Source organism: Callorhinus ursinus, unplaced genomic scaffold, assembly GCF_003265705.2.
Source record: "Callorhinus ursinus isolate GAN/ISIS: 27379988/994484 unplaced genomic scaffold, GSC_fseal_2.0 scaffold25, whole genome shotgun sequence".
NCBI classification, from domain to species: Eukaryota; Metazoa; Chordata; class Mammalia; order Carnivora; family Otariidae; genus Callorhinus; species Callorhinus ursinus.
The window spans coordinates 16,562,258-16,706,436 of record NW_027397087.1 but is presented as its reverse complement, the minus strand read 5'-3'; the positions used below and the strand labels follow the sequence as shown (position 1 = coordinate 16,706,436).

The following is a 144,179-nucleotide window of genomic DNA, read 5'->3' as shown; positions in this document are numbered from 1 at the left end:
TTATTTATTTGACAGAGAGAGACACAGCGAGAGAGGGAACACAAGCAGGGAGAGTAGGAGAGGGAGAAGCAGGCTTCCCGCAGAGCAGGGAGCCTGATGCGGGACTCTATCCCAGGACTCTGGGATCATGACCTGAGCCGACTGAGCCACCCAGGCACCCCTACTGTTTATTTTTTAAATTGCTGTATGGTAATATTTAATTTTTTTAAAGATTTATTTATTATTCTAGAGCAGGGGAGGGGCAGAGGGAGAGGGAGAGAGAGACTCTCAAGCAGAGTCCCCTGATGAGCATGAGGCCCGATGTAGAGCTTTATCTCATGACCCTGAGATCATGACCTAAGCCAAAATCAAGAGTCAGATGCTCAACTGACTCAACTGACTGGGCCACCTAGGCCCTGTTGTACAGTAATATTTTAAATAGAGAATTTATCTTAGTGTTACATACATTTAAGTTGAACCTTTTCCTGAGAGAGGAAAACTTATGCAACTGAGTTTTGCTGTTTAGGTCACATATTTGTGACTGGAGTATTAATACCACCTATGGATAACATCCAAATTACTGGTTTAGATTTTTTTGAGGGAAATGGGGAAGACTTAAATAATTAGGTCTACAAACTAGAGTCATAAGTCATAACAGCTAATACACATATCCTTTTATAAAGTTCACTTATATAAAGTCACTAAGAGTTTCACATATATTAACTTATTCAATCTTTACAATAAGTTTATAAAATAGGTATTACTATTAGCCTCACTTTGCAGATGGGGGTTAAGGTAGAGAGGTTAAATAACATGCTCAAGATCACATGGAAATCCAAAGGAGGAGACAGTATTCAAAATCCAGGCAGTCTGACTTTGGGGAGTCCATGCTCTTAACCATTATGCTAAACGACAGCTTGAAAAAAAAAACCACTGAAAAGTACAAACTGCGGCTTTGATGTTTTTAATTACATATTACCATAAATATTCCCCATGATATATGCAGATTATAAACATGTTCTTGATATAATTGTACAGACTAAGAAAAATGATAAAGCTTACATACAAAATGTATGCAAACACTGTTTGCTTACATACAAAGACAATGTAAAATCTGAAGCTTATTCAGATTAAAAGAAGATCTCAATAATAACCTGCAAGGACTCCCTATTTCTGTACACACTTACCTTTCTCTGTGGTCTCATTTTTTTCACTCTTTTCACCATTTATCTGTTTCATAGAAAAAAAAGTTTCAACTTTATAATAGAAGTAAAAATTTTCATAGAAGCAGAAAGTTCAACTCTATTACTTCACTGAAACTGAAAGCCTAGAAAATGAAGTGTGCAGAGTACTGGCATTTTATTAAAATACAGATGAAGAGTCATGGCTTCATCAGGTTATCTGGCAGCAGAAAACAGCTAAAATAACTAGCAGCACATCAGAATCATGCAACACTTCCTTGAAATTTCCTTCAGTTAAAAGCTAAATATAATATAAAAGCACAGACTGTTACAGAAATTTAATATTTAATTTAATGACAATATTTCTTACAATGAAATAAAAATTCCGGCTATTCCTTTCAGAGTTCAGTAAAAATACAAATTTGTATTTTCTAACCAAGACAACACGGGATATTTCTGTAAGGTATTAACTCATTTTATAGATGAAAAACCAATTACCCACTTGACCTAGTGATCAATTTTAGCTTCACTAAAATTAAAAAAGAAGTGTATATAATGTGCCTCCTAATACGATACAGTATGAAGTGCACAGGATCCCCTATGAAGCATTTGTGCCAAAAGCAAAAACTGAACCTGAATCCTATTAAGCTTCTAGGTTGAACTTCCAGCCTACAGGAAATATAGAAGATAGAATTATAGATTAAATGATACAAGGAGGAAACAATCAGATAAAGACAGAATGTGGTTGGTTCATTTCACAGACCTGATCCGTATTAAAAAGTCAAATGCATGAAATAAAAAAAAAATGAAAGGGGGGACTCAAGCAGAGAGCTACAGAGACTCAACTTAAGAGACAAATGATCAGAAGACTACGAGTGGACTTTGTCTGAATCCTAACTCAAACAAATCAACTGTAAAATATCATTATGAGACAGTGGGTAAATGTAAATATAGATTGGGTATTAGATTATATCAGGGAATTATTGTTAATTTTGTGAGGTGAAAAAATAACATTGTCATTATAAAGAGTATGTCCCTTTCTTTGAGATGCACACTGAAATATTTAGGAGTAAAATGATATGCCCTCTGGAACTTGCTTTGAAATAATCTAGCAAAAGGGGGGAGGTGTAGATACAAAATGTAACAAATGTTAGTTGGTTACTGACACCGGTAAGAGTGTCTACACTTTTTTTCAGTATAAACAGGCTAAACAAAAGTAAAAGTAATAAAAAGTAGTTGGCTCTCCTGCTGGAAAGGCAACAAATTGAAGAGATTTTAAAGTCCCTTTCATATAGTTCTTTGAAGTCTTGTCATTTACCTGTATCAGCCATTTGACCTACAAAAGAACATCCCCCTAAGGCAGTGTTATTTATCTTACATTATGAGTTCCTAAAATCAACAAACCATATTTCTTCACTTCTTTTTACATAGTGCCTAGTATGTCACAAGTAATTCAACAACTATTTCTTAATGAAACCGATGATGACTCACATACAAATGATAGCTGAAAGCTACAAAATCCTTAAGAAAAAGTAAAGCAGAAATCTTTCCATGAATTTTGACAGTGCATGAGAAATTATATTTTAGGAAACACACACACAAAAGAAAAGAAAGGAATTATATTTTAGGAAGAGTAGTTTCTCAGGAGGTGAAAGGAATGAGAGACAGCGGTAGCTGGCAGGTACAGAATGAGTCACAGATTTGGCAAACAAATGATGTGGCTAGATTACAAGCAGTCATTGAATAAAATGGAACAAAAGAGGAAGAGGAAAGGGAAATGGTCAGAAAGGATGAAAAAGTGAAGGAGAGAGTATGAGACCCTAGAAACAGATAAGGTTGGGCATCAAATAAGTAGTATACCAAATCTTTTTCAATGTAAATTACATTTATTAGAAAGAAGAGACCTTAAGATCATCTATTTCAAGATCTTCATTTGGCAATGAGGAAATGAAGTCCTAGAAGGGTGAAGCAAGACTTGACATGGGACCGGAACTCAGCTCAAATGCTCTTTCTACTGCTCTACTCTAATCAAGTTGACAGTAACCGCAAAAAACTAATTAATGCACAGAACAGAGTTCTGTAAAGCTCCAAAAGAAACCTGGAATCAAATGAAGCTAGAATATTTAATTCAATTTCTAATAAAAACACATTAAATTTTACCCTTGTTGCCTAAAAGTACATTGTAGTGGTAATCTCAACTTGCCTTAAGCAAATCATCTGAAAAAAGAACCAGTCTTTTTACTTCACGGGTATGTTTGAAATACCTTTTGGGTTTTATCTCTGGAATCCATTACATTTTCCAAGGAACTTTTAGGTGATGTGCCACCATCCTCTCTTCCTGCTTCCTGCCTTTTCTGTTTCTGCAGCTGCTCTTCCTGTCTGTCCTTTTCTTCAAGTTTTTTCCGAACTTCGGCTTCTTCGTATCTAGGTAAGAAGTCAAGATGTCTTTCATTGGCATGATCATGAAAAATAAAGAGTTCCAGTTCCATAAAATTAGTACCCTACTGTGGGGTATTTTATGGCAGTATACTTTCTCCCTCCAACTGAAATTTGATTCTGCCAGTGTTCTGTTACAAACCACAACTCGTAAATTTGCCCTCTGTAGATTTATTTCAAATTGCCCAAAAATCTTGAAAGAAACACTATGCTCTCAAGTTAAAGTTGTTTAATGCTCTTTTTGTTCTTTCCCTCCCATTAATTTCAACCTTTAAAAATTCCAAATCTCCTGCAATTTCTTTTTCAAAGGACTTACACTTTTAAAATGAACTCTAAAGACTCATTCACTTATAAAATAGTTCAAAATATAAAAAAGTAAAGACAACAAATAAGTGAGAAAATGGCCTTAATGACAAAAAGATAAAGGAGTATCTTTGGTAAGTACAAGTAGGGAAAAACTTCTCTTTCCAAAAGAAACATCAATAAAGGGTAATCCAAAGATTAGGAGAAATTCTGTTCTACTCAGTTGATTAACTGGTGAAAGGAGGAAGAGAATGGTGATTCTAAATTGTACCAACCACCCTAACATATCCCAGCCCCCAAATTAGTAATTTCTGAAAAGAATAGAGGGAATATATTAATTCAAAAAGATAATTTCTAAGTAAACTATGATGTATATAACTAGGAACAGTTCATTGATCCAACCGTGAAAAATCATTTAGAAAAATAGTTCCCTTTTTATTTTCGTTAAAGAATGACTAATAACTAAAAATTGAAACATACTGTTTTTAACGTCTAATTACTTTATTACTTTATAAGCCTGGTAAGCCAGTCATGGTAAATACTAGAATTAGATCTGTTCTTAAACATTCATAGCTACTGCAAACTAGGCAGTTCAAAACTAATAGTAAATAATTCATTCCCATAAGACCAGTGTCCAGTAGCACACTACAACCTGGGGCATATGAGGAATTACATTTTTCTGAAGAATCCTGTCAGAGAATTAGAAAAAAATTGAACCTGAGCTCTGATGTACTACATCAATGCTTACCTTAAAAATCTATCATTCTAAACATTTTTAGATTTTTAGTAAAAAATATGAATGGTAACACATGAACACAATAAAGGTAATATGGCAAAAGATTCTAATTTTTGTGCTCCAGTTAACGTAAGATTTATTTCTAAGAATTGGGATTCACAGGCATGGTCAGATATAAATGAACAAGTTCTAAATATTATTTTTATCTTCTAAATTTATGTTCTTTTAAAGATTTTATAATAATATCTGTACCTGAGTTTAAGGCTTTCAGAGAGTCTTTCAGCTTCTTCAATAGCTTTTTTGATGTTTGCAAGTCCAAGTATTGAATGAAAGTAGTCCTAAAATTATAAGAAAACCATCCCATACTTTTAGTACTGGCCATTGTACACAGCACTAATGCTAAAAACGTTAAAATCACGGTGCTATGTAAAGCAAAGATTGGATGAAAACATTATGATGGTTGAATAAAGTATTTTTTTAAAACTTTTAACCTACATCAACACACAACTTGTCCTCCAAATGTTTCAAAAACATCTCTTCATACCATTAGTTTGCAAAAAAAAAAAAAAACACAAAAACCCTCAAAGGTAATAATTTTATTTATTTGGAAGATGCCTTTAAGAAGTATAAATACTGGGGCGCCTCGGTGTCTCAGATGGTTAAGCGTCTGCCTCTGGCTCAGGTCATGATCTCAGGGTCCTGGGATCAAGCCCTGCATTGAGCTTCCTGCTCAGCGGAGAGTCTGCTTCTCCCTCTGCCTCTCCTCTGCTTGTGCGCGCTCTCTCTCTCAAATGAATTAAAAAAAAAAAAAAGAATAAATACTATTCCTATTATTTATGAATAAGTTCCAAAAAGCAAAGCTTTCAGGAGCAAAATATATTTTCCTATTGTAAATACGTTACTTAGGGTTTTTTTTCTCAAGAATCAGAAGCAGTCAAGCAAATTGTATACTTACCTACAGCACAGTATTTATTTTGTTTTCCTTGTTTTAAACTAAGATGTTTTTGCCTCCACCTTTATTTTATAATAGCAACCCACCTCTCAACTGGAGTCAAAACACTTTTGACATAAACCAAGTTTCACAGTTGAGGAAACCTTGAGTAAAAATCAAATGGTAGAAATAAATCATTAATAATATAATCCTTACAAAAAAAAACCACAAAAGATTTGGCACATAACTTACTAACAAGCATAATAAAGTTGAGAAAAATAACTTCTCTAAGAGGTCATTCATTAGATCCTGCAATCAGAGATATTTTCAAATCAAGGTTGGTTGGACATGACAGTAGCACAGTGAGACTCAGCTAACTGATTTTTGGATTTAATTATCTAATTGGCCACAACCTGTCAGTGTGCCTCTGAAACAGCGTAGTAGCACAGTTCATCACAAATGATATAGTAATAAAAAATTTATAAAAAGACCAAGAGGCTAGATATCCATCGTTGGCTCTTTGAGAAGCAGTCACTAAGAGCTGGCGGAGTAAACCTATTGATAACAGCTATCATATGCCTATCTAGCTGAAAAGAAGATCATGTTTTGGGGTTCGTGGCTGGCTCAATAGGTAGAACATGCAACTCTTGATCTAAGGGTCGGAGTTGTGAGTTCAAGCCCCAAGCTGGGTGTAGAGAATACTTAAAGTACATAAATAAAAGTACATCATGTTTTGGTAAGGCTTATTCTTCTAAATAAAGACTAAATAAATTAAAAGGCCCTTCACTATGTAATTTCAATAAAAATACATCGTTTTTTCAATATTGTATCAACTGAAAATTTCAGTTGCCACAATGTCCAGACTTTTGATGCAATATGTTTCTTTTTTTAAGATTGTATGTATTTATTTGTCAGAGAGAGAGAAAGTGAGCACTAGGAGGAGCGGCAGGCAGAGGGAGAAGCAGGCTCCCCGCTGAGCAGGGAGTCCAATGAGGGGCTCGATCCCAGCACCCCAGTTTCATGACCTGAGCCAAAGGAGACGCTTAACTGACTGCGCCACCCAGGCATCCTGATGCAATATGTTTTTAATAGAAAACAAAATTTAATCATTATGGTAAGATTTCTCTCATAAAAATAAAACACAAAAACAAAATTACCGTGACTTGTTTTATTAATTTTTTGACACGAACTCATTAAAAAGTCAGCCTGTAAGCCCAGCTTAACCCTGTTTAAATCCTGAAAAAATTGTTTGTGTTTGGGCATGCCTGTTACAAACTTCCACAAGACACTCCCCTAATATTAGTGAGGTTTTTTATATCAATAATTCTCTCTCTCTGTGCTCTTAAAGGAGCACAATTAATATTTTCAAGTTTACAACAGTATTGACAATTGGCAGAATAGAAAAATAACATGCAATTCTTACACAACTAAAAATGTTTCTCAGGTTGACCCAAGTAGAACTTTCTTATTCCTGAACATAAAAATTCAAACAAGTCTCATGATTTCCCAAATAAAAAGGCTTACCAATATTTAGGATTAATATTTATTAATATTAATATTATTATACCATGTATACCATGGAGATTTGAAAATATAATTCTATCTAGACTTTGCTACACTAATATTTTCAGTATTTTCTCCCTTTCCAGATAACCCTGAAAATAATTGTTCATAAACAGATTTTTTTCAATGAGTAAGAAATATGTGTCCTTTACTAGTGACCTTGCTAAATTAATGTTTTATCTAAAACTTAAACATTCCCTCATGTAAAACAAGAGTGAAAGATACAAGTTTCTGAAGAAGACTAGTGACATTATATTCTTTTTTTTTTTTTTAAAGATTTTATTTATTCATCTGAGAGAGAGAATGAGAGATAGAGAGCACGAGAGGGAAGAGGGTCAGAGAGAGAAGCCGACTCCCTGCTGAGCAGGGAGCCCGATGTGGGACTCAATCCCGGGACTCCAGGATCATGACCTGAGCCGAAGGCAGTCGCTTAACCAACTGAGCCACCCAGGCGCCTCGTGACATTATATTCTGCCCCTACCCGATTTAAAGTGTAAAACCTAGAAAATGCCTAGTTAGTAAATTTAACACTTCACATACTTAAAGTGCACTGGAGATGTTGGGCTAAATAAAATAAAACAAAAAACAGTTCTTTTCTTTTTTTAAAGATTTTATTTATTTAACAGAGAGAGACACAGCGAGAAAGGGAACACAAGCTGGGGGAGTGAGAGACGGAGAAGCAGGCTTCCCGTGGAGCAGAGAGCCCAATGTGGGGCTAGATCCCAGGATCCTGGGATCATGACCTGAGCTGAAGGCAGATACTTAACGACTGAGTCACCCAGGCACCCCAACAAAAAAACAGTTCTAAGGCAGAAGCAGAAATGTATCCTGGACAGAGCAAAGAACAACTACAGTGTATGAAGTAACAGCCTGAGTTACCTCAGCCCTTGCAGAGAGCGTCCTATGCTGAACAACTCCTGCAACTTTCAACTACTCCCTTTGGAAATATAATAGATACTCCGAGGAAATGGAAAAAAATTCTTATCGATTAAACTTCACTCCTAATCTTCTCAAATTAAAAAAAGTAGCTGTAGGGTATCTGGGTGGCTCAGATGGTTAGGCGTCTGCCTTCGGCTCAGGCCATGATCCCAGGGTCCTGGGATCGAGTCCCGCATTGGGCTCCCTGCTCCTTGGGAGCCTGCTTCTCACTCTGCCTCTCTCTCTCTCTCTCTCTGGCTCTCATGAATAAATAAATAAAATCTTTAAAAAAAAAAAAAGTAGCTGTAGGGCATCTGGGTGGCTCAGTTGGTTAAGCGACTGCCTTTGGCTCAGGTCATGATCCCGGAGTCCTAGGATCGAGTCCCACATCAGGCTCCCAGCTCAGTGGGGAGCCTGCTTCTCCCTCTGACCCTCTCCCCTCTCATGCTGTTTCTCTCTCTCTCAAATAAATAAAAAAATAAAATCTTTAAAAAAAATAAAAGCTATAAAAACACTCCCAATCTTCTCAAAGAAAAAAAAGTAACCACTAACTTAGAAAACAACAGCAAAAAGTCGGGGTGCCTGGGTGGTTCAGTCAGTTAAGCATCTGCCTTTGGCTCAAGTCATGATCCCAGGTCCTGGGATCAAGTCCCGCATCCGGCTCCCTGCTCAGCAGGGATTCTGCTTCTCCCTCTGCCTCTGCCTGTACCCCGTCCTGCCCCCACCGTCAAATAAATAAAATCTTAAGAAAAAAAAAAAACTACAGCAAAAAGTAAATACATAAAAAATTGGCCCTACCACAATAGACAAAACAGCAGACACCAAAACTACCAAGTTATCCAAAGTTGCAAATCTTTCAAAAATATTTACTTTATTAAACACCTTTACACTTCTTTTAAAAGCAATTCCGCTTTGGGATGCCTGGGTGGCTCAGTCAGTTAAGCGTCTCCCTTTGGCTCAGGTCATGATCAAGTGACCATGATCAAGTCCGGCATCAGGCTCTCTGCTCAGCGGAGGAGCCTGCTTCTCCCTCTGCCTGCCACCGCCCCTGCTTGTGCTCTCTCACTCTCTCTCTCTGACAAATAAATAAAATCTTAAAAAAAAAAAAAAAGCAATTCCACTTCAACAGACACTATAAAAACCATCAAAGAGCATGCAGAAACTTGTTTGAATCTGGGCAGACCTCTGTATCTGCAGATAGGTATGCCCAAGAATGTTCTAAGGATAAGACCAATCTAGCCATCTGTGGATAGAAGGATGAACCTCCAAATGTAAGGGGTCACCTTTCCAAAGCTAGATCTAAAGCCCTGTAACTATTATTAACATAACTTTGCTGGTGAAAAGAAATACCAGCAATGATTTATCACTATTAAATAAAACACTAAAGTCATCCCTTAACCAACAACCAAAAGAAATTATATTGGTCACACTACTCTGAAAAAAAAAAGTTATTTCAAAGAATAAGAGAACATTTTTCCCTTCTGTAAGTCAATTTCAATAAGGCAAGCCAATTCAGTGAACAACAACAACAACAACAACATTAATTCAAGAATGGTTTCTCAACCAGTTAAGAAACCTATAAGCAGTATAGGTTGCTGCTATTGTCTGGAAGCAAGACTGCTGGTGGAACCACCAACACAATATTCCTCCAATTTCTTTAACCTATTTGCTATGTTCTTCTTTTGCCCATTTCTGGTGCAGCTGATATGCAACCATTTTCTCTAGCAAGACTTACTCTAGTCATTAGTTCTCTTTATCCATTTACACCTCTCCCAACTTCCCTCCCCGCCCCATGGCTTCAGCAAAGTGGAAGAAAGGAACTTGCTCAAAGGATTAAAAGGAAAAGTAATAATAATAAATAAAAATGGAAGCAATCAATATTAACTGATTCTTTAATATGGCTACAATATCACTCAAATATAAAAAGCTGTCACATAAAAACAAGTGACTGACTAGCCAGAGACTGACAAATGAAATAGGAAGATGTGGTGTACACACACACACACACACACACAAAGGAGCATGACACAGCCATAAAAAGGATGAGACTGTGTAATTTGTGATAACATGGATGGACCTAGAGGGTATTACGCTAAATGAAACAAGTCAGAGAGAGAAATACAAATACTATATGATTTCACTCACATGTGGAATCAAAAAAAACCTAAACAAATAAACAAACGAACAAAAAATAGAATCATACCTGTAAATTCAGAGAACAAACTGATGGTTGCCAGAGGGGAGGGGGTAGGGGATGGGGGAAATGAGTGAAGGAAAGTGGGAGATAGCCTTCCAGTTATGAAATGGATAAGTTACAAGGATAAAAGGCACAACATAGGGAATGTAGTCAATGATATTATAATAGTGTTGTAAGGTGACCGATGGTAGCTACACTTGTGGTGAGCATAACATAATATATAAATTTGTCCAATCCCTATGCTGTATACTTGAAACTAATGTACATTGTATGTCAACTACACTCAAATAAAAAAGTTAATAAAAACAACGAAACACACACACACACAAAATAAGTGACTAAATCTTGAATCCTGAGAAAGTATGATTGCAGTCACATTTTTCTTATTTAATGCATGAGTAAACTGAATCCTTCCACTTGACCTGGTGATCATTTATTTTAGCAGAAAACTTATACATCTGTACATTGCTATACACTTGTACTAATCCAAGGCAAATTAGGTATGTGTATATAGTGTGATTACATCCACATATATACATTTACAAATAAAGAAACTAAACATTTAGTTTGCTTTTTCTATCTGCATAAGAGTTTGAACTTGATGCTGCATAATGTGATCTAAATTTCAGTATCAGTTAAACCTTTCAGAGGAAATCAATAGCTCTACTGTGCAAAAATAAATTAGAAAATAAAAATGCAGAAATAAAAGGTACCTGCTGTTGCTTGAAATCAGGCCTTTTTTTGATAAGATTATAAACGGTCACATATTTCATATATAGTACATAGGCCTTTTCCTCATCACGATCTAATCTGCATTCTTCTGCTGTCTTGAAGATCTTGAGGGCACTCTGTACATAACTTCAATCAGAGAAAAAAATAATTAAAACACTTGACATAAAGGTGGGGGGAAATCATGTTTAAGGTCTACAAAGAATCTTGATAACATGAATTTCATAATTTATTTTTATTTATTTATTTTTTAAAGATTTTATTTATTTATTTGACAGAGAGAGACACAGCGAGAGAGGGAACACAAGCAGGGGGAGTGGGAGAAGGAGAAGCAGGCTTCCCGTGGAGCAGGGAGCCCGACATGGGGCTTGATCCCAGGACCCCGGGACCACGACCCGAGCTGAAGGCAGACACTCAATGACTGAGCCACCCAGGCACCCCTGAATTTCATAATTTAGACTGTACAACTTTGTAACTAACATAAAGCTACATATACAATTGGATGCAACCTGAAAATTCCCTTATCCTACATATATACTTCTGCTTCCTAATAGTTGTTTATGTACCATCAAACTGTTCAAAATGCATTGAACCCAGTTTTAAAAGATTTGCTATGATAGATAATACCGAGACAAGTGGTCCTTGGGCAGCCATATAACAGTCATACTCTACAATTAAAGAACATGACTCCATACCATTTGTACTGAAGTAAGGGGAGCTAAAATCCTTAATGTTTAATGTTAAGATACTTTTCAGTTCTCTTCACCCCTTTCTAACTATGTTGTAAAAATCTCCCCACCTTGGTATATATACACAATGGAATATTATGCAGCCATCAAAAGGAATGAGATCTTGCCATTTGCAACGACGTGGATGGAACTGGAGGGTGTTATGCTGACTGAAATAAGTCAATCAGAGAAAGACATGTATCATATGACCTCACTGATATGAGGAATTCTTAGTCTCACGAAACAAACTGAGGGTTGCTGGAGTGGGGGTGGGGTGGGAGGGATGGGGTGGCTGGATGATAGACATTGGGGAAGGTATGTGCTATGGTGAGTGCTGTGAATTGTGCAAGACTGTTGAATCACAGATCTGTACCTCTGAAACAAATAATGCAATATAGGTTAAGAAAAAAAAAAAGAAGAGGAAGATAGCAGGACGGGAAGAATGAAGGGGGGGAAATCGGAGGGGGAGACGAACCATGAGAGACGATGGACTCTGAGAAACAAACTGAAGGTTCTAGAGGGGAGGACGGTGGGGGGATGGGTTAGCCTGGTGATGGGTATTAAAGAGGGCACGTTCTGCGTGGAGCACTGGGTGTTATGCACAAACAATGAATCATGGAACACTACATCAAAAACTAATGATGTGATGTATGGTGATTAACATAACAATAAAAAATTTAAAAAAATGAAAAAATAAAAATGAAAAAAAAAATCTCCCCACCTAAAAATCCAAGAAACTAGCGACAGGGAAAGAGATATGAGTTAAATCTTTTTACTTGGTTAAAGTTTTCTACAAAATGACCAAATTGCACCCTGGTGCTGGACTTAAAAGAGATTTAAAGTCTAAAACAAGTCTAAAAACAAGTCATCTTAAAATTCCACTTTAGTAAAATATTTGAGGATTCTGTGGCATTCATTCTAAGGTCATGTACCTGGTTAACAAACTTTAGAAAGCAAATTAATAAAATAGGCATTTCTGCAAGAGGAATTCAATCACTGAAGACTAAAGTTTTGGCAACCCGGTTATAGTACTAATGCTTATATATAATGTGCTTTATCAATAACTTATATATACAGAGCAGTGTTGTTTTCTATAATTTTCAATCTGCTCCATAACTAAAACATGGATTGATGATGAAGTTGGCTATGCCAAGAACACCACATAAAGGAACAGGGCCAAAGTAACATTTAGGACCAAAGATACACCCTGCCTAGCATATGTACACCCTGCCTAGCATGGCATCATGGTCCTAGGATAGAGATAAATCAAACCAAAGCTAGTAAGAAGATTCTCTAGAAGAGTTTAGGAGTAGGAACAAGTTTTATCTAAACTTCTTTCTAAACTTTTATCTAAACTTCTTTCACTCTGATGCATGTGTATCTCATGAGCTTATATGTAGCAGATCAGGTTGAGATGGCCACAGTGCCACTGTGAGTGTAGTGAAACAGCTAAAAATCCTAAAAGGATTCTATCATTCTTTAGAATAGTGCTATGCCATAGCAAGAACGTGAGTTTGTGGTATATTTAGGGAGTCCTGCTGACATAACACTTCCTATGGGATCAGGGTGGTCCCAGAGCTAAACCAGACATTGCTAGAATGAATTGATTTGTCTCAGGATTAGATGAAGATCTCAGAAAGCTTCAAGAGGCTTTATCTTTCCCATTGTTTTCTATCTGAAAGTCATTCAGCAGTTTTTTATTTATTTTTAAATTTTTATTTATTTATTTTACAGAGTGTGCGCACTCAAGAACAGGGGAGGGGGGAATCTTAAGCAGGCTCCACGGTGGGGGGGCCAACACGGGGCTCAACCTCACGACCCAGAGATCATGACCCTGAGCCAAAATTAAGAGTCGGACACTTAACGGACTGAGCCACCCAAGCGCCCCATCAAGAGAAGTTAAACAGAACTGTTTTCTCCGTTATCCCATCAATATTACCAACTTGGCTCAAGAAGGAGGCCAATCCCTCTCTTATTCTTCCTGTCCCTGAAAAGATCTGTTTTTTATTTTTTTAAAGATTTTATTTATTTATTTGAGAGAGAATGAGATAGAGAGAGCATGAGAGGGGGTAGGGTCAGAGGGAGAAGCAGACTCCCTGCTCAGCAGGGAGCCCGATGAGGGACTCAATCCCAGGAGCCTGGGATCATGACCTGAGCTGAAGGCAGTCGCTTAACCAACTGAGTCACCCAGGCGCCCAAGATCTGTTTTTTAAAAGCCCATTTTGTCCACTGTAATGGAAGTGTCAGTTCATTTTGGGATTTTCTTTTCTGACTTTCTTTAAAGTTGCTACCATTCTCTCCTCTTCATCCCTGATATTTTGTTTTCTTTCCACCTTCTATTTCCTTTAGAAAATGACTCATAAAGATGTCCCTGTGCATTCATAGGTCTCTTCCCATTCCTCTTCATAGGTTCATTTGGGATCATATATATCATTTTTTTAGAGCCTCCCATTTATGGAGGAGCCATGGAACACCTCTTTTCTCTCTGATTTCTAAAATCTGTTTGCCCCAAGTCTGGGATATATAGCTGGCTAAATCTACCTTTTTTTCTGAAACTTTTATTTCCAACTCTATTAATAATATAGTTACTTATTTATCTCCAAATCTTCTCCTTTGTCAAACAAAATTAATTCAGAGGAAAAGTTCCGCTATTGCTTTTTTGTCCCTTAACAGAGATAAAACTATCAACAAGTTAACAATTTTACTGATACCCCATTTTTAGCAATATTACTTTCAGTAAATACCAAAATTCCTCCCTCACTATTATATTTTATCTCAGATTTTGTAATCATTATCAGTGAAGTATCATCTCTAGCCTCTGCCTCAGCAGGTAGATAGACTATGTCTTCAAAAATAAAAACACATAAAACAAATCATTAGACTGAAAGTTCATGTCAAATTGGCACAAATTCTTTGCTAAATATTAGACAAAAAAATACATGTTTCTCCTCTTTTAATCAAAGAAAGACTATGCTAGGGTAATATCTTATATGTGAAATATACAAGGATAAAAATGATCTTTAATTAAGAAGTGTATCTATACTGTTTTATGAAAAGACATTAATTGTGGCTGAATGAGTTTTGTAGAAACCTTGTAGTCTTTACCTCTTAAACTTATAATCTGATACACTGTCCAGAGAACAGAAAATATGCATTTTAGCAGAATATATATGCTAAGATAAAGTTAAGAACTTCTCTAAGGAGGTCTTCATGTGATGATGCCATTTTTCAAATAAACTTCAAACTGACTACTTACTAACCCACTTAATATGGAAATGAACTAAAAATTAATATATGATTCAGTGAAACTAGCAAAGGATACATACTTCCTTGTGCTTATTTTCTCTGGTTTAATTTCTGTCTTCTTATTGAGGTCTTTTAGTGAAGAACTGAGGTAGAGTTCTTTAGGAACTGAAGCCACAGCAGGCATGATGAATAATCTTTACTTTTCCACTTTCACAATGGATGGTGTACTTCATTAAAAGCAGTTCTTTTCTGAAACAAAACGAACACAAATAATTCCTTGACAACAAAACAAGTAAACAGTGAAAAAGCATGAAAGTCCTTAACTAAGGAGGGCACGTGTTGTAATGAGCATTGGGTGTTATACGCAAATAATGAATCATGGAACACTACATCAAAAACTAATGACTTACTGTATGGTGACTAACATAATACAAAAATAAAATACAATCTGAAAAAAGAGAGTGAATTTTAAATTATCTTGAGTACCCATTTTGGGAATTCAAGATATTCAAGGTATCAATAAATTAATTTTTTCAAATATTCATTAACTAAATGAATTATTGTATCACTTTGCCTTAAGTATTAAGAATTTTCCTGTCAAAGGAATTAACAGAATAAGAGCTTTCATATTTTTCTACCGCTAAATCTGCACTAATGTATAGATCACAAATAGAAGTTTCATTGAGAAATATTTCCCTTTCTCATTGATAATACCAGTTAATAAAAAGAAGGGGAGGTGAGGGGGAGGCAGAGGGAGAAGGAGAGAGAAAATCTTAAACAGGCACCATGCTCAGATTGGAGCCCGATGCAGAGCTCAATCTCATGACCCTGAGATGATGACTTGAGGCGGTATCAAGAGTCAGATGCTTAACCAACTGAGCCACCCAGGCATCCCAAGATTTCATTTTTTTTATATGGTTGAATAATACTCCATTATATATATATACACACACATATACCACCACCTTCTTTATCCATTCACCTATCAATGGACACCTGGGTTGATTCCATAATTTGGCTATTGTAAATAATGCTGCAATAAACAAAGAGGTGCATGTATCCCTTTCAATTATTGTTTTTGTATTTTGGGGGTAAATACCTAGTCGTGCAATTGCTGGATCACAGGGTAGTTCTATTTTTAACTTTTTGAGGAACCTCCAAACTGTTCTCCAGAGTAGCTGTACCAGTTTGCATTCCCACCAACAGTGCATGAGGGTTCCTTTTTCTTCACATCCTTGCCAACACTTGTTTCTTGTGTTTTTGATTTTAGCCATTCTGACAGGTGTGAGGTGATATCTCATTGTAGTTTTGATTTGCATTTCCCTGATAAGTGATACTGAGCATCTTTACATGTGTCTGTTGGCCATCTATGTCTTTGAAGAAAAGTCTGCTCATGTGTTCTACCCATTTTTTAATTGGATTAGTTTTTTGGGTGTGGGGTTGTAGGAGTTCTTTATATATTTTGGATACTAACCCTTTATTGGATATGTCATTTGCAAATATCTTCTGCCATTCAGTAGGGTGCCTTTGTTTCCTTCTTTACTTTGCAGCTTTTTACTTTGATGTAGTTTCAACAGTTTATTTTTGCTTTTTTCTCTCTTGCCTCACGAGACATAGAAAAATGTTGCTATGGCCAATATCAGAGAAATGCCTGTGATCTCTTCTAGGATTTTTATGGTTTCGGGTCTCACATTTAGATCTTTAATCCATTTTGAGTTTATTTTTGTGTATGGTTAGAGAAAGTGGCCCAGTTTCATTCTTTTGCATTTTGCTGTCCAGATAGTCCAAAACTATTTGTTGAAGAGATGGTCTTTTCCCCACTGTATATTCTTGCCTCCTTTGTCAAAGATCGACCATGCAATTGTGGGTTGATTTCTGGGTTTTCTATTCTGGTCCACTGATCTACTGTCTGGTCCACTGATCTACTGTCAAAACAGTATCACACTGTTTTGATTACTACAGCTTTGTAATATAACTTGAAGCCTGGAATTGTTATGTCCAGGTTTATTTTTTCTTTTTCAAGATTTCCTTGGTTATGTGGGGTCCTTTGTGTTACTATACAAATTTTAGGATTGTTTGCTGTAGTTCAATGGAAAATGTTGTTGGTATTTTGATAGAGATTGCATATAAATCTGTAAATTGCCTTGGGTAGTATAGATATTTTAACAGTATTTGTTCTTCTAACCTATGTGCATGGAATGTCTTTCCATTTCTTTTTGTCATCCTGAATTTTTTTCATCAATGTTTAATAGTTTTCAGGGTACAGGTCTTTTACCTCCTTGGTTAAACTTATTCTTAGATATTTCATTGGTTTTGGTGCAAATGTAAACATAATTCTTTTCTTAATTTTCTGCTGCCTCATTATTAGCATATAGGAATGCCAACAGATTTCTGTACACTGATTTTGTAACCTGTCACTTTACCGACTTATCAGTTCTAGTTCTTTTTTGGTGAAGTCTTTGGGGTATTCTATATATAGTATCATGTCATCTACAAATAGTGAAAGTTTTACTTCTTCCTTATCAATTTGGGTGCCTTTCTTTTTGTTGTCTAATTTCTGTGGCTAGGACTTCCCCTACTATGTTGAATAAAAGTGGTGAGAGTGGACATTCTTCTCTCGTTCTTGACCTTAGAGGAAAGTTCTGTTTTTGCCCACTAAGGATGGATATTAGCTATATTTTTCATAGATGGCCTTTATTATGTTGAGGTATGTTTCCTCTAAACCTACTTTGTTGAGGGTTTTTATTATGAATGGATGTTGTACTTTGTCAAATGCTTTTGCCGCATTTATTGGAATGACCATATGGTTTCCATTCTTCTCTTACTGATGTGATGCATCATGTTGATTTGTTAATATTGAACCACCCTTGCATCCTGGGAATAAATCCACTGGATTGTGATGTATGATTTTTTTAATGTATTCTTGGATTCAGTTTGCTAATATTTTGTTGAGGATTTCTGCATCTATGTTCATTGGATATATTGCCTGTAGTGCTTTTTTTTTGTGGTGTCTTTATCTGGTTTTGGTATCAGGGTGGTACTGGCTTCACAGAATAAATTTTGAAGTTTTTCTCTCTCTCTTCTATTTTTTTGGAATAGTCTTGAGAATGGTATTAACGTTTCTTTAAATGTTTGGTAGAGGGGCACCTGGGTGGCTCAGTTGTTAAGCGTCTGCCTTCGGCTCAGGTCATGATCCCACAGTCCTGGGATCGAGCCCCGCATTGGGCTCCCTGCTTGGTGGGAAGTCTGCTTCTCCCTCTCCCACTCCCCCTGCTTGTGTTCCCTCTCTTGCTGTGTCCCTATCAAATGTTTGGTAAAATTCTGTGAAGTCGTCTGGTCCTGGACTTTTGTTGGGAGTTTTTCATTACTGACTCAATTTCCTTACTGGTAACTGGTCTGTTCAAATTTTCTATCTCTTCCTGCTTTAATTTTGGTAGGCTATGTGCTTCTAGGAATTTATCCATCTCTTCTAGGTTGTCCAATTTGTTGGCATATAATTTTTCATAATGTTCTCTACAACTGTTTGTATTTCTGTGGTGGTGTTATTTCTCCTCTTTCATTTGTACTTTTATTTGGGTTCACTCTCTCCTTTTTTATTTTTTTTAGTCTGACCAGAAGTTTACCAATTTTGTTATTTTTTCAAAGAACCAGCTCCTAGTTTCATTGATCTGTTATTGCTTTTTCTGCTCTAATCTTTGTTATTTCCTTCCTTCTACTGGTTTTGGGTATGTTTGTTCTTCTTTCTCTAGCTCCTCCTTTCTCTAGCTTCTCTAAGGTTAGGTTGTTTGAGATCATTTCTGCTTCTTGAGGTAGCCCTGTATTGGCTACAAACTCCCCCCTTTGAACTGCTTTTGCTGCATCCCGAAGATTTTGGATCATTGTGTTTTCATTTTAATTTGTCTCCATGTAATTTTTTATTTCTTCTTTGATTTTTTTGGATGACCCACTCATTACTTAATAGCATGTTATTTCACCTCCATATACTTGTGGTCTTTGCAGATTTTTTCTTGTGGTTGATTTCTAGTTTCACAGTGTTGTGGTCAGAAAAGATGCATAGTATGACTCTAATCTTCCTGAATTTGTTGAGGCTTGTTTTGTGGATTTATATATGATCTATTGTGGAGAACGTGTATTCTAATGTTTTAGGATGGAATGTTCTGAATATATCTGGTAAATCCATCTGGTCCAGTGGTCATTTAAAGCTACTGTTTCCAGGGTGCCTGGTGGGCTCAGTTGGAAGAGCAGGTGACTCTTGATCTCGGGGTCATGAGTTTGAGCCTCACGTTGGGTATAGAGATTAAATAGCTAAAAAAAAAAATAGTAATAATAACAAAACTACTATTTTTCTGCTGATTTTGTTTGGATGATCTGTCCACTGATGCAAATGGGGTGTTAAAGTCCCCTACTGTCATGATCCCAGGGTCCTGGGATCGAGTCCCACATTGGGCTCCTTGCTGAACAAGGAGCCTGCTTCTCCTTCTGCCTGCCTCTGTCTCTCTGATAAATAAAATAAAGTCCCCTATTGTTCCTGTATTACTACTGATTATTTCCTACAGTTTTATGCATTTGGAAGCTCCCACGTTGGGTGCATAAGTATTCATAATTGTTATATCTTGTTGGATTGTCCCCTTTGTGATTATTTAATGTCTCTGTCTCTGTTACAGTCTTGTCTTAAAGTCTATTTTGTCCAACATAAAGTATTGCTGCCCTAGCTTTCTTTTGGCATCCATCTGCACAGTAAATGTTTCTCCATCTCCTCACTTTAAATCTGCAAGTGTCTTCTGGTCTGAAATGAGTCTCTTGCAGAAAGCATCTAGATAGGCCTTGTTTTATTAACCACTCTGCTATATATGTCTTTTGTTTGGAGTGTTTAGCCCATTTACATTCACAGTAAGTATTGATAGATATGTAATTACTGACATTTTGTTACTTGTCTTGTGGTTGTTTTTATAGATTTTCTCTTCTTCTTTCTTCTCTTGCTCTCTTTCATAGTTTGTTGGCTTTCCCTAGTGATATACTTGGATTCCTTTTCCTTTGTTCTTTGCATATCTATTACTGGTTTGTTTGTTTGTTTTTAAGATTTTATTTATTTATTTGACAAAGAGAGACACAGCGAGAAAGGGAACACAAGCAGGGGGAGTGGGAGAGGGAGAAGTAGGCTTCCCATGGAGCAGGGAGCCCAATGTGGGCCTTGATCCTAGGACTCTGGGATCATGACCTGAGCCGAAGGCAGACGCTTAACCGACTGAGCCACCCAGGCACCCTATTACTGGTTTTTTATTTGTGGTTACCATTAGGTTTGTATATAACATCTGCATAGCAGTTCATATTAAGTTGATGACTGCTTAAGTTTGAACCTATCTATTCTGTACTCCTCTCCCACCCCAAGTTTTAGGTATATGGTGTCACAATTTACATCCATTTATTTTATGAATCCCTATAACTGATTTTTTAAAGAAATACTTATTTTTACTGCTTTTTTACTTTTCATACTCTCATGGTCTTTCCTTTCCACTCAGTGAGTTCCCTTTAATATTTCTTGTTGAGCTGGTTTAGTGCTCATGAACTCCTTCAGTTTTGTCTGAGAAACTCTATCTCTCCTTCTCTTCTGAACGATAGTCTTGATGGATAGAGTACTGTTGGCTGCAGATTTTTTCCTTTTGGCACTTTGAATATATCATGCCACTCTCTTCTGGCCTGAAAAGTTTCTGCTGTAAAATATGCTGATAGCCTTATGGGGTTTCCCTTTTTTCCCCTTTTCTCTGCAGCTTTAAAATTTTTTATTACTAGTTTTTGTTTTTTTTTTTAAGGAAATTTACTTATTTATTTGACAGAGACACAGCAAGAGAGGGTACACAAGCAGGGGGAGTGGGAGAGGGAGAAGCAGGCTTCCCACAGAGCAGGGAGGCCAATGTGGGGCTCGATCCCATGACCCTGGGATCATGACCTCAGCCGAAGGCAGGCGCTTAACAACTGAGCCATCCAGGCACCCCTGCTTTTTGCTTTTTTAATTACCATGTGTCTTGGGGTGGACCTCCTTGCATTGAATTTTTTGGGACAATCTCTGTGTCTCCTAGATCTGGATATATTTCCTTCCCCAGATTAGGGAAGTTTTCAGCTACTATTTCTTCAAATAAATTTTCTGCCCCCTTATCTCTTCTTCTTCTGGGATCCCTACAATGTGAATGTTATTACACTTTGATGGAGTCACCAAGTTCTTAAGACTCTTCTCAATTTACAAAATTTTCTTTCCTCTACTTTGCTCAGCTTGATTACTTTCCATTATTCTGTTTTCCAGGTCATTAATTCATTTCTCTGCTTCATCTATCCTACTACTTATTCCATCAAGTGTATTTTTAATTTCATTTATTATGTTCTTGATATCTGATTCTTTTTTCTCTCTTTGTTAAGGGTCTCACTGATGTCCTCCACTCTTTTCTCAAGTCCAGTGAGTATCTCTGTGAAAATTACTTTAAATTTTCTTTTTCCTTTTTTTAAAGATTTTATTATTTATTTGATGGAGAGAGCAAGAGAGCACAAGCAGGGGAACAGTAGAGGGAGAGGGAGAGGCAGGCTCCCTGCCAAGCAGGGAGCCCAATGCAGGGCTCGATCCCAGGACCCTGGGATCATGACTTGAGCTGAAGGCAAATGCTTAACCATCTGAGCCACCCAGGCGCCCCTACTTTAAATTTTCTATCAGGCATATTACCACACTCTTGGTGTGGTTTGGTCTTGTTCTTTCATTTGGGACATTTCTATATCTCCTCATTTTGTTTAACTCTGTGTGTTTCTGTGTTTTTGAAAAGTCAGCTACATCTCTTGCTCTTCACAGTCTTCTTCATAAGTCATAACAGCCTTATGAAGAAGAGGTCCTGTAGTGCCCTGTGTGCGATGGCTCCTGTTCCCCAGGGACTGGTGCTTCAGGAAGTGTCTCCTATGTGTGTTATATGTGCTCTATTGTTGAGAACTAGCCTCTTTTTCCTTCAGTCCAGTTGTCAGCAGAGGCTCTCTTTGCCTGTTGTAGGCAGGGCTTGGTCCCAGGCTGGGTGGGGTGCGTTTTAACAAGGTGTGTGGTGGTCTGCTTGCAAAATGAGATGTACCACTACTGCTGGCAGAACTGAGGTTCCACAAAATGCAAGGGTCAAGAGACAAAAGTGTTGGTGGGGTTTGCACCAGTATTCTAGGGCAGGGGGACTGCAGTGCCCAGACTGAGCCAAGTATGACTGGGAAGGGCAGATCTGCTGAAGCGTGGGGCTGGGGCTTGGTGTATGCAAGTTAAGTAGTGAATGTTGGTGCTGTGCTGGTTCCTGCAGCTGGCAGTGTGTTTATACTGGGGGGTAGGGGAAGGAAATGGCATGTACCAGCTCCTTTGCTCCTGATGTGGTCTCCCCGTGATCCCCTGCCTCTCCAGGCCACACTCTGAGATGAGTAAATTACTCTCCCTCCTGTTTGCCCCCAATATTTTTCACTACTGCTTCCAGTCTGTATCTCCGCAGGCTGTTTGTTGTGCTGTCTCTTCAAGGTTGGGGACTTAACTTCCTAATGCCCTCCTGGCTCTTCCAGAACCAAGCCTGCTGATTTTTAAAATTCCAGGCTGAGGGGGCACCTGGGGGGCTCAGTCAGTTAAGCGTCTGCCTTCGGCTCAGGTCATGATCCCAGGGTCCTGGGATCAAGCCCCACGTAGGGCTCCCTGGTCTGTGGGAAGCCTGCTTCTCCCTCTCCCACTCTCCCTGCTTGTGTTCCCTCTCTTGCTGTGTCTCTGTCAAATAAATAAATAAAATCTTTAAAAAATAAAAAATAAATAAAATAAAATTCCAAACTGGTAAGTCCCACTGGTTGTAGGAACTCCAAAAATGCAGGTCCTCTCACTTTCAAAGCAAATGGTTATGGGGAATCATCTTCCCTGTGGGCTCCCTGGTGTGAAAGTCTGTTTTTCACCCTTCTCACCACCAGTTCCCTCCCCACCACAGACAGCTGCAGGCCATTTTGCTCTCAAACTGTGTCTTTGCCCTTCCTACCATCTTTGATGTGGCCTCTTCTCTATCTTTAGTTGTGGAGTTTGTTCTGCCAGTCTTCAAATTGTTTTCTGCATTATTTATGCTGATGTGAGCATTATCTAGTAGTACCCCTGGGAAAAGGTGTGCTTAGGGTCCTCATACTCCACCATCTTTCCAGGCAGCAACAAAGTATTTTTTTAATTAAGGACTGTACATTTTTTTAGACATAATGCTATCACACACTAACTAGACTACAATACAGTGTTAACATAACTTTTATATGCACTGCAGAACAAAAAAAATCATTTGATTCTTTTTATTTCGATATTTCTTCTATTGCAGTGGTCTGGAACCGAACTCATAATGCCTCCAAGGTATGCCTGTAGTTACATAAATGCATTTAAGAGATAACTTTTTTTCCCTATCACTTCATTAACTTAATGCTCTTTATTTTACCAATTCCCTTTTATTAGATGAATGGTCATCCATAAATATCTAATCCTGAAAAGCTCAGTAAGGTACAACTTGGCGGGGAGGGAGGCATTTGTTCACTTATGTGAAACTCCAAAGGTGCCCTGATTTGCTTTGATTTGAGTCATGTTTTACACTAATACTTTGTGATGTGAAACTCATCCCTTCTAACCCTGTGAAATTAACCCACTGTCTTAGTCACCAAACCTAGCTATTTTTCTCTATATGTTACATTTTTACAATGTTCATTTTTTTCCATCTATACTTGCTCTATGTGTCTACAAACATGATTAGTCAAACACTTTATTTAGTAGTTTCAGATCTATGTATTTAGAGACAGTGATTTCATACATAAGTACTTTCTACTTTTCACTCCCAGCTGTGTTCTGTGTCTAAAGCTATAGTGATAGGAGAGGAAAAAAACTTCTGGACCACACCATTACACCCCCAATGGATCAACAAACATTAAATATGTCCTTCTAGTTAGATATCTAATTCATTAACAATTCATCACCAAACCAGCTGAGAGCACCCATTAAGTAAAGAGTATAAGTACCGCGCGCTAACCGATTGCGCCACTGGAGCTCCTTTTAAGTAAAGAGTATGATAGGGATCCCTTGGATTTCCTCACAATTACAGAGACAACAGCATCATCTGAGTATCTTAATTTGCAAAAAACACTAAGCTATGTGTTAAAGATACAACAAGTATGTAAGACATGGTCCTTGACGTCACAGGATAAACAGTTTGACCAGAGAACACCCTCTCCTCCCCACACCCACCATATTCTCACCTCCTGCTTATCCCCTCAACTCTGAGTGAAAAAGCAGGAATACATATGGCGTGTAGGGCATGTACACCATTTGTATAAAGTTTAAAAACAAACTAAATTGAACAGTGTATTGCCTAAGGATTCAAATAAGGTAAACCTATAAAGGCAGATAGGAAATGATAAACAGAAAATTCTATTTCTGGAGAGGCAGAGGATGTAATCAGGAGGCACATACAAGGAGCTTTAGGGATACCAGTAAGGTTTTATTCCTCAAGTTGGGTGGCACATTCAAAGGTGATCACAGGGTAATCATTTTACTATAATGCTTTATAACATATAAAAGAATATAAGTAACATAACATATATTTCATAAAAATTTTTAAAGAAAACTCTTAACTATATTGTATAACAATGCAAATATGAATAAAAATGTGCAATTGTTTATAAACATGAAAATACCAGACACATGTGAAAGTTAGGAAGCATGGGTAAAACAAGCAAACACAAAATATGTTTTTAAATATTGATTTAAAAAATATATTTGGGGGACACCTGGGTGGCTCAGTGGTTAAGCAACTGCCTTTGGCTCAGGTCTTGATCCCAGGGTCCTGGGATCGAGTCCCGCACTGGGCTCCCTGCTCAGCAGTGAGTCTGTTTCTCTCTCTTCCTCTGACTTTCTGCCCACTTGTGCTCACACTCTCTCTCAAATAAAGAAATAAAATAAAAAAATATATATATATTTGGAATATTGGAAGAGCCTGATACATAAAACTTTTGGAGTACAGACAGCTTCCATACAGTGGTGTGAATGGAAGCAAGAACATGAGGATTAAGGAATAAAGAAATGGAAGCAGGCTGTAGATAACTTAACAACAACAACAAACTGGCAATAAAAAAGAGAATGCTGGGATAGAGTGGGATGGTTCTCCAGGAACATGATTTCTACTGAAATAATAAGAAGCAACAGTTGAGGAGAAATACATTTGACTAAGGGAAAGCAATGTAAGGTCAAGAAACTAACTCTTTGGGAAGGTGTTTAAGGAAACCTGTGGTAGAGGCAGGGGACATTGGAGTTGGGACTATTAATGAGGGCCAGAAGACAGTAAGGTAACAGTAACAAGAACTACTCTTGACTTTTCTGCTCTCAACTAGTTCAGCTAAGATCTGAAGCTTACTTAACCAACAGAAAGCCAACATTTGCTCCCCTGATACAGGCTACCTCTTGAAAGGTAATTCCCCAAAAGCCCAATCACTTTTTGTTGGTGATACTACTAAGTGTACTAAGACAGGGACTGAAGCCAGAATTAGGCAGATTAGCCAGGTACCAGTCTGAAAGTATCTGTTTTTCCAATTCTATCCTCTATCTGGGTCACAAGTGCTAGTGGTCTAACCACAGAATGTATGTTCAAAAAGTCAGAGTCTATTTTGTAGATTCATGACAATTAGGTTTCTTGGCTGGGGAAAGAAAGCTATTGATTTGAACCTTCTAAAATAAAGGTCTAGAATATATTCTCAGGTGAATCTGTTTCTCATGTTTACCTTTAAAGCTTGGCTCCTTGAAAAACTAATATAAAAACTACATGTGCTACCTAGGTAACTTAAAATTGTAAACCATTACCTACCTCAAGGTTAAATTAAATTCAAACATTCACAGATATCCTGCTGTATAGAAGACATTGTGCTTCCAGGAACTCAAAGATTAGATATGATATCTTTCCCCAAAAAGTTTAAAAAAAACTAATGTGAGGGCGCCTGGGTGGCTCAGTTGGTTAAGCGACTGCCTTCGGCTCAGGTCATGATCCTGGAGTCCCGGGATCGAGTCCCACATCGGGCTCCTTGCTCAGCAGGGAGTCTGCTTCTCCCTCTGACCCTCTTCCCTCTCATGCTCTCTATCTCTCATTCTCTCTCTCTCAAATAAATAAAATCTTTAAAAAAAATAAAAAAACTAATGTGAAAGAAAAAGTTGTAAGCAGTGGTAATACAACACAGTAAGATATCTAACTCTAAAGAGTTATAAATAACGTACAATAAGACAAATTAAGAAGAAAGATTAAGTATGACTAGAGGGATCTTGGAAAAGACAACATTTATGTGAATCTTGGTAGGAGAAGGTTTTTGATAGAGAAGAGGTACTGTATGAGGGAAAAAAACCAAGAGAGTAAAGAACATCTTGAGGAACTAGCCAATACAGAGAATGAGCAAAGATCTACTAGATAGGAAAGCCTGAAAAAATAGTCTGGGAACAGAAAATACAAGACCTTAAATGTCACAATAAAGCATTTACTTTGTTTTCTAAACGTAACAGAAAACCATAAGATTCTGAAGAAGAGTTATGTGATCCAAACTGAAATGCTAGAGTTAGGCTTTAAAAGACAAGACAAGAAAGACACTAGTAATCTATGATAATGATCCTAAGGAGAGATGATGAAGGTCAGAACTAGGGCAGGAGAGATGGAATGAAGGAGGCAGATACATGAGACACTGCAAAGATAGAGGACTTGGCTAATGATTAGACACATGGAGGGAAGGTATAAGATTATAGTGACAAACTTTTTACTGACAGTTTAAAGTTAACTTTTGTATCCTTAGTTGATTTTTTTTAAAGATTTTTATTTATTTATATTAGAGAGAGAGAGAGGGAGAGAGGAAGCACGAGCAGGGGGGAAGGAGCAGAGAGAGGGACAAACAGACTCCATGCTGAGTGCAGAGCCCGATACAGGGCTTGATCTCAAAACCGTGAAATCATGACCTGAGCTGAAATCAAGAGTCAGAAGCTCAACTGACTGAGCCACCCAGGTGCCCCTCAGTAATCTCTACATCCAATGTGAAGCTCAAACTTACAATGCCAAGATCAAGAGCAGCACGCTCTACTGACCTGAACCAGCCAGACTCTCCTGTCCTTATATGATTTTTGAGAACAGCTGAAATAAGTAACAATTTTCTCTGATATTGTTATCAAAGGACCACAGTTGTTTTCATTTTCATTTACAAAATTATATAAGTTTCACTGTCGAATAAGATGCCTGGTGTTAAAAATACTTACAGCATTGCCTTAATTGCTGTTTCAGCCTCTACAATCACAGATTTCTACAGAAGTCAAAGTACAGTGTAAAGGGTATTTTCCCTAATCAAATGAGAAAGCAAAGAAGGATACACATGCAACTTAAATCTATGTGAAATTTAATGTGTTAAATTCTTGATCAGTCATTCTGCTGCACTTTGCCTTTAAAGATTTCAAAATAGGTTGACATAAAATATATGACTGAATGAATTCACAATTTATTTTGGCTGCAACAGTAAAAACAAGGAAAAGAGCAGCAGCAGTTTTTTGTTGTTGTAACAATCCTACTGATACTTATAAAAGAATGTTCAATAGAACCTACTTGCTTATATCTAGAACTGAATATAACATACAACCTATTAAAACTGTTATGCTTCAAAAAGGATTGTGTGTTAAAAAATAAAAAAGTATATGTGAGAAAAATTAAAGTTCTTCTAAAAAAAATAATTTTCTTAAGATGTGTAAATCTTAAATACTTCAGCTTTAGTCACACAGCAATGCTCCAAAAGTGAAATCCAGACAGTGCTGAAAATTAGTTAACAAAATGGGGGGGGGAAGGAAGGCGTATGTATCCCCCTGTTTATGACAGCCTTCTGATTCTTCCCAAGAGAAAGAGTAAAGATAGATGACTTGAACCAGAGTGAAGACTAAAAAGTAAAAAGGTGAAGACTGAGGTTTGTGGTCAAACTGGTCCTGATATCTTAACTAGGGCTTCACACCAGCCACTGCCTAGGTCCTTGGCAATGCTGAAAGTAGAACAAAGTTTGTCTCCATTGGGCATCCATCATCTCAGTCCCTCTCTCCCCTTAAACAGCAACAGCACTCATTATATCTTCTGATTGCCTTAAATTTCACATAATCCAATCTATACTCATTTTAGTTTTTTTTTAAGATTTTATTTATTTATTTATTTATTTGAGAGAGAGAGAGAAATAGCATGAGAGGGGAGAGGGTCAGAGGGAGAAGTAGACTTCCCGCCAAGCTGGAAGCCCGATGTGGGACTCGATCCCAGGACTCCAGGATCATGACCTGAGCCGAAGGCAGTCGCTTTGGTCACCCAGGCACCCTATACTCATTCTAGTTTAAATGCCACAGACAAGTAAGTAATCGTGAAATATTTTAAAGTAATCCTAAAGTATTAAGAAGGCTCAACCCTTTTAAGAATTAGTCATTGCTAAAACTTCTGGTATTTTTTGAATATCTACTATATGTCTAGCACTGAGCTAATAATTGTGTGAGAGCAGTGTTTTTTTGTTTTTTAAGATTTATTTATTTATTTGAGAGGAGAGGGAGGCAGAGAAAAAGAGAGGGAGGGAGGGGGAGAAGGAACAGATGGAGAGAGAGGGAGAGAATCCCAAGCAGAATCCCCACTGAGCACAGAGCTCCACATGGAGGCTGGATCCCACCACCCTGAGGTCATGACCTGAGTTGAAACCAAGAGTCTGATGCTTAACCGAGTGAGCCACCCAGGTGCCCCAAGGGCAGTGTTTCCAAATCCATAAGGTCATAATCAGCATTTAAAAAAATAAAATTGAAGAGAAAATATCAGAGCATGTCACATATAGTAAGGTTAAGTACTGTTTCATGAAACTTCAGTTTGGGTTGTGTATGTGTATGCATATAACACTGGATTGAAATGTAAAATGTTATTTCTTACTACAGGTTACAACTGAAAAAGTGTAAAAGTTCTGCAGAGCAATGCTACTTCAAGTGTGGCCCACAGACCAGAGACAGCTGGGGAACTGTTACCAGTCTGTGATAAAATAAGAAATTTATGACAGATGTAAATCCATTAAGCACACTAGTAGCAAGACCTTCTCTGTGAAGAAAGCAGTCCACTAATTTATACTGTGGTACAAGCTTCAAGCCTATAACACAGATTGGCTACTTTGAGTGACATTGTTCTAGGGGATAAAGAGAGTACCATAGGGCTTCTGATCCAAATGTCTTAGTTTAGTTACCAAAACCAAACTAATACCTATTAATAATACGCCAACAATTAATTGCTACACTGTATATTAGTATGTGACTCCAGTCACTGGGAAGTCAAAAAAAGGAGAACATTTTTTTTAAAAGATTTTATTTATTTATTTGACAGAGAGAGACACTGCAAGAGAGGGAACACAAGCAGGGGGAGTCGGGAGAGGGAGAAGCAGGCTTCCCGTTGAGCAGGGAGCCCGATGCGGGGCTCGAACCCAGGACCCTGGGATCACGACCTGAGGCGAAGGCAGATGCTTAACAACTGAGGCACCCAGGCACCCCGAGAACATTTTTTTTAAGATTTTTATTTATTGGGGCGCCTGGGTGCCTCAGTCGTTAAGCGTCTGCCTTCGCCTCAGGTCGTGATCCCAGGGTCCTGGGATCGAGCCCCGCATCGGGCTCCCTGCTCGGCGGGAGGCCTTCTTCTCCCTCCCACTCCCCCTGCTTGTGTTCCCTCTCTTGCTGTCTCCCTCTGTCAAATAAATAAATTTAAGAAAAAAGATTTTTATTTATTCAGGGATGCCTGGGTGGCTCAGTCGGTTAAGCGTCTGCCTTTGGTTCAGGTTATGATCCCAGGGCCCTGGGATTGAGTTCCGCATCGGGCTCCTTGCTCAGCAGGGAGCCTGCTTCTCCCTCAGCTGCTCTTCCTGCTTGTGCTCTATGTCAAATAAATAAAATCTTTAAAAAAAAGATTTTTATTTATTCATTTGACAGAAGAAGACAGCGAGAGAGGGAACACAAGCAGGGGGAGAGTGGGAGAGGGAGAAGTAGGCTTCCCGCAGAGCAGGCAGCCTGATGCGGGGCTCGATCTCAGGACCCTGGGATCATGATCTGAGCCGAAGGCAGACGCTTAACCAACTGAGCCACCCAGGTGCCCCAAAAGAAGGAGAAAATTTGGTGTAGCTTCATCCAGCCTAGAGTGCACTCTCTTTGGTGCTGGTCCCTCTTCCTTCAAGGACCAACTTAAGTTCCACTTCTTTCATCCTTGATGGTCCCAGCTATGGGGAGTTCATTTCTTGGTCTAAATTCTATAGTATGTACAATCTGTGTCATTGCCTTAGTATAGTATTTCAACCAAATGACAATTATGACTAGGTTTTAAGACCCTCATAAGTATGAAGTGCTCATGATGATGTGATGAGGCAGAGACAAAAACTAGCCCTAAGGATAAGATTTAGTTATGAATTGAGTGAGAAAGGAGGGTATTCCAGAAAAGGAAGCCAACATGAACAAAGACACAAAATGAGGAATTAAGTACCAGAAGGCAATGAGAAAAATAAGGACTACTATAGGGATTACAGATCCTTCTCAATTCATGAAGGGGTTATGTCCCAATAAATCCATAAGAAGTTGAAAATACCATTAAGTCAAAAATACATTAATATACCTAATCCAACAAACATCACAGCTTAGCCTAGCCTACCTTAAACATGCTCAGGACACTTCCTTAGCCAATAGTTGGGCAAAACCATCTATCACAAAGCCTATTTTATTATAAAGTGTTAATATCTCATGTAATTTATTGAATACTATACTGAAAGTGAAAAACAGAATAGCTGGAAGTCTATCAGTTGCTCACCCCCGCCATCACATGGCTGACTGGGCACTGTGGCTCACTGTCACTGCCCAGTACCACATACTGCTGCCTGAGAAAAGATCAAAATTCAAAATCTGAAGTACAGTTTCTACTGAGCGTGTATCACTTTTACACAATCATAAAGTTGAAAAATCCTAGGTCAAACCATATTAAGTTGGGGACCATCAGTACAGGGAAATAATCAATTTGATCAAGGGACTCCGAGTACATATCTTCCTTACATGTCACTACTCTGACATGCTAGATCCCTAGCACTGACCTCAGTCCTTATTGTCAACACTTAATAACTGTTGGCTAACAATAAATTATATTAGGTAAGGAGATTGAGTCATATTATGGAGGGCTTCTGAAGCCATCAAGAATTGTTTATAATTTATTCAACAGGCAACAAGCCAGTTCTCAAAGGGGAAAATGATACCTCAGGTCGGGTCAAAGTGGGGATATGCAAGACGGATTTGAAGGAAATAGGAACAAGGAATAATACTTTGGATAAGAATAACCAGCAGGCCACTGAAAAAGAGAACACAAAAAGGCAGAAATATGCTTGTGTAACAGAACAGACTGAGACAGAAAATCTTCTCTGGTGTGTACACACACATAGAACGGTAGTGCTGTTTAACAACAACAACAACAAACCAACACTAGTTTAAAAAACTGATCAGTGTACAAGCAGCATCTCTCAACCTGGCACTATTCTTATTTTGAACCAGATAAAACTTTGTTATAGGAGGCTGCCCCGTGCATTGCAGGATATTTAGCAGCACCCCTGGCCTCTACCCACTAGATGCCGGTAGTAATTCATCCCCCTCCAGCTGTGACAACCAAAAATGTCTCCAGACATTGCTGAATGTCCCCTGGTGGGCAAATTACTACCAAATAAGAATCATTGATTCACAGGAAATTTTAAACATGTATGCAAAAGTAACATCTAAAGATGTCTTGATAGAGATGTAAATATGTAAGTAGAGATTAGGTCCACAGAGAGACCAGATAAATATTAAACCAACTATTAAGGCATTAACATAACTTGCTTTTGAAACTCAAACTCATGCTACGAAAGTCCAAGCCCCATGAAGAGGTCATGCATAGGTGCTCCAGATGACATCCCTAGCTGAACTACCAGCCAACATCAACTGCCATTCATGCAAATGAGCCATCTTGGATGTCCAACTCAGTTAAGCTTTCAGATGACTTCAACCCTGGCTGCCTATCTGACCACAAATGCATGAAACTCTAAGTGAGAACCAACCAGCTGACTCCAGTTAGCCCACAGAAATATAACAGATAAAACATAACAGTTTGAAGCTACTTTGTTTGGAGTGATTTGTTATGTATCAATAGGTAATTGGGACAATAACGACGATTAAAAAAAAAAGTTTCCTTAAGTATACCCAATAAGATTAGCAACTCATATTTGATGGGCACATTTTTCCTCTAATCTCTACAAAAATAACTGCATCTTCATGTAGAAAAATTCATAATGAAAATATAATGCCAGACATTTTATGGAAAAAAATTTGATGTGCTGGATTTATTTTCCAACTGTCTTACTTTACAAAAACCATTTTGGATCTTTCCTGATATGTTCATATTAATAAACAAATAGTTATAATGATTATTAAAGGTCAAGTAATATATAAAGTTAAATACTAAAAAGACACCTTTAAAATGTTTTTTGTTAGTTTTTCTCATGCATTGTTTTCTCAAAGAATACGATACATACCTACACACTTATGTGCAATTAATGCATATTTATGTCATTAATAACAAACTGTTGTTTTACTATAAGGTTCCTACTATCTAATTTTAAAGATGTACCCAATGTGTCACAAGAAAAAGAATACACATTTCAAGGCAGCCACTGCAATAGGATAAAGGCATAGCACAACCTACATCACCTTTCAGATAAAATGGCCCAGTACTGTGGAGTCATGACAAACTATCTAAATCCATCAGGAAAGACATTCAACAATGAACGTTAAGCAGAATGTTGAGATGCAAAATCTGCTTACATAGCAAAGCCACAGAGCAGGCCTAGAACAGGTACAGTTCCTTAACAAATACCACTTGACATTTTTAATGGCTTCAGCAAAAGATATACAAAACTAACACTGCTGGCAGATTCAGAAACAGTAACATCCCTTTCATCTGAAACCCTCAGGGTGCTTAAGAAATATTAAATTCCTTCAGGTAAATATTTTGTTAGTGATTAAGTGACTTGCTTCAAGGTCACAGAATAAACTGGAGAAAAGAATTAAATCCAAAGTGTAATCTGCAGCTTTATGTATAAATGAACATCACTGCGATTCAGGGTTCTGTGGAGGTGAAATTTACTTGTCCCACAACTCTAGGAGAGGCCACATTTTAGCAAAGAAAAGCTTTTATTTAGGGAAGTCATAGTTTTAACTGAGCTTATAGGTTCTTTAAACTCATACTTGGACTTCACTAAAACTAAGTTTGACTGAGACAGAGAAGGTACTGGGAAACACTGTAAGGGGCTGTATTAAAGGCCTGGGACTGTAGCTCGATAGCAGAAAATCAGAAAACGGAGGCCAGAGGAAGGAGGTCAAAGTCGGGTCTAAGTGTTGAAGAAGAACGAGGGATCGTCAAGGCCACCTTCTAAGACCGGAAAACCTGAAAAAACTACACGAAACTCACTGGACAACCCTGGGGAGGCAGCGGGAAAGACTCGAGGTTGGGCCCTTCCTCTAAAAGCCGATTCTATGTTCAGGGTTGTCGGAAAGGACCTGTCTCCCCGGTGACGAGCAGCTTGTGAAAAGAAAAGGTGTTCAATGCAGACGGCTTCCTGAGGAACAAAGGCCAGGACCCAGAACTACACTCACCGTGGCGCCGGCCGCGCTTGACTATCGCCGGCCTCCTCTCCAAAGGCCCATCTTCCACCAACTCGAAGAAGAATTAGCCTTCGCTACCCCGACGGAAACCAGCCCAGCTCATCCCCTTTTCCCAGTTTGCACTGCGTTGCGACGCGTCGCGTCTTCGACGTCATGGAGAGGCGGGGCTGCGAGCGCGCGCGCCCCCGCCCGCCAGTGACTACTTCCTCTTCCGCAGTCTTGCTCACACCAGGGAGGTGGGAGGGATAAAAAGGACGTTTTGGGTGGGCGGCGAGGGCAGGGCCCCGGCTAGACTAAGCTTCCGTGCGCTTTCCCGCCGGTCGCGTTGGCCTAGCGTTTGTCCGGGCCTGTTCGATGACCCTGGTGTTATTCGCATCCTGGCCTTTGCCGCGGAGGAAGCAGGGACTCGTGTCTGTTACCTACTACGTATTTTACTCTTCAGAGTGGAGATTTAGGACTAGAAAAGGGATTTGAAGCCCCTCAAATTCTGGCTGAAAGTTAACCTTCTCCGAAGCCACGCCTCTAGTCAAAAAGGGAACATGATTCTAAAACACATTATATATACGCATTTTAACACCAGTTAAAGGCCCAGTCTTACAAAACAAGAGGGGCACCTGGGTGGCCAGTCGGTTAAGCGACTGCCTTCGGCTCAGGTCATGATCCTGGAGTCCCGGGATCGAGTTCCGCATCGGGCTCCCTGCTCAGCGAGGAGCCGGCTTCTCCCTCTAACCCTCCCTCCTCGCATGTGCTCTCTCTCTCTCATTCTCACTCTCTCAAAATAAATAAATCTTTAAAAAAATTTAAAAGAAACAAACAAACAAAAAAAAACAAGAGGTCTGAACTTTCTCGCAAGGTGATCTTTGTACTCTCTTAGACAAAAGTGATTGGATGCTCCAATTATCTGTAAACATTAAGTTGCGTGGACGGAGTTGCTGACCATGGTCACAAATTCCCCAGGGACAGACCAGATGTTTCATGGATGGGAAAACTGGAGGGTGAGGTCTAGGAAGTGCCTTAAGTAAAAGTGGCTGCCAGATAGGGGTCCAGTAAATATGTAATTTATAAATATAGTGCTTCACATATAGTAGTCTTTCAATAAATGTTAATTTCCTTTCTGTTACAATGAAATACCCACAAAAATATGGTAGTTCTTTTATACCTAAGCTATGCACTGTTTTCCCAAAAGATTTAAGACTGATAACGATATGAAATATACTGTACTGCTTAGAACTACTAACCTTAGCTAACTTTTCATAACTAAGAAAACAATTGCATCTCCTTTGAAGGTGGATCTTAAGAAAGAAGTTGGTTGTTGGAGGTTTTTTGCGTGTTTTGTTTTTTTTCTGCTGAGCACCTTGATGAATTTGAGTATTAAAAAACAAACAAAAACACCAACCCAGAGCTGAGTTTGGGAGTAGGAACCAAAGACAGGGAGAAGAATGTGAAGTTCTCTGGAGACCATCTCAGAGAGAGGACACCAGGAATGTGAGGTGATGGAGAAAAAGAGAAACCATAAGAATGAATTAACCAATCAAGAGTCTCTCATGGTGGGGTGGCAGAAAGAGTGTAAGAAACAAGACTCTTTAGGGGTACCTTGTTAAGCGTCTGCTTTGGGTTCAGGTCATGATCCCAGGGTCCTGGGATGGAGCTCCGCATCGGGCTCTGTGCTCCATGGGAAGCCTGCTTCTCCCTCTCCCACTCCCCCTGCATGTCTTCCCTCTCTTGCTGTGTCTCTCTCTGTCAAATAAACAAATAAATCTTAAAAAAAACAAACAAACAGTTGTGCAGAAAGCTCTAGATGTCTGTCAACCTTCTCTTTAAAAAAAAAAAAAAAGAAAGAAACAAGACTCTTTAACATTCACTTAAAGTTGTTTCTGTTGCTCTAACTGCTCCAATTCCCCCACCCCCCATAAGTGGAATTTCTTCCACTTCCTGAAAGTGTCAAATTTGCTTGAGTTTTTTTGAAAACTAGGGAGAAGTTCCACATGTGATTCAACAGGTGCAGAAGACAAACCAGGCACAAGATGATGAGATGATTACAAAACTGAACGAAGGTGGTGAAGGCAGGAAAAAATCAGAATCTTCCTAGGAAATTCACAGAAATCTGGGGGTGGGCTTTGGATTTTTCAGTATTAGCTGATGAGAGTGCTTAAGGGGCAGAGTTACCTTGATGAAACTGTTTATTGATTTGAATCATAAACCCAGCTCTTCTTCAAATTTGTGTTGTAGCAAGCAAAGCAACAGTATCTATGTTACCCAGAATCTAAGTAATGGGTCACTAGCTGTTTAGAAGGCATTTGTATTTGACCACAGCTTTAATTCCTTTGCCATTCATCATAAGCAGTAGTCCAAAATTTACTGAACCTGGTTCATCCTCCACATTCAACAAGTATTTTCTGAATGCATGAATGCATGTTCTATGCTGGGCATTGTTTTGGATTTGGGATATAAAGTCCCTCCTCAACACAGAGCTGACTTAAATTCTAGTGGGGGAGACACAATAAGCAAATACATATATACTATATCAGGTATTGTTAAGTGCTAAGAAAAAAAAAAAAACAGGGTAAGGACCAGCAAAGACAGTGGTATTTTTGATGGGAAAGTCAGGGAATAGCTTTCTGATAAAGTGAGATTTCCATACAACCTTTGGTGAAGAGAGGGAGCAAGCTATGGGTAAGTGTGGAAAAAGAGCATCCAGGCAATGAGGGCAGCACAGGTGAAGGCAGTGAGGCAGGAAAAGGTGAGTGTGCTGGAGGAACAGCAAGGAGGACAGTGATAGATGATAATCTCAGAGGGGTGGGGGAGGGAATGATCCACAGATGACATAGGACCTATAGGTCTATAGAACATGTTTATCTCACAATAGTGCAAAAAGTGAATCACATGCTAATATTATATGAAAAAATTAACTTTCATATGTATGATAAAAATTTACAAATTATGTACAAATGTTCATTACAATTGTTTGCACAAGTATCCTGTGGTTCTTTTACTAGTTACTTATTTTTCTCTATTCTTCTGGTTTTTATTTTCTAAAATCAGAATAATTACCACATTGACTGATTGCATGGGCCATCAAACATTTTTTATCTCTAGGGTTTGCATCACTAGACAAGGGGTGGCCAGTCTTGGCTATCCTCTTGGATATCAACTTCTGAGTTTAGGAACTCACCACTCATTGCACCTCACTAAGACTCTATCAGCCTTTGGTTTATCTTAAGTTGTAAATAATCAACTATATCACCATTTAGAGTAATTTGAGTTCTATTTTTTTACATGAGTTATACTTCTATCTAATTAGCCTAAATTTACCTCCATAAAGTTTTAGAGATGCACTCTCATTCTATGATTTCAGGATTTAGTGAACAACTATGCTTATCTTTTTCATCCCTTTATGATTTCACACATAGGTCTTCTCTCCTTTCTGCCTTTGTTTTTCTGAAGTTTTAATCTGATTATTAATGTACTCCTTCAGTGGTTCCCCATTCAAGTTGTTACTTTGTCTTCTTCTGGATCTTCCCTCCTTTGGCTTTCCTTACAGATGTAATACTCAGAATACAATATTACAAATGGTGATGCACATGGTTTTATCCCAACAAGAGACAGTTTTCAGTCTATTGACCCTATTACAAAATTTTCACCTACTTGACTGAGGTCATCAAAGAGTTACTTAAACTTCTTAAGAATTGTCTCTGTAATTTTGTCATGCTAACATTAACTGGCAAAAGGAGAATCTTATTCAATAGACACAGGAACTCTTGAGCTATAAATGTATTGAACTGATACCATAGAATCAACACACATGCTTAAGAATTCACTACATTTTTCCAAAAAGTAACTATTAAGTTTTAGCTTAAGGAAACATCTAAGTTAAAGTAGATACTTCTTTAAGTAAAATTTCCAAAAAATATTTCTGCTATTTATTTATATGCAATTTATTTCACTTATATGACTCCTATCTAATATGAGTCATCTACAGGGGCACTTGGGTGGCTCAGTCATTAAGCATCTGCCTTCAGCTCAGGTCATAATCCCCCGGTCCTGGGATTGAGCCCCACATCGGGTTCTGCTCCGCGGGAAGCCCGCTTCTCCCTCTCCCACTCCCCCTGCTTATGTTCTTTCTCTCACTGTGTCTCTCTCTGTCAACTAAATCAATAAAATCTTAAAAAAAAAATCGAAGTCATCTATGGGAGTAAGGGTATGCTTTTTGATGGGCTGTTTACTTCTTCCATATCATAGGTAAATATATTAAATAATACATACATAGTGGTTTTCAAACTTTGGTATTATCAAACAATATGTGGCCTGAATAAATACAAAAACACACAGTGCAGACCCCAAACAAAAATTTACAGACTCAGAGCTAACCAAATGCACAGGATCCCCTAGCTGCTCACCAACTCGTGGAGAGCTGTGCCTGGGCTGGCACAACTGGATGAACTTCGGGAAATGTTCCAGAAGAACATGTAGCAGGAACATTACTCCCTGCTACCTCACATATTTATGGAGGAGTAGGGCGGGAGCAGGGATCACCCAGTCGATTTGGAAAACTTTGTGCTTTTCTTTTGCGGTTACAACCTTATTTGTTTAAAAAACAAGCTTTTGACACCACTTGCCTGAAGAGTTTTTCTTATCAACTCATTTCTGTCTGCAGACCTCACAGCCTCTCTGCTGAGCCAGCTTGTTGCTAGACTGCAGGAAAAGAGTGAGCACCCGAGCACCTGGGTCATCCAGAGACAGACTAGTGTGTCTTTCCTCAAGTGTGCATAAAAAACAACCTTGAATTTGCATTCAGTAGATAAAGAGAGGGAGCCACTAATTTGCGTTTTAAGATGTCCATGATGATTCTGATGCTGGTGGTCATGGACTCCACCTGAAGAAATGTTATTTCACCCAGTCATGAGAAAACATTCTCTTCAATATGAATTTATTTATATTTATTTTTTTATTAAAGATTTTTATTTATTTATTTGAGAGAGAAAGAGTGAAAGAGAGAGAGCCTGAGAAAGGGGAGGGGCAGAGGGAGAAGCAGATCCCCTGCTGAGCAGGGAGCCTGATGTGGGACTCGATCCCCAGACTCCAGGATCATGACCTGAGCTGAAGGCAGTCGCTTAACCAACTGAGCCACCCAGGCGCCCCCAATCTGAATTTATTTTTTATTTTATTTTATTTTTTAAGATTTTATTTATTTATTCATGAGAAACAGAGAGAGAGAGAGAGAGAGAGAGGCAGAGGGAGAAGCAGGCTCCCAAGGAGCAGGGAGCCCGATGCGGGACTCGATCCCAGGGCCCTGGGATCACGACCTGAGCCGAAGGCAGATGCCTAACCATCTGAGCCACCCAGATGCCCTGAATTTATTTTTTAAATAGCTGTCTGTGCAGACTTCTGGGTCCTGGGATCGAGTCCTGCATTAGACTTCTTGCTCAGCAGGGAGCCTGCTTCTCCCTCTCCCTCTGCCGTTCCCCTGCTTGTGCTCTCTAATTTGCTCTCTCTCAAATAAATAAATAAAATCTTATAATAAATAAATAAATAGCTGTCTGTGAGAAATCTTGTGGAAGATTTTTGCAATTTTAATTAGATGAGATTCTTGGTATAGTTACTGGGGAGTTTATAATCTTATCTCTGGAATATTTTAACATTCCAAATCCATCAGTATGTCATTCTATAATCTACCAAGTGCAGAGTACAAGGCTCCAGTGATCTTTAATGGTTCTTCTTGTGTGAAATCAGTTGCCGTTGTTCTGGTTGATGTTTCTTCCAATGCCTCCTCTCAGCAGGTCATATTAGTCTGTAAACAGTAAGTACCTCAGTGAATACGTAGTACGTACCTCTACAGAGAAGTGAGGGCATTTCAGAATATAATAGAGTGAGTGTCTTTGTGTCTGTCTTTGTATAGTATATTCATGAATAAAAATGGGATGACTGGATGAGCCTATTTATCTATGTGTGTTTAGGAATGTGATGATTTGGGATAGGGGAAATGCATTATTAGATTTTTTTTCACTGCTTCATGATTGGGCTATATGGAAAAGATACAGCAGTCAAATGATTATTTTCTTCCTATGCAGGATAAATGTGCATAATGTCATTCGTAGATTATATAGATAATTTCTAGTGTTACAACTTATGTTTCAGTATAGATAAACACAAGACTTTCATATGATCTTGCATATGAAAAAAATCCTGTATTTATGTTACAAAAAGATTTAACAAATTCCTGGCACGTTACAAGTGTTCAATAAATATGTTACCTGACTGCAAAGGTGGCTGGCATCTAGGAGGGAAAATTGAGGAGTGGTTTAACACTTTTCAATAACAGCAACCCCCCCCCCATTCTTTAATGGGGTCAGTTAGCATTTTCATCAATTTTGTTTTGTGAAGTACTGTGTGAAAGCAACTCCAAGCCTGCCATTTGAATGAGGCATTTCTATATACAAACTATGGAATTGCCAATGGCTCTCTGACCCACTGACGTGTGTCTACCTTTGAAATAATCTTGCTTTCTTTCCATGATTTATTTGTTTTCCACAATTAATTTGTTCTTCTGTTTAGTAGCAAGACCAGGCAGACAAAGTTGTTTTTAATCCCTGTATCTGCAAATCTCTTCCTCTGACTTATCAAGGAATCTGAAATGCCATCATTAAAGACTCGCCCCTTCATATGAAAATGTTACATCCCTGAGAAAACCTTCTATCTCCTAGCATTAAGCTATTATCCCAAATCAGGCAGCTTTCTACTAACAAGAAAGGATTAAACACTGGGCAGGTAAATTTTGATAGGATTTGGAAGGTAAAAATAAGGAAGATGGGAATGTTGTGAGAACCAAAGTTTCAGAAGGAGGCTTTGGGCAGCTGAGAGGCAGCATGAAGGGATTTGCATATATGAACTCCTCCCTACCAGAGGAGAACACATGGGAGCACGAGGGAAAGTACCTGTGCTAAAGGTCCCCCAGGTTTTTGTTTTGTTTTGCTTTTGCTTACAACCAATTTATTCAGTTTATTACTTGCCCATAATAAACTGAATAAGTTCCCAGTGAAATGCAAAGATACAAGCTATGTATTTCTGTGTTAATGCAGGAGCCAGTGGGATACCCGGGGACCGGGCACTGAGGGCAAGGAGGGAACACCAGATTTCAGCGTCAGACCTGGTCTGAGCCCCTGAGCCCAGGGTGGGCTAATGTCCCAGCATGGACAGCTGCTTTCTTCTCACAGCTGGGCATACTACAAGGCATGTCTTCAAAATCACAGCATTTCAGTGATGTCAGGGGAAGAGATACTAAAGAAATGGGGACTGTGTCCTGGTGCACCTCAGCTGTTGTTGCTTTGTAAGTCACACACTAGCAAGTTAACAAGAATTTTATAATACTCTAGGAGCGATGTGCCACAGAGCAATAGAACCTCTGTGTTTCCCTCTCAGTGCCTCCTTGCTTGTTTTTATTCCTACCTGAACCCCCATCCTTAAGCCACATACCCTGATGTTGAAAGTCTCTGGTACACAACAAAAGTCTGTTGGATGACAACAGTTTTTTCAAAGCAGCACCTTGTGCAGAAAAGTCTATGGCACTGAAGAAAGAATGTTTCTTTGGTTGGCTATCCTCTGTGAAGTCATCCATCCCTGACCAATGTCTAATTGAAAGTATAACTTAGAAGACAGATTTAGAGAGTGGAATGTGGGCAAAAATAGGAAACAAACTCCAAAAAACTATAGTCTATAAGGGCTGGGCAGGATAATGATCAATTCACAAATGGCCTCACTTGAAGGTTATGTAATTGTTGCTTACACAATCATTAGGAACATATTAGAGTCCTGGGCGCCTGGGTGGCTCAGTTGGTTGGGCGACTGCCTTCGGCTCAGGTCATGATCCTGGAGTCCCTGGATCGAGTCCCGCATCGGGCTCCCTGCTCAGCAGGGAGTCTGCTTCTCCCTCTGACCCTCCCCCCTCTCATGTGCTCTTCTCTCACTCTCAAATAAATAAAAATCTAAAAAAAAAAAAAAAAAGGAACATATTAGAGTCCACCGCTGATAATCTGATAATCTGCAATTTTCTGGGTAACACTCTTTGTCTATCGATATGAGATGGTCAGAGTCTAGCTCAAAACTTCTCTCACCCCCATGAAAAATGCTGAATTGGAAGGAGAGTCACACCACTGATAGTATTTTAAAGAGAATTAAGGCCTGTTAGAAAGTATACATACAATATTACAATTTCAATTTTGAAGGGCACCTTGAGTTCCACTTGTCACTTTTCTGAATTTATCTGTCAGGAACAGACTTAAGGACATTTTAACTTTTTGGAAGAGTAGAAACTTTGGTCATAGCCATGGTTCTATAAAAGTATTTTAAAGGGGTTATTATCTTTTTATTAAAATAATGTTTTTAACAAGTGATACATAAAAATAAGAAAGTAAACATCTTCATGTCTAATGTGAGAGCAAAAACTCTTTACTAGACTCTTATTTTATTTTATTTTAAAGATTTTATTTATTTGAGAAAAAGAGAGAGAGAGAGAGAAAGAGAGGGTGGGGGAAGAGCAGAGGGGAAGGGAAAGGGACAAGCCGACTCTATGCTGAGTGCAGAGCCCAGAGCAGGGCTCGATCCCAGGACCTGAGATCATGACCTGAGCCAAAACCAAGAGTCAGACACTTAACTGACTGAGCCACCCAAGCGTAACTAGGCTCTTACTTTATATACAGCCAAAGAGTCAGTAGTGCTTATAAGTAGTAGTGGGTTCTCTTACAGAGAATTGGAAAAATAGCAAAATAAGGCATAGCCTGTTATTTTTACAGATTTGTGTTAGGCATTATTGTTCTTTCTGGAAGGCAAAATTGGAAATCTTATTACCCAAAGGTTTAAAATATGGTTCTGGGGGTGCCTGGGTGGCTCAGTCAGTTAAGTGTCTGACGCTTGATCTCAGCTCAGGTCTTGATCTCAAGGTCATGAGTTCAAGCCCTGTGGTGGGCTCCATGCTGGGTGTGGAGCCTACTTAAAATTAAAAAAATAAAATGAAATACAGTTCTTTTTTTTAAATTTTATTTATTTGAGAGAGAGAGAATGAGAGACAGAGAGCATGAGAGGGAAGAGGGTCAGAGGGAGAAGCAGACTCCCTGCAGGGAGCCTGATGTGGGACTCGATCCCAGGACTCCAGGATCATGACCTGAGCCGAAGGCAGTCACTTATCCAACTGAGCCACCCAGGCGCCCCTTAAATACAGTTCTGAAGATAATATCATATGAGTAGGCAAACTATGGACTCTTGGCCACAGCCATCTTATTTATCAAGTGGAGACATTAGCGTGCTATTTGACTAAGTAAGATGTTCTAAAGTCCACTCCAACTTTAGGATTTATTATTCTACTACACTCATAGAACTCTGTCTTTCTATGAGAATTGTTATGTATCACCACCCATCTTATAGTCCTAGGATATTTGTGTTCTAGATCTTACACCCTCTTGCCTTATCCAGGATCCTGCTTTGTCAATTAGCCCCCTTCCCCCTTGTAACTTCTATCTCTGTCTCTGTTATTGCCCTTTCCTCTATGAACATGAACATGTTATTCTACCTTAACCCCACCCCCAAACCCACATACACACAACACAAAACCCAAGCTTTTCCATCCCACATCCCCCTTTACCATCACTGTCTCACCCTCGTTCTGTTCATAGCCAACCTTCCTAGAAAAATGCCTACGTTCAGGCAATCTCTTTTCTCACCTCTCTCTCAGGAGTAACTCTTTTTGCTGAAGTTGCCAGGACCTCCTAAATGCAAGATCCAATGGAGACATTTCAGTCCTTATCTCCCTTGGTCTTTCTCTAGCAGCTGTTGTAACTCTTTCCTCTCTTGATTTCTGTGACTTCGTGCTCCCTTGGTACCCCTCCAGGTTTGTGGACAGTTCCTTCTTGGTCTCCTTCAAAGACATCACTTTTCTTCATCTACCCCATCCCTAAGATGTTGATGTCTTCCACCACCCATCCTCAGTGCTCTCCCTATCTCACACTATTATTCTTTACAGCGTATTTCATTCATCTCATAACTTCAACTACCACTTATTCACTTGGCTGCCAAGTTATTCAGCCTGCTACTCCTTCCAGATCTCCAGATACATAAACAAATATATAAACTTCCCACCAGTCATCTATGGCCATATGTTTCCCCATTGTGGTGTTTACTTTTCTTTTTTCAAATATAATTAACACACAGTGTTATATTAGTTTCAGGTGTACAATATAGTGATTCAACAAATCTATACATTACTCAGGGCTCATCATAGGTGTACTCCTAATCCCCTTCACCTATTTCACCATCCCCCCACCTACCCCCCTCTGGCAATTACCAGTTTGTTCTCAATATTTAAGAGCTTGTTTTTTCTGGTCTCTTTTTTTCTTTGTTTGTTTTTTTCCCTTAAATTCCATATATGAGTGAAGTCATATGGTATTTGTCTTTCTCTGACTGACTTATTTCACTTAGCATTATACCCTCTAGGTTCATCCATGTTATTGCAGATGGCTGGATTTCATTCTTTCTTATGGTTGAGTAATAGTCCATTGTATATATATGCCACATCTTCTTTGTCCATTGTGATGCTTAATTTTATGTATTACCTTGGTTAGATTATGGGTGTTTTAGATGTGATTCACATTTTTTATTTTTATTTTTTGAACAACTTGACTGAAGTATGATTGGCATACAAAAAGCTATACATATTTAATGTATACAGCCTGATGAGTTTGGAGAGAAGTATATACCTGTGAAACTATCACCACAATCTAAGCCATAACCATACCCATCACCTCAAAAAGTCTCTTGTCTTCTTTCCTTATTAATTTTTTGTGAGTATGTGATAACATTTATAAGATTTACCCTCTTAGCAAAATTTTAAGTTTATGATGCTGTATCGTTAACCACAGGCTCTATGCTATGCAGTAGATCTCTAGGACTCATTCATCTTCTGTAACTAAAACCTTGCACCTTTTGACTAAAGGAGTACAAGGTACTCTGTACCTCTTTTTTTTCTCCCTTCCCAAGCCCCTGGTAACCACCATTCTATTCTCTGCTTCTATGACTTTGACTATTTTAGATTCCTTATAGAAGTGGAATCATGCAGTATTTGTCCAGATGTGATTAACATTTAAGTATAACAGATTATATCTATAACCTGGCTTGGTTTTATCCAATCATTTGAAGGCCTTAAATGCAAGAGATTGAGGTTCCCCAAAGAATTTCAAAGGAATTCTGCCTCCAGATTGCAGCATAGAAATTCTGCCTGAGTTTCCAACTTTCAGACTCAAGACTACAACATCAAATCTATCAAATCTTACCTGAATCTCCAGTCTGCCAGCTGGTCCTATGGCTTTTGGATTGCCAGCCCCCACAATTGCATGACCTAATTCCTTAAAATTTATCTATCTATCTATCTATCTATCTATCTATCTATCTATCTATCTAATTGTCTCCTATTGGTTCTGTTTTTCTGGAGGACCCTGACAAATAAAGCCGTCATCTGCACATCATGTTCAAATCCCTTAGCGTACTCACAGGGACCTTCATGAACTGGCTGTCGTCAATTTATCCAGCCTCACCTGCCTTTTTTAGACACCTATCCTCCTGTCCTTTCATACTAACTCCTTGGTCATTCCCAGAGCTTGCCACACTCTTTTGTACCTCTGCCGTTTGCACTATCTGTACACCTAGAAAATTTTTTGTCCTTCAGAACACAGATCAAGCTTCACCCTGGGCTTTGTGAAGGAGAATGGCAGAACAAGCCGCTTCTTCTATGACCCGATTGTCCCTTGCACACATGCTTCCTTTAAGCATGAGTCATATTTATGGAATTATTCCTTATAAATCCTTTCTCACCTCTTTTAAAACTCTTGATTTCTAGTATCTAGTGTTGAATCTGGCACATGGTATACACCTGGCAATCAAGAAAAATTGATTGGAACACCTGGGTGGCTCAGTTCGTTGAACGTCTGACTCTTGATTTTGCCTCAGGTCATGGTCTCAGGGTCATGGGATCGTCAGGCTCTGCACTCATCGGGGAGTCTGCTGGAGATTCTCTCTCCCCATCTCCCTCGCCCCTTCCCCTTGGCTCTCTCTCAAAATAAATAAATAAATATTTCTTTAAAAAGAAAGAAAATTTTGATTAGTTGACAAGTAAAGCCTCTCTGCTTAGGATATTAAATAGCTGCCCATCACTTACAAGATAAAGTCTCCTCAGTGCAGCATACAGGGTTCTCATGTTCTCCTCTCCAGTCTCATCTCCTAGCAGGTTTCCACAGCACCTGAATTTCTAGTCATGCTGAACTAGTTGTAGTTCTTTCAACAAGCTTAGCTTCCTTGCATTTACTTCTGTACCCACTGATCACCTGAAACATCCCCCTGTCCAACCATTTGGCAATTTCCATAGTCCCTTTAATCTTCATCTCAAGTTTTCTCTCTCCCGTGAACACTATTCTCATCCCTGCCTTAGTTTTTACTCTGTGTTCCCTGAGCACTATGTACTTATCCTACTAAGTGTATGACTTAGTCTATCAACTGCAGAACATAAATCACAGTCTGTCTTTCCCTCCTCTTCTGCAGCTCTTTGAGGACTAATTGTAACCCCACTGCTGCCACTGTGTTGCATGTGAACTGATTTGGGGGGCGAGGGGTTACCAAGAGTAGAAGGGAGAAAGCAAAGTGGAAGGGTTCAGCGTGCCCAAGTCTTGCCTTGGCAGCCGTTAGTCTGAAGACGAGATACTTGCCTTAAGAAGTACTCAGCAAATGTTGTTTTTCAAGTGTTGGTTATCTTGCAATGATCCCGCAAGGTTTGGCAAGTTCCAGCGATTCAGAAACAATTCTCTACTGTAATCTAAGTAAACATATATAGAAAGATTAAAAAGCCACAGAATGTCCCTGAAAGATTTTTATTTAAACTTGACATGGGGGAAGCAATGAAGGGGCTGAAATAATTCTTTCTCCTTTTTTTCCCCTCCCACAGGCATTTTCTGCCTTCATGCTGCCACCCTGTAATTCCCAGCTCACCCAGCCTCCCTTCTTACTCTCGGCCCCCAGGGCCTTTCCTCTTCACGGACCTTTTAGAATCCATACTCTCCACCAAAATGAATCTCTGTATCCTAGTCGATCAGCCAGATGATCTGATGATCTTTATAAAATATTAATAGATGATCCTCTGAAAATCTTCCAAAACATAGCCTTTGAATCAGACACTTCTGTTAATAATGTCTGTGTTTTACCACAAGGTACATGTTCCCGCACTGGGGAACATGTGCTCTAGATTGTCTGTAAGAGTTTCATAACATTTACCAAAAATGCCTTCAAATTAAATGTATTCCTGCCAATTATTTCTTGCCCCGTACTGGTATCTTGTACACTCAGTGTTTCTTTTTGTGCCCTTAGGCCTTTCAGGAAACATCTTCCCTGTGCAAATGGTGTCAAACTGGGGGAGCCTGTTTGGCTCAGTCAGTTAAGCATCTGCCTTCGGCTCAGGTCGTGATCCTGGGGTCCTGGGATCAAGCCCCATGTCCGGCTCCCTGCCCAGCAGGGAGTCTGCTTCTCTCTCTCTCTCTCTCTCTCTCCCTCCCTCTGCCCCTCCCCCACCCCCACTCACTCACACTCTCTCTCCTTCATAAATAATTAAAATCTTTTTAAAAATTGGTGTCAAACTGAGGAAGCTAAACCTTTGGCCAATCCTAAGCGAAAATCTCAAACTTGGAAGACAGAAATCAACTAAACTGTGCAATTTGACATGCATAGGCAAAGAAGCTCTTTCACTTTTTTTGCCTCTTTTTTCTCTTTCCTCCCTTCTTTCTTCCTGCCATTGATTCAACAGGTATATTTTGAGGTCTGCAGCAAAGATTTCCTGGATCAAGCAGCAGACCTGTATAGGGTAATATTTAAGTGCACAGGCTCTGGAACCAGATGCCTGTTTTTGAATACTGGCTCTGCCAGCTAGTAGTTATATGACCTTGGCCAAGCTTTTTCACTTCTCTGCACCTCACTTTGGTCATTTGTCAAATGGAAATGATAATAATAGTATCCACTTCCCAGAGTGGTTGTGAGGATTAAATTATTCATTAACTAAGAAGTACTTAACATATAAGTGCTCCCCACAAATATTAGCTACTGTTAGCTGCTGCTTAATTCTAGATGACTAATGGGAATTAATTAGGAGTACAGTGGAGTGGAGCGAGGAGAGAGCTTTCCGCGTAGAGGAAACATTGTATTTGCAGTCCTTGAGGCGGGAAGGAGGTGCTGGGTATTTGGGGAACCAGTAGGAGCTAAGAATGGCTAGAGAGATGGACAATGCCAGGTCATTCTGGACCTGGTAGATATTGGATTTAGGATTTAGTTTTTATCCTAAAAGCCATGAGAAGCCCCTTGCGGATTTTAAGCAAGGGATAACATGATCCAATTTGCTTTTATAAAGATAAACCCTGCTGCTGTGAGAGAGAATAGTTGGGAGACAGGTGAGAGGAAATGGGGGGGGTCAAGGGGAAGGAAACAACATGATGATCCTGAAGACTCTCACTTATGCCATGGGGTGGATGATGGAGATATTCGTTAAGGACACTAGGGACGCCTGGGTGGCTCAGTCGGTTAAGCATCTGCCTTAGGCTCAGGTCGTGATCCCGGGGTCCTGGGATCAAGTTCCTCATGGGCTCCTTGCTCAGCAGGGAGCCTGCTTCTCTCTCTGCCTGCCACTCCCCCTACTTGTGCTCTCTCTTTCTGACAAATAAATAAAGAAAATCTTAAAAAAAAAAAAGATGGGAACACTAGAAGAGGATCAGATCAAGGGAGAAGAGGAGAGATCTCAATATTGAATGTACAGATTAGCAGTGGCTAGCCGACCTCCAAATGGAGTTAGATATTTAGAGAAGTTGGATATATGGGTCCAGGGCTTAGCAATAAAACGTGAATTGGTCTCTCTTAAACTGATAGAATCAGGGTTGAAAAGGAAATTCTCATTCAAGTTAAAATAGACAACTTCAGTTAGTTAGAGATGGAACAGTGATGAGCAAATGAATACATTTTGTAAGGTGGGAAAACATTCTCATGGCTATTGATTGAAGCAGGAGGGACAATTAATGTAGAAAGGCTGAATCTCAAGCAAGCATTTCAGAAAGTGACAATTTAGCCTTTGATAACTGTCACATAAACAGCTTATCAATTTAAGGAATATTTTATTTACTTGAAGAAAGGAAAAAAGGGGGCAAATGGAGAGTTTCTGTGTCTAGTTTTGAAACAAGTTTTCTGCTGCTGGTCAGAACTTACCAACGAAGAACTGCTGCAAGATCTTTTGCAAATTGAAAACTCCCACAGTCTTACATTTTAAGTGGGTACTTGAGGTACTTGAGGTAATGTTCTGGAGTCTGAAAGGTCTCTAGTAATCTTGCTTAAACATTCCAGGTTAAATGAGCAGAGGCTGGTATCTATTGCATAACTTTGAAGTCAATCTTTTAGAGACTCTTCAGGCATTGGACTAAGTCTTTCAGAGATCTTGAGAACAAACCATCAATTATGCTGAAAGACATGGATTCATTTCGAGACTGAGCAAGCTATATTAAATATTGCATCTATAAGGGTGTCAGAAAAGATACATTTATTATAGAATATATATATATTTATTCAACTACCATCAACTGCTTGTAAAAAGATATATTTTAGAAATAATTTTTTTCTTTTGCAAAAGTAATACTTATTCATTGATGAAAATATAGAAAAAATGGGGATGGCTGCGTGGCTTAGTTGGTTAAGCGTCTGTCTTTGGCTCAGGTCATGATTCCAGGGTCCTGGGATCAAGTCCCGCATCCTGCTCCCTGCTCAGTTGGGAGCCTGTTTCCCCCTCTGCCTGCAACTCCCTCTGCTCGTTCTCTCTCCCTCTCCCTCTCTCTGTCTCTGCCAAATAAATAAATCTTAAAAAAAAAGAATATATAGAATATATAGAAAATACAGACTAGGCAGAAGAAAATATGTACCAGTCACAATCTCAAGTCTTTCTGGTAAGGCTCTCAGTAGTCCAACTGATGCTTTGGAACAATTCAGAAAAAGGTTCCTCTTCCCTTGCCTGTATGCAGCCCTGTGCATATTATGTATGATAAAAACCACTGAATATAAACCTTTTGTATTTGTCACATAAATATTAGTGCACATCCATGATTAAACTTCTTAGAATAAATTTTCAGAAGTGAAATTCCTGGGGCAAATGGCATGGCAAATCCCAAGCTTGTTTTATACCTGTCACCAAACTGCCTTCAGTGAGGTTGAACTAGCTCATACCCTGACAGGCTTTTGCTCATTTTTCCAAAGCTTCATAACATTAAATGTGATGATGAAAGATATAGATTCATATTTTAAAAATAAAAAAACCCTAACATTTTGTCACTTTGAGTATTGAAAAATAGTACCCCATGTTGCTTTGTGTGGGTTTCTTTTTGAGTGGCAAAGTGAAAAATATTTTTATATGTATATTCGTCATTCTTCCTGAATTTCCCACATGTATTGTTTATCCTATAGCGCTTTTCTACTGCTATATTTTTCTGATTTGAGAAATCTTTTTGGATAAAAGTTGAATATATGTGTCGTACTTACCCAGACATTACTAAATGTATAAAAAGGCAATTTTTAAGAATTTTTTTAAGAAGCAACGCATACCATATTTAAAAAGATGTATTTATTTGATTTGTTCGCAAAGAATATCTTGAGGGAGGAGTCGTATATTAGATTGAACCATCTGAAATTGTGAGTGATTCTCAAATTGTGGTCTGGGATCCCAGGAGGTTTCCAATTCTGTTTTCGGGTGGGGGGCCACAAGGTCAAAGTTATTTTCACAATAGTGTTAAGACATCATTTGCGCTTCCGCTTTCATTTTCTTAACAAAAGTACAGTGGAATTTTCCAGAGGCTGTTTGATGTGTGATAGTCTAACAATTTGAATGTAGAAGCAGATGAGAATCCATCTGTCTTCTATTAAGCCAGACATTGAGGAGATTTGCAAAAATGTAAAACAATGTCACTCTTTTTTTTTGGCTTGGGAAAATAGAATTATTTTTCATAAAAATATATTATTTGTATTAATATGCAATGGGTTTATTACTTCTAAATGACTTAATAAATATTTATTTTTTTCAGTTTTTAAACATTTATTTTATTATTACTTTTTAAGATTTTATTTATTTATTTGAGAGAGAGAGAGAGCAAGAGGAGGAGCAGAGGGAGGACAAACAGACTCCATGCTGAGTGTGGAGCCCGACACAGGGCTTGATCCCACCACCCCGAGATCATGACCTGAGCGGAAATCAAGAGTCAGATGCTCAACCAACTGAGCCATGCAGGCACCCCTGTTTTTTTGTTTTGTTTTAATTTAGATTTCAGTGAATGTCGACAGATGTAACTTACATAAACAAAAGCTCTTTAGGACCCTCAGTTTTTAAGTGTGAAGGGGTCTCGAGAACCTCTGCTTTGTGGCATCTGAACAAAGTGGCTCTTTGTTTCAGAGACAGAACTCAAGATGTGAAATACTTCCCTGGGAGCTAAATGAGTTTAATTATGGGACTGGTTGTTGAGGGTTTCATCCAGTTCTGAGCGTCAGAGGCACCTCTATGTTCTTTAGTAAATTTTTTTTTTTTTTTTTTTTTGTGGTTGGGAGAATATGGTGCCCTCTGCTGCATGGAACGCACAGCAGAGACCCCTGTTTCCTGGACCTAAAGGCTATAGAAGAGCAATAATAATGAGAAAATAAGTTGATTAGAGATATTAATATTTTCCCCCCAACCACAAAAGTGCTAAAACACAACCATGGGTTCCTTTCTTGCCTTTGCCCCAGTCAAAATAAAAATACAGATTTATCTGAGGTTGTATGAGTAGGAAGAGTTTGTTCCTTCCTGAATTGTACTAGGAGATGCACAATTTGAAGAGGAAAAAGGAAAAAAAAAATAAAGAGGAAAAAGGACTCACTCTCCGCCCACTCAGCCTCCTTTGGGAGCAGAGTTCTAGGAATCTCAAAGTCTTCACTTAGGTTGACTTAGAAATTAATTAACCTAATAAGAAATAGGCAGGGTCTAAATGAGAAATCCTTAAAACTTTACATAAAAGGACAGGAGAATAAATGAAAAGACACACCATGTTGCTGGATTAGAAAATGGAACATTATTTAAAAGGCCTATTTTTTAAAAAGATTTTCTAGGGGCACCTGGGTGGCTCAGTCATTGGGCGTCTGCCTTTGGCTCGGGTCATGATCCCAGAGTCCTGGGATCAAGCCCAGCGTCGGGCTCCTTGCTCAGTGGGGGGCCTGCTTCTCCCTCTCCCACCCCCCTGCTTGTGTTCCCTCTCTTACCGTGTGTGTCTCTCTCTGTCAAATAAATAAATAAATCTTTAAAAAAATAAAATAAAAGATTTTCTATTTATTTATTTGAGAGAGTGTGAGAGAGAGCACAAGCAGGGGTGAGGAGCAGAGAGAGAGAGGGAGAAGCAGACTCCCTGCTGAGTAGACTCTAACGCAGGGCTTGATCTCAGGACTCCGAGATCATGACCTGAGCTGAAGGCAGACACTCAACTGACTGAACCACCTAGACACCCCTAAAATGCCTATTCTTTCCAAATCACATTTTGGGTGAAATGCAAGACCAATCAAAATTTGCATACCTTCTGAACCAGCAATGTACTGTTTAAGAAATCAAACCCCCATGAGTTTAAGCTTATTTCTACTCTTAAAAACTTAGTTCTCATTTCTTTTTTTCTTATTTCTTTTTTTTCTCTTGTACCCAGATGTCCATATTGAAGGTATTTTTGTATAATTGTCTGCTGAATGGTGAGTAATTTATCAAAAAGGATGCTTCCAAAACAAGGAATTCCTGACTTCAATCCTCCTTCCACTATCATTACATCCTCTTGAACTTGATGATAATGCCCAAATGTCCTCAAGGAGCCTGGAAGACTAGAATGTGGCAGCAAAGCACTGAGGTACTGACCAAATGTGGATGTCCCTAATTAGAGTAGTGCTGGAGTGTGAACTCGAAATTAAATGGGTGTTATTATCCATCTAGTTATCCGAGCAATTTCATTGGTGTTGTGGATTTTAAGGGAGATACACTGTGCTCTATCACGCAAAAGCAAAGACCACAAATTACAGAATCTGCTGTAATACTCTTCTTGTGTAGAAATCACTAAAGAGTTACAAGATGTGAGGAACTGCGCAGTGAGGGATTTGGAAGGTAGAAACTAATGAGAAGCAAGGACAGTTCTAATAAATAGATAAATCAGAGGGAAAATTACAATCTTGGTCTTGTCCTGACTAAAACCTATTACAAAAACCTGTTATGACAGACTTCAGACCTCTGACTTAAAAAAAAATCTTGAGGGGGCACCTGGGTAGTCAGTTAAGCATCTGCCTTCGACTCAGGTCATGGTCTCTGGGTCCTGGGATTGAGCCCTGCGTCAGGCTTCCTGCTCAGTGGGGAGTCTGCTTCACCCTCTCCCCCGTATGCATGCTCTCTCTCTCAATTAAATATAATCTTTAAAAAAAATCTTGAGGTATAATGTGCATACAGAAAAGTGAACAAATCATGAATGTACATCTCAACAAATTTTCACAAATTGAATACACTTGTGTAACGATCAAGAAAGATAATTTACTATACCCCAGATATCTCTCTTGCTCCCCTTTCTAGTTACTACATTGCACCAAGGATAACCACTATTCTCTTTTCTAACAGAATAGATTATCTTTGCTTATTTTTGAACTTTATACAAATGGATTCTACGGTATGAATTCTTTAGTCACTGATTTCTTTTGCTCATCATGTTGTATAATTCATCCATATTGTTATGTGTAGTTGTGGTTCATTAATTCTCATTGTAGAGTCATATTACATTGTATGAATATACCACACTTACTCATCTATTCTACTGTAGGACACTGGGATAGAATCCAATTGTTTCTGCTGGGTATGTACCTAGGATTGGAATTGCTGGGAATAGAGTATGTGTTATTTGTTTGGCTTTAGTAGATACAACCAGTTTTCCAAGGTGATTGTAACAGTTTGTACTTTTACCAGCTAAGTATGAGAGTTTTATTTGCTCCAAATACTTGTCAACATTTGATATTTTCTGTTTTCATTTTAGCCATTTTGATGGCTAAAATATCTTGTGGTTTTAATATACATTTCTTTGATGACTAATGAAATTGAATACATTTTAAGATGTTTATTGGTCCTTTGAATCGTCTCTTTTATGAAATGCCTATTCAAATTATTTGCTCATTTTATGATTGAGCTATCTTTTTCTTATTGATTTGTAGAAATTCTTTATATATTCTGGCAATCAGTCTTTTTTTATTTACATATTGAGAACATTTTTTTTCCCCTGTCTCATTTTTTTTTGTCTTATTGGTGTCTTTTGACAAAAGATTTATAATTGTTTAATAGTTCAATTGATCACATTCCCCACCCCTCTTTATGGTTAGTATTTTTTATGTCCTATTCAGGAACTCTTTGGTCAAGAAGCTATTCTTGTGTGTTTTCTTCTAGAGGCTTTATTGTTTTACTCCTGACTTTTAAAATGTCTGAGTTGGGAAAGTTATGAAAATCAACATCTATCCAAATTAAAGAGCTATTTTTGAAAAGCCAATCACAGAGTACTGTGATATCAAATCTGGAGTGGTTGAACAAGCAGCTCTCTGCAGCAGGAATATGAGGGAAAGCAGTTACACAACTCCCACTCTACTTCAGCCAAGTGTCTCTTATTAACTAGGCCATGTTGCAAGCTAGTCAGAAATTCGTTTAATTGCCAGGGGACTGGAAAAAAAAAATAAAACAGGGTGAGATTTTCCACACAGGAAAAGAAAAAAAAAAACATTTTGAGATCTTCTGAGGTAGAATCTGAGATCCTTTACCTCTTATGCCTGGAAATTCTTTTTTTTTAAGATTTTGTTTATTTATTTGAGAGAGAGAATGAGAGAACATGAGAGGGGGGAGGGTCAGAGGGAGAAGCCGACTCCCCGCCGAGCAGGGAGCCCGACACGGGACTCGATCCCGGGACTCCAGGATCATGACCTGAGCCGAAGGCAGTCGCCCAACCCACTGAGCCACCCAGGCGCCCTATGCCTGGAAATTCTTGTCAAGGAGGTATTTCATATCTTTCCCTCCACTAATACCTCTCATACTATGACCTCGCTCTATCACTTATCCTCCCCTCTTTTCCCTTCAGTTTCCACTCTGTTTGTTTTCCCTTTACATCTACCAACTCAGTCTCCCCAGTCATACGCTGGAAACCCTTGACCCCTCTCCTCATTCAGGCTTTTCCTTCATTGCCAAAGTTCGCAGAAATCAGTCACATTTGCTGCCACTGTTTTTTCACTTCCCCTTTCCCCTTAACAACTTGTACCATGTTGTCTATTGTTTCTACCAGTCAAACAGCTCTCTTGAATACTCTCAAAATTAGTGTGTCCAAGTTGAATGTTTTCACTTTTCCCAAGCCTTATCTTTTATGTTTTTTAAAAGATTATTTATTTATTTGAGAGAGAGTGAGAGAGAGCGGGGGGGGGGGAGCAGACTTCCCGCTGAGCAGGGAGTCCAGTGCAGGAGTTGGTCCCAGGACCCCAAGGTCACGACCTGAGCCAAAAGTCAGATGCTTAACCGACCGAACCACCCAGGCACCGCACCCCCCACCCCCACACAGCTATCTGAATGGTTTGACTGCCTTCCTTGTTCCTAATGTGCCCTTATCCAAGCTCTTCTGTACAAAACTGGGATTAATCTTCTTAAATCAAAGTTCTAACCTTATCATGTCCTAGTTTGAAGATCTTTAATAGTTTTTCTCATTGTCTTAAATCCCACCACAAACTGGATCAAATTCATTAATTCTTCTTATTCACCCATATTATAGTCAGAACTATTTCACTTCATTTTTTCTTCTGATTTTGCTACCTTTGTTGATGTAGTTCTAGATTTCCCTCACTTCTGAATGTCTAAATTCTTCCCCTTTTTTCAAGATAGAAAGGCAACTCCTTAATGAATATCCTTTCCCATCTTCTCTGTTCAATAAACTCTTTACACTTCAAGACACAGTTCAAACATAATTTCTTCCTTATACTATCCATATAACTGAATTAATCACTCTTGATCTCTGTTTCCAAAGCAAACTGAACATACCAGTATAAAAACAAAACAGTCCCTACCACATAGTACTGCAATTATTTTATCATTAAACTCCTGAGCTCTTAGCTTCTCAAAAGCAGGTATAATCTTAATCTTTGCATTCTCAGTGACTAACCCAATACCTTGCACAGAGACATCTATGATCAATCTCTATTGACTGAATGAGTGCAATTTTTCCTTATTAAACCGAAATGGCATTTTTATATACATTTCTTTTATGTCATATCATCACTTTCTACCCTGTGTATTTGTTATCTATGTAGGTAGCTTATGTTCTCTGATAGATGGTTATCATTGAAAGGCCAGAGACTCTGCCTTGTCATATCCAAAGGCCTCATGGAGCCTAGTAAGAGGAACCATTACATACCTACATCATTGGCACAACTAGACTTGGCTTTTGATCAGGACATACTATGACACACCTGAAGAACACAATGCTAGAGACAGGCCAAGAAAAGCTACTAAGAGACTTGATTTGCCCCTGTCTTCAGAAACAGGTAGTGCAGGTTTCTATAAATAAGGTGAGTGTTGCTGCTTGGGAAAGCCATTCATTTGTTTTTTCATTAATTTGTAAACCACTTTGTGGAAAAGAAGGGAGTGTGTCCAGAACAGTAACTTCATGCCAGAGATTTTCACGTACTTAATCACTGTAATGACATTATGAGATGATCACTATTATTCTGAATTTATAAATAAGGAAAATAAGACTCAAGATTGCTTTAGTGACTTAATTCAGTATCATGGAGCTGGTGAGTGACAGAACTAGGATTTGAAAGCAGGCATGTGAGACACTCAAGGGTAAGCTCTTTTCTACCTCATCATGCAACATACTCAGGTTTCTGGAGAAACATCTGGAGAAACCCTTGAACCAAGGGGGAGCATAACCTGTCAGCACCAAGGGTCGGGCTTGTATCAAACCTTATATTGAGGAAATCCTGAGAAACACAAATAAACTTGCCAGATTTTATTTTGAGAACCAGGGGAATACCTGCTTCCCAATAGGCCTAGGGTTAGGGAATGGGAACATTCCCAGAAGGGATAGAGGCAAGATGGTAGTTATGGTTGTGGGAAAAGGAAATGGAGGCTATAGGATTTATAACTGGGAATCAGAAACTTTAGAACAGATGGGAAATCAGGCAAAACTCTCTCTAGTGGGAAACACATTGGAGGGGACACATTTGGACCTTAAGTATAGTGTGTGCGTGGCCTTAGACATGTTTGGTTCAGTTCAGTTAACATTAAATGTGCTGGGTACTGTAGCAGGTGCCTGGAATACAAAGGGACAAATGGTTCATGCCTTCCAGACACTAACAGTCTGGGCTGGGGCAGTCTGTTGATAGAAATATGAGACAGGGTGCCAGGAGAGAGTCTTTTCTAGAAGGTTCCTGAAGACCCAGATTGATTCCCATCTCCAGAAGGTTATCTATGGGTTATAAAGAGCAGGAAGGCCAACATTTCTCTCAGTTTACCTAAAACTGGGCTTGATGATCAGTATTCTTGTCCACCAAACATCTATATACGAGCCACAGGGTGTATGTCACCTCCTGCTTAGGCCTTACCCCAAGAAAAATAATTAAGAGAGTAAATTTAAATATGGCTGTAGGTGAATGAATTAGAGGCTTTATTGCCTTTATGTTCGATGTTTTTATTTATTTATTTATTTATTTTTAAAGATTTTATTTATTTACCTGAGTGAGAGAGAGACAAAGATAGCAACAGAGAGCACAAGAGAGCACAAGCAGGGAGGAGAGGGGGAAGCGGGCTCTCCATTGAGCAGGGAGCCCCACGCAGGGCTTGATCACAGGACCCTGGGATCATGACCTGAGCCAAAGGCAAGTGCTTAACCAACTGAGCCACCTTGGCGCCCCATATATTCAATGTTAAGAACAAGGATTAAAACTTCTTCTTCCGCTTCCAGTATTCTCATCGACAGCTATGCATTCATGAAACCCAGCAGCGTACCTGGCATTTAGTGTGCATTCAATATATTGTTGAACAAATGAACAAAGCAATCATGGGCCACTGTGTGAAGTGCTACAGAAAATACAAAGAGATACTTTGAAGATGTAAACATCTATGAGAAGAAATTAAGATACATGAAATAATCAGCAAACAAGGTAAGACATCAGTGAGGATCAGCAAGGGTTAGAGTAGACAACATCTATCAAGAGATTGAAGAGAAAGAAACAGAGACAGAGAAGGAAAAGTGCTCATCAGGAGACCTGTATTCTAGTTCTGTCATAAACTAGCTATGTCACCTCATGCAGAACATTTCCCCCTTATATTCCTACCTTTTCTCACTTTCACAATGAGGAAACTTTTAGGTGATCTCTGAAGGCCTTCCCAACTCTTAATTTTTATGTTTCTACTTATACATGGGGACTCCCCATCCCCTTTTTAAAGGAAATGCATTTATGTGGTTTAAAAAAGTTATCAATAGATACATTGAAAAGTTCTGCTCCCATCACTGTCCAATGCGCTAACTTTTATGGGTAATCAGTTTTATTATCATCTCAGGGATCCTTTGAGGGTTTTCAAAATACAAATATAAATGAATACATATTTATATCTTCTCCCTTTTTTTTTAAGATTTTAAATTTATTTATTTGACAGAGAGAGAAACACACACAGTGAGAGAGGGAACACAAGCAGGGGGAGTGGGAGAAGGAGAAGCAGACTCCCCGCTGAGCAGGGAGCCCTATGTGGGACTCGATCCCAAGACCCCGGGATCATGACCTGAGCTGAAGGCAGACGCTTAACCGACTGAGCCACCCAGGCGTCCCTTCTTCTCCCTTTTTAAAAAGGTAGTGCACTATATACACTTTCTGCACTTTCCTTTTTAAACTTAATGATATAAGGATGCCTGGGTGGCTCAGTGGGTTAAGTGTCTGCCTTTGGCTCTGGTCATGATCTCAGGGTCCTGGGATCGAGTCACGCATTGGCTTTTTGCTCAGAGGGAGCCTGATTTTCCCTCTGCCTGCCGCTCCCCCTGCTTGTTCTCTCTTAAAAAAATTAGCTTAATGACATATATATTTAAAGATTTTATTTATTTGACAGAGAGAGCAAGAGAGCACAAGCAGGCGAAGGCATAGAAGAAGAAGCAGGCTCCCCACTGAGCAGGGAACCCGATGTGGGGCTCAATCCTAGGGTCCTGGGATCATGACCTGAGCCAAGGCAGACACCCAACCGACTGAGCCACCCAGGCACCCTAAACTTAATGATATATTAAGTTTATATTGAGTTGGAGATGTTTCCCTATCAGTGCTTATAGATGTTTTCCCCCCATAGATGGACTATACACTAAATGTATTTCCCCAAAATTCATGTCGAAACCTAATCCCCAAAGTGTAGGTATTTGGAGGGTCCTCTGGAAGGTGTTTAGGTTATGAGGGCAGATTAGTGCCCTTATTGAGGCTTTATCATCTACTATCTGGCAGATGCCAGTCTCTTTACCACTATTTTTTGCCAGGGCTTTCTGGTCATTTTTAAAAAAATATTTTATTCATTTATTTGAGAGAGAGAGTGAGCGCACCCACAAGCGGGGGGAGGGGCAGAAGGAGAGGGCGAGGGATAAGCAGACTCCCCGATGAGTGCAGAGCCTGATGTGGGCTCAATCCCAGGACCCTGAGATCATGACCCGAACCGAAGTCAGCCACTTAACCAACTGAGCCACCCAGGCACCACTTTCTGGCCATTTTTACATGTATGTTTTTCCTGTATGACCTTGAGAATCATCTTGGCTACCTCCCCTCCTCCCATTTCCTTTGCTTCCCAAAAAGCCTTGTTAGTATTCTGACAGGTTAAATATAGAAATAATATTTTTATGATGTTGGATTTCTTAGCCAAGAACAAAGTATGGTTTCTACTTGTTCTTAATCTTCTGCCCTTGAAGACTGTGTTAAAATTTGAAGGCTTTTTTGGAGGCAGAATAATCTGAGGCAGGTATGACCATTGGTAGTTTTGGGGGTAGTAACTTGGTAAGAGGAGGGAAAAGAAGCTAGCAGTGTCTGCTATGTGCCAGGAATTAAGCTGGTTTTTGTTTTTTTTGTGTTTTTTACATTCTATCATACTTAACGGCCAACCTGCCCAAACCTAGGACCAGATGGGGCCAGATCAAGGATCAGCCTAGATGTCCTCCTAGATACTCTGTAGGGTAATGCTCAGAGAAGTATCAAGATGAAAGCAATATTTGAGGATGATCATAGTGGTAGTGAGACAGAATAGTCTGGGAGTGGGTAGGAAAGGTTAAATTCAGAGTGCAACAAGATTCAGTAATCTAAAAGAAAAGTGATAAAGGCTTATTAGGATTAAGTCCTTATCTGTGGAGATAAATGTATAAATACAAAGGCAATTTCTTTCCAGGGAGGACAAGCAATTTGGACTGAAGAATTAATAAAGTTTGGCTTTGTAGATGCCCATGCCACCCAGACACATTCAACTCCACCGTGTTCTTCGACATCGCTGTCTATGGCAAGTCCTTAGGCTACGTCTCCATTGAGCTGTTTGCACACAAAGTTTCAAAGACAGCGGAAAACTTTCATGCTCTGAGCACTGAAGAGAAAGGATTTGTTTATTTGTTTATTATTCTGGGGCTCATGTGACTTCATACACCAAAATGGCACTAGTTACAAGTTCACCTGAAGGGAGAAATTTGATGATGAATTTCATCCTGAAGCATATGGGTCTGGGCATTTTTCCATGGCAAATGCTGGACCCAACACAACCGGTTTCCGGATTCTCAGGTACGCTGCCAAGACTGAGTGGTTGGATGGCAAATGTGATCTTTGGCAAAGTGGAGGAAGGAATGAATATTGTGGAAGCTGTGGAGTGCTTGGGTCCAGGAATGGCAGGACCACCAAGAAGCTCACTATAGCCGACTTTGGACAACTCCAGTGAATTTGACTTGTGTTTTACCTCGACCTCCAGCCCATTCCTTCTGAGCTCAGGAGAACATCTCCCTACCCTCATCTGCTCATTACATTCTATAATCTTTGTGCTCTGACTTCATTCTTTGGGTCCCATATTTTTCTTATTCCCCTCCAAGTCTAGCTGAATTGTAGCATTCAATTTATGTATGAAAGAAAAACTAAAGAAAAATAAAGAACGTTTTGAGCCTGGACTTTTGGAGAAGGGTGGTACCTTGTTAAAGATAAAGAAGTTGGGGAGGGGGAAAGCAAAACGAGTTTCATCTGAAGAGCTTAAAGGGAAGTGGGATACTCAAGTTCCTTCTTCTAGGTCCTGTATGCAAGTGAAGTGCGTGCAGTTGGCAGAGGACAAATCAATTTTTAGTACAAAAATCTAAATTTAAACCAGAACTTTTGGCTTCACCATTTTGCTAAATAACGTATTACTCCACCTATTGTTGCCTGCTGCTAGGAGTGGGGAGGGGTTAACCAAGGGGAAAAAAGCAGCTCTCAGCTTTCCATCCTACCGGAAGCCTTCTCAGAGAGTTGGACAGTAGCATTTTAAAATTTATGCCCTTAAGTACTCCATAGATACTCTCTTGCTCAAACCTGAAACTCAGTTTCTCATTTTCTAGTTTTTCTCTCTCTTTGGGATCAAGTATTAAATCTTTTTTTTATAATCAAACATGATATAGCTTCTCCAATGATTCAGTGTTTTTGCCTCATCAAAGAACATCTCTGGATAAAAGTGTGGAGTTTGTGCTGTTATCAACTCGGTCATTTTATTTTTCCCTGGCCTAGAAATGCAGCAATCCAGGGCCAGGGCAAGCATACCATGGAGCTGCAAGTCTATCCCATATGACCCACCCTGTGGGCTAGTCAACAAGGAATTTTTTAAAGCATAGTTGAGTCTAGATTTACCTAAGTATGGTGCTTTTTATTTGAGGGGATAGATGGGTGAGGGGAATATAAATACCCAAATCCCACAGGAGGCCTCAATGAATAGACCCTTTTCTTGGATTCGAGTCTTGCTTTAGCCATCATTACTTATAAAACCTGGTCTCTTCCCTCCACACACTTGAGGATGGGACTTTTGTTAAGCTCTGCCATACTATACATAAGTATTTTTTTTAAAAAGATTTATTTCCCATTTGAGAGAGAGGGAGAGAGAGAGAGAAAGTCCAGGAGGGAGGAGCAGAGGGAGAGAGAAAATCCTCAGGCAGACTCCCCACTTCAGCAGGGTGCCTGACATGGGGCTTGACGCAGGGCTCAATCCCACGACTCAATCCCAGGACCCTGAGATCATGACCTGACTGAAATCAAGAGTTGGCTGCTCAAAAAACTGAGCCACCCAGGCGCCCCTGTACCTAAGTATTTTATTTTATTTTATTTTATTTTTTTTTTACTTTTAAAGATTTTATTTATTTATTTGACAGAGAGAGACACAACACAGTGAGAGAGGGAACACAAGCAGGAGGGGGTGGGAAAGGGAGAAGCAGGCTCCCTGCTGAGCAGGGAGCCCGATGTGGGGCTCGATCCCAGGACCCTGGGATCATGATCTGAGCCGAAGGTAGACGCTTAACAACTGAGCCACCCAGGCACCCCTGTACCTAAGTATTTTAAAACTCCAGTGTTACAACCAGCTTGGGAGTAAGGGGTTGTCCCAAGCACCCTTAGATTGCAAACTTGGCATGTCCTTAGGAAGAGAAAGGAGAGAGGACTGGCTGGGCTGCTCAGTATTAGCTGGGTGATGTTTCTACCTTGCACTTACTTCATTTCCTGAGCTGCTTAAGCATGGCTTCTAATTGAGGGGATGTAGTTGAGAGTGGGATGTAGGAGGGAAGACAGGGTTAAGTGTGTCAGGACTGAGCCCCACCCCTAACCCCTCAGCTTTTTTGAGACATAACTGACATATAATATTGTATAAGATCTAGAACATGATGATTTACTACACATCTATATTTCAAAATGATTACTATAATAAGGATAGTTAACAAACACATCCATCATCCTACCTTTTTTTTTTGTGGGGAGAACTTTTTTTTTTTAAAGATTTTATTTATTTGACAGAGAGAGACACAGCGAGAGAGGGAACATACGCAGGGGGAGTGGGAGAGGGAGAAGCAGGCTTCCCGCGGAGCAAGGAGCCCAATGCGGGGCTCCATCCCAGGACCCTGGGATCATGACCTGAGCCAAAGGCAGACGCTTAATGACCCAGGCACCCCATGTGGTGAGAACTTTTAAGATCTACTCTTCTAGGAAGTTTCGACTATATGAGATTATTAATTATAGTCACCATACTGTACATTAGACCACCAGAATTATTCATTCTTATAACTAGAAGTTTGTGTCCTTTGACAATCTTCACCCATTCCCCTGCCTCTTCTCCACTCCAACCCTGGCAACCGCCATTCTCTTTCTATGAGGTTGGTTTTTTTAGATTTGATATATGTGAGATTATATAGTACTTGCCTTTTTTGTCTGACTTATTTTATTTAGCGTAATGTCCTCAAGGTTAGCGTAAAGCTCTCAAGGTTGAGCTCTTAATTTATGTTCTGAAAGTGAAACGAGACTATCAGTTCAGTATCTTGAACAGTGACCAACAGAAATATATGTAATAATGGTCAAATGAATTCTTTTCTTTTTTTTAAGATTTTATTTATTTTGACAGAGAGAGAGAGAGAGACAGCAAGAGAGGGAACATAAGCAAGGGAAGTGGGAGGGGGAGACACAGGCTCCCCACTGAGCAGGAAGCCCAGTGCGGGGCTCGATCTTAGCACCCTGGGACCATGACCTGAGCCGAAGGCAGACGCTTAATGATTGAGCCACCCAAGTGCCCTCGGTCAAATGAATTCTTGGAGAACCAATGCTTGGTGAGTTAGGTCTAGAATTTTATCAGCTTAGTGGTCCATGGTTTCCTTAAGGTGTAGGACACCTTTAACTCCTGAGTTGGGACTCTAGTCGCCTTAACAGGAAAGGAGAGGACAAAGACCCCAGAAATCTTTCACATTTTCACATGTGAGTTTGTCTACCTGCCATGTCACACTTTCATTCTTAAAACAGCATGGAAAAAAAGGGTAGTCATTTATGTCTGAGAAGCAGCATGGCAGAGAGGAAATAAAACATGAATTTTGGGAGGTAGACCAATTGGGGGAAAAAAAAATCCGAGTTCTTCTATTTTCTACCTGTGCACCACTAAAATCTGTATTTTCTCATTTGTAAGATGGGGATTGCACCTATCTTTTTTTAGATTTTTTTAATTTAAATTCAATTTAATTAACATGTACTGTATTATTAGTTTCAGAGGTAGAATTCAGTGATTCATCAGTTGCCTATAACACCCAGTATTACTTCAAGGGCCCTCCTTAATGCCCATCACCCAGTTACCCCATCACCCACCCTCCCCTCCAGCAATCCTGTTTTTTCCCTATATTTAAGAGTCTCTTATGGTTTGTCTCCCTCTCTGTTTTCCTCTTTATTTTTCCTTCCCTTCTCCTATGTTCCTCTGTTTTGTTTCTTAAGCTCCACATATAAGTGAAATCATATGGTATTTGTCTTTCTCGTACTTATTTTGCCTAGCATAGTACCCTCTAGTTCCATCCATGTTGTTGTAAATAGTAAGATTTCATTCTTTTTGATGGCTGAGTAATATTCCATCATGTGTGCGTGTGTGTGTGTGTGTGTGTGTGTATACACACTACATTTCTTTATCCATTCGTCAATGGACATCTGGGCTCTTTCCATATTTTGGCAATTATGGACATGGGATAGCACCTATCTTTGCAGAGATTAAATGAGAAAATCTACTTGAATGCATTTAATAGTTACTAAATAAATGCATGGTAAGTGAAGTCCAATGTGTACTAATGCCTAGCATTTTAATTTATATGCTCGGTAAGTTGAAGATTCTCTAATGTTAATTTTAGCAGATATTATCAGAATCACCCAGGATAATGGAAGGTAAGAAAATGAAAGCATAACTGCAGTCATTAGTTATACAAAATCAAAATTATTTTAACAATCTTTTTAGTATAAAACATATACAAAAGTAGAATATAAAGATCCTCCATGTATCCATCATCCAGCTTAATTATCATCCTTTGACTACTTGATACCAACAATTTATACCCTGTTGCAACTCCAGATTATTTTGAAATCCCAGATAAAATAACATTTCCTCTTAAATTTCAATGTCTCTCTCCAAGATTGTTTAAAAAACTTAATCACAACACTAATCATAACAAAACATCATAACTCAACAAAAGTAATCTGATTCTTTGGTACCATCAAATATCCAATCACCGCTGTTGTAATGCCCATTAAGTGAATGAATTTACATCTGCATTCACATACCTCTTACTTCAACTCAAGAGACAAAAAGATTCCAAATTCCAAGCCACTCCTGAGATGCAAATTAAAATTTAGGGATATTAAATTGAAGGATTTCCCAAGAGTTACTTGCCATGCCTAAAGGTGTCAGTTTCCAAATTGCACAGGAACTACACAAACAATATGTTGGTTGTCGATAATTTGAAGAAAGACAGAACACTATTAATAGTTATGACAATTTTTTTAATGAAACTTTATAATCTGTGGAAAACTAGAGATACGTTCTTTCCCAAGTTGGGCTACCATAACAAACTACCATAGACTGGGTGGTTTAAACAGGAGAAATTTGTTCCTCATAGTTCTAGAGGCTGGCAAGTCCAAGATCAAGGTGCTGGCTAATTTGGTGAGAGTTCTCTTCCTGGCCTCCTCACTGTGTCCTCACATGGCTTTTCCTTTGTGCTCAAGCTGAGATCTCTCTCTTCCTCTTCTTATAAGGCTACTAATCATGACAACTCCACTCTCAGGGCCCAATTTAACCCTAATTACCTTCCAAAGGCACAATCTCCAAATACCATCACATTAGGGGTTAGGAGACATGGATTTTGGGGGGACACAAACATTCAGTCCATAACAAACGTACACATTTATAAAATGATTACTAAGTTTGAAAAGTCAGTAAGCTAGCACGCTACATCTCTTTTCCTCTCCCTAAGTTACTTTGGCTCTAAGAATCTGAGCTCATCATTCCTGGAAATCTTTCTTCACACCCTAACATGACCCTCAGGGCAGGTGGAACCCATAGCCTAACATCCTTACTTTCTCCCTCCATGTGCCACCTCAGCACCAAAGCAAAAGTAAGTAAAAATCATTTTTAGCTATCAGGGTAAGTTTTTCATGAAATGAACATTTTTTACTCTCTCCCTAGGTTCTCTGTAATTCAAAGGCTGAAGGATCTTTTTAAATCCTGCTAAGCTTGCAAATTTGCCAGAAAAAAAAAAAGTGTGGATGGAGCTGTTTGTAGTCATACTTGGCCCTTCTCCAGGTCTGCTGGCTGCGCTGACTGCATAAGCAACCGTGTTCTTACTAGTTATGTGTGTCACTGCAGGAGCTGCAGCAAAGAATTTCGGTATCCTGAAGAAATCCTGTAAACCAAACCCCATTTCCCGTAATTGAACCAAATGATTTGATTGTTGGTCCTGAAAATATCAGCAGGACTTGAAATAATCTGCCCTCCAAAAGTCGGCAGGGAAAAATCCAAAAATTTGCTAACACTCTAATCTATTGACAATGCTGTGGAGAAACATCTGGTACACAAAGGGCAATAGGGCAGAACCGACCAAAATTAAAAATACACATATGCCCTTTTGCAGAACAATTCCACTCTGAGAAAGGAGATGAGACATACTTGAATATACAAGAAAAGAAGGTGTGTATATCAAAGATATTCATCTAAGCACTAATTAGATATATAATAATTTAGAAATTCAATGTCTCTCAATTGGATGATGACTGGTTAACTAGTCTGCAGGGGTAAGAAAAAAATGATGTATCTTATGCATTGATATGAAAAAGTCCAAGATGTCTTAAGTGTAAAGTGCAGAAAAATATATGTGGCATCCTCCCTTTTATATAAAAATTGGGAAAAATAATATTCTTTCTTACATTTAGAGGCATGAAAAAAATTCTGGAAGAATACACAAGAAAGTAAGAGTGGAGGTTACCCTGGTGGTGGGAAAAGTATGAATGGAAGACAGTGATGATGTTTAAAAAGTTTTCTGTACAGTGGATGGATTGTCTAATTCAAATAATTTTTAAAAATCTGGCTGGAAACCATAACCAACCAACAATTATTAAATGCCCACTGTCTTACAATATGGTAAGACCTAAAAGTTGCCCAAATGCAAAATATATGTAAAATACAAGGTTGAGTGAAGTGGCTGTACCTAACCAATTCCTGGAAATAAAGTTTTTGGTGCTTCTGGGGAATTCTGAAATCAGTGACTTTCCCAAAGGACTTTACTTGCTTACTGGAGGTCTTCTCTACCACTCAGAAAGAGTGGGTAGAGAAAGACAGAAGACATCATGCTTTTGCACTCAATTTAAAATTCTTCAGCAGTCTGCCAAAAATGCACATTATTCATCTGTAAATCTAAAAACATGCAGGAAGAAACCAGTAATTGTATTGATAGAACATTTTTTTCTTTTCTTAATGTTAAAATATTATCTTAAGAGTACATAAAGTTTTAGTAAACCTAGTAGGGGAAAGTCTTCCTTGTCGATTACAGTAGATTACTCAATTTTGAGGAGATACTCCTTCTTTCCAAAAGACATGTGTTCACCACCAGCCTTAATTATCTTTCATTCCAAGTTTTAATGACCTTAACTGACAAAGCCATGTTGATCTTTTCCCTTAGAATTTCAGGTGACTAAAAAATGTACAATAAACAGCGAACACTATTATATAACATTCCAGCGTTTCCCAACATGAATTACCTGTACCACCGGTGATACTCCTGGGTCTAGGCAATACATGAATAAAGCAGCAAACAATGTCACATCATATAGTGAGTTATTTCTGTTTCTCTTTTTCAAGCCTTCAGAATCAAAGCACTTGGCTGGCAAGAGTGTTTAGCTAGGCCTTAATAATTGACTTTGTTTTCATTATACTAATTTTTAGATCTTTTTTCTTTTTTTTTTTAAGATTTTATTTATTTATTTAATTGACAGAGAGAGACAGCAAGAGAGGGAACACAAGCAGGGGGAGGGTCAGAGGGAGAAGCAGGCTTCTGGCCGAGCAGGGAGCCCGATGGGGGGCTTGATCCCAGGACCCTGAGATCATGACCTGAGTTGAAGGCAGTCGCTTAACCAACTGAGCCACCCAGGTGTCCCTTTATCTTTTTTCTCATTGCCAGAGGTCTAGGGCACAAACGTTTGTCTGGATTACCCATGTTCACAGAAGCACAACAAACAGGAGTGCAGGTGTTGCTACATATGTTTCAGGAACCTCTTGGTCACAAATCACAAAACCAAAGGTCTTTTCTCAGGGCTTGTCCTTCCTTGACTCAAATTCTCCCCATAGGCTTCATAAGACAGTTGGTTTTCCAGGAATGGTGTAGTGTACCAGATAAATTGGAGTCAGGCTGGTTTTATTTTTTAATGCAGGCTCCACGCCCTGCATGGAGTCCCATGCAGGGTTTGAGCTCACAATCCTGAGATCAAGGCCTGAGCTGAAATCAAGAGTTGGATACTTAACCAACTGAGCCACCCAGGCGCTGCTCAAGCTGGTTTCACATGCTGCTTCTTTATCTTGCTGTGAGTCTACAGTCCGTCTACCAAATGAGGACAAACTGGCTACCTTGAAATTGAAGGTGAATAAATGATACCACATGTAGAACAGCTGGCATGCAGTTTCAATGCTGATTTCCTCTCTTTACTTCTCTCCTTCTCTATTTTCTATATTCTCTCCCAGTGAGCTCATTCACTCCCATAGCTTCAATTATTACCCTGATGTGGGTAACTTCTAATTTTCTATCAGCAATTCTGAATTTGCTTTCAGAGCACCAAGCATTAAGTTCTGTATCTGTTTAATAATGCTACCCTGATGTTCTGGCATGATGTTAAACTCACCACACATAAAATAGAGCATCTTTCTCCCAATCTACTCCTTCTCTTGGTTTTCTCATTTTGTTCATGTTATCGCTATTACCTCCTTTGCTCAGGCTTAAAATCTGAATCATTCTAACTCCTTCCCCCTTTCCCATTACACTGAATCAGGCATCGACAAAAATCTTATAAGGCATTTTAATAGCAGAAAAAAGTCTGTTTCATGAAACTTCCCTCCCCTGCCAGGTGAGAAAAAGGAAATTAAGGCAAGTTAGGAGATATGCTCAGGTTACATGCCTAGAGTGGTTAGAGTGTAGACTAAATACCAGTTAAGACTTGAACTTGGGACTCCTCACTCCCAACTGCCAGGGTCTTTCACCTTCCCCTACTGCCTCAAGTTCTGCATTTTTGCATCTGTCTCTCCTCTTATCATGGCCACTCCCAGAATTCAGGCCCACCTTATGTTTCACGTTTATAATGTACAGATAGAAAGATCGGCTCAGTCAGTGAGGTAATAGTTGGTAATATGTATCCAGCGTTGCCCATGAAAATTTTTCCCTACTTGTTAATTCCAATAAATTTTTAAAAACCATGAAATATATAAAACACATACTGAAAAGTCACCTTACCCCCAAAACTACAGCTCAATGAATCACAAAGTGAATACCCACGTAACCAGCACTTACATCAAGAAACCAAACATTGCCAGCACCCCAGAGGTCCCCTTGTGCCCTCCTCCCAAACATCACTCCCCAACCCAAACTATTTCTTTTATTTACAGTTTTTACTACCTAAACATATACCCCTAAATCTAGTTTGGTTTTGCCTGTTTTTCGAACTTTGAACTTTCTAAAGTGGCTATACTAATATACATTCCCACTAGCAATAAAGTTTCAGTTGTTCCGATTCTTGGCTACATTTGGCATTTACTGTAATGTCTGTTTTAGCCATTATTGTGGATGTGCAGCCATATCTCACTGTGGTTTTAATTTGCATTTCCCTAATGATTATAAAAGTTGGGTGACTTTACATGCTTATTGGCCATTTAGATACCCTTTTTGGTAAAGTGTTCAAGTCTTTTACTCATTTTTCTATTGGGTTGTCTTTTTATTTTGTATTGATCTGTGGGAGATTATAAATTCTAGATAGGAGCAAAACAGATATATTTCTACTGTCGAACACATTTGCCTGGTGCCATTAGAATACCACCATCTCCCTTTACTCTGGCCCCAAATTTCCTAATGAATCCTCTGGGAGGTAATGTAGTGAACTTCATGTATTCTCTCTAAGACAAAAGTAGAATCATTGTGCCAGGGAATTTGCTAGCTACTGGGAATATAATGGCAAAAAAAAAAAAAAAGTGATTAAAAACAATACTTTTGAATGAGACCTGTATTGGAATCCTATCTAATGTTTATCAGCTTCATGACGTTAGGCAAGTTATTTAGCCTATTCTGGCCTCTGTTTACTTGCTGAAAAAAATGGGGCTAATAATACCTATGTTTTAGCATTGCTGTGAGGGTTAACTGAGACAATATATATAACAGATTTTGCACACTGGCTGGCAAACAGGAACATTTAATAAGTGGTAGCTATTATAAATTTGGTTATATCCTTGCAGCCTTCCATTTCTCTTTGGAGGGAGAAACGGAGATGTCCATTCTTTTCTTAGCTGCTATAGTTCTCACTATAAAGTTAAAAAAAAAAAGCATTTGTTTTAGGTAATCTTCTGAGAACTTGGTCCTGTGACTCCCTTCACCTCAGTGCCTCTAGAGCAGTGCTTCAAAAATTACCTGTGGCGCAGTGTAGAAGATCAGATAACTGTTGCACGACAAACTGAGGGACCATGAGAAGAAAAAAAATATGGGTAATGTAGTTTGTGAATTTATATTTAAACCTGGACAACCAGGAGGTGCTGGGGCTGATAGTGATGGCCTGGAGTGTGCTCAGGAGCAAGTGGTGCAGATGGAGGGTCTCCTCATCATCCTGTTCACACAGAAAAATGCCTAACATTTGAAGTCACTCTGAAAATTCAATACATCAGGGGCGCCTGGGTGGCTCAGTTGGTTGAGCGACTGCCTTCGGCTCAGGTCATGATCCTGGAGTCCCGGGATCGAGTCCCACATCGGGCTCCTTGCTCAGCAGGGAGTCTGCTTCTCCCTCTGACCCTCCCCCCTCTCATGTGCTCTCTCTCTCATTCTCGCTCTCAAATAAATAAATAAAATCTTTAAAAAAAAAAAAGAAAATCCAATACATCAAACAGATCTGGAAACAACATAGTACAGTGAGGAGCATAACTATGTGCACAAGGGCCAAATGACATGTGATCAGGTCAGTGAGCTTAAACCTGTGATTCAGAAGTGTGCAGTTGTGAAAAGTAAATAAATGAGTTGGCTGAGATTTCACTGACAGCTTGAAAAAAGGCACTATTTAAAAATAACATAAGAGAAAAAAAGATGACCTTAATGGCTTAGAGGATATATAGTTTGTATATCTGGGGGAAAAAAAAACAAACCCAAAACCTCTCATCATAAAAAAAATTATTTCTGGTGAAAGATCACAGACACTTCTATAAAATATGAATTACTAGTAAAGGGAAATAAAAAGAAGACATATACAACAATACAGATCCATAAACATGAAATTTGTCTTAAGTAATTGCAAGCTTCTAAATTCTTACTCAATTTCTACAAATGCCTTCTCTAGGACCAGTAACAAAGGGTTTGCAGACTGGTACTGGCCTGTGGACCATACTTTGGTGGCACTGCTCTGAAACACTGAAAAAAAATCATACTTCTGAATCTGAAGGGTTGAGGTTAGAGCCTGGAATGTGGGGACTGAACTGAAGGGTTGCTCTTGGTCCTAAGCCACTAGCCAGCCACCTACTGGTCTTTTTCTAGCCTTAAGCACAACCTTGAGTCACTCCCTAGCTCAAAAATCATTTATTGTTCCGTTGGATCTAGGATAAAATCCCAACCCTTTAACATGGTATCCAGGGCCTTCCAGGCTGGTTCCACACTAGACCGCACTGTCTAATATAGTAGCAACTAGCCACATCTGGCTATTGAGCATTTAAAATGTGACTAGTTCAGAAATTAAAATTTTAATCTTTAAAATTAAATAACAAATCCGATACATAATTCAACTACTGCAAAACTTTTAAGTATGTTTGGAATGAGCTGGGTATGTTAATCTAGTTTTTCAACTGTAAATTTTATGGAATCAAGTATTGAGATATGCTCAAAGTATAAAATACACACCAGATTTTGAACACATACTTGGTAATGAGAAAAAGACTGTAAAACATTTTAAAAAATTTAGTACTGATCACATATGAAATGATACTATTTTGGCTATGTTGGGTTAAATAAACATTAGAATTAACTTTTTACTTTTTTAATGTGGATACTATAAACTTACCTATGTGGCTGGTGTTGTATTTATATTGGACAGTGCTAGCCTCGACAATCATGACCAAACCTAGGAATCACTCTTGATTCCTCCCTTTCCTTCACTCATGTTGAATCGTTAGCAATACAGGTCAGGTCTAATCACCAAATATATCTTCAATTCATCCACTTTTTCTCTGCTGCTACTATTCATGTTACTCCCTTCCTTAAAATCCTTCAATGGCTTCTACAGCACTTAAACTTACCAAAGCAGCACACTTTTACCATTCCTTTCTTTGGTCTCTAAACAAACTCTCACCTTAGGATTCTGCTCTGTTATTCCCTTTGGTCTCAAATACTGCTCTTAACTTACTCCCATTCAGGTCTTAGTTCAGAGAATACCTTCTCCGTGAGGCCATCTCTGATCAACCTCCAAAATTTTGCCTGTTCTCTCCCCCAAAGAAATGCTTTATTCCAACACTCTTTTATTTTCTTAATGGAGCATATATTATCGTTCCTCTTTTTTTTTTAATAAAGATTTTATTTATTTATTTGACAGAGAGACAGAGAGCAAGAGCAGGAACACAAGCAGGGGGAGTAGGAGAGGGAGAAGCAGGCTTCCTGCCGAGCAGGGAGCCTGATGTGGGACTCGATCCCAGGACCCTGGGATCATGACCTGAGCCACCCAGACGCCCATTTTTTTTTTTTTTTAAGATTTTATTTATGAGAGAGAGCATGAGCAGGGCGGGGGGTGAGGGGTAGCGGGGAAAGGGAGAGGGAGAAGCAGACTCCCCTCTGAGCAGGGAGTCCGACTAGTCCACTCATCTTGGGGCTCGATCCCGGGACCCCGGGGATCATGAACCTGAGCTGAAGGCAGACGCTTAACTGACTGAGCCACCCAGGTGCCCCTTATCTTTCCTTTCATAAAACTTTTTTATGGTTTGTTCCCTCCACTAGCAACAGGAACAGGGACCTTATTGGTTTTGTTGCTGCTTAATCTATTCCAGGATTTACAACAGTGCCAGTTACAGACAGGTGCTCATGAAACAACTTAAATGAATTAAATCTAATTGCCTGCCAGACATATCTGCTTAGTTGGCTCACAAACACTTCAAATTTAACAAGGTCAAAGATGACTTCCTCTCAGTCATTCCCTTACCAGCTCAGCCAAATGACCAAACTCTCAATAACTACTTTGGTCATATTCTTCACACTATTTGCCACTACCTCAGTCCAAGGCATTACTGTCTCACAGATTACTGTTTTTTCCAAACTGTTTTCCATGTCTCTGAGTTTTGCATAACAGTCTAAAATGCAAATCTAATCCAGTAACACTTCTACTTAAGGCCCTTCAACAGTTTCCTCTTAGCTCTCAAAAGCTAATTTCTGCACATGGCATTCAAGTTTTTCATGATTAAACCTCTTCAGGAACATCTCCAGGCACTCCTGAAACAGCATTATCTTCTTTACTCAATAATCTCTCCAAAGTTTGCCTCCTAACCTTTGCATGTATTGCTGCTTTTCTGTAGAAGGCTCTTCCCCAATTCCCTTATTAAAGCTAATTGCTTCTCCAGTCCCATTTCATTCCTCCATCCCAGGTGAGTAAGAGATTTCTCCTGTATGAGATTTCGCAGTATTCAGCAGTTTACCCTCATTATACTACTGATGATACCTATTTACTTGTCTGCAATCTACACTATAAGATCAATGAAGGCAAGGATTCCATAGCTCAATGTTTACTCAAATTCAGTGTGAAAAGAAGCATGTGATATAAAAAATTTGACAAATTTTTATCAACTGAAGCACTGAAAATATATTAAAAGGAAACAATATGGCTCCTATAACTTTTACTTTGCTTCCGTTTTAGGCAAAATGCTTTAAGTCTTTACCACCTCAATACCACAAAAGGATAACTGGAGAGAGAAAAATTACTTATCTGAGGCCTCACAAAATCAATGGGTAATATGGATTTCACTTAAGCTCCTGGATTAAACTCTTGGCGCTGTCTCAGATATTCCCAGCTCCTAACTATAGGAAGCCAGAAGCTGCAGGTTAGCAGCTTTCCCACGTGGGAAACTTATTCCCAGGCTCACCTGTTAAAAACATACCAGTGTGGGGCGCCTGGGTGGCTCAGATGGTTAAGTGTCTGCCTTCGGCTCAGGTCCTGGGATCGAGTCCCACATCAGGCTCCCTGCTCCTTGGGAGCCTGCTTCTCCCTCTCTCTCTGTCTCTCATGAATGAATAAATAAAATCTTAAAAAAAAAAACATACCAGTGTGTTGGGTTTCTTAGCAAATCATCACAAGTAAATTAACTTCCAAAGATTAACTCCAAATAAACTTCTGCGCCTTTCTTAATACAACACAACAAAAATCTTGACATTGCAGCCATGAAAAAACAGACATCTACCTCGGAGGTGACAGAAATCCAAAGCAATTCAGTGAGCAGTTACTAGGGTCTATTAAGTATGAGACACCTGTGACACCACTGGCATGTTAAAAAAAAAAAAAGGCTACAGGAATAACTACATCTTCGTCATGAACCTGACTGCTCAGTTTCAGTGAAGAGAAGGACCATCCTTCGTTCCTCCCCTTGTACCTCAACCGCCACTCCTGTCCCAGTCGGCCTAGTTGAATCTAGGGTCACTTTAAGTTAAATCCTAGCTTCCTGGCTGCCCTTCCGTCTCCCAGGAATCTGCTAGGCGGCTCAGCTTAACCTCGGAGTTCGGATTCCCCCTCTCTCAGCGGTCATGTCGCAGAGATACGAACGGAGGAACACGGACTTTAGTTTCCCAACTGCCAGCCCCCGCAGAAAGAGGCGGGAAGGCTCGGCCACCAGCCGGGCCGCTCCGCCGCGCACATGGCCGGCCGCAGCTCCCACCCCCGTGCCGCGCAGGCGCCGGGCGAGCCGGGACTTGCGGTCGCCGAGAGCGGATCATTCCGCCGCTTTCTTTGTGTGGCTCAGGCTCTTCAAATGGCATATTTCCTTTCCATCGGTTAAAAACAAAAATCAGATTCTGTTGCCCCTTTCCTCCCGCCGGAATGGGGTCGGAGAGGGAGTGGGAGAGCGATCTGCTGCCGAGGGCAGGGGCGGAAAGGCTCAAGCGCGGGCTTGACAGGGGCCGTGTCCGGGAGGGATGCTGGGAGCTTTGACTCACTCGCACACCATGTGTCCCTCCGCGCGCAACACGGGGGACTTTTCGGTGGGGATTTTGGGCGCCGACCAGACGCGGCATTTTCGGAAAATAGCGCCCTGTGCAGCTGAAGCGCTTTGTGTGTAGCGGGGCCGCGTCAGCCCGGCCGGGTACGAGGCGCCTCGGGTCCCCCCACCACCTCCTGCTGCTCCCCCGTCGCCGCTCCCGAAGCTTTTCCAGGTCAGTGCGGGTCTGTGTAGGGCCCTGTTACCACCGGATGTGGAAGTTGATCTCTTCGCTGGTAAAAAATAATTCCACTTCCCCCGGAACCCAGATCATCCCCGCGATTTCCTGTTTATTGCATTAAGGCGCCGGGTTTCCGGGGCTCCTGGCCCCGCTTATTCCGCGGGGGTCGGCGGGGTCGGCCTGGGCCCCCGCTCCGCCCGCGCCGCCGCCGCGCTTTGTCCGCTGGGCACCCCGCTTCTGGGAGGGGCGGGCAGACATGGTGGCGGCCGCCGCCCCCTCCTCGGCCCCGGCGCGCAGTGGCCTCCCAGCCGGCCCTGGCCCGAGCGGCGGCCCCGGGGCGGGGATGGGGTCGAGCCGGGGCGGCGGGGGCTCTGCGGGCGCCGGGAGGCGGAAGGTGGGCGGGCGAGGGAGGGAGACAGGCTGGCGCGGCCCGGCCTCGGCGCCCGCCACCCCGGGAACTGTCGGCCTCTTTGTCTGGGCGGCCTGGCTGCCCCACCGGGTTCGCCGGAACCATGAAGAGGCGGCGGGGGCGGCCGCCCCGGGGCGCGCTGTGTTGCGGGGCCTGCGCGGCCGGGAGGCGCTCGGGCCGCGGCGGGAGCGACTGGCCCGGACAGGGTTAACTGGAGGGCCGGGCCCGGCCCGCGCGGGGCCGATCGCGGCTACTGCCACGACCTCGGGGACTCAAGTCCCTGAGGGGACAAAGCCCGCCGTTCTGGATGCTCGGGACTTCTGCTCTTGGGACTTGGCCGCCGGGATCTGCGGGTGCACGGCTTCGGAAAAAAGTTGAGAATTTTGCCAGGTCATTTCTGCCTGGACACAGTTAATCAGTGTGTATTTAGTGTGCTTCGTTGAAGCTGTCCTGCCGTGTAGAATCAGCGTGTATAGCCTCAGGGGTGCATCGTGAAAACAGAACCAAAGGAATTATATAGGCCTGCTTTGTGTGTGTTTTCCCACTTTAAGCTTGTTTTCAGTACACATAGTTTTACTTTAAAAACCTGATTGGATTGTGGCGAGCAGACATTTGTTCAAAGGAGGGGTAGCGACCACAACAGTACTTTTGAAGGGGGCTTGGTAATGTGGAAATATTTTAAGTGCTCTTTCCGAACACTGATTTGCTGTCTCGATTCAGGCAAGTTACTTTCTGAAGTACAATTTTTATCTGGAAAATGTTTTGATGTAGTCAGTAAATGATCCTTGTAAAGTAATTTTCCATTCCAGAATTAAAGATGCATTATAATTTATTGTGCAGATGTTAGTGGTCAAAAATTCTTTTTGCAGATAGTTATTTCACGTATAGACCTACCCAGCTTGATTTAAATTTCTTCGCACTGACCTATAACCATCAGCCTTGACACTTCCACTTTCAGGTTCAGACTCTGAATTTAAGGAAATTAAAAATGGCTTTATGCTTTTTTTCTTAATTTTTCTCTTTTTAAATACTTCCCCCAAATAACAGTGGAAACAAAAATTCATTACACGTTAATACAAGTGACATATTAGGTAAGAATGACATTGTTTTGCATTTCTTCAAGTCTTTTAAATGTCTGGTTTAATAGAAGACATCTAGTTCTTAAGTCTGCTGCATTGTCTGTTGTGGTATCACACCGTGTAACCTCTGGAAAACTCCCAAAACGCCATTGTATGTTCATGCCTTTTTTTTTTTTTTTAACTGAGAGATTTGTCATTTCCATCCTCTCCCCATACAAGTCAAATAGGATAATACAAGACACATTTAAAAAATGTTTATTCTTGTCTACTTTACTCTTTCTGTCTGGTTACAAATTTTTTTTTTAACTTCAATAAAAACATGCATCTTAAAAAAAAAAACAAAAAAACACATATTTAAAAAATATGGATAGGAGCGTTGATTTCTATACTTTTTTCTTGCACTCTTTTTTTCAGTTTCGGATTTAGTTGCATAAACAGTATGAAAAGTAAGGATTGTGTAATCTGCATATGATCCTGGAGACTCAGGAACATTTGCAAATATTTTAAGTGACTAAGCTTAATTTTTAATTCCACAACTTAATTATGTATGCAAGTAAAATGTGAATTTCATATTAGATGTGCTTGTGAAAACTAGTGTGTAAAAGCAGTATTTGAAGATAGGACACTGTCAAAGCACTGCAGGAGCTCCAGATTTAAAAGGAATCCTGCAGTGAAACATTTGGTCAAACAATACTTTTGTAATGCGTATACATAGACTTTTAGAGTTAACTCTCCTAACTTAGAGAGTTTGAGTTCTCTCTTTCAGTCAATCTGGGTATTTTAGGTTGGAGGCCAGTTATACTGTAAATGTGTGAAAATGTTAAGGCCATACTTTGGATTAATGGTTTTGAAATGAAGCTAAATTCATTTCCAGTTGTTTCTGTGAACTCTACTTTGATTCTCTCAGACTATAGTTCTCTACTGTTCCATCAACAGGAAGCATCTGGTCATTCTTGACATAATTGTTTGACAATGCCAGGTATATTTTTGATGTTTGCTATGCAAATGGAAATAAATATCAGATTGGTTCTTGGTTAATTTTACATGTCTCCCTTTGACCCAGCATCTCTAAGATTTATTTATGATGGACCTCATCTGTAGAATGTTCCCCTCCTTCTGTCCCCCCCCCCCCCCGTCTTGAGTACCTCCTAAGTTAGGAATAGTAACAGGTAAAGCAAACAAGTCAGGAATTCAGAAGTCATTACATGAAATTTTGAATCATGAATTTATTTTGAGGGTGTATTTTTGAGGGTGCAAATTCACTTTGTAAGTAGACTGAGTGTGGGTGAATTCACTGATGGGTCCATCTCCTCCCTCTCTCATAAACATTAAAAAGCAAAGGGAAACAAAACCTTAAAGATGAGGGTAACTTAGTTTTCTAATGACTATCATTTCTTTGGCCCCAGAGCTTTCCAACTAGTAATCGTAGGTTTCTATAGTATTAATGTCTCTATCTTGGTATTATACTATTTTGAAGGTGTTTGTTCCATCAGGCTTCCTAGAAGGTCTGTCTACTAGTATTAAGGACTGTGTTTCCCCACTGTGTGGACAACAGTGCTTTGCATAGAGAAGATGTGTTGGTGCAGTTGACTGTCAGTTCAGTTGTTGGGCTAGTATATTTTCATTTAGGCTAAGTATGTCCATGAGGTAAGTGTAGAGGCTAAAGCGTGAAATGATTTCTCTACCGAAGGTAAATCATATGTAGAGCCATTGATATATTTAGAAATAGGAATTTGAAACTCTTTGTCCTGGTTCTCTTACATTTCAATGGGAATAGTTGGAAAGGCAGGCAAATAGGGCCCAAGACGCTAAAGCACAAATACAGAATGTGCAAAAGACTCGATCATTTTAACTGTACATTTAATGTGAATCAACACTATGGTATAATTTTTTAAAAAGTAAATGTCATTTTTGAAGTTGGTAGAACAACATAGAACAGGTATTGGGGTGCGTGGTGGCTCAGTTGGTTAAGCGTTTGACTCTTCATCTTGGCTCAGGTCATAGCCTGAGGGTTGTGAGATGGAGCCATCGGTCTGGCTCTGTGCTCGTGGAGTCGGCTTGAGATTCTCCTCCTCCCTCTGCTGCTCCTGCTCCCCTGCTTGCGCTCTCTTTCTCTCTCTCTCTGGAAAGAAAGAGCAGGTATTAGCCACACTTTACTTTGTACTTGTATTATACCTGGGATAATTATATTGTGTCAGCTTTTTAGGTAGCATACTGTCACATTATGGGTGGGCCCTTAGATCAGGTCTCAGACTTTATATCAGAATCACCTGCAGAGCAAAAACACAGAGGCCCAAGCTTAAGTAGGGTAGGACCTGGGCTGCTGTATTTTTCTCAAGTTCCCCAAGTGATAGACACTCAAGTTTAAAAAGCACTGAGCATATCCAGAGGACCTTGATCATGGAGAGAAAGGACATGAGGAAAGGAGGAAAAGGCTGAAAAATTCGATGTTTGGCTCAAAGAAGAGAAAGAAGCTCATCTAAGGAATGATAGCTATCTTTAAATATTTAGAGGTCTGTCACACAGAAAGATCAGGTTTGATCTGACTAGAAAGAACTAGGTAGGACCAATGAGTAGTAGTTAGAAGGAGGATTTCAACATTCTTTCAAGATAAAATTTCTACAAAACAGTAAAAATGTAATGGGTTGTGTGGGTGGTAGGCTCTCTGCTTTCACTGATGATGTTCAAGTTAGGGATTCTATGGTGCAGAAGTTGATATGCTGAATGAGGAATTGGGCCAGGTGTCCTAAAGTTCCCTACAAACTTGAGATTTTATGATATATGTCTAGGTTTGCAGGTACAAAAGTAGAAGAGCAAAAGTCACTTGAGTGAAACAAGCTGGTTAGCTTAACTGGATCATAGTTTCCACCTTCTTGGATAAAGAGAAATGAGTATTAAGTGAGAGAGCTATTTGATGAGGGCTTTAAACCCAGCTGTAGGGGCACCTGGGTGGCTCAGTCGGTTAAATGTCTGCCTTCGGCTCAGGTCATGATCCCGGAGTCCTAGCATTGAGCCCCATGTCGGGCTCCCTGCTGGGCAGGGAGTTCTGCTGCTCTCTGCCCCTTTCCCCTCCCCCCTGCTCCTCCTCTCTCTCCCTCTCTTGCTCACTCAAATAAAGAAATAAAATCTAAATAAATAAATAATAAATAAACCCAGCTGTAATTTGGGAGACTCAAAGCCTTAAAAATGGGCATATCTTCTGACATGGAAATTCTCATTTAGGGAATTTATCTTGATGTAATAAGGATGGGTGCAGAGATTTAGCTGTGAGGGTACTGATTGCAGCGCTGTCGATAGTAAAAGCTGTGTATTAACATTTGACCCCACTCCCACATTAATCATATGAAGTAGATAATACTCTCCTCCATTTTTCAGCAGAGAAAACAGGTTTAGGGAAATGAGGTAGCTTGCCTAAGGTAGCACAGAGTTATTATGTGGTAGAGCCAGGACTTGGATCCAAGCCTGTTTGACTCTAGAATGATCACTGTGCCGTACATAATAACCTAAATGTTTCACAGTGATTGTTAGGATATGTATTCACAGTGGGGTGAACCGTGCCTCGCTATTAAAATGATGTTAGAAGAACGTGAAGACATGAAGAGATGTCTTGGTATACGTTAAGTAAAAAAAAGTAGTTTTAAAAACAATTCCATTTTGGTTAAAAAACAAATATACAGTTGATCCTTGAACAATAGGGCTTTGAACTGCATGGGTCCACTTATACACAGGCTTTTTTTTTTTTTTGACAAGTACAGTACTGTAAATGTATTTTTTCTTATGATTTTCTTAACATTTCCTTTCCTGTAGCTTGCTTTACTGTAAGAATACAGTGTATAACACGAAATATGTATTAATCCAATGTTTATGTTATTGGTAAAGCTTCTAGTTGGCAGTATGCTATTAATAGTTAAATTTCTGGGGAGAGAAAAGTTATACTCAAGATTTTCAACTGTGTGTGTGGGGGGTGTCTGTACCCCTCAGCCCTGCATTATTCAGGAGAAAATTGTATTGACCTCTGGAAGGATATGTGCCAAATTGTTAAGTGGTTATTTCTGAGTGTAGTTTTATAAGTGATTATTTTCTCTTTGCTTATCCAAATTTTCTGACTTCTACAATGAGTATATATTTTTGTATATTATTTGTAACTAAAAGCATGTTAAAATATCATTATTTCAATAAGAAATTAAAGATTAACATAAACTGAGGAGCTTGGATTTTATACTGTGCAGTTTATGCACTTTGCCTTAGGAATTGCATATAAATGAGAATTTGTAAGCACATGAAGTGTTTTGTATTTTTTTAGGTTTGATTCCTTACCCTTCTACAAGTAATATGTTAATTGAATAGAGAAAACAGTCATGGACTAGAGAAAACAATCGTGGACTCCTACCATTCTATCATAATCAGTTCTCAATTTTGTGTTTTCTTCCTCTTATGTGTAATATTTTAAATGTATTCATCTCAGCTTGGTCACTCTCTGGCTTTGTGATATTAGGCAGTTTAAGTTAATTAGACAGATATTAGGCAGTTTAACTTAATCGCTCTGCCTTAGTTTCCTCCTTTGTAAAATTGGGATAATTATAATACCTATGTTGTGGTGGTTGGGAGGATTAAATGAGTTACTGCATATAAAGTGATCAGAACAGTGTCTGACACACATTTAATAGCTCAGCAAATGTTAGCAATTATTATTATAGGATCATAGCCCACTAAGACTCTTGGGTCTAATAGGTTTTGGAATTAAGAATTTTTTGGATATAGGCAAAGTAATAATGTAACCTTTCAACAGAGTCCAGTCCTCTTCAAACACATTACTATTTCTGCAGCAAAACATATGAAGGTTTACACCAAATGGGGTAAATAAAGCCTATAAATAGCTTTATGTCAGGTAAGGTTTTGCCACCAAAAGAGTTTTTGTGTTTTGGAATTGCAGTTAAGGAACCTGTAGAATATTTAATTTTGAGTCCTATTTTATTTTAATGTTTCAACACATACCTTTTCATGTTATTATATAGCTTTATAATCCATGATAATTTAAAAATTAAAACAATGTTCACTTCTATTTCCTTTTATTATAAAATATGCTAAACCTCTGCCAATATTGTTGATTCTGTTACATAGTGTAGAATCTTTTCTAGAAGAGGCGTGAGAGTTCCTCTAACCCAGTTAGCTTTCTTTGTCTCATTACAATTGAGGAATAAGACATTTCTTGTTTTTTTCTATTTTATTTAAGTTTTTAATTCCAGTTAGTTAACATACAGTGTTACAATAATTTTGGGTGTATAATAGTAATTTAATAGTTCCATACATCACCCTGTGCTCATGAAAACAAGTGTGCTCCTTAATCTGTATCACTGATTTAACCCATCCCCCCATCCGCCTCTCCTCTGGTAACCATCAGATTGTTCTCTATAATTAAGAGTCTGTTTCTTGGTTTGTCTCTCTCTCTCTTTCCCTTTGCTTGTTTTGTTTCTTAAATTACACATATGAGTGAAATCGTATGGTATTTGTCTTTCTCTGACTTATTTCACTTAGTATTACACTTTTTAGCTCCATCCATGTTATTGCAAATAGCAAGATTTCATTCTTTTTTATGGCTGAATAATATTCCATTGTGCATATACACACACACCCACACCCACATCCACATCTTTATCCATTCATCAATTGACGGACACATGGACATGGACGCTTGAGCTGCTTCCATAATTTGGCTATTGTAAATAATGCTGCTATAAACATAGGGGTGCATATATCCTTTTGAATTAGTGTTTTTGTATTCTTTGGGTAAATATACAGTAGTACCATTGCTGTATGGTAACTTGGTTTACTACAGCAGTAGTTCTTTATAGGAGGTGAGTGGAGGCTACTATGGTACCTCTCTTTAACGTGCTCTCCCATTCTGTAGATGTGGGCACTGAGGTGGATATTTATCCTAAGTCATAATATTAATTATAGAACTGAACATTGGAATTAGGTCACTTCCTCTTGTGATAAAATTATTGGCTGTGCAGCCCTTCTGATTCCTGTACTCCTTTGTGTCTGTAGCACTTACCATGTATCCAAACAGAGGAAAAAAATTTAAACAGTGCCTTAGTCCAAGCTGCTATAATAAAAAACTGGAGGCTTGGTAGCTTATAAACAACAGCAATTGATTTCTTGCAATTCTGAAGGCTAGGAGGTCCACGATCAAGGTGCAAGCATGGTTGGGGTCTGGTGAGGACCCTCTTCCAGTTGCAGACTTCTCTGTTGTATCCTCACATGGAGGAAGGGTCATGGGAACTCTCTCGGGTTTCTTTTTATATGAGCATAAATCTTAATGATCCTTCTTTATGACCTAATCACCTCCCAAATATCCCACCTCCTAATACTATCACTTTGGCCATTAGGAGTTTCAACATACAAATTTGAGAGGTTGGGAAGAGGAGACATACAAGCATTCAGACCATAGCAAACGGTATGTTGTTAAAATGATCTGAAAAATTTCCCTTACATCCTAACTGGCTTAGATGAACTCTTACATCTTTGCCCATGTGATTACTTCACCTGTACCTTTAGCCATTCCTTTCATACAGACTCAGTTTCTCTCCCTTCCTTTATTGCTGTATGCATTAGATGTAGCCTTGACAGAGCTTGACACCCACCACTTCTTTCATATTTATGTGTTGTCAGATCTTTCCACCATCTATCTCCTCTGTTTTTTTCCACAGGTCACACAGCATATTTATGGAGGAAGGTGGGTAATTTAGAAGATTTCTTGGCCATTATGAATTTATGCTGAACAGTTCCCAGTGGGCCCTTGCTACTCTTGGCAATTATTTTATTAATCTCACATTTTTCTGTTTTCTCGTGTATCTTCTTCCTCTCTCTCAAAAGATGCCATTGATTTCTACTTAATTGAAAAAGCAAATAGAGTACAAACTTGCTTACATTTTTTTTTCATTGTCACCACAACGAGTCTATTCTTTCATCTTATTTTGTGAACTGAATGGAAGGAAGAGGATTCTTTTGCTTTTCTAGGAATCTTGTTGCCACACTTTTCCTCTTTGATCACTTTGATCGTTATCTACAATGGTTGGGTAATAATCGTCATATTTAAATTGTAAAGTTTTTGTAATACATGTTTCTCTTTTATTATTTATATCCATCCGTCAGCACAGTTCTTTAGATTACTCTTTACTGGGTCTCAGTTTGTCCTGAGGCTCTGCAGTGCCTATTATTTCCCATCCTCATTTTGGAGTCTGCTCTTCCAATCCATCCTGCATATGGCTGCCAGAATAATTTTCCTAAAATTCTATTTGAGCCCACTGCTTTTAAAACCTGAACAGCCGGAGGAGAGAAAATGTGCTATTGACCTTTGTGCTCTCCATCATGCCAAGCAAAGTGAATTGAACTTGTACTGAATAAATGTTTGAATGGATCACCATTTGCTCAAAACATTGAATGACTTCCAGTTGTCTGCAGAATAAAGTCCAAACTCTGCTTTCTGACTTTCAAACCTTTTCATATTCTGCTTCTTCAACCTTACTTCAGTCTTGTTTCCTCCGTAATATACCATGCTCAGGCACAACTCCCTGTCTTCTTCCTTTTCCTTTTCCTTGATAGGCCTGTTACAGGCTATTCAGAAGTGTTTGGTGCCAGCACTGTCCTGATCTCTGGGGATACAGTAGACAGAGTCTCTGTTTTCTTGGGGCTGACATTCGGGATGAGGGGGGAGGAAACGCTCAGTAAATAAATATCGGGTGGTAATGAGTAGCATGAAAAGGAATAAAACTGGATAACGGGTTAGGATGGTGGGAGGTGGTTGCTATTTTAGGTGGTGAGGGAAAGATCTCTTTGGGTGTCCTGAAATGAGGGAGTAAACAATGAAGTTATATAAGTGAAGAGCTTTCTGGGCCAAAGAAACGTGTTGAAGACCCTGAGGTGGAAACATGTTTGGCTTGTTCAAATAATTCCCAAGGCTTGTGTACCTCGGGCAGAGTGAATAAGGGGAGTAATAGGTGAGATTAGAGAGGTAGTGGGGAGCTAGACTATGCTCCAAATGTTGTCTTTCACTGAAGAAGCCTTCCTTGACTACATCATTTTGTTTGTTGATTTAAAGCTTCTCTGAACCCATATAGCAACAATGGAAGTAGCTTTCAAAGTATTTTTTTATTTGACCTACAGTAAGAAATGTATTTTGCATCAATAACGTACATATGCATTGTATATGTATAACTGGAACAAAAATTTCATGAAACGATACACTTTTGATATATGCTGATATTTTTAAAAATGTTGACTTTAGCCTACTAAATGATTTCACAGTTAAAAACAATACAAAAAAAAACAAAACAAACTACAGACTGCTTTTATTATAATCCATATATTCTTCCAGGTTGTGAAATATCTTCAGTTAAAGATCATGATTTCAATTATTTTGTGTATAGGTTTTTAGTGTTTACTGCTGAATAGAGAGGACTTGTATAATTTGGCAAATAGCTATTGAATGGGATACTAGAAACTGCTAAATACTAAATACATAAGAATAAGATAAACTCGCCTTACTTCCTGAGGCTTATAGGAGAGGAGAGCTTGTAAACAATCCTTGTAACAGAGTGGAATCCACATATTAATGAAAGGTTCAGGGCATAATGAGAAAATAGAGAAATCATTAATTCTTTTTGCTGAAAAGGTCAGCGGGAGCTTGTTGGAGGAGGTAATGTCTGAACGGAGTTTTGGAGGAAGAATGTGAGTATGTGGTGAGGTAACTTGGGGTAAGGAGAAGACTTCTCAGGCAGAATAACACATAAAGGAATGGTATCACAAAACAGAATAGTATGTAGGGGTAATTATAGGTAATTGTGTATTGTTGGAGTATAAATGCAAGTGGGAAGTGGTGAGTTGATGAGGCTTGAGGGAGGCACGGGCCAGATCCAAAAAGGTCTGAAATGCATTGTAGGAAGTTGCTACATGGGAAGTAGAGATACCATCTCTCAATAAGTCCAATACAGCCAGTTTTTCCTCAACTGATGAAATACATTGCTGTTTCCTCAGTTGTGCCCTACAGGAAGTTGGCTTACATTTATGGGCTATGTTGTACCAAAAAAAGTTTTTTAAACATTAAACTTTCACCCATTGCAATGTTAAGTTTACCCTAGAAGAAGCATTTGAGAATTGAGACGTACTGAGGAAATGGGAGATTCACATTTCAGGGTAATTCTGGGATCTATGTATATGAAATAGAATGGTAGGGGGCCAACTAAATTATTTTTCACTTCAAGTTAAATATACATATGGTTAAATTCTGTATTCTGTAGGTGACTGGAATACATGATTGTATGTTTTAAGAAGATATTTTGATAAAATGGATCAAACCACAGTGTAAGACTTTATGACAATGTTCAAAATATAAATTTCAAAAAACTGGGAGGAATATTTGCAACACATACAACAAATAATATGTATGATGTACTTCTACAAAGAAACAGTGACAGAAAAACAAGTGAAGATTACAAACAGGTAGTTTCAGGCGAGGAAACATCAGTGGCCAACAAATATTTGATAAGTTATGCAATCTCAGTCATTTGAGAGATACATATTAAAACAAAGTTAATAGAGGCAAAATTTTAAAAGCTTGCTAATATTAAAATTGGCTATATTATGAGGAAATAATAAACATTATAAGTTGTTGGGAATATAAATTGGTTTGGGGGTGTAAATTGATATGGGCAGTTTGTTAGTATCTATTAATTTGAAATGGTATTCCCAGCAAATCTGCCCATTTTCTGCACTAAAGGAACAGTAGTGTATGTACATAAGGAGGCATGTACAACTATGTTAATTGCAGCAGTTTATAGTAGTAAAAAAACCTGGAAAAATAAGTAAAACTGGTCACAATACTAAAATGACTAAGTAGATTGGTATATTCATACTGTGGAATAACGTAATAATTCGGAAGAAATGAATATGACATATACTGAGTACTAAGTTTTAGAGCAGTATATACAGTATGATACTATTTATATACATAAGGAAAAAAGCCCAGAACAGTGCTGTGTTTTGGAGGGGCAGGTACACATACATGCATGCAAATGCAAAGAATATGGTCTGGTAGGGTAATCCTGAACTGATAATAGTGCTTATCTCTTGGGTGGTGGATAGAGGATTGGGTTTTGGGAGCAGAGATAGGGAGGGATGATTAGAGGGAACTAGCTTTTACAGTAATCTTTGGAATTTTAAAATTAGAATATTATAGTGTATGTTTACAAATTCATTAAAATAATAACCAGTTGACAATAGGATGGACAATAGTTGGGGAAGGAAGGAAACCAGGTAAGGAGGTACTTCATTAATATAGGCATGAAAATGCAGTGGCAAAGGCGGTGAGAAAAGGACTAATTTATAAGTGACGTGAGGGTAGTTTCACAATATATATCAAAATTAGAATTGTATTTACTTTTGTCTCAGCAGTCCTTCAGGGAATTTATCCTACAGTTACATGAAACGAAATGATACATTTACACAGTTATTAGTTGCAGTGTTGTATATAATAGTAAGTGTCCATCCATAATAAACTAAGATCTGTATAGCATACTAAGTAGCTATACAGAAAATGAGGAAGCTGTCTATGAACTAATAGGAAAGATCTTCAGGATGTGTTAAGAAAAGCAGATGGAGAACAGTGTATGTAGTAATGCTATCTTTTGGTCATAATAGAAATAGTGGAAGGATACCCATGAACCTAGCAAAGGTGATTACTTGTGTCTGGGGGGAGTGGTAATAGTGTAAATGCTTCCACTGAGATTTTTCTGTGTATACATTTCTGGGTTTGGCTTTTTGAGCTATACAAACTATTGCCTATTGAGAAAAAAGAATGTAAGATAAAAAGAGATGCGAAGTAGACCTTACAGTATTTGATGACCAACTGTATGTAAAGACATGAGGGAGAGGAGAAAGTTAAGGATAGCTCTCAGGCTTCTAATTTGGGAGGTAAAAAGGGTGGTAGCAACATCAGGGAGGATAGGAGGAAGATTAAGTTTTGGCAGGTGCATGGGAAGTTCTAGACATGCTAACTGATGAATCCTTAGTCCTGTTTAGTGTTTTTTTGTGTGTAGGTATATGTGTGTGTAATTTATGTGCTTTAGATATGGAACTTGAGCTTATTTTATCTATTCATTTATTTATTTATAAAGATTTTATTTGAGAGAGAGCATGAGTGAGGTGTAGGGGCAGAGGGAAAGGGAGAAGCAGACTCCCTACTGAGCAGGGAGCCTGACATGGGGCTCAATCTCAGGTGCATGGCACCCTGGAACTTGAGATTATTTTACAAGACCAGTGCTCTAACCCCTGAGCTATGGAGCCAACTACGGAACTTGAGATTATTTTAAACATGACTGTTAAACAGTCATCAGTAGGGTGCCTCAATGGCTCAGTTGGTTAAGTGTCTACCTTCCGCTTGGGTCATGATTCTAGGGTCCTGGGATCAAGCCCCACGTTGGGCTCCCTGCTCAGTGGGGAATCTGCTTCTCCGTCTCCCTTTGCCCTTCCTCCCCATGTGCGTGGTGTCCCTCTCTTAAATAAAAAATATAAAATAAATAGTCATCAATAAATACTTTTTATCCCAGATTACAGCCATTTATAGTCTAGGTTTTATGGAGAACAGCTTTGTAATGATGTCATAATTTTACAGTTAAATAGGGACATTGGTATACACAGAATGTAGATAGAGAAATGAAGAGTGTATATCTGATAAATACATAGCTTATGTGGGGATCAGGAACTTAATTTATTAGCATGGTTCCATTTTAATTACATCTTTTGGTACCTGAAATTCAAAGAAATAAAAATAACTTTGTATAAGGATGTGATCTTTAGAGTAGCTGAGCTTATACTGTAATATTTAAAACAATATTAAAACTGGTTTAGAGAAGTTTATAGTAGAGCATGAAAATTATTTTTTTCATATATACTTGTCACTGTATATTATACAAGACAAGGAAGTTTAACCTAATGGAGGAGTCCCAGCATTCTGGGTGCTAAAACAAGCTCTTGCTATATAGTTTGGGATTTAAAATTTATTTGAATGAGTTTTATTTCAGAATCTGATTTTGAGGCCTTAATTTATCCATACAACTTTTACCTGATTTTTATTTGGCTAGAGTAAAAAAAAAAAAAAAAAAAAGAAAGAAAAAAGAAAAAGGGAGGGGAGCACAGATAAAGCACATACATGCCAGGACTTGCAGATGAATTTAGTAAATCTTTTCTAGGTTTATGTTAATAAGGATTTGGGTGTGGAATAGCAATAAAATAAAGCTGTTAAGTAATTCTTGCTGGAGATTTAAAATTTTAACCATTTTATATCTGAAGAAAAGACATTTTGCTGGCAATAGCTTTCTTTTAAAAATTATAATAATGTTATATATATAATCCTGTAACAGTTGGAGATGGTCTTGCTTTAGTGAGGGTGAAACTGTTTTGTCACCTCCAGCCTATGCTTACCTGTTTACCCACTGTCTTTCTCAGTACTGCAGTCCTCTGGTGCTTTGGGAAACATAATTTGAGAAATGCTGGTTTAGGGTGGGCTACAGTTTTTTTTTAGATAGATTTTTACCTCTTGTATATCTTTGTTGTGTCCAGTTGAGTGAAAGGATGGTATATAAACTAACTTTAAGAAGCATTAGTGGTTCTTAGTCAGGGATATTTTACCCCCAGGGGACATTCAGCAATATCTAGAGACATTTTTTTTTTTTGATGTCATAAAATGGGGGACAGGATGGTGCCACTGGCATCTAATGGGTGGAGACCAGGGATGCTGCCGAATATCCTACAATGCATGGAAAAATCTCCTATAACAAAGAATTGTCAGTCCCGATATGTCAGTAGTACTGAAGTAGAGAAATCTTTAGTTTGTTGAATACCAACTATGTGCGCAACACTGTTATAAAGTACTGATGGGCGTGAATGGCATTAAAAGAAAACCTTGTCCATACCTATAAGAAACTTATAACCTAGCTAAGCCATCTCAAACTTATGTCTGTGACTAAACTCTTTACACCTGACCCACCGTATCCCACTTTGCCACCTTTAATTTGGCACTTTTCACCAAGTTACTCAGGCCAAAAACCTGGATGTCATTTCTGACTCTTTTTCTTGTACCCTGATATCTAATACATGAGGAAGTTCTGTTAGCTCAACTTCAAAATAGATGTTACATCTGGGTAATGGTGGGCTAGAGTATTTAGACCAGTCCTCTTTTTGAAAAGAATTGAAAATGCTGGATAAGATCTATAAATACCACCTTAAGAGTTTTGAAGAACTGGAAAGAAAAGGGCATCTGGTAAGCCAAATTCTGGAAGAAAGCCTAAACCAAGAGAGGTTAGCCGAATATCTGGAGAGCTGAAGCCACTGTTGGCCTGAGTATGTTTGCAGATTTTAAGAAATTTAGGTTTCTTTTCATCACACTTGTGGGGAGAGGTGGACAGAAACCAAGATTCAAAGTCTACCCAACATGTGGACACGTGTCTCCACCTGCGGGAGAAGGATAAATCAGAGCTAATCCCTGTTCCCCTTTCATTGCCTACTTTCCAGCCAAATATCAAGGGACTTCAAGGCAAGTTGTCTTGGCACTGAGCAGAGCAGGGAAAAAAGAGAAAAGAAATAAGTCTCTATAAAGTTGTGGCCATAGCCTAGCAAGGTAAGGGAAATTTAAACCATGACTTAATTTAGGGCGGTCCCTGATTTGTTGTGTCCCCTAGGTGCTTGGCAGAAGCAAATGCAAATGTTCCTTGGAAGAACACTTCTTCATTTTAGATGTCTCTACAAATAATTTTTTTAAGGACACTGACCAGCACATAGTCAAAGATAAGCTGGCATACAAGGAGACAAAGGAAACATGAACAGAAACAACAGCAGAAACAGATATTCATAGGCCTCATGTATTAGAATTAGAAGATACATGATAAAACAACCATGCTTACTATATTCACAGAAACAAATGGCAAATTCGAAGACAGGAAACATGAAACTACAAAATAAAAAAAGTGGCATCATAGATTTGAAAATACCAAACCCAACTGCTGGAAATAAAAAAATATGATAACTGGATTAAAAACTTAATGATGCAATTTACAACAGATTGCACATCAGAAGAATGATGGAACTGGAATATAGATCAGACAGAATTATCCAGGATGTAATTTAGAGGCAAAAAGATGGAAAATATAAGTGACAGTGTAAGAGATACGGAGGATAGAGTAACAGTGTCTTAATTGGAATTCCAGAAGAAGAGGAGAGAGAAAAGGGGCATTTAAAGACACGATGGCTGATATTTTCCAGAACCAACAAAAGATATCTAACTAGGATACAAGAATTCTGGTGAATCCTAAGGATAAAAATAAATCTATACCTAGACACATCATGAAGAAATTGCAAAAAACAGTGACATAGAGAAAAATCTTAAAAGTATCTTGAGAAAAAGAAGATAACCACCAAAGGAGTGAGAATTAAACAAACAGGTGACTTTTCAACAGGAGCAATGGAAGTCAAAAGATAGTAAAAAGGGTGCCTGCAATATGAAATGAAAAAAACCTTGCGAACCTAGAATTTTATATCCAGTGAAAATATCTTTTAAAAATGATGGTGAAATAAAGATATTTTGGAGAAAAACAGATTGTCACCAGCATCTCACTCATTAAAGATAATTTAAACCAACACTGTTCAGTAGAAATTTGTGATGATGGAAATTTCTTTATCTGCGCCATCCAATATTGTAGTCATAAGCCACATAGGGCTGTTGAACAGTTGAAATGTGGCTAGTGTGATTGAGGTACTGAAGTTTTAATTAAATTTAAATAACCACATGCACCGTATTAGTGCAGTTCTGTAGGATATACTTTGGGAAGAATGAAATTGATTACCACATGGAAGGAAAGAAATGTATGAAGGGCTGAAACATAAAGTAATACATATTTGGAAAATGAAAGTGAATCTTGACTGCATATAACAGTAAGACTCTCTAATGGATTAAAAGACAAGGCGATAGAAAAGGAATAAGTGGGGGTCTAGGTTTTAAGGTCTTTGTATTGTCTAGAAAGAGGGTAAGTTTAAAAAAACCCTTTGTATGGAAAACTTTAAATACGTAAAAGCAAAGAAGAGTATGATGAACTCCCATGTATTCATTACCCTGTTTCAACAATGATCAACTCAAGACTACAGTGGTTTCTTATATATTCCTCATTTTAAAACAGATCTCAAGTATCAATTATTTAATCCAGAAATATATTGTTTTTATCTCTAAAAATATATAAACTTAAACTATAATACAATTACTATATCCAGAAAAAAATAAACATAATTCCTTAATATCATTATATATTTAGGCAGCATTCACTTTCCTCAATTATCTGCAAAATGACTTTTTTTTTTTAGTAAATGCAACATTCATCTTTATTGAAATGTCTTATGGAACCAAAAAAGGGAAGTACTGAACATCTAACAGCTGGGAACTTTCTCAGGTATTTCCTTAACTATCCAAAATGTTTTTTTTATTATGTTAATCACCATATATTACATCATTAGTTTTTTATGTCAAAATGTTTTTTTTAAACTTTTTTTTTTTAGGGCAGTTTTAGGTTCACAGCAAACTTGAGGGGAAAGTACAGAGATTTCCCATACACCATCTGCCCCCATATATGCATAACCTCTCCCATTATCAGTATCCTCCACCAGAGTGGTACATTTGTTACAAGTGATGGACCTACACTGGCACATCGTAATCACCCAAAGTCTGTAGTTTCCATTATGATTTATTATTGGTGTACATTCTCTGAGTTTGGGCAAATACATGATAACATGTGTCCATCATTATGGTATCATACCAAATATTTTCACTGCCCTAAAAAAAAAAATTCTTAAAAATTTACATTTAGTTTCTTCAAATTGGAATCCAAACAGGGTCCACACATTGTCACTGGTTGATGCTTGCTTAGGTCTTTTAAAACAAGATTTTCATTAACTTTGGACTTTAATGCATGGTATAATTTCTAGGGAACATCTACAAGAACAAAAATAGAGAATATAACTTCCAAATCAGTAAAAGAAATAGATAAAATGTTAAAAAAGAATCAGTCCAAAAGAAGGCAAGAGAGAAAAGAACCTGAACAGGTAGTGAATAGAGAGCACAAAATTAGATGCTAGATTTAAGCTTAGATATATAATAATTAAAGGTAAAAAGTCTAAATGATTACATAGGTATCATCCTAGCCTAAGGCACTATCAGCTCTTGCCTGGAATAATTTCCTAACTAGTATTCCTGCCTCAATTCTTGCTTTCCTCTATGGACTACCTGTATAAAACAGGAGTAGTTTTTAAAAAATATAAATCAGTTCTTTCTACCATCTTTCCATAATGGTGCACATGAATGTCCTGGCAGATTCTCTCAAGAGCATTAACAATGCCAAAAAGAGAGGCAAACACCAGGTCCTTATTAGGCTGTGCTCCCAAGTCATGTCCGGTTTCTAACTGTGATGATGAAGTATGGTTACATGGGAAAATTTGAAATCATTGATGATGACAGAGCTGGGAAAATTGTTGTGAGCCTTGTGGGTGGGTTAAACAAGTGTGGAGTGATCAGCCCCAGATTTGATGTGCAACTCAAAGATCTAGAAAAATGACAGAATAATCTGCTCCTATCCTGCCAGTGTGGTTTCATTGTACTGAGCTGACATGGACCACAAAGAAGCAAGACAAAAAACATTCAGGTGGGAAAAACATGCAGGTGGGAAAATCCTGGGATTCTTTTTCTAGGGATGTAAAACATACGTGCAAATAAAATGCCTCAGTGGACAAAATATACATAAACACACGTATATAACATATAAATCATATCACAACACTCTCCTGTTTAAAACGTTCCAGCAACTTCCTAGTAAACTCAGTGAAATCCATACTTCTTACTAGTGCCAAAAGGCCCTATGTAATGTGGTCCATTCCTGTCTCTGTGATTGCATATCCTGCTGTCCTTTTCCCCTCTAGCCCAGGGCCCTTATACTTGCTGTTCCATCTCCCTGGATCACCAGGAACAGTCAGAAGTCTCAGTTCTTAAAAAAAAAGAGGGGGGGGGGCTTAATTCTAAAAACTGGGAACCACGTCTGGTTAATTTAGCAGAAAAGGAGTTGTCACAGAAGACACCACTACCACTACTGTCACTGGAATCTGCTTCCACTCTTGCCATAATGGAATCTGTATCCTTCCTGCTTTTTTATGCAATATCTTCTAAGTTAAAGTCCATGATGGATGCTTCTTTGTTGGAAGGAGGTCATAAGACTGTACCCTAGCTGCATGGGAGGCTGGGAAAGCAAATACTTAGCTTCACTAGTAAGTGGAGGTTCTGGTTTCTTTCAGGACTCATCAGAGGGGAAATTCCCTGGGCATATGAAGATGTTCTGATGCTGAGCAGCCAAAAGAGTGACCTGTCCTTCATGATGCTTTTCTTTGGAATCCTTCCTTGCTCTCCTTTCTCTCTTAATTCACATTTCTACTCAAAAGTGTCTCTTCAAAGAGGCCTTTCCCTAGACTTTGTCTAAAATGGCAATTCCCCATCTCTAATCCAGTATTCTCTTTTATTAACCTGCCTTACGTTTTCTTCATAGCATTTATCCTTACCAGTACTATTATTGATTGATTGATTGCTATGCTCCCCCCAAGAACACAAGCTCTGTGAGGGTAGGGACTTCTTTTTGTTCACTTTCTGTTGGCACATATATGCTTTGTAAACATTTGTTTAATGAATGAAGGGGAAACATAGATTATCGTATAAATCCCTGAGAAAATTTAAAGGGAAGCATTATAGAGGAATTAGCTCATTTAAGGAAGGCTTATTGGAGAAGAGTAATTTTTGAAATGGGCTTTGATTAAAGTATCAGATTTGGAGAGAAGATATGTAGCCATCTAAACTGGGCAAATAGTACGAGGGAAGAAGGTATTGGGTCTGGAATAAGGTGAGCACATATCGAAAAAGGAGGAATTGTTTAAAATCTGATGGCTGTTGGGTCCTTTATGAAGTGGGAGTTGAGAAAAATGGATGAGGTGAAGGTGCGAGGTTGGAGCAGTTGATAGAGGGCCTTGAACTGTAAGGTGGTCTTTTGACTTGATTGCTAAAGAGTAAAAGATTACTAGTGTTTTGTTTTGTTTTGTTTTTAATTAAAAATAGACTGTGGGGACGCCCAGGTGGCTCAGTTGGTTAAGTGGCTGCCTTCGGCCCGGGTCATGATCCCAGGGTCCTGGGATCGAGTCCCACATCGGGCTCTTTGCTCAGCGGGGAGCCTGCTTCTCGCTCTCTCTCCCTCTGCTTGTGCTCTCTGTCAAATAAATATAATCTTTAAAAAAATAAAAAATAAAATAAATAAAAATAGACTATGGTATTTTCTCATAGTACTCTACAGGTATAAAACAGAATGAGGTAAATCTCTGTGGAGAATTTTCCAGGATATGTATTAAATGGAAAAAAAAAGTGCAGAACAGTATATGTAGTATACTGTCTTGGTGTAAGGAGTGTGTGCATGGGAGTAAGAATATATACACTAATTTGTTTCTGTTGCAGAAGTGAAAACTGAGAAGACAGACCAGAAACTAATAAAATGGTTACTTTGTGGCGGGGGGAGAGGGAGAGTAAGAAAGGTGTGAAGGGAACAGGAATGGGAGTGAGATTTCTGAGTTTATTTAGTTTTGACTTTTGAATTATGTAAATATTTCACACATTCAAAAATTGCAATTAAATGAAAATAAAAATCTCTAAAATTGAGAACAAACTTAAATGATCCTATGTGTATATCAAAATAGTTACTTAAATATGTGGAGGAAAACACAATTTCAGATGACTTTTGAGCTCAATATCAAATGGCATATATGCTAAGGACAAAAAGAACTGAAAGAAATCTTAAACTTCATTTGTTTTATTGCTAGTTGTAATATTGGTATATTTATTTTGATATCATTTGGTACCTGTTGTAGGTTAAAGCCAGTAAGTTTTTATGCTTATAGGTTAGAAACCAATAGAAATACAAGTATAAAATCAAAGAAGCTAAGCAAAAATAATATTTATAATGATGAACTTGAATTATAGATGTCAGTTTGAATTCAGGATTTAATATATATATTAATTCCATCCAAATATATATTTCTTTCTTAGCTCTGTACACTGAAAGGATCTAGAAACAGTATGTTCCTTTGGTAAATGTTTTGTATTACCCCAATTTTGGTCTTTCAGTACTTTCATTTAGAATCCAGGGCTCCTTGAAGAAATGACTGATTGCAGGACTGGGGCAGAGAACATACCTAGTGAACCTGGAACATCTTGTGTCAGAAGCAAGAAAGCTTTCACAGACCCAACTAAAGCCTACCTGAAGAGGCTCTTGTTGGACGAAATTGGGACAGTTTGAACATAAAAGAGAATAAGGAGAGCAATTTGAAACCATATATAACAACAATAAAAAAAACAGACAGGGCGCCTGGGTGGCTCGGTCGGTTAAGCGGCTGCCTTTGGCTCAGGTCATGATCCCAGGGTCCTGGGATCGAGTCCCACATTGGGCTCTCTGCTCTGCGGGAAACCTGCTTCTCCCTCTCCCTCTGCCTGCTTCTCTGCCTACTTGTGCTCTCTATCTGTCAAATAAATAAATAAAATCTTAAAAAAAAAAAAAACAAATGGAGATGGCTGTTACACCTATCCTTTACTCTAAAAATTGGTGATTTAACATTGGAACTGCTTTTTTAGTAGAAATGTATTACAGTTAGTGAGGAATGCCAGATAATAAATATAGAAAGAATTATAGCATTAGAAAGTCACAATTTGTTACATCCTTTTATGAAATATTTGACTTGGGCCAGGATCATTAATGGGTGCTAAAATTGTTAAGCAAAAGATTCATTGGGAATTGGATATTTGCATGGTGCCAAAGTACTCCACAGAGTACTAGTTGGTCTCAGAACAATAAAACTTTACAGTGGAAGGATCAGGCTGTTACCAGCCTAGTTATTAATCCTAGTATCACTAAAAATGAACCAAAAAATACGTGCTTCCTGATGTGATTCAGTATCAAGTATACTGCATCAACTGAAGGTTTTTTGTGCCAAATTTAAAATCTGAATTTAGTCAAACTTTTCAGACTGACTCTCAGTTTATAAGAGATATGGGAGATGAAAGAAATTAAGTACTACCTTGGATGAAGTCATCAGAAAAATACAGAATGTGAGATACCAATGAACTAGCCATTTAATGTCATGGGAAAGGAAAACAAGGATGGGGTGTGGGGGGAAGGGAAGCTGTCCTAGAATATAATTAATCTAGAGATATAACAACCAAATGCAGCATGTGCCAGCTGTAAAGTACATTTTTTTTTAGAAAGGAGTAGGATGAAGCAAGATGGCCAACTTTTAATTTAGAATGTGGGTGATGGGCATAGGGGTGTGTGTGTTTGTGTATACACACATATATTCATTTATATGCATACACATACACTTTTCTATATTTGAAAGATTTTATAATAAGAACCTAATATTTTTCTGTGGATGAATACTTAGGTTGTTTGTAGTTTTTTTTTTTTCTATTACAAATAATGTTTCTGTAAACGTTTCTATATGTGTTTCCTCTCTTTGTGTAAGTGTGTGTTAAGGAGATATGGCAGCTTCCTAGTAGTGAAATCCCTGGATCAAAGGGTAGGCATACCTTCAGCTCTACTAGATACTGATAAATTGTTCTTCAAATGGTTGTACAGAGGAGGATTTTAGGAAAGGGAACTATGAGATATATGTCTTCTCTACTAGGTGATGAATTCTTTGAGGGTAGGGACCATGTAGAGATTCATACAGAAATGTTTGAGTTGAATGAAATTGTATTGTGGTGGGATTGCCTGGCAGTAGGATGGAGGAATTAGAGTTAGGTCAGCCAAAAGGCTATTGTGAGGTTTAAGGTATGACGCAATGAATGTGTAAGACTAGAGGTAGTGGAGAGGAAGGGATGAATATGAGAAAGTTTGGAGAGAAAGGATCAAAGTGTATGTGTTCTTATTGTTGGGGAGGATATTGATGATTCACTGTTGTGGCTTATAACACCCCGTAGTTTGTTGGCTTCATTTTATAGTAAGTAAGTAAGTTATGCTTCCCTATTAATTCAAAACCATCTACTGGCCTAGTTCCAGTAGAGTTCTAGCCTTGTCTTCATCTTCTGCTTGTATTCTTTTTAAGCCTCAGTCTCTTCCTGGGATAAATCTATGTGATTAGAAGAGAATAGTAGTTGATTGGGGTAAAGGGGCAGTGGGTTGCAAAGAAGAGAAGAATTTATGTAGTAGTATGGGTAGAATTTATGGGTAACTTCATCACCAAGTGAGTTTTTGAAGTCTTCTAAGGACAAAAGATACCTTCCTATAGTTTTTAAAGGGAAAGTGCAGTTTTTCTTAGAGAATGTCCTATATCTTATTTTCAAATGTTGCAACTTTTTGTAAATTCTAAAGTTGGTGCCTTCAAGAAGTTTTTGTTTGTTTATTTTTAAAAGATTTTATTTATTTATTTGACAGAGAGAGAGCACAAGCAGGGGGAGTGGCCGGCAGAGGGAGAGGGAGAAGCGGGTTTCCTGCCGAGCAGGGAGCCCTATGCGCGGCTTGATCCCAGGATGCTGGGACCATGACCTGAGCTGAAGGCAGATGCTTAACCGACTGAGCCACCCAGGTGCCCCAAGAAGTTTTGATTAATGGTTCGAGAATAGCTCTGTCCAACGGAAATATAATGTGAGCTGCATATTTAAAGTTTTATAGTAGCCACATTTAAAAAAATTAATTTTAATAACATTTAAGCCCATATATCCAAAATATTACCATTTTAACATGTAATTGATATCAAAGTTATTAATGAGATATTTTACATTCTTTTTTGATACTGGTGTGTTACATTTAAAGCATGGCTCCATTTGGACTGGCCACATTTCAATGCCTAATAGCATTATGGCTAGTGGCTACTGTATTGGACAGCTTAGTTCTAGAACATACTCAGTTGAAACCTTTGAATTTAGTTTGGTACTGATTTGACTCACGGTCACTGAGGGTGGCCATGAGCTGATCTTGCTTCATAGACCTGTTGCTGGTTATAAGATAAATTCTGGCTTCCTGTCCACATTTTTTATACTAATGTGCAGGTGCAAGAGTGATTTTGAGGGTCCCAGACAAAGCCATTATCCAGATTTACTGATTATGTTCACAATTTTCCCTTTTGCCTCAGAAAACATAGAACTGACCTCAGATTTTTTTGGATCAACTCTGTCAATTTGAGTTGCTGCCAATAAAGAGAATATTCAGGCGAGTTCCAATCTCATTCATTTGTAAGGCCTTTAGTTACAACAAGGCTGCTAGGAATTCAGCAAGCATTTTATTAATTGTGACATTTCCTAGAATTTGTGAAGCTGTCAGCTTAATTTTCATTTAAAAAGTCAAATGTTATATGACTGGTGGTTATCCCAAGTATTTTTGGAGTTTCTGCTGTGTGTCTAATGTTTATTTATTCAATCAGTGTTTGTTGAGCCATTTACCAGGCCCCATAGTTCAGGCACAGTGACAACATATAGCCAAGTAAACAGGCACATGTAGTGTGGTCTGATAAATGCTGGAAGAATACACAGGAAGGACACTTCATTTAATTTGGGGGGGTGGATCAGGGAAGGCTTCTCTGAGGAGATAAGCTGAACTCTGAAGGACAGGTAGGAATAAATATGGCAAAAGTGGGCATGGAGAGCAGAACATTCTTCCTGGCAGAGGGAATGTTTTGTATAGATGCCTAAAGGTGAGAAAAAGGGCTGAGTACAGCACATTGCAGTATAGAGTTTAGTGTGAGAGGTGGTGAGTGGTATAAATGGGGAGATGGTAACAGATGCCAAATGTGAAAGGCCTTGAATCTAATGGCAAAGAGTTCGACTTTATCTGAGGTAACTGACAAGGGGCATGATTTCTGTTTAAGAATGACTACGAAGTTTGGTAGGAGAATGGAGAATAGGAGAAGGCAAGACTGAAGCACAGATACTAGTTTAGAGGTGCTCTAGGAGAGAAAGGATGGAGGCATGAACAAAGTTTGTGGCAGAGAAGAAAAGACTGTCAACATTTATTTGTTTAAAAGATTTTATTTATTTATTCATGAGAGACAGAGAGGCAGAGGCAGAAGCAGGATCCCGGTGGAGCAGGGAGCCCCACACAAGGCTGGATCCCAGCACTCCAGGATCACGACCTGAGCTGAAGGCAGATGCTTAACTGATTGAGCCACCCAGGTGCCCCTATTTATTTATTTTTGAGAGACAGAGAGTGCACAGTGGGGGAGGGGCCGTGGGCGAGGGAGAAGCAGACTCCCTGTTGAGCAGGGAGCTCAATGCAGAGCTTGATGCGGGGCTTAATCTCAGGACCTTGGGATCATGACCTCAGCCGAAGGCAGACACTTAACTGACTGAGCCACCGAGGCGCCCCCAACATATATTTATTGAAGGCCTACTCTCTATCACTGGAAAGAGGTAGAAGGATTTAAGAGACATTTAGGAGGAAAAGTGACAGGTCTTGACTGATTGGAATCGAGGTGGGTGGAAGAAGGGGTCCAGGATGATTCCAAAGTTTCTGAACTATGGAACAAGCCATTACTTGGACAGTTTGACTTTTGAAGTGCCTTGGCATCTACTGATGGAGGTATCTATCCAGTTGAATATTAGGGTCTAGTGCTTAGAGGGAGGCCTGCACTGAAGATAGATTTGGAAGTCATCAGGTAATCATGGTTAAGAAAGATAAACTTGCTAGAAGAGAGAATGTAGGGAAAGAAAAAGAGGGCTGAAAGATGAAACACTGAGGGACCGCCAGTATTTAAGGGGAAGAGAAAGGGGATCCAGTTGAAAGACACCGTTAGCTACCATTCTTGCCTCCAAGCATTTTATAATTTAAGTAAGACATAAATATGAATCATTTGGTGACCAGTGCAAATCAGAGTCTAATTTGGTGCCAAGTTTCATTGTACCACCTCTTGTATTTTATGTGAAGTGAAGTCAGGCATGTAGAGATAGTGGTTAGTGTTTAGGCCAGGGAGTAGCATTGGTAGTGCATGCATTCAGTGGGGACATCTAGCCACTAGGAGGACTCAGACCATGGGGTATAGCATAGTGATTGTGACTGTGGACCCTGGAGCTGGACAGCCTTGGTTCAAATCTCCGCTAGCAGTATGGCCTTGGGCAGTGTAACCTTCTGTGCCTCAGTTTTCTCAGCTGTACAATGATGATGATAATAATTCTGCCTTGATAGTGTTGAGAGATTGAATGAGTTAGTATGTGGAAATTTTTAGACTGTATCTGGCACAGTCTTTCTCTTGTTCTTTGCTGTCTCTCTGTGTACATACATACGTACATACACACACATACACAGCTATGTTATACCCTACTATGTTATATCCACTATATGTGTATCGTAGTGTTATATAAATGTTAGGAATTACCATCATTTAATAATTGGTGAGTCAAATGAGGGCTCATGTTTTGGACAGGATAGGTAGGACCCAGAGAAGGAAAAGTTTCCCAGAGAAGGAATGTTCCCTCTATGATAAACTTAATGTGAAAGCAGATGGTTTTAAGTAGGCAGGCTTTCACTGGTAAAATGGGTGAAAAGGTAATATGAGAATCCGCATTCCCCCTGATTCCCAGTTGGAGGCAAAGAATGCCCTTTTAAGAGAAAGCTTTAAAGATGTTAAAACAGTTGTGTGTGGTGCTCTCCCTGTGTGTTAGTGGGATTTCCTCAGGTCACGTTTTCTTAAAGTTATTTGAAAGGAAGTGTTTCATCACCTTTGTGTGTATGAGTTCACTGGGTCCTTGGCCTTGACTTTGGGAAGATCTAGATCTGGAATCAAGGTTCTGGCTTTGGGGATTGGGAACCTTGTGGAGAAGCAGTCATTGTATATCGATGGTGGGAGTGTAAATTGGTATAATCTTTTGGTAGATAATTTGGTAGTGTCTGTCACAATTAAACTGTGATTTTAAAAATCTAGCAATTATACTTCTTGCAATAATTTTCATAAAAGTGTTAACCCAAGTGTATTGTTGTTGCAGCACTATTTGTAAAGATCAAGATAAAGGATTGAATAATTAATGTACTCATACTCCATATGTTTCCTATTTCTATAGTGTAATAGTTTCCTATTTGCTGTAACAAATTGCCACAGATTTAGTGCCTTAAAACAACATAAATTTATTATTTTACGGTTATGGAGGTCAGAAAACTCAAAATCAAGATTTTAGCAGGGTTGTATTCCTTTTGGAGGTTCCAGGGAAGAATCTGTTTTCTTTCCTTTTCTAGTTTTTCAAGGTTGCCTGCATTTCTTGGCTGGTGCAGTACCCGCTCCCCTAGCCCCCACCTTCAAGGCTAGCAACTATAGGGACTTCAGATCTCTCTCTCCCTCCTCTGATCTCTGCGTCCTTCTCTCTCACCCTCACCCTCCTACATCTTACTTATAAGGACCCTTGTGATTACATTAAGCCCATCTAGATTATCCAGGAGCTTCCTATCTCAGGATCCTTAATTTAATCACACCTGGAAAGTCCTTTTTGCCACATAAGCTAACATTCACAGATTCTCGGAATTAAGATCTAGACATCTTTGGGGGCCGTTATTCAGCCTACCATAGTTCATAATACTGTGTAGGTAGTAAAAAGTATGTTTTTACGTGTGCACTTAGAAAGATGTCATTGATAAAACAAGGGGATCCCTGTTAAGTGAAAAGAAGCAAGTTGCAAAACCATTATAATATCCCTTCTTGTGTTTTTTATTTGTTTGAAAAGAAGCATTGTGCCCGTGTGTATTTCTGTAGGTATAGAAAAGATCTAGATGGCTACACACTAAACATTTAAATAGTGGTTATTTCTGGGGAGTAAGACCACCAGGAAGTGTGGGGATGACTTTGAATTTGAATGATACATTTTTTATATAATGTGAACATGTATTTATTGTAATTTTATTTTTATGAAAGTATACATGTACAAAATTGAAAATAAAAAATACAAGGTTTATGGTAAAAACAACAACCCTGGAGTCCCTTATGTTTTTCCTTCCCACCCCAGAACCTTCTTTTCCAGAGGCATCCATTCTCTTTTTGTTGTATTTTTCCCTAGTACTTCCCTCCATATTTCTAAATAACAAGCTTATGCTATTTATTGATTTTTCTATATTAGATATCTTTGACTTCCCACTTATGAAGATGAAGCTTTGGCTATCTTAAACCAAACCACCTCTAAGCATATTTTCCCATACTCTTCATCTTTTTTTATTTTTATTTTTTTAAAAATTTATTCATTTTATTTATTTTTAAAGATTTTAATTTATTTGACAGAGAGGGACACAGCGAGAGAGGGAACACAAGCAGTAAGAGTGGGAGAGGGAGAAGCAGGCTTCCTGCGGAGCAGGGAGCCCCATGTGGGGCTTGATCCCAGGACCCCGGGGATCATGACCTGAGCTGAAGGCAGACGCTTAACGACTGAGCCACCCAGGTGCCCCTAAAGATTTAGGGCCATTTTAGGGTGGCCATTTTAGGGCGCCTGGGTGGCTCAGTTGTTAAGCGTCTGCCTTCAGCTCAGGTCATGATCCCGGGGTCCTGGGATCGAGCCCTGCATCGGGCTTCCTGCTCTGCAGGAGGCCTGCTTCTCCCTTTCCCACTCCCCTGCTTGTGTTCCCTCTCTGGCTGTGTCTCTCTGTCAAATAAATAAATAAAATCTTTTAAAAAAATTTATTCATTTTAGAGAGAAAGAATGTGCACATGCATGAGCTGGGGCTGCGGGGTGGGGAGGAAGGGCAGAGGTAGAGAATCCCCAAGCAGACTCCTCACTGAGTGGGGAGCCCAATGCAGGGCCCTGATTCCACCACCCATGAGATCATGACCTGAGCTGAAACTAAGAGTTGGCCACCCAACCCACTGAGCCATCCAGGTGCCCCTCACTCTTCATTCTCTTAATACAAGTACACCAAAAATTTTGCTTGGATTAGTATTCAGTGGTTATTGCAATCCTGGAACTACTCTTCTTCACTAACCCATGCCATGTATATATGTTGGGGTTACATTTTCTTTCTTGTGTAGGTTTTTTTCCCTCCCTCTGAAAAAGAAATTGTGTACTTTTTTCTTTTGCTTACTTTTCTTGTATCCATCATTAACCCATGTCAAATTCCCCACTGGAAATCTCATTCTTTTCCTGGGAGTCTTATCAGCCTATCTTTTCCTTGGAGACCTCCTTCTGGAACCTCTATCCTCCGGCTCCAATCTGGATTTGCTTTCTAGGTCTCTGATACAGCCCATCTTGGGGATCCTCTTCCACTCTGTTTATGTTGGATCCCTTATTTCCTGAAGCCCTTGATTCTTGTTTTTGTTTATTGCTGGTCTTGGAGGAGTACATCTTCTGGTGGTTTTCTGAAACAAGGGCCTATGGGAGATGATTTTTCTTTAGATACTTTATGTTTGAAAGTGTCATTTTTAAGTATAAAAAAGTAAAAAAAAAGCCCACTAGACAAAATGGAAATGGGAGAAAATTCCAAATATACCAGAGTTCATATGATTATTTTTTCTTCAAAGGAATCACACAGAGAGAGACTTGAAGGGCATGTTCTTTTATATCCCTGCAGATTCCCAGTGTTCTCTAATTTAGACAGAAGAGTTAAGAATATGGGTCTTATCTTTAAACTAAAACTAGTGCTCTTTGGTAAGTCCTTTTATTCTTTGTCTCCTTTGCAAAATGGAGACCATAACTGTTATGGTAAGTCTGTTTAGATTACATGAGACAATGTAGGTAAAGATTTAGCAAGATGCCAGGTACTACTTTTATTATCCAAGTTATTGTCTTCCCCCCCTTTCAAAAAAAGATTTTATTTATTTATTTTAGAGAGAGAGGGCATGAGCAGGGGGAGGGGCAGAGGCAGAAGCAGAATCCCCGCTGAGTAGGGAACCCCACAACATGGGATTTGATCCCAGGACCCTGGGATCACGACCTGAGACAAAGGCAGAGGCTCAACCAACTGAGCCACCCAGGCGCCTCTATTTTCTTACGAGAATGTAGGCAACTGAATTCTCATGCCCAAGAATATTTTCGCATGTACAGTTAAACACATGGTTATCATATGCTTAATTTTAGAGTCACATTTTACATGCTTTTACTATTAAAAAGTCACTTTCAACATCTAATTTCTTATATTAAAAATGTTTTTTATCTGTAATCTAGTTTTTTTTTAAGATTTTTTTTTTATTTATTTGCAAGAGAGAGAATGAGAGACAGAGAGCATGAGAGGGAGGAGGGTCAGAGGGAGAAGCAGACTCCCCGCCGAGCAGGGAGCCGGATGTGGGACTTGATCCCGGGACTCCAGGGCCATGACCTGAGCCGAAGGCAGTTGCTCAACCAACTAATCTAGTTTTGATGAAAAGCTTTTTAATAAAAGGCTTTTGTGCTTATTCATGTATTTAACTACTATTCTTTACAACATTCTACTTGTCTCTTTTATAGATCTATTTTTTTTTAAAGATTTTATTTATTTATTTGACAGAGATAGCGAGATCAGGAACACAAGCAACAGGAGTGGGAGAGGGAGAAGCAGGCTTCCCGCCGAGCAGGGAGCCCGATGTGGGGCTCGATCCCAGGACCCTGGGATCATGACCTGAGCCGAAGGCAGACGCTTAACTGACTGAGCCACCCAGGCGCCCTCCTTTATAGATCTATTAAATGCAGGCTATGAGATGTTCACATTTTTTCACTGAAATGACATTACTTAGATGCAACAAATTTCTATTACTATCAGAAACAACTAATAAAAGTTTGTTTTTAATTACAGGAGTAATATGTGCTCCTTATAGAACACTTATGAAATAGAGAATAGAAAAAAGGGAAAATTCTATAATTTTCATTATCATGGTATATTGTATATTGCTTCTGGGTATTTTTCTATGCACTTTTTACATAGTTAGGATCATGGTGTGTATTCAGTTTAGAGGCTTGATTCTAATACTGTTGCATATTATTTATAAATAATCTTAAATGACTACAGTATTAGTTATCTTTTAGCCATACATACTGGAATATTTACAGATAAGATGATGTCCGATATTTGCTTCAAAATATGTGTGGGTGGGAAATGGACTGTCTATAAATTGATAATATTGAAACTAGTTGGTGGCTGTGTGGAAGTTCATCATACTGTTGTACCTATTCTTATATTTGCTCAATTTTCCATAATAAAAAATAAATAAAAGCTTGCAGTATTCCATTATGATCTATCTTAATTTTTTTTTTAAAGATTTTATTTATTTGACAGAGCAAGCACAAACGGCGGGGAGCGCAGGCAGAGGCAGAGGGAGAAGTAGGCTCCCTGCTAAGCAGGGAGCCTGATGTGGGGCTCGATCCCAGGACTCTGGGATCGTGACCCGAGGCGAAGGCAGTCGCTTAATCAACTGAGCCACCCAGGCGCCCCTAATTTATTACTTGTATTAGGGCATTTCAGTTTTTCCCTATTTTAAATAATATTACTTATAATATGGTTCAGATAGTTTCCTTGTGATAGATTTTTAAAAATTTATTTGTCAGAGAGAGAGAGAGAGAGGGAGCACAAGCATGGGGAGCGGCAGGCAGAGGGAGAAGCAGACTCCCTGCTGAGCAAGGAGCCCGATGTGGTACTGGATCCCAGGACCCTGGGATCATGACCTGAGCCGTAGGCAGCCACTTAACTGACTGAGCCACCCAGGCGTCCCCCATATGATAGATTTATATGAGTGGGATTATTAGGTCAAAGTATGATCATCTTAAAGGCTTTTGATGCATAAATAATACTAAGTTGCTTGGTGAAAAACTTCAGAGGAATTTTATTGGATTTATAATTGTTCTCATTGAGCATAGGAGTGATATTGCAAATTTATGCTGAAGTTTTTAATGAGGCAATCAAGGTTAAGTATGTTGTAATAGGATTATATTTTCTAACTTTTTATTCATATTCTTTTTTAGGAGTGCTAGTAACAATTTATATGGAATTAATACTTCACAGTTTTATAGAGAGTTTTCATGTCCAGATATTATAATCCTCAAAACAGCTCTGTGAGCTATTAATTATAGAAATTCAAAATAAAATAGACTCTAAGCTTTAAAAAATGTAATTATAGTTAGTAATTCCTGTTACCACTAGATGGCTCTCGCAGCATGTACTTTTAAGCAAAAGGAGCTAATTTGTGGATATTTTGAAGTTCCCCTATAGATATAAAATTCATATTATTGAAGTTAAAAAAATAATGGTTTGTATCAGATTGTGATAAACTTTTTCGGAAGTAAAAAATTTTCAGGACGGAATTTATTATAGTGAGTTTTTAGATTACTTTTCTTAAGGAAAGGGGTATTAAACAGGATGGCATTCCATGCCATACATATAGTGTATTTTCAGTAAATATATTTAACACTCATTAAAATTTATTGAATTGAATTTTGCTTCTTTATTTGCTTGGGCAAAAGTTATTTACCAAAAACGCAACATTTATTGCTAGGCCCTTAAATGGCTTTATGTAAATCTAATACTTTATCTCTGAGGAGTTAATAGATAATGAACAAAGTAGATTGAGGGGGCTCTATCTGGAACTCTGGTCCCCTCAACCAATTTGTTGTCTTAATGCTATTGAGTTCCTTTGAGGATTAGAATTATTCAGTGGTGTGTGCTGTTCCCTTTAGGTGAGGATCAGAAGTGAAATTGCTACATTTTGGTATTTTCATTGTTTTACATTTTACTAATTATCTTGACAAAAAAATTAAGAGTGCCTTTCATTTCAGTCTTGATCTCACGTGTATTTTCTTCCATTGATTTTTCAATCTTATTAGATCCAGTGCTGTCTTTCTATAAAAAAAGTTTGTATTGCCCCTTTTGCTAACTTGCAATGAAAATTATGGTTATTATTACCTATCTGCATAATTTCAAAAAGTCATTAAAATACTTATAAAGGAGAGGTGGAAGGAAAGCAGTTTTTTTTTTTAAAGATTTTATTTATTTGAGAGAGAGAGAGCAGGCACAGGAGCAGGACAGAGGGAGAGGGAGGGCCATGGGGCTCCATCCCAGGACTCTGGGATCATGACCTGAGTGGAAGGCAGACAGTTAACTGACTGAGCCACCCAGATGCCCCTGAAGGAAAGCACTTTATAATAAATTGTATATTTCAGTATGTAAATCCTTGAGCAGACTACCCTAGATGACACAAGAGATTATCAAATGCTTGCACCTATACATAGAATTACTGTGAAAATGATAAGCTGTAAAAGCTGGTTGTTACAGTGTTTTAGATTGGTGATTCAGATAACCAAGAAGCATCAACATTGGTGACATGATTTTTGAAAATGGTGACAACTCTTAGTAAAGTTCTGAACAAAACAAATAGATTTATAGTATGGTTGTATTCTGGGAAATTTGGGATACATTAATAACTATGGAAAAATACATTTGTTTATATATTAGTTCTAGCCTTAGATATATTCGGTGGAGCCTTTGAAAGTCACCCAGGACATGTGACAATTCTTTGCCCTACTGGATTGTTCCCTGCATTGCTGGACCTCTAATATCCCTGACACATGCCCATTAAATGCTAGTAGAGCCTTCACCCCACTCCTCCCTGCATCAGTCTCCAAAATGCCTCCATATATATCCAAAGGGCCCTCTAGGGGGCGGTACTGCTATCATTTTGAGAACTGCTGATTTAAAATATCCAGCTATTTATTTACTACATAGCTATTTTGCTCATGGAACTTTAAAACCACAATAACTTAAGAATCGTGAGTCTTTAAATATGATATGTTTTGGATAATTAAGGCAGTTACAGAATTGTGATAGAAGTTGATTTAAGTGCATTGTTTTGTTGCAATTCTTGTAATCAGATCAATAAGTTTGCTATTTTAAGTACCCAATACCATGCATTTTCTTTATTTTTTTCCACTTTTCCTGTTTAGTAAGTCAGTAGTATTTAGCTTTCTTTAATGTCAGCATTTAGTTAGTTGATAGTCATACAATGTAATTTGTCACTTAAAAAAAACACTTTTTAAGTTAGGAAGTTAATTTAGTAACATTATAGGAACTTTGTAAAATGGAGCCAGAATTTCCTATAATCTTGTCACTCTGATAATTGTTGATATTTTTCTTTGTTTTGTTCTCTGTGTATGTTTTGACATTTAAAAATTTCGTATCTTTTTACTTAAGGTGGCATAACTTTTTAATGTTATATAACTTTCAACTATTATTTTAAATTACTGTGTATTGTCTTACTAGATTCCACATTTTCCTTCCTCTAGATTGTTCACGATACAAATGATTATATATAATATATGTAGATTTATGTGAATATATGTGTATACATATATTGATAAATCTGTTTAAACATATTTTTATTTTTTCTTTAGGATAGAGCTCAGAAGTGGGATCATTCGGTCATTAGGCTCGAACATTTTTGTAACTTTTATGTGTTGCCAAATTTACATTTAAAAAAAAGCTGATCCAGAAAAACCCCCAGCTGATCCATTTATATTGCTATCAATATATATAAGACGTCAATATGTGAAAGTATCAGTCTCAACTCATCCTTCTTAAAAATTAACTTTTAAATTATTTACATTTATTTTACTCTTAGTGACACTGAACATTTTTTCTGTTTGTGAATTATTTCTGTTTTCTCTTTTGGAAAATATATGGTCATGTCCTTTGACTTTTTTTTTTTTTGAAAATCGAATGGCTTTTATTAAGCAATTCACGAACTGGACAAGTATAAAGGAGCTCTGAGGAAGTGTACAGAATGGAAGGTTTTTATAGGAAGGAGGGTGGGGAGGGAAGTTATTAGCAAAAGAAAAGATTGTTTCCGGTCAAGACACCTTTTTTGGGTAGGGGAGGGAACAGCAGGGTTTTAATCTTGCAGATGACCTCACTAGTGCTGATCAGAAAATTTCAGGTTGGCTTCTAAAAAGGTCGCATTCCTGGTATAGTTTGAAACTGTAGTGAACTCTTGGTTTGCTGTTGTGGGGAGCAAATGACTCCTATTTGGGCTTGTTTTTTTCTTTCTTTCTTTTTAAGTTTATTTATTTAAGCAGTCTCTACCCTCCACATGGACCATGGGCCTCTGAACTCAAGCTCCAGTGTCACAGGCTCCTCTCTGCTCCTCCTCCAACTGACTGAGCCACGCACCCCTGGGCTTGTTTTTTGTTTTTTGTTTTTTTTAAACACCAGGTTGCGCATATTTGTCATGGGAGTAAATCTGCTTTATCGGGATAAATACACCCAGTGAGGTATGGAGGAAGGTGTGTCACTTGCCCCCATAGACCCAATCAGCCACCCTACTCTAAATTTGTGAGTTTAGATCTTATTCTAGAAGCAGGCAGTGTGCAATTCCAGAGGCCTTCCTGAGGCCCCCTCCCATTATGTTTCAGAGACATGCAAATTTAGACCCAGGTGATCCTAGGCTCTTTATTATTATTTCTTGCTTTGTCCTTTGACTGTTGCTCTGATGGGTTCATGGTGTTTGCTTTCCCTTCTCATTTTGAGTCAGACCTCTTACATAATTAAAATTATTAATGTTTCTTACATTCATTTTTGTGGCAGACATTCCTTTGCTGTCTTTGATTTTATTTTTGTTTTTTAATACATTAAAGTTTCATTATCTACCGATAGAAGATAGTATGCAATATCAAAGAAAGGGGTGGAGAGTCAAGAGATCAGGATTCTGCAAGGAGATACTTATAATACATATTATATCTGACAAAGAACTCCTATCCAGAATGTATGTTATGAATGCTTACAAATCATTAAGAAAAAGGCAGACAATGCTGTTTCTAAAAATGAGGAAAAACCGTAAACCACTACTTAATAAAAGATACCCAGATGTCTAAACCATCTGGCAGTATGTATGCTCAATGAATGCAAACTGATTTTATATTACCTGTGTAAGACACAAAAGGGTATATTTTGGGTGAAGATTTATTTCATTGTAAAACCACATTTATATTAAATTTTGGTCATCCAAGTGGAGTCACTGTGTTTGCTAGTGTGGCCAGTTTAGATTTTACTGTACTTTTGTGGAGGAGAGGTCAGTTTCTTTTTGCCTTATCCTGCCTTTCATAGGAAATGATTGTAGGTTCTCCGCCTTTTGAGTATGATGTAAATTTTTACTGTCCAGCTGGTACGTATTTCCTAGGAAAAATCTTTCATTAGAGATCAGTAGTCTCTTTAGATCTTAATGTCTTTAGCATGATTAAGGAGTATCTTGGGTTCCAGTGACTCAGTCAAGGTATGAGAGAAAACGGGAGGAAAACAGAAAGGGTGAAAGTGTTGTGTCACACACAAAAATACATGTAAAAAACCCCACATAAAACATAAATTCATGGGGTTGTTTTTCTTCTTCGCCATGGGATATATTATGAATTATTTTTATCCTTATAAATGGAACGATTATAAGAAATTCTTTCCTGCCTTGTGACAAATGCCCGTTTTGGACATACTCATCTCACTTAATCATCATGCAAGGATCCCAGCATTAGCACCTGTTATTGGTTACTCTATGCTTGGTTGTTCCCATGTTGTAGAATCTACTAAAAAATATAGTAATGTAAACATAAATCTGTTCTTTCAGGGGACATATATATATTTTTTTAATCAGCCCTTTTACATTCCCTAACATCTCTTCTAATTATGTAATGCAGTCTATCCTTCCTGGCATCACTAACCTCTCTAAGCTTGAACTCCCTTCTCACATACATACATACATACCCCTCTCTCCTTCTTGAATAATACCTGTTCATACAAGATTGGAATACACTAATCAACCTGACATCCCCTTCTTTAAACTTCTTTCCCCTTGACTACTTACCCAACTCTCAAAGGGTATTTACTTTTTGAGGCAAATTCATACCACAGGCACATTTTTTTCTTGTATAAATCTCAGGGGTTCAATATTTTCCCTTCCTCACAGGCCTTAAATTCTACCTCTTTGCCTTTTTTTTTTTTTTTTTAAGATTTTATTTACTTATTTGCCAGAGAGAGAGTACAAGCAGGGGGAGTGGCAAGCAGAGGGAGAGGGAGAAGCAGGCTCCCCACTGAGCAGGGAGCGTGATGTGGGACTCGATCCCGGGACTCCAGGATCATGACCTGAGCCGAAGGCAGTCACTTAACCAGCTGAGCCACCCAGGCACCCTACCTCTTTGCCTTTGCTCAGGATACTATGTAGCATCACTGAATAGTCTTCAGCTGAATAGTCCTTCTGAATTTGGGACCTTTCATCTCAGAACCATCATCCCTTGAATTTGAGCATCTCTGATACATTCAAATCTTTCTTCATCTGTGTACTCTTGTCATGATCTTTTCCTAACACGTATTTCAGTATTTCTTAATCAAGAAGACACCCCCCCCAACACACACACGCCACACCCCCAAACACACACTTTCATACACCCTGACCTGTGACATTAGTCTTTTTGGGTATCTTGAATACAAGATACTGGGTGGCTCAGTTGGTTAAGCAACTGCCTTCGGCTCAGGTCATGATCCTGGAGTCCCGGGATCGAGTCCCGCATCGGGCTCCCTGCTCAGCAGGGAGTCTGCTTCTCCCTCTGACCCTCTTCCCTCTCGTGCTCTCTCTCATTCTCTCTCTCTCAAATAAATAAATAAAATCTTTAAAAAAAAGATACGAAGTTATACTTACTTTCTAGCTTCTCAATGGGACAGGTAGCCTATTGATAATACTGTTAGACTTTCTTTTCAGTATTTTCATTGAATGTGAATTGTGTCCTTTTCTGGAAGAACTTGAGTGTATATTGACTATGCAACAATTGAAAATTCTCTGATTTACCGTTGCAAAAAACAGTTATATTTATTGTAATTTGCACCAGTTACAGAGGATAGTGTCTTGTACCTTATTTCTGTTTACTTATATGAAAAACTTCGTTGCTGTGTTCCTCCAGTGAAAAGTTTCTTGCCAGTTTTAAATATTAGGCAAGCCTTCTCTGCTACTTACCTCATTATCTTTACCAGCTGTATTTGGAGAATTCAAACTAATTTGATTATCCTAAGTAAAAACTTAATGAGAAAGGATAATCTGTTCCCCAAATTCAAATACAAATTGCTTTTGCGTGGTCTATAGTTTCAGATTAGCCATATCACAAACTTTTAGAGGGATAATTGAGAATTGATAGTAATAAAGATACATGGGGAGAAAGTCATGTAATAATATATCAATAGAGGGTGGGGGGATGGGTTAGCCTGGTGATGGGTATTAAAGAGGGCACATACTGCATGGAGCACTGGGTGTTAATACGAAAACAATGAATCGTGGAACACTACATCAAAAACTAATGATGCAATGTATGGTGATTAACATAGCATAATAAAAAAATAATATATCAATAGAGATGTTAAATTCATCTTTGTTTTGCTTAGATGTCCCTGGTAGATTTGGGAAAGAAGCTTTTGGAAGCAGCACGAGCAGGTCAAGATGATGAAGTTCGTATTTTGATGGCAAATGGAGCTCCTTTTACTACAGACTGGGTAAAGAATGATTATAATGTTGTGCTTTTTTTTTTTTTCTTTTTCTCATTTATTAGTTTTTCCAGGTAAAAATTTAGTCAGTATTGTGTTTATATGTGGCAAAAATTAATTTTTTTGCAAATTTGTTTGCAGTTTTAGAATTATAGCTATCGTTTAAAGAGAATGGTTTGTATCTTTGTAAGTCATATGTACATAGATATATATAGATATGTATCTATATATATATGGCAACCTATTCAAATATTCTGTCCACAAAAGGGTTTTTCTTTTAAACTGTGGAGTTCAATATTGTAGGATGAATATAAAGTGTAGCTGCTTGGAATTTAATTTAAAGGTTCTAAATAGCACAGCTAGAATTTATAATTCAGAAAATAACAGATAAAGATCCCAGTTAATGTTATAATTGCTTCTAAAAAGGAAAAATGTTTGCATTTCAATTGATACTTGTAACACTATTGCAAACATGACCAAAGAGGAAGAAAGGAATGGGAACATGTCCTAGTAACTACAGAAGGCAATTGTGAGGACAGCAAAAACCATAACTCTGCTTAGTTCCTGGGGTAAGTCAAGAAAGAGATGGTCTTGGCAGTATGGAGTGTTAGGAATGTGGATTAACCTGCCTACTGGTAACAACTAAAAATTCCAGATTTTAGCTTTTGTTGTTTTGGCACACTTATGTTCTTTTTTATTTTTCATTAAAAACAAAATAAAAAAATTTTTTATTATGGAAGATTTCAAATCTCTATCAATGCCTATATACCCTTCAGCCAACTTAAAAAATTATCAGATCATGGTGAGTCTGTTTCCACTGTAACCTCATCCACTTTCTTTATTCTGTATTATTTTAAAGTAGATTTTTTTAAAAAGAATTTATTTATTTATTTGACAGAGAAACAGAGAGAGAGCACAAGCAGTGGGGGCAGCAAAGGGAGAGGTAGAAACAGGCTCTCTGCTGAGCAGCCCCCTGATGTGGCGCTCGTTCCCAGGACCATGGGATCATGACCTGAGCTGAAGGCAGACTCTTAACTAATCACCCAGGCACGCCTCCCTTTAAAGCAAATTCCATAAACTATTTCATTCCATCCATAAGTATTTCATCATCTGTCTTTAAAAAATAAAGAATTTTTGATTAACAAAAAAATCTTTAGTGCACTCATGAGTTAGAAAGAAAATAGGGGACTATGAAACTGAAAAGTGAACACCAGAACCTAAAGAAATTTCACCCTAAGAATATTTGCTAACTTGGTGAATTTGCCTGTTGGTTTTCCCACCTCACTGGCATGGGTTACTGAGGACAGAGACCTGAGACTGCTCATAGAAGTCTCCTAGGAGAGCCTCTCCTCTTAATTCAGGAATCCCAAAGAGATGTGCACTCTGTATAAGATAAACCAGAAATACCCCCTCCCTCTTCCTGCCTGCTTCTGCCCCTGCCCCTGTTGTTAGGGTACCGCAAGGAAAATGAACTGACTTGAAACAAGTCACTAAATGGAGAGAGAAAAAAAAATTATTGATGAGGATTTGGAGTCATAGGCCATCCCTTGCACACATTTGTGACCTGAACTCATAAATACTTGTGCATTCTGCAAAACTGTACACTAAAAAATGGATTTAAAGTGATCTTTGGACTGAGGTTACCCCAGGTTTCTGGCAGAAGCAAATGAATTCTCTTTCTGGGGGAACGTACCTTCATCCCCCCTGTATCCACAAATGAAATTCCAAGGAAAATGAACAGTCAAAAGTAACTAAATGCACAAGACACAAGGCCACTTGGACAATAACCCACTGAAACAACTAACAACAGAAGCAGACTGACAAGGATTTTAGATAATATTTTAAGCAGATTAGGAACAGCTAAGGAGAAAATTAGTGAACTGAAAGATACGGAAAGAAATCCAGAGTGCATTATAGAGAAAAATAGGTAGAAAATTTAAGATCTCAGGAGTCATGAAGGCTACTGTGAGAAAATGTAATGTATCTAATCAAAAACTCTTGCTCATATACTTGAGTCATACATCAAGTAAGATGTATGACTTGATGTGTGACTTCAGGTAAAAGAGTAACCTCTTAGTGCCTTAGGTTCTTTTACTACCAAATGAGGATAGTAACAGTACCTTAAGAGGAGAGTAAATTAGATAATATGTGTAAAGGTCTTAGAATAGTGCTTGCCACGGAAGGTGCTTTAACAAAAACCTTAGTTGCTAATATAGTAATGGTCTTATCAAATTTCATGTTCTAGTGAACCATTTTTTTTTTAAGATTCTATTTATTTATTTTAGAGAGAGATTGCAGAGGGAGAGGGAAAGGGAAATCATTTCAAGTGGACTCTGTGCTGAGTTTAGAGCCTGATGCAGGGCTTACAACCCCAGGGTCATGACCTGAGCCAAAACCAGGAGTTGGACGCTTAACTGCTTAACTGACTACGCCACCCAGGCTCCCCATCTAGTACTATCTTGATTCTTAGAACAGCAGTGCCTTGGTAATCAGATTGATAGGGACTTTCTGTGCCTCTAAATGCTTGTATCTTAATTCTAATTTTCACCTGTTAAACTGTATGCCTCTGATAAGGTTCTACATTTTAGAACTTCCCCTGCATATTGTGAATGTATTGTTAATGTAGTGGCTACACCACATGGAACCAATTTCAGGAGAACTGGGCTCTGTTTTGGTTCTGTCCTGACTCACCTTTGGCAAGTGTACCTCAGATTAGATTTTTTCCCTTGAAAAATGACTATATAAACTTATTTAAAAAGATCACTGAGTTGCTTTAATTTATTTTTTAAGCCCTACAAAACACTTTAATGTAAAAATCTACACTATTACATTTATTTGATACGAATTTCATAGATGAAAAGAAATTTTGTGTGATGGGTATGTGGAAAACCTTCCAGTTCTCAGAAAAATTTCTCAAACCCTAATTATCTCTAATTCCTGATGGAATTAATTTTATTTAGGCTATTTATCTGTTAAAAAATAAGAAAGCAAGATTGAATTAAATGAAATACCAACTTCGCTTTGTCATTGAGAAGTGTATGGGAATTCGTGAAAGCCTCTATGAAGAGAATGTGATAAGCATACATTATTATTTTCTTGAGTTTTGAGTTACTATGTAAACAGATAATATGAAGATAATCTGTTTGCTATGTAAAAAGAAAATATAGAAGGTAGTAATAGAAGTGTGTTAAAAATGATTATAAATGTGGATTTTTTTTTTTCTTGCGGGATAGCTGGGAACCTCTCCACTTCATCTGGCAGCACAGTATGGACATTATTCTACCACAGAAGTACTACTCCGAGCTGGTGTAAGTAGGGATGCAAGAACCAAAGTGGACCGAACGCCATTACATATGGCAGCTTCTGAGGGCCATGCCAGTATAGTGGAGGTTTTGCTTAAGGTATGTGTTCTCTTTTTGCACTCTGCTTTTGAAAGTAAGCCCCCAAAGGATTTATGGTTTTATAAGAGGGAGAAGGGAACTACTTTTATTGAATGTCTTGTTTTTTTTTCTGTGTTATCTCATTTTTGTGTATGTAAGCCCATCAGATGAAAATTATCTTAAAGTTTACCTTTGTGGGAGAAAAAGAACTTCCTCTAGGTATGTTCTTAGTTGACAGACAGTTGATTTCTTAGACCTTGGTTTCCATTATGATGAGGGTCTACAGCTTTGTCTTACTTGACCCAGTTAAAATGCTTATGGAAAGAAACATGGGGCTTGGATGATTAACAAACAAATTAATAATACAAATAAGGATTTTTATTCTGGCCTTTAGATCAGCCTATCCAGAAGACATACAGTGTAAGCCACAAATGTGAATCACATGTAATTCTAGATTTTCTATTAGCTACATTAAAAAAAAAGTAAAAACTAATTTTAATATTATATTTTATTTAACCTCATATATACAAAATATTATCATTTCAACATGAAATCAATATAAAAGTTATTAATGAGCTCTGTTACGTCCTTTTTTTGGTGTTAAGTCTTTGAATTCCAGTGTGGGTTTACATATACAGTACATCTCTGTTGGGACTAACCATATTTCAAGTGCTTAATAGGCACCTGTGTCCAGTGCTACCATATTGGACAGTGTATCCCTGATAGCTCCCTTTTGATTATTTGTATTGTACTGGCTTTGAAAGCAAAGGATATTTTTGTATAAATAAGGAACTAGAATTAAAGAGGGTTTTGGAGGAATGCTCATAGTTTTCCTTCACTTTTTTTTTTTTTTTGAGAGAACATGTGCATGCACAAATTGGGGTAGGGGCAGAGGGAGGGAGAGAGAGAGAACCTCAAGCAGACTCCACACTGCACAGAGCCCAATGCAGAGCTTGATCTCAGGACCCTGAGACCATGACCTGAACTGAGAGCAAGAGTCCGACGCTTAACTGACTGAGCCACCCAGGCACTTCAACTTTTCTTCACTTCTTATGTCATTGTATCCCATGATGCTCACGGCTTGGTGACTGAAAAAATCATTGCTGCACTCCTAAGAAATGAGAAGGAAAACAGGAAAGTTAGCATGATAGAAAGCTGATTAAGTGATGTGTGGAGATTCGTACAGATTATTCAACACAAAAAAATAGAGAGCTGATCATGTTGGTAGCAGATTCTTGCTTTAGAACCTAATGGCTAGTATTTTCATATTAGGAATTCTTTATATTTCATATTTTAGAAATCTCTTATTTTGTAATATTTTTATAGCATGGTGCTGATGTTAATGCAAAGGACATGTTGAAGATGACAGCTCTACATTGGGCCACAGAACACAATCATCAAGAAGTGGTGGAACTTTTAATCAAATATGGTGCTGATGTACACACGCAAAGTAAATTTTGTAAAACTGCATTTGATATTTCAATAGACAATGGGAATGAAGATTTGGCAGAGATATTACAGGTAACTTTTGGCTTTTAATTTGCGAAAATAAAAGGATCTCTGTCTTGTGGATGATTTGAGCTGTTTAGCTTTTGGCTTTTCATTTTGGACTTGGTTATTTTGGACAGTTTTTTTCCTCTTTCACTTCCTCTTTGTTCATTTACTGTTCATTTTTCTGATTGTAAGACCGTAGTCTTTACATGTAACATCAGAAGATTAGATAAGGTGATTACTTTCTGTGTTTTTAAATTCCTGAATTCCCCTTCTAGACATTTCATTCTATTAATTATTTTTGTTGCGTATTTGGATGCAATATGGTTTTTCAAAGTCTGTTAAACTTCCACTAAAATTTTTCTTCACTAGCTATAACAGTGTCCCCTGAGTGAGTAATACAGTCTCTATCACTCTGATCGGTTTCCTTTATTTTTCATCATCCTCAAAAAAATCTGGGAACATAGTTATTTATGGTTTTGGGGCAAGTTTCTTTCTTTTTTTTTAAATTTATTTAGTTATTGGCAGAGGGGAGTCTTTTTTTTTTTTTTTAAAGATTTTATTTATTTATTTGAGAGAGAGAGAGAATGAGAGATAGAAAGCACGAAGGGAAGAGGGCCAGAGGGAGAAGCAGACTCCCTGCTGAGCAGGAAGCCCGATGTGGGACTCGATCCCGGGACTCCAGGATCATGACCTGAGCCGAAGGCAGTCGCTTAACCAACTGAGCCACCCAGGCGCCCCGACAGAGGGGAGTCTTAAGCAGAGTCTGCACTGAGCGTGGAGCCCCACATAGGGCTCGATCTCATGACCCTGAGATCATGACCTGAGCTGAAATCAAGAATCACATGACTCTGACTGCAACACCTGGGCCCCTCTGGGCAAGTTTTTCTAATAGCCAGTACTGCTTCTCTTTTCTTCAGCTACACAACTTTGATATAAATTATCTTCTTTACTCACTGCCTCTTGCCTGTCTTCTTGTTCTCCTTCCCAGTGGAACTCTTCTTTAAGACCATCTTTACTGAATTTCATTCAGCTAGTTACTTAAAAGATTCTATATGTCCAGGAAAATGAATTTTGTGATGCCTCTTGCAATTCTTTTACTCCTAGGAGTGCAATTCAGGAGCCAGGGTTGAAGATTGAGAATGGTTAATTGGGAAGGACATGCTTTATATGTATAATGATATATATTGCTGAATACGGTAGAGGAAATATTTAAGTAATTTGATTTCTGTAGCCACAGGGCAGCAAAATATCTTTTCAACTGTGTTCTATAAAAAGCCTTCCAGATATCCATTTCTCTTCTCATGGGATTTTGCTGCTTTCCCTAACAGTGGAATTAGGATGTAAATTCCTATCTGTGATTTATCACTGCACTCTTAGTAGACCATATACAAAGATTTCCATTTGTTTTATATGATTCTTCTTAAGTTTTAGAATTTCCTTTATGTTTGTGTTTGTACTACATTGAGAATCTGTGCTATATGTTCCAGTTGTAATTCTGAAAACGCCATGTTGATTTGTGCTCTAGATTGCTATGCAGAACCAAATCAACACAAACCCGGAGAGTCCGGACACAGTGACGATACATGCCGCCACACCACAGTTTATCATCGGACCTGGAGGGGTGGTGAACCTAACAGGTCTGGTATCTTCAGAAAATTCATCCAAGGCAACAGGTATTGAGATGCATATAGGATAGCTGTTGGGACTTTATGCTTTAGTAGGTATCCTCCTTTTAAGAAAGGACTGTTGGAGAATGAGGGTAAGATTATATCCGTCACCTTGGTTTGCTTTGGTATTGGCAAAAACTGATTTTTATGAGACAAGAATTTGAAGAAAGGTGATATTGCAAAGTGTACTGCAATGTTATCTTTCCAAAACCTAATGCTACCCAAGCTTGTTTTCCACAAAACGATGATCCAAGCTTCATTTAAGAGTTGAATTAAGTGAAATAGAGTATCAGAAAAGTGCATTAGATTAAGCTCCTTTAAAATGTACATCTGTCTTCTTTTTTGTCACAGATGAAACCGGTGTATCTGCTGTTCAGTTTGGAAACTCGTCTACGTCAGTATTAGCTACGTTAGCTGCCCTAGCTGAAGCATCTGCTCCGCTCTCCAACTCTGCAGAAACGCCAGGTTAGAGAAACAAGGCAAATGTGCACATTAAAAGTTGGAGACTCAAATAGTAACAAAGGCTAGGAAGGTAATATAAAAGGCTAAAGTGAGCAAATTTCAGATGATGGCCATCTGAAGATAGGGGCCCAGGGCAGGGGGGCATCTACTACTTAGCTCTAGCTGATTATGGTCCTATGCACAGTGTTGCCAGATTCCGTTTTTCATGGGAAGCTGAAAATCTGGATTTTAAAAGAATGTTAAATCCTGTCAATTAATTAAAATCTGATTAAAATTAAAAACAAACTTGTGTGGTTCACAGGAAAACATCTCTGATCCAATTGGCCTTGTCTGTGACTTTTTGTATAAAGTAGATAAATCCATATGTGAACTTGCTGTCTTTTTCATAACTTTTAATTTTTGTCAGTTCTATTAGAATAACCTAGAATCTTACTGACTGACAGAACTAGGAAGTAGCATGCCAGCACTGCCGTTAAAGGATGGTGAATGATGATAAACAATATCAATAGCTGGTTTAGACCAGGTTTTACTTTGACACGTAAGCAAAATAGTTCTTGCTATAATTATTATGTAAGTAAATGTCTTTTTATTTAGGGAATTTAGAAAACTTCACAACATTATTATTCTTACTGAAGTTTAGGCCATTATATTTGGCTTATAAAAGTGCCTATAAAAGAATAATTTATTGTCACTCATTATTTAAATTCGTGCTTTTTTTCAATTTGTGCCCAATAATAACAGTAATGACAACAGATCATTGAGTGCTTACTTGTGTGCTGTGCCCTGTGATAAATGTTTTATTTATGATCTCCCTGAATCCTCACCAAAAAGCTTGAAGATCTATATTACTGGATTTGACTCTTTAAGGTGTACTGATTGAAAGATGTGTTTTTTTTCAGGGAGGAAAAAATGTACCTATTTCTCTCTCCTCTCTCTCTCTCTCTCTCTCTCTCTCTCTCTCTCTCTCTCTTTTCATTATTAACTAGTGATAATAAACATTTATCTGTTGTCCAGCCTCTTCAGCATCATAATCAATGTTGGAATCTAAGCCTTTGTATTTGGGAGTTGTAAGATTTTTCAGAACTACTTTTGGCTGTTAGCAGTTATGTGCATCATCATATTGGATATGCTGCTTTTATAACCTGTGCCCAGATCTCGTTAGCATCTTTGTCATTGCATAGGCAGAGCAAAGAAAGTTAATTTTCCTGGTGGTTTCTATTTCATTAAACTTCCTATTTTTTTTTTAAAGATTTTTATTTATTTGAGAGAGCGAGAATGAGAAAGAAAGAGCACATGAGAGTGGGGAGGGTCGGAAGGAGAAGCAGACTCCCTGCTGAGCGGGAAGCCCGATGTGGGACTCGATCCCGGGACTCCAGGATCATGACCTGAGCTGAAGGCAGTCGCTTAACCGACTGAGCCACCCAGGCGCCCTAAACTTCCTATTTTTTTGTCTTTAATTAAAGGATATATCTCTGAAAATTAAGCAGCTCTTCTTGAAGGTCAGTTGAAATTTTGACATTTAGGTATTTGGCTCCATGAATTAGTCATACCAACTTCTCTGACTTCTACATTTGAAAATGTTATATATGGTCTAGTCTGAAAGACTAGGAATTTCAGTTGACTTTTATCGCATGTGATTTACAATCTTTTGTGAGCGCAGTAATTTTTCATTTCAATGTTATGTCACAGTGGAATCTTTTTGAAGGTATTTTAAGAGCTTGAATTAAGTTAAAGTTCAGGTGAGTACATTGCCACCAGTGTAAATAACTCAGCTGAGGTGTGTAATCGGATAAAGAAATATCTTCTCACAGCTCACTTTCCACATGCTCACGCTAATTATTTCTCTGCTTCATGGCTGTTCAGTTTCTCTTAACATCAATTGTCAGGCTCATCCTGATTTTAGAAAATATTTACATATATTTTTTCAAAGACATCCTAGTTAGGATCTGGGAAATAAAGTAGTACTCTCATTTTATATATGATGAAGCTGAGATTTATGAGGTTAAATAATTTTGCCCAAAGTAGCATGTCCAATTAAGTGGTGAAAGGAGTTTTGTGCTCAAGGTCTGATTGAGTCCCAACTTGTGTAACTGTGACCACTGTAATATATTGCAGTTTCTTGGTGATCAGTGGACCGGTCTCTTCTACAATGTTTATAATTTGGTTTGTGATAGGAATAACTATTTGATTATCATTTTGTCTTCTATCAAAAGCATCACTATTCTTGCCTTTACTCCTGAGGTCTGTCTGTTGAAGCAATCTGCTGAAATAAATGTTTTGTTCCTTTGTCCTTCTTTAATGGATGGGACATAGGGATTTAGATAGATAACTCATTCCAGTTCATTCCATTTTGGAAGTTACTCCAGAATGAAGACATAGAAAAGTTAAAAAAATTTTCTTTGGGAGATTGCAGCTGCTTTTTTCCTCACGAGGAAAACCACTGCCATGTAGTGGTGTACTGTGTTAATGAACAGAGGCAGTTATGTTATCCTCTTTCTACCAAAGCTTACAGGCCACTCTGTTATAGGTATTTTCCCTTTGAAAAATCAAAACTCCAGGAAACTCACACTCTTACTCCCTTTCTTTTTGCTTTAAAACAAAACAAAAATGTGCAAACAGTAAAAATTCATGGAGGGATAGATTGTGTTTTGGGTTAAAGGAATAACTCAGAACTGTTTTTGTGCTAAAATTTCCACTTACTGTTTATAAACAGCTATTCATTTATAATGAGAAAAGTATTATTTATTCATGCATTGAACAGATTTTGTTGAGTGTCTCTTATGACCTGGTTACTCTGCTTGGTGCTAGAGAGAAAATGGTGAACAATCAGATTCAATCCCAGCCCTTGTCAAACATGTGGTCTTTGGGTAGAACAAGATGTCCAGCAGTTACCCAGGTAAATAACTGTGATCAGTGCTACCTGTAAAGAAGGCAGGATTTTTCACCTAGTCTGGTGGTTCAGAGAATCTTCCTAGAGGAAGAGACATTTAAACTAAAGATGAAGTAGAAATTAGTAGAGCAAACATTGGAGGAAGAACATTTGAAGAAGAGGGACACTTGTAAATCTTTTGAGGTCGGGAAGAGCTTGTCCTTTTCAGGGCACTTCAGAGGTCCGTGTGGCTGAGCCCAGTGAGTGGGAGATAAGTCATGGTTGTTGAAGGTAAGGTTATGAAAATGATACTTTGGCAGGCTCTGAAAGGGAGTTCAGTTAGGACTCTTAATGCAATCAACTAGGGAAGAGAGTGGTGGCATGGATAGGATTTGGCAAAGAGACAAGAAATGAAAAGATTTGAGAATTATTTGGAATGTAGAATTGGAAGTTATAATTGATTAGATGTAGGCCTTACATCTGCAGCATAGTTTGGCCCTCTAAAGTAAACTCTTTCATAAAACACTATTTTATGGCTCTAGCCTGAAGTCCTATATTGATTTTGTTTTGCTTAGCCTTATTCTTTTTTGTGGCCCAGCTATATAATCTCTTGATTAAATAGATATCTGTGACTGCCCTTCTTTTTATCTTTAGGGCAACTTCTCTTTGTTAATATGGTGTTTTTCTAGAGGAGTAATGCATCTGGTAGCTGTTTCCCTCCTTTCTCCTAATAGTGAAATTTGAATCAGGTCCTTTCTGCACATTGTTTTTCTGCTGTTCCTAAAATAGATCAGTAAAAGTGAATTGGCTTTAAGGGATAAATTACTGGGCTTCATAAGGTTGTTTTGGTTTTGCTTTTTTGTTTTTAATTTCAGGTTCAATTGTAGGCCCAATACCTTTGAAATGTTTTCAGTGAACACAGTTTCTCACATTGAAACATTTATATGTAGAATTTTCAATCCTCAGATCATCTTAAAGACAGTTTTTTTCTGTCTTATTTGAATTCTATGGCATTATAATTAAGTCTTGTTGAACAAGAGATCTCCGATATTTTCAATGATGCTGTAGGCTATCTAGGCTCTCTTTATATATTACAATCTAACTTTTGATTTAGATCAATGAATATTACATTTATTTATTTTTTTATCCAGGGGTTTTACATTTAGAGGGGTGTGTGTGCGTGTGTGTATATTTTAAATAACACTCTTTTTAAAGTTTTTAGGTTTTCTCTTTTATTCTTACATGTTTCAACATTTCACTGTTGGATTGTTAAGGTTTCTGGGGGACACTTTGTCTTCTTACATAATTGGTTTCCTTATAATTTTTTCTCAAATTCCTTACTATAGTACAACTTAAAAAGAAACCTTTTTAGATGAAAGGGAGGAACTCTATTATTTTAATGATAGTCTTTGGGAATAGTGCAAAGATGAAAGTTCTTGAGTTGTGCCTTGATTTGTGTGATATCAGAAATTTCTAACATATGATTATGCTTTAAAGTATTTACTACTTGTAGTTAGCATTCAACCAGATTTCTTTTTTATATGGATATTTTTAAGAAAAATCAAAGCGATAGCTAATGCATTTGAAAACCTTAGTAGTTGTTCTATTGAATATATTACTATTTTGTGCCCTACATTTCATTTTATAATTATCTTCCTGAAATTTTCTTAAGTGCCTGGTGATAAAGCCTAATTATAGTTTAAGAGAAACAAAAATGATAGAACTCAAAACATAAAGGTGTTTTGTATTTCCAGTATTCTCTTCTGCAGTTTGTACTGTGACCTTGATTATTACCAAATAACAGAATCACAGGGTTGCAGCCAGGGCTGTTGCCATACCATGAGTACATCTTTGAAAACTAGGGTCCCCATACTTTTTTTTTCTTTAAAAGGAGCTCATAGATACCCATGGTGTTCTGTTGGGGGTTGGTAGCAACTTAGCATGTTTCAGAGCACCTGTGCATCTGAATGGTAGGTAACAGGACTCAGGAGAGAATGGTTTTATTTAATTGCACTTTTGGTAAAATGTTACCTCAGATAATCTATGAAAAAAACCCATATTATTTAGAAATAGTTTTCATGTGATTTCTTTTTTCAGAATTATTTTGAATTGTTCTTTATTTTGTATAATTATTTATAATTATTTTTCAGATTTATATATTAAATGTTATATTAAAACTTTTTTTAGATTGACAGTTTTCAAGCCCATAGAAAAATTGGAGGATAAACTTTATACCTTTTACCTGTACTTACCACCTGTTACAATCTTGCCACACCTGCCACACCCACACATACCTGCCACACCCACACACACCCACACACACACTTTTATTATGCCCAATTATCTGCAAGTGGGCTGCAGATATCATGACATCTCACCCTTAAATACTTCAGCATATATCTCCCAAAAACAAGGACAGCGTGTTTCATATTCATAGCTCCATTGTATTTCCTAAAAACATCAACATTAACTTAGTAACAGTTATCTGACATGTCCACGTTCAAGTTTCCCCAGTTATCCTCAGAATATCCTTTAGAAAGTGTTTTTTATCCAGGATCCAGAGTTCACACATTGTATCTGGTTGTGTCTCTTTCGTCTCCCCCCAGCCTAGGGCAGCCCCTACCACTTCCCTTGTTCTTTTTGACATTGAAATCTTTGTAGAGTCTGTGCCCATTGTGTGCACGATCATTTCGTTCTGGATTCATTTGCTTAATAATAATTAGATGCAGGCCAAACCTTTCCAGGAAGAATACAAGTGCTATTGTGTAATGTCCTGTTGCATCACATCAGGAGGCACATATAAGGCCATCCCTATCATGACTGCTTGGTGAGAGTGGTCACTGCCAGGTCTTTATAGACATCTTTCCCCTTACTAATCTTTGAGAATATATGAATATCGTGTTTCTTGAAACATTTCAGTGGTTTTAACATCCGTTGGTGACCCTTGTTTGAATCGATTATTACATTGGAGGTTACGATGATAATTTTTCTTATTTTGTTAATTAGATGTCATTCTTCTATCAAGAAGATCTTTTAAAGAGGGCACGTATTGAATGGAGCACTGGGTGTTATACACAATGAATCATGCAACACTACATCAAAAACTAATGATGTATGGTGATTAACATAACATAATAAAATAAAATTAAAAAAAAAGATCTTTCCTCTTTCCCCCTTTCTCTCCTTTTTCATGAAGTATTATGGACAAATGGATTTTTAAAGATTCATTATGTTTTAATCCATTATTGTCATTATTCCTTTTTTTAATTAAGTTCAATTAGCCAACATATAGTACATCATTAGTTTTTGATGTAGTGTTCCGTGATTCATTAGGTGCATATAACACCCAGTGCTCATCACATCACGTTCCCTCTTTAATACCCATCATTATTCCTTTTGATGCTTCTTTGTTGAAGTGTATGTAATATGCATACAGAAAAGTGCACAGATCATAAGTGTATAATATCATGAATTATCTCAACGTGATTACTCCTGTATAATCACTGCTTAGTTCATAAATGGGAAGAACACAGTATATATTTTGTATCTGACATATCACTGAGCATGATTTTTGTCAGATTTATCCATGTTTTGTATTTAGTCATTTTAATTGCTGTGTAGTATTCCAGTGTATGAATTACCACAGTCTGTTTATCCATCCTCCTTTTGATGGCCATCTGGTTGGTTTCAAGTCTTTTACTATCATGAGTAAAACTGCAATGAATGTTCCTGTACATATGTCTTTTGGGAGCAGTAGTTGGGCATAGGATTGCCTGTGGGAAAGGATTTTGGCAGCATTAAATTGTGATTTCTTTACCTAGGCAAAGCCAGGGGTGCTGCTTTCAGCTGCCAAAATCCTCTCTGGGTCTCTCACAAAATATTAAGAACACAGTTTTGGATTTATTTATATAAATGTTAATATATTGTATTATTCATTATCCTACAGTACTCGATCTGTGTGCCACTTACTATCAAGGCAACCCTTGCTCATACAATCCAAACACGGAATACTGTTTATTGTGCTTACTTGAAAAAATACAAATCTTCTTGTTTCATCGAATATGGAAATGCACATCAACTCATGTAAATATAAATGGAGTATAACCACGTACAAAATTCTCTTTTGGATTATAGAATTTTATTAAGCAGGTGTAACCTTTGTTATATCTGTTACCTTAGGAGATTTTATAAATTCTATACCTCAGATAACTAAATGAAGAGATACTGTTTTTTTAAATATACACGTGCATAGTTAGCACTCACTTAATTGTAAATTTTGGGACTTGTAGTCGATGGCTTGCATAGATATGTACAGCGCCACTGCAGAGTGAATTTAATAAAAACCATGTAAAAGCTTTTCTGTGTCACAAAAAAAGAGAAAACAAAAGTAGCAAAGCAAAAATAAACTTCTAGTCATACTTTTATGTATGTTCACTGATTTTTACATATATATTTTTTTTCCAGTAGTGGCTACGGAGGAAGTAGTTACTGCAGAATCTGTGGATGGTGCCATTCAGCAAGTAGTTAGTTCAGGGGGTCAGCAAGTCATCACAATAGTCACAGATGGAATTCAGCTTGGAAATTTGCACTCCATTCCGACCAGTGGAATAGGTCAGCCCATCATTGTGACCATGCCAGATGGACAACAAGGTTGGTAGTAGGCGTGTGCATAAAGTTGGAATTTATTCTCAATGCTTAGGAAATTGTGATGTCAGAGCATTTATTTTTGCCTTAAATTATATTTTTGTAACCTTTTGCAGCAGACTTGATTGGCTAATTTTATTTGCTTGGATTAGTATTGAAATTAACTTGCTTTTTCTGAGTATATATTAGGTGGAAAGAAGAATTGGCTCACAAGTATTCTGGTTGGAAAATGAGCTTAAGTAAACAATTCAGAATCTGCTTTAGATAATAATTCCTTATGCCATTTATTGCAATTCAGATATCATACAGTCTTTTAAAAATACCATGTAAGAAAAGGCTCCTTAGAAAGAAGATGGACTTAGGACTTGTGGTAGGAATGTGGTAGCCACTTTTAGTAGCTTTGTTGGCAATTTTCCCATTTTTTCCCTCTTGGAAACCACTGAGAGTAGTAAAATAGATTAAACAAAAGGCTGAGAAAACCATAGAATTCCACATCTTAAGTGTTGCCAAAACCATCTAAGACTATTAGAGCCAGGGCAAGAGAACCTTCATGAAAACTTACAGTGGTGCATCAGGAAAAGAAAAGAGATTGAGCTAAAAAATTCTCAATAAATACGCACTCAGCAAGACGGGGCCCAGTCTGCGTAGGAGGTGCTGTGAGCAGGGCTGAGGTAGAATAGGGCATGAATGCTGGGGGAAGCAGAAAGAGAAGGTGCAGAAAATTCCTATCCGAGCAAGCATTGCCATGTACCCAGTCCCCCGCAACAAAAAAAAAATGTGTGTGCACATGCATAACCTTTTAGAAAATGATTAGGATTGCAGAGATTGTGTCCCTTCATGGCTAGTGAAAGACCAGAGCTAAAGGTTTGGTTTAGAGTGACAGAGGAGGTATGGCATTATAAAGCGACTGGGTCTCAGGGAAAAAGTTTGTCTCTATAGCAGAAGAAGAGGAACCCCTTGACTTGTGAAGCCTGGGAAGCCATTCTCTTCTTTTCTGCAGAAATCTCTGATGGCTAGTCCAAGATTTGGATCAGGCCCAGATGCTTTCACAAAGCTTCAAAGAACTTAATTCTAATTATATAAAAATAAGAAAACTTTCACAGTTTGTATCAAGCAGATATAATGTTTCTAATACCTGACCATTATACAGACAGACTAATCTCATCCCAGGAACAAATGGAAAGAAATGTCACGTTTTTGGTTGAGAAGATTCACTACCATAAAGCTCTCCATTCTTCCTGAGTTAATTTATAAATGTAATGTAATATGGAAAAAAAAAAGACTGTTTTAGTTTGCTAGGGCTGCCACAACAAAATACCACAGACTGAACGACTCAACAGAAACTTACCTTCTCACAGTGCTGGAGGTTTGAAGTCCAAGATCAAGGTGTTGGCAAATTTGGTTTCTTCTGAGGCCTTTCTCCTTGGCTTGCAGATGGCTGCCCTCTCACTGTGTCCTCATGTGGTTGTCCCTTAGTCTGTTTGTGTTGTCTGTGTCTTAATCTCTGCTTCTTCAAAGGACACCAGTCATATTGGAGTAGGGCCCACCCACCTGACCTCGGTTTGCCTTATTTACCTCTTTAAAGGCCCAATCTCCAAGTAGAGTCACATTGTGAGGTACTGGGGGTTAGCACTGAAGCATTTGAATTTTGAGGAGGACACAATTCAGCCCATAACAGAGACCAACAGGTTTTTTCCTGGAACTAGTCAAGCAGATTCTGAAGTTTATATTAATGGGGAGGGGTAGGGAAGAAGAATAAGGAAAATTGGGAAAGAAGAGCAATGAGAGGAGCTTACTAAATATTAAGATAAACTTTTAAAGCCTCCCCAATTCAAAAGTGTGTAACTGACATGTGAATATATACAGACTATGCAGACAGTTCAGTGAAGCAGATATAAGGTTCTCAATTCTTCTTGGGTTAATTTATAAGTGTGATATAATATGAGTTAAAAGAAATAAAACACTTTAATTCTCAGTATCACTTATGTTTTAAATTCCAGTGTACTAAAAATTTTACTTTTTTCATTTCTGCTTACATTTGTAAATGACGGAGTTTTTAATATTTTGATAAAAAACTTTAAAGGCTTTACCACAATTGTAATTTTTCCCCATTGATTATTAAAATTGCTATGCACGGTTCCAGCTTGCACAGTCGTTTGTATGGTCCCATACTGCTTGCTATGCAGAGCAAGGACAGCCTCTCTCTCTCTGTATATATGTCTACATCTGTATAAAGAAATACTAAAAATTAGGGACAAAGTCCAACAACCCAAAAGGAAAACAAACGAAGTTTATACACAGACAGTATTCATAATGGTGTGTCCACACAGTGGAATACTCAGCTAAATAAAACCAAGTGCTATATGTACTGATGAAAGATACCCTAGGTGCCTGGAGTGAAGAAAGCAGAGGCAGAACAGTGTCTCTGTTGTATGTATGCTGCCTTTTGTATAAGACAGAAAAGCGAGAATGTATGTTCATGTTGGTTTTTATATAAATTAACACAAGAACAATAATAAGAAACTAATAAAAGTGATTCTCTATTATGCTTATTGTTTTGATTTTCAGCCATATAATGAATATGTTATCTATCTATAAAAATTTAAAAAGTAGGTACTTTAAACAATAAATAGTATTCATTAAAAATGTACCCTGAAGACAAATATGGATATCCTCATAAAAAGAAAATTAATGCTTTTAAATTATTGTTTTGGGACATCTTTATTTTAGATGAGTTGCATCAAAATGTCATGACTAGTTTTATTTCTACTAAAACCTATCTGAAAATGAAGTAACGTATACATTTTTTTAATTTCAGTATTAACAGTACCAGCAACCGACATTGCTGAAGAAACTGTTATAAGCGAAGAACCACCAGCCAAGAGACAATGTATCGAAATAATTGAAAACCGGGTGGAATCTGCAGAAATAGAAGTAAGGAGTCTTTTACCCGGTGTGTTTTGCTGCAGTCATCCAAAATAAATTCAGTTTGCTTTTCCATATAATTTCTTTTTTGGTCTTTTATATTTATTACTGACAGTGCTGTTTTGATACAGAATGAAAGTATAGTATTATTTTGTCTAACGATTTGCTTATACATATAGCAAACCCTCAATAAATACATATTGAATGAATGAATGAATGAGTGAAGAATTTGTTTATAACAAAGTCTGTCATCGTGGTAACATTGTAATGAATTTGGTTCTTGCACTCCATCCTTTATTTTCTATTAAATTTACATGCATCATTCTCACAAGTCACTAAAGGAAATGTCACTGTATATTGATAAAAAACATTCTTTTCTTTTGAAAGTGAAATGCAAATGCCTATTTGGGCTGGAGGATCCTTTTAAAAAAGGTTGATGTTTGTTGACTAGGTTATTTTTTAAAAAGCCATAAATAACTGCTTATTTCACTATTAAGTTCTTTAATAAGGAATTTAAATTTAGACTAGTTGTTGATAGGATTCAGCTTTTTCCCCACCTTCCAAACTAGTTTGGAAGTGTAACCAAACCATAGTGCCTCACGGGTTTTTTTCTCACATGACTGTAAACAAAACTGTGTTCCCTGAATTTGGTATTAACTCACATAAAGTGAAAATAAAATTATTCCTGAATAACTTTGGAAGATCAGTTGCAGTGTAAAGGACACTGGACTTGAAATTAAATGAGCTGGATTTGAATTCCATCTCTTGCCCCATTAGCTTTGAGGCAAGTTATCTTACCTTTCTGAATTTGTTTTATTTCCTCTCAAATTGGAGTTTTGGATAACAATATCTGCATTTTGGAGATTTTTATCAGAATTTAAAAAGTCAGCATACTCATAATACACATATTCATAATATCTGATATATGTAATCAGTAAATGTTGCTGAATATCTTAAATAGTAAAAATGTTGGTGAACATCTAGGAATTCTTAAGTATCTTGTTTCATAGAAAAGAGGATTTTTTTTTTAAAGTCACTAAAAAGCAACATAAAACTCTGACTGAGGACAACTAGAATATATCTTTGCTCCAGTTCATTTAAGTGAAATGCTGGTACATCTTTAAGCCACAATCACAAAGAATATATTATTGAGTTAACAAGAATCTGATTTATGGCTTAACCAGAATGTTTGGTAAAAGTATGACTTTAATTATCGAGGGTAAGGTGTTTTGTTTCTTCAAAATTTAAAATGATATTCAGCACACAGAAGTTCTTACAAGCTAGCAATTTATTCCATTGAACAGTATCAATATACTTATTATTTGGTAATCTTTTAAGTATATATTTTTTATGTCATGATAATTTCTGGCACATAAGGTGAAAAAAATTTGTCCTGTACTTTCCTTTAACTTTTTTTTTTTGCTTTAACTATTTAATAAAACATTTTTAAATTACTTGAATTTTTATTAAACATAAACTTACTAAATTCAACAAATTATATATTTAAATCAATGAATGTGCAGCCTGTACCTTTATTTACCTAATAACCCATAAGAGTTGCTGTTTTCCTCAAAGGTCAGCCTGATTCCCCTCTTAGTCTTTCAGAGACCAGGAAGAATAATTACAGGTAACAGGAAAGTATGAATTGAGGTATATAAATTAACTAGAACCAAGGCTAGAACTTCAGGGAGATGGAGGTTTGGTTTGGTTTGGTTTGGTTTGGAGGTTTGGTTTAAAGAAGTGTTTTGTTTGTTTTATTTTGTTTTTAGTAATTAGAGCTTTCTGGTCATGGAACTCTCATTCTCCATCACCAGAGTGTTCAAGCCAATGTTGCACGATCTCTCTAGAGTTCCTACAGAGAGACCTTGAAGCATACAGTGAGTCTAGATGGTAGAGGGGGGCTGGGGATATAGAATGAAGAGAGGCCTCCAATGTTTTCATCAAACCAGGTAATCATTTCCTTATAATACATAGAGTGGTGCTTTTGAACTTACTTCCTTAGATGACCAATGGAGTTGTCTTGGGGGCAGACTTTTATACTGTAAGTGACAACTTAACCATTAACTAAAAAAATTTCTTGCAGGCAGTGATTCTCAACTGGGGCATTTTTGATCCCAGGTGACATCTGGCAATGTCTGGAGACATTTTGGGTTGCCACAACCAGGGGCGTGCCCCTGACCTATAGGGGATAGAGGCTGGATATGCTGCTAAACATCCTACAATGCACAGGAGAGCCCCCACAGTAAAGAATTATCTGGTCCAAAAATATTCATGTTGAAATTGAGGAACTCTGCTCTATGAGAATTAAAAAATCAACTCATTATACAGAATCTAACATGTTTGAATTTTCTCTGCATGTGTGTGTCCACAACTACCAAAGTGACTGTTTATAAATCAAGTGTTAAGAATTTATATTTACAGTTTCCTAACTAACACTGGAGAGGTTTATTAATACTCTCTACAAAATTGGTTTAAATTGTAGAAAATGTATTATAAATGCTGAAACTTTTATATATGCATTATAACAATATAGGAAATGAAATAGATTTGCTTTTTGAAGGGGAGGTATGAATAAGACACCAAATTGCAATAATGTATATCATATCACCCCCTTGCTATTACTGCACTAAAGATATTTTTGGAAGCAGTGTGCTATATATGGAATCAGTGAATTCTTTTGTAATGTGGGAGGGAAGAAATATATAATTAGTGCATTAGAAGTAACAGGTTTTTTCTGTTACTTAGTTGTGTGAATTCAGGAAATACCTTTACCTTTTCTTTGCTATGGAGGTTAGAGATGAATATGTTTATTAGCAAGTTTGTTTATTTTTAATGAAATATTTGTGTCTTCTAACCATTGATAGATTGAGATCCTTAGTGTTCTTTTTAAAAAATTGTTTCCTGTAAACTTTACACAGTGTTTTATTTGATGCAGGTTTTTTCAGTCTATTTTCCTTTTATTGATATTCTTTTGATCTATCAAAGTTGAAAATGTTCTATATTCCTATCTCTTTTTTTAAAGATTTTCATTTATTTGAGAGAGAGTGAGCAAGAGGAGAGAGAACACTAGCTGGGGAAGAGTAGAGAGGGAAAGGGAGAAGCAGACTCCCTGCTGAGCAGGGAGCCCTACTCAGGGCTTGATCCCAGGACTGCAGGATCACTATCTGAGCTGAAGGCAGACACTTAACCGACTGAGCCTCCCAGGTTCCCCTCCTATCTCTTTTTGCGAAATTTTTCTTTTAGGGCTGGAGTAGGCAAAGGGCCAGATAGCAAATACTTTCAGCTTTGTGGACTGTCCAGTCTGTGCTTCACTACTCACTTTTGCCATTGTAGTGGGAAAGTAGTCATAGACACTTTGAAAATGAGTAGGCATGCCTTATTTCAGTAAAACTTTATAAAAACAGAATCATATCTAGTCCATGGCACTTGGAAAATTGATGTTTACACACGAGGAAACAGCTCACACGCTCTGCCCAGTTTCTGTCTCTCTTTTTTTTTTAAAGATTTTATTTATTTATTTGACAGAGAGAGAAAGAGCACAAGTGGTGGGGGGAGGGGCAGAGGGAGAAAAAGACTCCTGGCTGAGCAGGGAGCCCGATGTAGGGCTCGATCCCAGGACCCTCGGATCATGACCTGAGCCGAAGGCAGACACTTAACCAACTGAGCCACCTGGGTGCCCCAGTTTCTCTCTTTTTAAACAAATATTTAATGGTTAAGAATATGGGTATATTTTAAAATTTTCTGATTGTGTTATCTTGGTCAGGTTATTTAACCTTTTAAAGCTTCGTTTCCCCATAAATAACAGGGAGGAAATAACAGCACCTACATTATCAGATTGTTGTGAAGCTTAAATGAGACCCATGTAAAGGACTAGTACAATCATGGGCATATAATAAGTGCTCATTAAGTGTTAGTTGCTTTTATTATCTTCCAAAATTTATATAGAAGTATGGTAAGAGATAAACCACTATAATGACTTTTTGCCTTATAATAGCTAAGGTAAAAATAAATTTGAATAGTAGAAAAATAAAAATAACATTGTTTCGAGAGAATCGCTGCCAGCTGAAGCCGAATTCACGAATTTTATTTGAAAATAAAAAAGCAAACTCAAGTCTTCCCTTGCCCTTCCCTTACAAGTTACTCCATTGCTTGGCTTTGGAATTGTGTAAGATAAATATCTTCTCAATTGCTACCAAATTGAGATTATCATCAGAATTTACTTTTTTGCAATTCTTCAGTGTTAGACTGTTAAAGGAAAAATACTTTAGTATTACATATTATTAGGTGAAGGTATGTTTATTTACAAATGTCAAAGTCCTTTTTACTGTGCTTTTATTGCAAAAGGTCAAAGCTATATGATTGGTATTTCTATTTAAATATAAATCTCAAATGTCAGTCTTTTGGACTATTCATGTGTGAAACAACCAAATTACTGTTTACGTTAAGGAAATGTCTTGCGTATAATATATGTTCAGGAAACATTTAACAAATTTGTAAACAAAAGATATCAGTAAATAAGTGATATTTTCCACTTTTTAGAGATTTTTATTTGCTTTGAAAAGTGAGATGGCAAGAAGATTCTCTCCCCAAACACCTATATTCTTGAGAAGTAAAAAATGGAAACACTTAAAAGAAACTTTAATAATGTTAACTATGCTTTCAATCTTGAGGACTAAGTGTACTCAAAGAGTAGTGCTAATGACCTTTATCTTTCAGGTTTTACAGATACAGTCAAGAAATGCAGTGTAACATGAATCTTTTATTTGGTCTAGTAGGCAGAAGGGAGCTGTCTTTTTCATTTATAGGAAGATATATTCTAATTGAAATAAAAATATGCAACAAGGAAAACAAACTGTATTTACTGTTAGACTGCCTCACTCAGTTTGCTTTCATCTGCTGAGTAATTGTGAATCCCTTGCTGTTTCTAAATGTTAATGAATAGCTAGTACGAGGAGATACCTTAGAGTTAGAGAATGTGTTCCAGTATTTCCTACCAAATTCAAAACTTTTGTTATCAAAGGATCTTATTTCTTAACACATGTAAAATTTTAAAACACTTGTGCATGTCCATGAGTGTTCCTGCCAGAGGTGGTGGTCAAGCGCCCGGAGAAGCAGCACCCCTCCCCCACCCTTTCCATTGGCGTGCTCAAAGTTCTCCAGAGTTCACTGCCAAGGTAGTGGTGGTGTTTACTTGAGGCTCAACTCTTGGGTGTCTTTTCTGACTTGTTCCTACTCTGCCATCTTGCCTGGAGAAAGGGTAAGAAGGGGGTAAGAAAAGGGTAGCAGGGTAAGGCGTGGCATTTCTTAAATTGGAGTTTGTTTCTTCTTGTACATTTTGTGCAAATGGAAGATTTGGAGACTACTTGTGTCATCAATCATTCCCACATTTGGTGGACTTGGGGAAACATACGTGTTGGATCTAGATTCATTCCCAGTATGGGGAAGGGAATGGGATCAAAGGAAGGAAGGAAGGAAGGAGTATTACACTTGCTCCACCTTGGAGACCATGTGAATAGTGAAGGGGAGGGAATCTTTTTGTGTTCACAATGGACCAGAGTCAAGGAAGTAGTGGAAGAGACCCTCATACTCTCCGCTTCCCCGGTAGGCTGTTGACCCTCACCTTCAGTTGTGTCTTGTCCAGTGTGACCCTGGCGTTTCTTATGATCAGTCATGGTCCTACCCGGAGCCCCCATCCCACTAAGAGATCCTGGGCCTCTCAAATGAAGTTGAACTTGAGCCTCTGCAGGTTGAACTTTTGTCCATGTGCATACTAGAGACATGACAAAGGAGTCTGAAATGTTTTCCCTTCGGCAACTGAATAGGGGCAGAATGGGGAGGAGAAAGGGTATCATTTTTATTGGACTAGGTTTATGTTTAGCTCTCAATTTATTGAGGAATTTAATACATATATTTTATATTTGCATAATTTAATGAATCTCAGTAAAGAAATTAGTATTTTGTTTGTTTGTAAAATGGGATAATTTAGGAAACATTAATCTAGACCAACAGTCTTTGTTTTACCAATGAGGAATCTTGCTTGTTAGCAGAGAGGAAGATAGTGTTAAAAGCAGTAATATTAGAATCTCGTAAACCCAACTGTATTACCATGGAAAAGCTACCTCATCTCTGAGCAACATTTTCCTCATCTGTAAAATGGGCATAATCGCTGTCTTAGAGGGTTGTTATTGGCAGTCACCTTATTTAGTCACACAATGAGTACTCACTAAGTATTAACTTTTATAATTTATTATACCTGTACATAAAAACATCACAGAGGTGTGAAGAGGTATATTTCTCTCTTAAAGCTCTTCACTAGTTTTTGTCATACATATGAAAGTATAGGTCCACAGTCTGGGTTCATTATGTTAATCTTATTTTTAATTAGGGAATGATTTCTTGAGGCCAGAAACTAATCTCTGTCAGAGTGTGGAGCACAAAATTTGGGGCTTGAATTATTAATGAATTGGTTGACAAGGCAAGACATCTCGGAAATATCATCAATAGGTGGCTACATCTAGCTCCTACGGATTTTTCTGTTTGCAGGATGCATGCTTGTATGTGTTAATCGTGTATTCATGCAAACATTGAAAAAACCTTTTTTTTCAATTAGGAGAGAGAAGCTCTTCAGAAACAGCTGGATGAAGCAAATCGAGAAGCACAAAAATATCGACAGCAGCTTCTAAAGAAAGAACAGGAAGCAGAGGCCTACAGACAAAAATTAGAAGCTATGACTCGTCTTCAGACTAATAAAGAAGCTGTCTAATTAACTACGAACACGTAGTTTGAATTTACTTTTGGTTAAGAAAGAACACAGTCTTGAACTGTACACCGCAGGAAGCCAGGATAACAGAAGAGACTACGGATTGACGATCGGACTTAAGCCATGAGCTCTGAATCCTTGTAACATAAAACTCTACTTTAGACATTGTGAAATGTATTTAAAACTGAATTCTGTAAATAGTTTTTGTTTTTTTTACAGTTCCAAATGAGTTATAAAGATTGTTGAAGAGATCCAAAAACACAATAAGCCACTGTTTTTGTGAATTCTTTTTGATTTTAGTATGAACCTTAATTTCTCAGAAACAGAACAGTTTTAAGGGTGATCGTTGTTGATTAGACCAAATGTTATATAATAATTATGTGGTGGACTGATGCTGGAATTACTCCTGTAGGTATAAACTTCTATATGAAAAGAAGATTTCTCCCAGGAAATCTTTGTACAGCTTTAAGTTGTCTCAGATTCTCTGAAAACATTTTTTAGAAAGCAGATTTTTATATTTGTTCAATTTCAGCTATACCCAAGTAGATTTACATGTATATGAAGCAAATATTTTTTAAACTTTCTGTTTGTACATATTCTGCATGTTTTATAATTTCAAAATGCATCACTTGCATAGGTATTTTTCCCACAAAGATGATGAAAGTGAACTGGGGGAAAAATACTTTTATTCTGTAGGTCATTGAAAGTTAAGTAAGCTAGCAGCTGGTTTTATTGGAATGACAATGTTCTTAGAAGGAGCAGCTTACAAGATAACTTGAATTTGCAAACTGCAAAATCTATGCTTTTTTGAAAATTTCATAGTGGGGACGTGAAACTGTATTCTGTGCCTTCCATCATGATTTCCACATGAAAGCACTTTAAGGCACTGGATTTTAAGATAATGTTTTTGGAATACTCAGAGCATATGGGTTTCTGAAATATTTCATGGACTCATTTCCCCCCAGGAACTTATTCTTATGGTAAAAAAAAAATGCTTTTGTATGTAGAACAAGAACTTTTTGTACTACAGTGATGCTGGATATGTCTAACATAACTTTTACTTTTCCCTGTGAAAGCTGTATGTCTGTGCTGTGTGTGACTTGCTCTCATCACAATATCATTGAATTCCACAATGTATGGACATTAAACTCTGACATACTGTTCATTCTTTTTTGTAAAACATAACTTCAAGCTCTTTTTCTTGCTTTATTTTTTAATGTCTTATGCTTTATGAACATGTTTAACCCTAAGACCCTTCTAGATTACATATCTGTATAAAGAAGCAATTACCCTTAAAACTGTACTCTGGCCTACTTTTCTATTTTACAATTAAATATCTTTTCCACATACATTCAGTGTAGACTTATATTTTGACCACACATTAAAAATCCTATTCTGTATGTTACAGCCATATTCCACCAGAATGAGAATATATATATTCTTCACACTGTGTCTTACAAAACCTTGAGGTAATTTCTTGGGAAGTTGCTCGCTCTCTCACTGGCGTTATTATAGTTGATAAGGTAATAAAAGGATCTGTGAACTCAGCCTCATACTTGCTATTGGGAAACATAGAAAGGTTTGAGAGCAGTTTTAAGAACTCTAAAAAGAGAAAAAGACCTTTTCAGTTTTCCACTAAATTTGACACATATTTTAAATTATCTGAATAGGTTTTACAAAAGCGAAGCCATATTTTCCGTAGCATGAAGCTACTTTTTCTGGGTCTTTTCTTACTTTAGTGCATTTATGGGTTTGTTAGGCGGAGTGCCTTTGGCATATGCAGTGCTGGAGTGGAGAAGGACCAGTATGTTTACCCCAGAGTGCAAGCCACTGTAGACTTTGCTTCCAGACTGGATTGGCCCCAAAGAGCCCTGAGACAGTGTTGGAAATGAGCCCCTGAAAACTGATTTAATACGCTCTTTGATTCCTAGTCTCCTCTTGTGCTAGAGACTTTATCTGGTACAAGAAGGAATTTTGATTTATAGTAACATTTGACATAGATGGGAAAAAAATAAATTGGTACTTAAAAGGACTAAGTCTATGACAGTATCAGGTAAATACTCAGATGTCTTTGGGAGAAGTTCACTTCTTTCAGTGTTATGTTGGACTTGTATAATTCCTCAGTCATCTACACCTGATCCAGTGTGCTACGAAATCAATAGGCAAGAATTTATAAGAAATTTAAAATGGGTTTATTTTTTTAGCTTCTGTTTTCAGGTGGGCTGGAAAAGCTTTGCTTTCTAATTCTCGGTGTTTTGAACAGAAGTTGAAAGGAAGTGACAGAATAAAATAGAAGTTTTCAGAAATCCATACTTAATGTATTTCCTCTACATAATGATGGTTTTGTAGTTAAAGGTCATTTGGTTGCCACATTGATGGTTAATTATTTCCACTGATGTGTGAACAAACACCTTTTAGAGCAGCCTTACTCAACTTGGGTTCTGGGAGGGAATCAAGATCTATGCCGTAAGTGTCAGGGCCTAAAGAATTAATATCTTATAATAAATTTGCTTCTTTCCTGTGCATCTAGTATACTTACATACTACCTAGACATGGAGCTTATTAGATGTCTTGATTACCTAATGACTTGGTTCAGATTTAACTTCCCTGTGTACAGTCATTGGAACTCTAGGATTGCAAATTCTAAATTGGATCTGTGATACTTTCGGAAAGCCTCATCTGGCAAGTAGTATCTGCAGGGACTGTGCTTCTTAACTAATTTTAATTTATGGTTATTTATTTTATTTATATCCTAATTACTTCCCATAAGGGCTTGTGATGTCATCTGTTTTTATTGGCTTTTAGGAATAATTTTCTTAACGTCAATCTTTCACGATATGAATGGCAGACTAGTACTCTATTCTTTTACTCTGACACTAGAGTGTTCTATTTCTTTACGGTGGTGGAGGGAGCTATGGAGCTTTCCTCTGTGACATTCAAAAGAACAAAGTTAAATGGAGGAGGGAATAAATGTGAAATCTCATGCCATTTTTGTTTATGACAAAAAGATTTGTATATATTTTTATCCAAAACATATCGCTAATGAAAATCTATGCAGTATATTTTTCTTCAACATGATTATTTATGATGTTAATTATTGAAAATTAGAAGAAACCCTTGCCTTTCCTTGTTATAACAGGAATTGATGGGTTGATAGACCTATTCATGGGTGCTTTGTGCTGATATGACTGATTTTTTTCTGTTTTACTCTATACATAGCTTCTTCCTGATAAAATCTATAAAATTGTCTTTGCACTTTAATACCTGGAAGACCTTGAGAACTGACTCAAAATATATCAAGAAGAAAAACCTCAGATAGAATCACAAAACAATTGGAGGAACCTTTGTGGATGAGTTTCATATGGAACCCATATGGATGGGTTCCCAAGGCACTAGCACTCAGGCTTATATAGCAAATAGAAAAAAAAATCTTTTCTATTCACCTAGCTTCTATTGAATAAATAACTCCTCCAGCATGTCAGATCAACTTAGGAATGAACTAACTAATAAATTTGTTATTTCATTAAGTAATATTTACTGTACTTGGATTCATTATAGATAGCTAGTCTGTTGTAGTTTTGAATGATGTTTGCTATTTACTTTCTCCGTGTTAAATGAGAACATCTCAGTGCACGTGGATTCAGTTTGACGTAAGTAAGCTCCCTAAATTCATTCTCAGATTACTCTGTAGAACCCATGATGGAAAACACAGTATTATCACTGGAAATATGCTTCTGGTTCCAAATCAAAATTTTTATGACTTGTTAAAACTATTTTCCAAATACAGAGATATACAGAGAGATGGTCTTAATAGTTTTTTTTTTTTTAATCATTTTGGTAACCTGAGCACCTTTAAAAATATTACAACTGAATGATAAATATTGAATATATTTTGGGTATATTTCCTGAGGACTCTTCATTTTTATTTTTTTTTTAAGGTTTATTAGAGAGTGAGTGCAGGAGTTGGGGGAGGGGCGGAGGGAAAGAATCTCAAGCAGACTCCCCATTGAGCACAGAGCCTCACATCGGGCTCGATCCCAGGACCCTGAGATCATGACCTGAGCTGAAATCAAGAGTCAGCCGCTTAACCAAGTGAGCCAATCAGGCACCCCTTCATTTTTAGATAAATACTGTAACTTCCAAAAAACTATGATTCACTTTCTGGAAAAATTTGGATGTGGTCTCTGCGATTCTGTGTACTATGCTTTATTAATTGCTTACTTACTTTTTCATTTAAGTAGCTTAGATTTCATGTGCATAGTTGATATGTAATATGTTTTCTAGATTACTTAAATGTCTGACTTTTCTGAAAGAAAATCATTTTCTTACATATTTTTGTGTGTCAGGTAAAAGTAAAGCATTCATTTTTGTATTACCATTTTTCATAATTATTCTAGATTTGCCATCCTTATCATAACTCAGGAGTTATTTTTTTTAAAGATTTAATTTATTTGAGAGAGAGAATGAGATAGAGCATGAGAGGGGGGAGGGTCAGAGGGAGAAGCAGACTCCCCGCTGAGCAGGGAGCCTGATGGCGGGGCTCCATCCCGGGACTCCAGGATCATGACCTGAGCCGAAGGCAGTCGCTTAACCAACTGAGCCACCCAGGCGCCCAACTCAGGAGTTATTTCAAGTTTAAATTGCATTCACTTATTTTGCTATAGAAAAATAGTATATATTAAGAAAGCTTATACTTGAGTGAGCCTAGTCTCCTTTTTTAAAAAATTGTTGGTCGGCCAGAGAACTGCCTCTACTTCCAAATATTTCTGTTCAGTATCATAGAGACTTTTGGCATCAAACACTGAAGCATATTATTAAGTGTGCTTACTGCCTTTGTTAGGAGGTACAATTCAATACTCATTAGTTTTACTGTTGGCTTAACGAAAACTGTAGAAGAGCACAGAACAATATAGCAAACAACATGTGCCTACAACCCAAGTTTAATAAATCTTAATGTTTATCTTGTTTGCTTCAAATCTTTTCAGAGACAGAATGTTCTAGAAGTAGTTGAAGTCCCTTTGTTTCCCCTTCCTCATCCCATTCTCCCCCCTCCCACAGCCACTATCCTGAGGTCGAGATGTTTCAGTCTATCCACATTTTCATGTTTTTACTACACACTGAATTTTTTACATATATGGTAGAGTTTTGTGTGGTTTTTAAACTTTAGTAAAGCTGTCATTCTATACATATGTCATTCTGCATTTTGATTTTTTCAGTTTATCAGAATTTTAGACATTTATTCATATTGATACTTGAATACTCATTTTGACTATTATGTAAATTAAGAATATGCCATACTTGATTTATTCTTTGTTCTATGTATAGATGTGTCACTTCTAATTTTTTGCTATTACAAATAGTACTCTCTCTACTCTATGCATACATGGGCTAAGTTTCCCCCAGAAAATGGAATTGTTAGGTCTAGGGTAGTCAATTTTACCGAATACTGTCAAATTCCTTTCTAAAGTGGTTGTGAATAGTGAAGAATGATGAGAATTCTCATTTTCCCATATTTTACCAACACCTGACTCTGTCACACTTGAATATTTTTGGCAACCCTCATTGGTATGAAATTGTTCTCGTTATTTGCAGTTTCCTATTACCAGTGAGGTTAAACATTTTTACCGCGTTGTTTCTTGTCCATTAGTGTTTACTCTTCTGTGAATTGCCAGTTAATGGCTGATTTTTTTCTTTTTTTTTTAAGTAGGCTCCACACCCAGCATGGAGCCGAATAGGGCTTGAACTCACGACCCTGAGATCAAGACCTGTGCTGAGATCAGGAGTTGGATGCCTAACCGACTGAGCCACCCCGGCACCCCTGAAACTGATCTTTTGCTGGCTGGTTGTATGAGTTGTAAATATCTTCTCCCACTGTCTTTTTTAAAAAATTTGTTTATATGGTCTTGATTAGTACATATTTACTGGATGTCTACTATACGTGATTCTCAATGCCAGGCTGAGGTAGAATCCCAAGTTTGATAGTTTAAGACTCAAGGAGTCTATAACTAACGGTGGGATGAAATTTTAATTTATAATTTGATCCTTTTTCTTTTTAGTTCAATACGATTTCCTTTTTATAATGTATGCAGTAAGGGAAAGATTTAAGAGATGTAATATATTACCTAAGATAATTTTGTTTCAATTCTTGCTCTAGCTTTTGATATTTTATATCATTTGTATTTTATATATTTATATTTGGATATTTTATTGTCTATTTTAAATTATATTTGAAAGGATAATAAGTGTTTGGATTATTGCACATGATGTTTAATAAAGCCTTTTGGAGCATTGAACAGAGCCCCCAAAAATTGGAATTTCACTAGCCTCCTACTCCTAGAGGTCTGGTGTCTTAAGAGTCACAGATAACAAAATTGAGTGACATGTTGGTGTGATGGAAAGAACATGGGTATTGCATCAGATAGTGCTGGGTTCAAATTTGGCCCTTCAGTTATTATTCTGTGTAATTTTAGCCCAAAGTTTTAATTGCCTTGAGACGCAGTTTCTCTAGGATGAGCTGG

At 38.1% G+C, this 144,179-nt stretch overlaps 2 protein-coding genes across 11 annotated transcripts in view; one reads left to right on the top strand and one right to left on the bottom strand.

Moving 5' to 3' along the window:
• The window catches only part of USP8 (ubiquitin specific peptidase 8), a 73,461-nt gene extending 39,670 nt beyond the window's left edge, over nt 1-33,791 (bottom strand). For all 3 annotated transcript variants that reach the window (XM_073876980.1, XM_025883695.2, XM_025883696.2), the window contains exons 1-6: nt 33,669-33,791; nt 15,028-15,196; nt 10,958-11,102; nt 4,888-4,973; nt 3,425-3,584; nt 1,167-1,209 (exon numbers count right to left, since the gene is read on the bottom strand). In XM_073876980.1, coding sequence (XP_073733081.1) covers nt 1,167-1,209; nt 3,425-3,584; nt 4,888-4,973; nt 10,958-11,102; nt 15,028-15,131 — 538 coding nt within the window. In that variant the 5' untranslated portion in view covers nt 15,132-15,196; nt 33,669-33,791. The remainder of the gene's footprint in view (nt 1-1,166; nt 1,210-3,424; nt 3,585-4,887; nt 4,974-10,957; nt 11,103-15,027; nt 15,197-33,668) is intronic.
• Nucleotides 33,792-75,247: 41,456 nt separating this feature from the next.
• Nucleotides 75,248-139,010, top strand: GABPB1 (GA binding protein transcription factor subunit beta 1). 8 transcript variants are annotated; one of them, XM_025883902.2, is made up of 9 exons: nt 75,248-75,424; nt 113,362-113,469; nt 116,694-116,861; nt 118,167-118,361; nt 119,860-120,007; nt 120,353-120,466; nt 127,797-127,982; nt 130,795-130,910; nt 137,512-139,010. In XM_025883902.2, exons 2-9 carry the CDS (start codon nt 113,362-113,364, stop codon nt 137,662-137,664), a joined length of 1,188 nt encoding a protein of 395 aa, XP_025739687.1. In that variant the 5' UTR covers nt 75,248-75,424; the 3' UTR covers nt 137,665-139,010. The 8 variants fall into 8 exon arrangements, with proteins under 8 accessions (XP_025739687.1, XP_073733094.1, XP_073733093.1 ...); XM_073876993.1 differs by lacking the exon at nt 75,248-75,424 and adding an exon at nt 75,467-75,485 and having other exon boundaries at nt 119,860-119,971; nt 127,800-127,982; XM_073876992.1 differs by lacking the exon at nt 75,248-75,424 and adding an exon at nt 75,467-75,485 and having other exon boundaries at nt 119,860-119,971.
• The last annotated feature ends 5,169 nt before the right edge of the window (nt 139,011-144,179 follow it).

Coding starts and splice junctions, on each gene's coding strand:
- GABPB1 (XM_025883902.2), top strand. CDS start 113,362: ATGTCCCTGGTAGATTTGGGAAAGAAGCTTTTGGAAGCAGCACGAGCA. Junction 118,362..119,859: donor ATTTGGCAGAGATATTACAG/GTAACTTTTGGC, acceptor TTTGTGCTCTAG/ATTGCTATGCAGAACCAAAT. Junction 130,911..137,511: donor TGGAATCTGCAGAAATAGAA/GTAAGGAGTCTT, acceptor TTTTTCAATTAG/GAGAGAGAAGCTCTTCAGAA.